The sequence below is a fragment of the Lithobates pipiens genome, unplaced genomic scaffold, assembly GCF_037356315.1.
Source record: "Lithobates pipiens isolate NorthernLeopardFrog02 unplaced genomic scaffold, aLitPip1_a1.2 Scaffold_28, whole genome shotgun sequence".
Taxonomy (NCBI): Eukaryota; Metazoa; Chordata; class Amphibia; order Anura; family Ranidae; genus Lithobates; species Lithobates pipiens.
Window position 1 is genome coordinate 177,711,734 of NW_027507789.1, and position 144,179 is coordinate 177,855,912.

At 45.4% G+C, this 144,179-nt stretch overlaps 2 protein-coding genes across 2 annotated transcripts; both read right to left on the reverse strand.

Moving 5' to 3' along the window:
* Window positions 1-6,677: 6,677 nt before the first annotated feature.
* Window positions 6,678-90,777, reverse strand: ZNF652 (zinc finger protein 652). The gene is made up of 6 exons (XM_077459985.1): window positions 90,576-90,777; window positions 63,362-64,432; window positions 27,070-27,217; window positions 22,707-22,822; window positions 21,273-21,417; window positions 6,678-13,624 (listed from the first exon to the last, which is right to left on the reverse strand). Exons 2-6 carry the CDS (start codon window positions 64,298-64,300, stop codon window positions 13,113-13,115), a joined length of 1,860 nt encoding a protein of 619 aa, XP_077316111.1. The 5' UTR covers window positions 64,301-64,432; window positions 90,576-90,777; the 3' UTR covers window positions 6,678-13,112.
* A 5,815-nt stretch (window positions 90,778-96,592) lies between these two features.
* PHB1 (prohibitin 1) lies at window positions 96,593-120,830 on the reverse strand. Its single transcript, XM_077459986.1, has 7 exons — window positions 120,687-120,830; window positions 116,753-116,855; window positions 110,477-110,638; window positions 110,244-110,386; window positions 108,966-109,082; window positions 106,709-106,804; window positions 96,593-97,699 (listed from the first exon to the last, which is right to left on the reverse strand). The coding sequence occupies exons 2-7, from the start codon at window positions 116,838-116,840 to the stop codon at window positions 97,487-97,489; spliced, it is 819 nt and encodes a 272-aa protein (XP_077316112.1). The 5' UTR covers window positions 116,841-116,855; window positions 120,687-120,830; the 3' UTR covers window positions 96,593-97,486.
* Between the last annotated feature and the right edge of the window lie 23,349 nt (window positions 120,831-144,179).

The window sequence follows — 144,179 nt, forward strand, 5'->3', positions numbered from 1 at the left end:
AGCTTACCTGTAAAAATCCTTTTCTTGGAGTACATCATGGGACACAGAGCCATAGTAGTAACTCTATGGGTTATATAGGCACCTCTAGGTGATGGACACTGGCACACCCTAGACAGGAAGTTTAGCTTTCTATATAACCCCTCCACTTACTGGGAGTACCTCAGTTTTGTAGCAAAGCAATATACGTGTATTAGAAGAGGGGATGGACCTCTGTGTCCCATGATGTACTCCAAGAAAAGCATTTCACAGGTAAGTGGTTATAAAAATTATATTTTCTTTATCGTACATCACGGGACATAGAGCCATAGTAGTAACTATATGGGATGTCCCAGAGCAATGCTACCTGAGGGGAGGGGGACACAAACAAATGTAGGGTGTCATCAGACCTATACTGCTGCCTGCAGCACACTGCGCCCAAAGGCGATATCCTCATGCCTTCTTACATCCACCTGATAGAATCTGGTGAATGTATGGACTGAAAACCAAGTTGGGGCCTTGCAGATTTGAGCCGTGGAGGCTTGGTGATGCACTGCCCATGAAGCACTAACAGCACTGGTGGAGTGTGCTTTGATTTGAAAAAGGTGGAACTTTCCTCTTCAAACCATAAGCTTGAATAATTACTTGCCAAATACACTTAGGACCATTTCACACTGGGGCGGGAGCGGAAAAACGGCGCGATTTTTAGCGCCGCTTTACTGTCGTTTTAGCGGCGGCATTCAACCACTAGCGGGGGTGATTTTACTCCCCTGCTAGCGGCCGAGAAAGGGTTAAAACCACCACAAAGTGCTGCTGCAGCAGCGCTTTGCTGGTGGTATAGCCACGCTGCCCCATTGATTTCAATGGGCAGGAGCAGTGTATACACCGCTCCAAAGATTCTGCTAGCAGGACTTTTTTTTACGGTCCTGCCAGCGCATACCAAGATCTTCTGGGCCACAAGGACTACTGACTTCTTTTTCTGCTTGATCCTGCAAAGAAGTCGTGGTAGCAGCAGAACAAGAGGGAATACATAAATCAGTGAGAACTGATCCCACGTGGTCACCAACGTATCTGTTCCGCATGCGAGGGAATCCCTTGGTCTTGACACAAAGTTGTCAACCTTGTTGAATCTGGACGCAAACAGATCTATGTCCAGGATCTCCCATCTTTGGCATATAGCCAGGATTGGGGTGAAGGGACCATTCCCCCGGGAACAACTGCTGGCGACAAGTAGTCCGCCTGCCAGTTCTCTACCCCTGGAATGAAGATTGCCGATATGCCCGGCCCATGCTTTTCTGTCCAGGTTAGGATCTGGATTACCTCTCCCTGGGACCATTTCCCTTGGACAGTTGTCTCTTCCAGGACTGCTCCCCAACCCGAAAGGCTGGCATCTGTTGTTACCACCTTCCAGGTAACTAGTAAGAAGGATTTCCCTTTCCGCCGATTCTCAGGTATCAACCACCAACTGAGGCTCTGATGCGCTATTGGTGACAAACGCATCGGAAAATCTAGCACCTATAATTTCTTGTTCCAGGCAGACAGGATACTGTTTTGCAGGAGTCTTGAATGAAACTGAGCATAGGGAACCGCTTCGAATTAAGCCACCATCTTTCCCAACAACCTCATGCAAAGGCGAATAGAAGGACCCTTCTTCGCCCTGACCACCTGAACCAACTCCTTTATGGCGCTGATCTTTGGCTGGGGTAAAAACACCCTCTTCTGGGTTGTATCTATAACCAGACCAAAGTACTCTAGTCTTCTTACTGGCTTTAAAGAAGACTTCTCTGGGTTGATGACCCAACCTAGGTATTTTAGGTAGTGGTGCCCCAGCTTTGGTCTAAGGGGGCTACCGACCGGTCTATCAAGAGCAGGTTGTCTAGGGAGGCTATAATCGTTATACTCCGGGCCCTTAATCTGGCCAGTGGAGGGGCCAGGAACTTTGTAAACACCCGAGGTGCAGTAGCTAGACTGAAAGGTAGAGCTAAAAAAACTGAAAATTAAGTTTTTCCACTTTGAAATGCAGAGATTTCTGATGGGCGGGGAAAATGGGTACGTACAGGTATGCATCCTTGATGTCAGTTCTCCTCCGTAGGATGGAGATTACCGATCGGATTGGTTCAACGCAAAAAGATTGAATTTTCAGGAACCAGTTTAGATCTTTGAGATCTAGAATGGGTCTGACATCTCTATTTGGTTTTGGCACCGTGAAAAGGTTTGAATAAAAACCCAAACCCCTGCTCTTCCATGGGAACCCCCATGATCACTTTTTGCGACAAGTTTCTAATGCTTAAAAGAGAGACTTCTTTTTCTCTGGAGCTTTGGGAACATTTTATCTGAGGAAACGAGGAGACGGGAATTCTCTGAAATCTAGTTTGTAAACTAGAGTTATTGTGGAGACCACCCATCTGTCCTGAAAATCCTCCTGCCACACCCTTCAGAACTCTAGCAGTCTTCCCCCCACTTGAACAAGCGGGGGCACCCCTTTATAAAGAGGCTTTAGCGTTCTCTCTTGTAGGTTTCCTCCCCCCAGGACTTCTTTTGTCCCTGGGGTTGACCCTGAGTTTTACCTCTTGAACCCAACGGTGGAGGCAGTTGCGACTGCCTGGAGGCTGATGCCCCTGGCACTGGAGAAAGCAGGTTTAAATAAGGGACATTTATTCCTTTTCTTAACTGGCAACAGGGTACTTTTCACACTTGATATCTTTTGGATATAATTGTCCAAATCATCCCCAAACAGCCGTTAATCACGGAAAGGAAAACTAGCCAGGAGCTTTTTGCATGGCGCTTTGGCTGACCAATTTTTCAACCATAAGATTCTATGCATATGTACCAACCCAAGCGTAAGGCGAGAGGCCTGAATGATAGAATGTGATTGCGTCAATTGCAAAACACAAAGCTGCTGGCAGCTCAGCTAAATCCTGGGCCTGCTGTTCAGGGAAAACCTTGAGCACCTGTTTCAAGTGGTCTCTCAATGACTGACACACTGCAATCGCCGCCACTGCAGGTTGAGCTACTGAACCTGCTAAAGAAAACAAACTTTTTAAGAGGAATTCCAACTTTTTATCGTTTGGATCCCTAACCATTTGAGCGTTGTCAACAGGACAAGTCAAACTTATTTACAGAGGATATAGCAGCGTCAATTGCTGGTATACCCCACATCTTTGTAAATGTTTCCTCAATAGGATAAAGTCGTTTTGGGAGGGAAAAAAATGCTTATCTGGGTGATCCCACTCAGAATATATAAGCTTTTCCAGCAATGAATGGACAGGAAAAGCGTGCACAGCTTGAGGAGGCTTCAGTGAACCCAAACAAGAAGTGGGCTTTTCAACTGACTCAGTTACAAGTAACTTAAATGTGGAGCGGACCATTTCAGTAAGAGAATGCACCAGCAATTTCTCAGCCTGTGAAGCTGAGGAGGGTCCTTCCCCACTTGATTCCTCAGAAGAGGAGTCATCAGTCTCTTCCTGATCGCCTAAGGGGGATTCATCATCTTTCTCCGAGTGTTCCTCTGTTTGAGGGTCCTGGGTGGTAGAAGTGGACCTGTGAAGATGCAATTAAGGCCATTAATCTTTCCCCCAATCCACTCATGGCTGAGGAAAAAACCTCCTGAGTAATATATATATATACAGGGGCTGAAATGCCAGAAGCGGTTGCAGCCCCTATCCCTGATGGCTCACTCGGACCAGCCTTCCTAGGTCTTTCAGGAGGGATGGCGTTTCAGAGGGAGGGTCCTCAGAGCCTGAGGAAGATCCCTTTGAGCCCCTTTTTTTCGGGGTATTTGTATCTCCCCTTCTGCCCATAGTGGCAAGCACAAATGCAGAGGTACTACCAGAAATGCACCCACTGCTGAGCAAAATAATCCAGCAACTGCCGCTGCTATCAAGGCTCAGTCTGATGGTAAGTAAACATGCCTGGGAATACCTGTGTCACCCACATGCCATCGATCTGCTCTGTGTCCCTTGTTAAGCTGTATGCACCTGCAAAAAGTGCACCCTAATAGCTTTGCATAGCCCACATTGTGGGCGTTGAACCACGCCGACGCAGTGCTGAGGCCCTGCCCCCTTCCTCCGACCAGGCCCTACGCTCCTCAGAGACCGCACGAGCAGGGGCTCCAATCCAACCCGATCACACGTGGAGGAGGGCTGGGGTGGAGGAGAGCTGGTGCACAGAGCACCACTGTAACGGCAGCGGTGCAGCAAACCGTCGACTGACCCATGCCCTCCTTGCCTGGAAAGAAGCTTGGGGGGGGGGGCATTCCGAAGAGAAAAACCCCCCTTCCCACATCCTACCTGGAGCTTGGGCTCTGAGGAAATGTGCAGCTTGTGACAGAGTGAGACTGACAAGCCTAGAATCAGATACATTCTCTTGACAGCCCCTGGTGGTGACTTTAGGTATGTCACATTTACTTAAAGGAGAAAAAGAATTAGAAAAATTCCTTAGGAATCTCCCTACCCTTATCGGGCTGCAGGGTTCTGTGCTAAACCAAACAGACCCAATCTTCACCACTCACAGTGGGCTTCGTTAAAAAAAACCTTCAGGAACCGGAGCCCCTTTTTATCAGGGGATCCACACTCCTGGGCCTGTAAAGCATCCCCCAGGAAATATGGCTGAAAATACCAAACACTGGCTCCCTGGGTCCAGCTCTCTAAAAAGAGAAGCGTTACAGGCAGAACCTTGTTTCTTTTGATATAAGACCCGGGTACCATTCAATTCGGCCTGGAAAATACACTTTGAATGGATCCGGTTGCATAGCTTGCCCCAGTAGATTCCCTCCAGCGGAGCTCAGAACATCTTTACTCATGACCAACACCTAAGACACTGGCAAAGAAAACTGAGGTACTCCCAGTAAGGGGAGGGGTTATATAGGGAGCTAAACTTCCTGTCTAGGGTGTGCCAGTATCCATCACCTAAAGGTGCCTAAATAACCCAAATAGTTGCTACTATGGCTCTGTGTCCTGTGATGTACAAGAAACTGGCACTGTTTAGAAAGTTTGGAGACCCCCTGGGTCTAGGGGATGAGGAATAAGGTGTAATACCTTATTCTTTACCAAGATGGCCACATCCATACTAAAGAAGGCCTTACACTGTTAGGCCCCTTTCACACGGAGGGATCAAGTCCACCTGACTTTTTCAGGCGGACCATGAAAATCTGTCCTCCTCCATCTAGGCAGATCAGAGGGCAGACTGGTGTAAACGAACAGCGGTGTGCACTTGCTCTCAACCACCAATAGAGCAGAGCAGGCTCTGTCAATGTTCACTCAGGTTTTGGCTCATCTGCCCACTCTGCTCCGATTAGCAGGTGATCAGCAAACGGATCCCCTGCTGAACGCAACAGGGTCCACTCCATAAAAAAAAAGGGGCCTAGACGGAGCAAATTTCTTTCCTGCAATCATGGGTGCACGCTCGATTCCCCCATCAACAGTGAGGCAGGGAACTCCTTCCGTTGGAGCCATTGAGTTCAGAAGAAAGTGTTTATTGCTAGCAGGTATAACAGCCGCTAGCAATAATTGCATGCAAGTCTGTCAGACTGGTTATATCCAGGTTGATTGATCCGCTTGGGTATATTCAGCCTGCTCATACAGCCTATACAGCCTGCAGAGATTTGAACAGTTTGTCTGGTTTCAGTAATTTTTTTTTCATTCAAGTGTGATGGAGGATCTTCCCCTCCCACAAGGTCATTGTATTCAGATAGCTGCAGCAGTAGCTGTCAGAATACACTGATCAGCGGCTGCAGCCACTGATTGAAAAAAAAAAAAAAAAAAAAAAATAAAAGTTTTCCAGCTTTACAAAGTCAAGCAAAACGATTGATTTCTTAAGTGGGATAGCCCACATACTGAATTCAACTGGTTCCTGTTGAACTGGCCAAATTTTGATCAGTGTATGGGCAGCTTAAAGGGTAAGTTCACCTTTACAGAAAAATCTGTAAGGTGAACTTACACAGGTGTCCCCCTCCTCACCCCCCCCCATTAACCTGGACCGCAGCAATCACATGGGCGGTGCCGACCAAATCAGCAGCTGCATAGCCCATTCTGCCAGCTATGCAGGAGACGTGTGGATGCAGAGGATTTCTAAGTCCTGCACTCCTGGGGCGGATATACTGGGGCTTAGACCCAGAGATTGCTGCGGTCCAGATCAGCAGGACCTGGGGGGGGGGGGGGGGGGGGAATTGGGACCTGTGTAAGTTCACCTTACAGATTTTCACGTGTGTGGAGCGGCTCACAGCAGGGGTCCAGCGCATCCCTGTTCTCCATTTCAGGGACGAATTAGGTCAGACTTTTTGCCTGACTTTGGACCTGAAACTGAGCCAAAGATGCACAGGACCCCCCCAGTGCAATATGCTCCTCGGCTGCCCCAGAGAGGTATGAACCGGCTCTATTGAGAGACGGTCACAGTCTCCTGTCAAGCATATTGGATGCGGGAAAACCCGCATCAGTGTGAACCTAGCCTCAGACATTACGTGCAACAAGACCTGGTAGATCAGTAATGGGGAAATCAGCTGCAGAGAGCCCAAAGGCATTACTGGTGACAAGATGACCCTCTGCTTACCTTTTTTTGGCACAACTTCCATATTACTGCATTTAAAAGCCAGCGGTTGTTATCACCAATACAGCCTTGTAAGATCAATGGGCTTGTCTATTTCAAACACAAAAAAAAAGTAAAACTTTTTTTTTTTTTTTAGAACAAAACGATTAAAACAAAGCTTAAGCTCCAGCTCTAGTAAGCCCTTTATTACCAATGTTGCAGGTTTGCGGGATAACCAATATATTATAATATAAATTCACATAGTCCAGTCTAAAACACCTCAATTACATCCAGGGTTCCCCATCCTGTGCCCTCTCTCTGCCCCAAAGTGATATTTCAGTTTTGGCAAGATGTTGATCGGAAATTCACCCACTGGGCTTCTTATAATGAAATTTCCCATCCAAAAGTCCCAAGCAAATGGAGAGTCTGTGCTCTTTGGACCACAGCAGTTGAGCGGAGCAGGAGCTCAGGTGCTGAGGTCCCTCAGAGTTCTTCTAGGAAATCAGAAGAGGGCGATTTGACCTTCTCATGTCTATCCAAAACTGAAATAGCAATTCTGGTTGAAGTGATCCTTTCATTGCTACAAATAACTTTAGTGTCCGATTGTGTGATTACATTTCTAAACTACACATCTGGTGGAAGAAAAAAAAAAAAAAAAGGCCAGTCCCTAAAATGTCAGTTTACTGCAAATACATGTAATCGGAGCACATCCTTGTATGTCACACCATGGGGACCAACTGGTATTCTTTAAAGTGCTTGGTACTTTAGAGTTTTATTTCATTTTTTTTTCCTGTTATTTAAAAAAGCGCAGTTTCAGTGGTCATTGAGACAGGTGGAAAGAAAGGATTTTTTTTTTTATTAGAAAACTGTTGATTTCAACATTGACTAAAAGGGAATAGACTTTAAAGGTGCAGTTTCAACTCTGCTAGCGTGGCAGCAATATTTCATCATATTTCATCATCGGAGGCTATATTGACAGAAATGCTACAATTAGAAAAAAAAGTTTTAGGCATAACCTATTTTCCACCTGCTCCCTAGTACGGAAAGGGATCCCAACTCGAGTATGTGAAAGGCAATAAAATAAGTGGTAACAGACACAACACTGGCTGGGTGCTCCTTGCAGAAAAAGCTATGGCGTGCCCCTCTTCACACTATACACCACCTCCTGGCAAAGCCCTGCTTTCAACTAAGTTTCATTCACAGTGAAATGTGGACTTGCAGATTTCATACAATTACATTGCTTTAAAGCAAACTCGCCCCTAGAGAAAAATGGGGTCTGACACTGCGGTCCTCTCTTTCTGAAAATTTTACTCACCTAGCTGTCATGTTGAACTGACTGCTTCAGCACTATCATTAACCTGGAGCAAGTAAGTAGATAAGGCACTCTAACAAATCTCCAACTGATGTGTATTCATACTCTGGATGAGTGTCTTCATGCACCAAAACCAATAAGCATAACAGCCAGGTAGCTAGTATTTTCAGAAAGAGGACACCAGGGGCAGCTCTAGAATATTTCCATTGACAAGTTTACTTTAAGACCGGGTTCACATGTGTGAATTGGATGCAGATTTCTCGGCATTCAATTCACATTACATTGCGCGTGTGACCGGCTCTCCATGGAGCCGGTTCACACAGGTCAACAGCGACCATGGTCCGCATTCCAAAAGGGTCCTTGCGTGTTTGGGTCCAGTTCACGTGCCAATTCAGGAAAAACTTTGGACCCGATTCACACCTGTACTAGTAAACAGGAACCCATGCTGGGAACCACGGTTCCACATATGGGAACCCGGCCTCAAAAGACCACTTCACTTTCCGTGAAATTGCCCTTTAAAGAATACCTAAACTCAAGGACAAAAATGTAATCTATTGCAACTGTCCTTAGACGTGGTAGATGCATTAGGCTACATTCACACTGGCGATAAAGGCTGGTGCCAACTGTAGGAGCTGTTCCTGCTCTCAGCGAGTAGGTGCGGCCGCCGGCCCCGTTCACTATGATAACAGGTCGCTCTGTTGCAGCTGTTCACCACTCTCTGCATAGCCAACAATTACCTGTGGTGAGTGCTTTTCTACTTTAAAGTTGAACTTCACTCTCCCAATCAACATTGATGTTTAATCCTCATGCTGCTAGCATTAGTAAATAGATAGGAAAGTATATCATATGTACTCGTTTTAAACTTTTTTATTTCTTCGGTTACTTCCGGTATTACATCTCCAGAGTCTTCAGGAGGGGAGAGAGGTGTGGGGGTTTTCTCAGCTAAATCACACCATCCTGCATACTTGAACCAAGGGTAGGTGGATTCCAGGAAGTAAATGCTATGTGAATCATTTCCCCTTACTCAAGGCAGCCAGAAATGCTACGGGGTTGTTTTTCAATGTGATTTCTCGGCAAAGTAAAGCATGGATACATGGGGGAAGTTTGCTTTGAATATTAAAAATAAATTTGTTTAGCTAGTTTTTGGTGCTCAGATGCTGTATAGATCCGCTTTAAATTATCTCTTCCATGTAATGGAAATCTAGAAAGGAAGACACGTTTGTAGTCCAAGACTAGGATAGCAGCCCACAGTGTGACAACTATGACTCCTCCATAGGTACAGTGAAGTGCGTGAGAGTGTGGTATTCTCCCTGCTAAAAATAAAGACAATAGGCCTGAAAAATTTAAAACTACCACATCAAGGCAATGATTTGCTGCAATATATGGCATTTGTTTTTGGGTTTAGGTATGCTTTAGACAGAGACTCCACCGGCAACCTTCGCTGTAGGGTCTGGCCCAGGGGCACTTTCCAGCTAAGAACTTTTTCCTAATTGTATACTGACTGCCACATAGACACAGGAGCTAACACCCTCATGGTCAACTAATGTCGATTGCTTCATATCCAGAAGGCGGCTGGAAGTTATCAGCAGCAAGGAGGGGAAATGCAGACGTTGCATTGCTGAAGAAGAGCACACTAATAGATAAGTGTACCATAATGGGCAAGTTTGCTTTGCTGTCATCTTCCTACCCTCCTTTCAAGTCAATGACCTGGAACAAGAATGCGCACATCAGCTGTCAAGACAATTCATAATGCAAATTCTTGTTATCCCTGGCTCACTAAGTACTTAAAGGATAAGAGTCCGTTATCAAAAGCTTGCTGTAAACATACATTTGAGATGCCTCTGAGATCATTTAAAACTCACTGACAGGTGACCTGTTTCCGACTTTTGTTTTCCCTGCTCCAAGCTGCCTTTTGCACACATAGCCTTATAGGGAGAGAGTGCCAGCCCTGACACTAACAAAAGCCCATTGAAACAGATCCTGACAAGCTGACAGTCTCAGGAAATGCACCTTCAAAAACAAGACAAATGGCAGCTCCCATGTCTAACCCAAAAAGCTAATTTAGGCCTGGATGTACTTTAGTTTTCTAAGCAATGAAAGGAAAAGGGTGCAAAGCCGATCATTGACATCTGCAGGATGCTGGGATCCCTTGTACCTGCTACACAGATGTAAATTGGTTATGCCAGGAAACCCCCACTTAGTAGGTTTTCAGGGGGGAAAAATAAAATAAAATAAATTCAGTGATTACAGCCCTTGCCTGATAAAACACCTGTACACCTAAATGTTAGGAGTCTTTGCGCACCAATTATTTATATCTGAATACCCTGAACTGAAAGAAAATTCTTAGGCATGGGGGGTCTATGTGAGGGAAGTGGTCAGGTGAGGAGAGGACTTGAGTTTTGATTAAATTTACTTTTTCTGCCATGAAAGTCAGGAAGGGATGTGTAGGCTATACCAACACTCCCTGGGTGCTTCATCTGGATGCCCACATGTGTGACTGAACTACTTTCTGAGAGCTGAACACGGTGTGCAGCCTGAGCCCTTACCAGAAAGTCAACTGTACTGAGCAGAACTGTAAATGACTGCGCCACAAACAGGAAAATAACGATAGAAGCACCTCCTATAAAAAAAAAAAAAGTCACACTTGGCCCTGCTGATTGCAAAGAAAAGATCAGGCTTCACACAGTTATCCTACATATAGGACACAAAGCTATCTTGGTCTGACTTCTGCTGTAGGCCACAGGAGTGTATTTCATTCTGCACTCCTGTGAGCCATATTCAGCTGACGGCTAGCTAAAGTCCACTGAAAGTCCCCTGATGTCCTTGAGCCGGTCAAGGCTCTCGAGAGATCGACTTTAATTGTGGGATTCACCCATATGCCTGGCCCGGCAGCTGGGTCAGTCTCTCAGTGTGTCGCTGGGAACCTGAGCCAGCCGCTCCCTAGTGAGCGATGGAGTGGCAGGGAAGTAACTGACAGTGACTGGCTCTCTGCTCACTGAAGACCAAGGACTGATCAATTAGTGGACTTTGACTGCTCAGTTCTCAATCTCAGAGGCTGATGCTGCATCAACCTAAGGGAGTATTAAAGCGGAGCTCCACCCTAAAGTGGAACTTTCGCTCTTCGGAACCCTCCCTCCCTCCGGTGTCACAACTGGCACCTTTCAGGGGGGAGGGGGGTGTAGATACCTGTATAATACAGATATTTGCACCCATTTCCGGGCATAGATAGCCGCAGAATCTGCAGGTATTTACACCACTTCCTGTCCCTTCTCCGCTGTCTGCTGGGAAACACACGGGTCCCAGAGACAGCAGGGACTGTACGTATTGTGCATCGTGACTTGCACATGCACAGTAGGGAACCAAGAAGTGAAGCTGCAAGGCTTAACTTCCAGATAACCATAGCGAAGATGGCGACGGCAGCACCCGAGAGCCGAGCGACAGATCGGCTTCGGGTGCTGAAATCGTGGGCACGCTGAACAGGCGAGCGTCCATATTTTAAAAGTCAGGAGCTGCAGTATTTGTAGCTGTTGATTTAAAAAATAAATAAATAAAAAAATGGCGGAACTTCGCTTTAATGTTTGTTTTATCCAATTCCTGAACTCCTTTGAAGCTGAACGCCACACAGAAAAATATACAAATGAATGCAGCTCTGTAATCAATACATTAACTGATTTTTTGTTTTGCACCCAGTGTAAGTACCTGAATTTGACTATTTCAATCCCCTTCACAACAGACTTCTTATTGGAAAAGGGAGGGGCAGGATGGGGAACCAATTAGGTGTAATGCATGCAAACAAACTGTGCCAATAGGAGGGGAGAGCAGATTGAGCTAAGAGAACCTAATCGGTCTTCTGCTGCTCTCTCACAGTCCCAAAGAAATGGCTAAAGTAGAGTAAGGACACCACAGTATTCCCTAAGGCCAGCCATAGACAGAATACATTTCTTTCCTGCAACCATGGGCTGATAGTGTTCATGGGAGAATCCTTTCCACCGAGCCATTGTGTTGTCCCAGCGGGAGTCCCTTCCAGGATAAAACAGCAATAATTTCTAGTGGCTATTCAGCCTTCCCATACGTGGTCCGAATCTCAGCCGGGTTCCTGCTGAACCGGCAGGGATTTGAACAGTCTATGGCCGTCTTATATGTTGTTAGCCAGCTGCATAAATCTCAGGACAGGATAAGCAGAAATACAAATCCTTTAGCAGGCAAAACAGCTTTCATATTTTTCATCTTTATATTTAGTTGTATGCCTGAAGTTAATTAATAAGGAACCAAGGGCTGTAAGTCACTGAACATTTCCATCTGTAGGCAGAAAGTTACATTTTTAAAAAGATAATTTGAGATTTTAATTCCTAAAGAACCTCTGAAATTCATAGCAGCTGTTAAGTGTGCTGCAGATGTGTGACCAGAACAAGAACCCTATAGAATCAGCAACAGAAACTGCACTTTTAAAGTTGAAAAAATAGTCCTAAATGCACACCACTTTTACAAATTGGGAGCAAAAAAGTATTACCAAAGGCCAAAAAAAAAAAAAAAGGAAGCTTGTGATTTAAGTTTTTTTTTCCAGATGGTTATAAAAAACAGGGAGGGACAGCTACACAAAATAAAATAAAAATTACACATCTTTGTTGAAATACATCAGACTAGATTCAGCCTATACAAAAAAATCCTCTAAAATAATTTTGGTAGTAAAATAATACATTATAGGGGTCCGCCCAATCGTTCTCAGATTTGACGGCACACCTTCTGGGGATGTAACATGAAGTGTGAAGGGGGAGGGAGGGGGGGGGGAATATTTAATGCTTTAAAGGAAATTGTCAGTCTCGGACATTAGTATACAGTAGGGAGAGAAAACGACCCTATTGGTTCCTTCTTTTGCCTTCCCAGCGTAGCTTGAAATTTGTCCATCTGGGGAGCTCACCGTTCTTGGCGTTACATTACTCGTTAACTCGTTTTAAGCCTGGGTAATCGCAGACAAAAGGGTTAGTGCCTGTATTTCCCCCTGCCACTCTGCGGTGCTACCTGTAGGGGGCAGACCGATAACACGGCCGTGATAATTTATAGGTTATAATAATGCATTGTGATCTTGAGTCAGCCAACCCCACTGGGGTGACGCGGCTCTACGCTACTGTCGCTTCCCGAAACATTGTCTGAATGCGCTCCATTTTCATGACCCCTTAATACACCCTGCACATAAAGGCATGTCACGTAGTTGTAGCCTGGCCAGTACGATATTCGCTCAGACCCGCGCTTGGGGCACCAATCCTATAAGGTTGGCACTGCTACTTGGAGCCTGCCACCAGCATTAATGGTGTTGTCCTGCGCTGGTCTTCTCTGCCAGGTGCCGTAGGAAACTGTCGTCGGGCTGTCCGCGATGGTTCAGTGCCTCGCTCTTGAACAGAGCTGGCGGTGGAGGCAGGTGTGGGACTGGCGGTACTGCCAGGTGGTGAGTATGGGAGTGCGGATGCAGATGCAAATGGGAAAACGGATGAGGGATTGGCCGTGGAGGCAAGGAACTCAGGGCGTTGAGGTTCAGAGGTGGCGTGGGACTGCTTGGCGGGAGGTGGGCTGTTTGGAGGTTGGTGATGCCTTGCGAAGGGTTAAGAGCAATCTGTAAGGCTGGTGGAACACCCACTGGACTGGTGACCCGGAAGCACTTCTCCTTGTGAGCCTTCAGCATATTGGAGAAGCGAAAGCGCATGCCGCACACGTCACATGGGTAAGGCTTTTCTCCTGTATGGGTCCTACGGTGACGTTTCATGTTTGGGCGGCTGGTGAAGCTCTTGCCACAGATTTCACAGATAAAAGGTTTCTCTCCTGCAAAAGAAAATATACACAAGTTAAACCCAAACCCTCCAGCTTGTTCAGGTGTATGCTACTTCAGACATTAACACGGTAGTGGTAAGCACTAACAGGGCTGTTCCAAAGACCAAATAGTTATGCACTGTTGTCTTGCATATCTCCACACAGCTGCCGCACCACCAACCTGCGGGTTTTTGGTGTACCTCTATGTAAAAATACGCTAAAAGGACAATGCAAAATTTATGTATCTTGGGCACTCTAGTGGATTCCCCATAAGCTTCAAATTCAGGCATGCTTTGACATTAGATTACCTCTTAAAATCATTTAAAGTTGTAAACCTCAGACATGAAATATGAACAAAGCATATCCCTCTATAGCAGTGATGGCAAACCTTGGCAGTTGGCACCCCAGATGTTTTGGAACTACATTTACCATGATGCTAATACACAATGCAGTGTAGTTGAGCATCGTGGGAAATGTAGTTCCAAAACATCTGGGGTGCCAAGGTTCGCCATCACTGCTCCATAGTGTGTACTTGTCTCAATCCAGATCACCAAGTGTCATTTCTAGCTGCTACCCTGTTTCTCTGCCATTAAAAATTGTCCTGCCTCTTTAGGGGGGTAGAGCTGACAGTCACCAGCTCTCTGCTTGCGGAGCTGAGAACCGATTTGTGGTGTTTGATCGCTGTCTAGTCTTTGAGTCGGTGGGGGGCAGGTGCAGCTCAGACCGATGTTGCATCATTCACCTATGCAAGTATGATTCTTCAAAAAATAAATAAATCCTCGACTTTTTTTTTTAAAGTCCGTTACACACAGGCAGTTTTTTCGTTCAACCCAGCAGGCTGACAGCTCAGGTCGGAGCCAATGTCCTAAAAATCCGATGTTAGTACAGCGATCTCTTCTGCTGTTCTATTGTGGTTTGATAGGCGGGCGCAAGGGGTTACCTTTTCAAGTTACTTTAAAGCGGGATTGCACTGTGGAAAAAAATATTAAAAGCCAGCAGCTACAAATACTGCAGCTGCTGACTTTTAATAAATGGACACTTACCTGTCCCGGGGTCCAGCGATGCTGATCGATCGCATGGCTCTTGGCTGCTGCCGCCACCATTCTAGGTGAGGGAATCAGGAAGTGAAGCGAAGCGGCCTCACTTCCCGGTTCCCTACTGCGCATGGGCGAGTCGCGCAGCGCAATAGGAATTGTCCGCGCTGTCTCTGGGACCCGTGTGTGTCCCAGCAGACAGCGCGGCAGGACAGGAAGAGGCATAGACTCCCATGGGAGTCTATGCCCGGAAGTGGGTGTAAATACCTGTCTTTGACAGGTATCTGCACCCCCCTCCCCCCTGAAAGGTGCCAATTGTGACACCGGAGGGGGGGAGGGTTTCGATCAGCGGAAGTTTCACTTTAGGATGGAACCCCGCTTTAAGCTTGCTGGTGATAAAAAAAAAAAAAGGTTCAGCTGAATATGTACTGTTGTCATTGCTAGGCACAGGCTTAAAGCGATACTAAAATGTTTGTTTTTTATTTGTTTAAAATAACATACATGTCATACCTCCACTGTGCAGCTCATTTTGCACAGAGTGGCCCCGAACATCCTTTTCTGGGGTCCCTCGGCGGCTCTCACGGCTCCTCCCCGCATCAGATAGCCCCAGCCCCCCCCCCCCCCCCCAGGAGAAGCACTCTCCCGAGGGGGTTACCTTGCGGGCACGCTCCCGAGTCCAGCATTTGCATCCATAGACACGAATGCCAGACTCTGCCCTGCCCCCTGCATCATTGGATTTGATTGACCACAGCGGGAGCCAATGGCTGCGCTGCCATCAATCTGTCCAATCAGGACCCAAGCCCCCGTTTTTTGCTGGTGTGCTTGTCCCCGGGACAAGATTGTGGGGGTACAGGTAAGTAAAACAGGGCTGCAGCATTACAGGTGATTTTTGTTCACCTCAATGCAAATGTTATTAGGTTTATTGCGGCTGAATAATGCAAAGTTAATTTTATGGGTTGAACTCCGCTTTAAGTGGTTAATGGGTATGGAGTCCCTTGGGACTTGACCTCACCTGACTGAGCTGAGGAAAGGGGAAAAGAGCAGAGCATGTGCCACTCCACCCAGCTAATCCTTTCAAACAAATGAAGTGCAAAAAACAACCTTTCATAACATGAGATGAATCATTCTCTGTAAGTATTAAACACTTGATTTATTCTTTTCCTTTCGAAGGAACCAAATCGGGGCCAAACAACAATCTGCACAAGGACAATTACTCGTGGAAAAGGGAAATGTTTGTTCTACTCTTATTGACTAAAGGCAAAGAATACCAAATGTGGATGTGTGAGTTAAGGTAAGCAAAATTATAAACATGACTAAAGCAAAATTTATCACCCAAACCCAATACATTTTGCCAATTCACACTAAAATAAGGCAACCCACATATTTATTTATTTTTTTCACTCGAATGAAAAAAATAAAATAAAAATAAAATACTCGATTCCCCCATCCACACATTAGATGTGGATGAGGGAATCCTCTCGTTGTGTCTTTATATTATGACAGCAGGGAGATTTCTCTGCTGTCAGACTACACTGATCCACGCTGTTGGCTTTAGCCAGCAGTGCTGATTGAGCAGAAATTTTCCAAAAGGGCAGTTGAACAGAACTTGACACAGAAGCCAGGGGGCGGGGCCGAGTCCTGCTGTCTGTGTCAATGGACACAGCAGCGGGACTCGTGAGCGAGCCTGCATGGGTGCCCCCCATGGAAAGCGGCTCTCCGCGGGGGAACCTGATGAAGAAGAGGAGTGGAGCCAGAGGTGACGCCGGGGCACCCCAGAAGAGGAGGATCGGGGCTGCTCTGTGCAAAACTCTTGCACAGAGCAGGTAAGTATAACTTTTTTTTTTTTTATTAATCTTTACAATCACTTTAAGCCCAAGGATATGCATAACATCTCCTGGGCTGCTATTTACAACTGCTAGTTTTATTGCACTCCTTGAAGACCATCACTGTATTTCTGGGAGCCCAACCATAATTCTTCAGGTGTAAAGTCTAGTATACACGGGCCAAATGTTACATAAAAAACAGCCGAAATTTGTCCCATGTGTACTGCAGCCGGAGAGCACTGACCGGAGTGTTCTGGTGGGGTGAGGGGCTGTCAGAACACAATAGCACAGCAGGGGAGGGAGATCGTTTTACTAACATGGCATAGATAGTACAGCTGCTCCTACTGAGCTGTCAGTTTTTTTTTTTCATTCAGCCCTGCAGTGTTACATAGTAAGGTTGAATAAAGACACCAGTCCATCCAGTTCAACCTGAGTGAGTGTCTACAATTGTCCCTATCCCTGTACATTGCACTCTCACATTGGTTCCTACCCTCAAGGAGCCCACAATCCAAGGTCTCCATTCATATACTAGGGCCAATTTTGGACCGAAGCCAATTAACCTACCAACATGTCTAAGGAGTGTGGGGAAAACCGGAGTACCCAGAGGAAACCCACGCAGGCACAGGGAGAACATGCAAACTCCAGGCAGGTAGTGTCATGGTTGGGATTTGAACCAGCAACCCTTCTTACTGCTAGGTGAGTGATAACCACTACACCACAGTGCCACCTAAAAAAGCTGAAAGAAAAAACAAAAACAAAAAAATAGTAGAGTGTACCAGGCTTAAGCACCTTCAACATTAGCACTGCTGCTGCTATGTCTTCCCCTCCCCTCCTCCTGTCTAGTCACAGAAGCCTTTGTATTATGTGACTGCACAAAATATAAAGGCCTTCAGAGGGGAGGGGTGGGCATAACTGCTCTGTGTACCTCTCTCACCACCCTAATTGTCAGTGTGTGCTCTGGCAGTCTCATAACCGTCAGACGCAAATAATAGAGATAAGTTCAGGAGATGCTATGCAACTCCTTGGACTTAAACCATAGCGTTTCCTGGAATTCAGCTTTAAAGTGGAACTTTATATGCATATTAGAAAGTTTTACAAATTAAAGCTCTTTGCAGCACATACTAATCGATGTTCTTCAGGCAACCCATTTCCCTAAATTGTTTGTATGGAAATTTCCATTGCACGTGTGAAGTCTGAGCAGCATTTTTGACATGTCAGAGAGGTATGGTGAAAATGCAGCTCCCTCAGCTGGAGAGACGTTGATCTCCCGGGAAGCTGTTATCGTGATAACAGAGTCTGTCCTGTCTAATGATCTTGTGTGATTGTGCCTGTCTAGTAACAGAGAAAACGGATCTGTGCTCAGATCCCAATAGCTTGTACATGTATTTAAACTATTAGGTGCTAAATTGGTGTGACCACATAGTAACACTACAAATTCTGGGTGGACCCTCTGTACACTGCTAGCATATCTTTTTTCTGTTGTAACGCAGGTCAGTGACCAGTAGTCCTCCCCATCTTGTGTCTTTATGCCCCATGTTGGCATGGTGTCCATTGTAGCATTTTCAGTGGCAAAGCAGTGTAGGACTGGCCATAAGAGGGATTACTTTGATGCAGTTGGCCAGCTTAAACATGTACCATATTTTTCTCTACAGAAGACGCCCCCCCCAAATAAAATGGGGGGAAAATGTCTCAGAGACTTCTGAAGCAAATACTGACCAGCCCCCCCATGCCACTGCCGACATGTTACAATACCGGGCCGTCTACCGTGAGCGCTGGACGATCTCCCGCTGAGCCTGTCACCCAGCCACAGACCGAAGATGGAGCAGCCGAAAGGAGTACGGCCGTGGCAGCCGCTCTGGCTGCTCTGTCTTCTGAGTGACAAGTGGAAGAATACAAGAATATCAGTCTGTGGGAGGTGGAGGTGGCACAGGTCTGGCTGCATTTCATGGGCACAGGTCAGGCTGCATTTCATGGGTACTGGTAAATATTTTAGTACACCATTTGGTTTAGAATATTTTTTTCTTGTTTTCCTCCTCTAAAACCTAGGTGTGTCTTATGGAGTGAAAAATACGGTATTGCAATATGTGTGAACTAAAAATCCCTGTTTTTTCATTGCATAGTTTGCTGGAAAGGGTGTATAGCAGCATGCAGAGGGTCCGTGCAGAATTTGTAATGTCTAGTTACTCAAGCCCTATCATCTTAGTCAGAAGTTGCCTCACTGAATAAAGTAAGCTTTCATTTCCCTCTGTGCAATTCTTTCTGCTGTGTCAATAAGTTGTCTCCATTGTGGAGAATGTAATGGATTTGCCAAATCCTGCCTTCTACAGCCCTCGTTTGAGTCTCTGTGTCAAAGGTCCCCTCCTTCATACGTTCCTCCCTAAGGAAGGATGAAAGGGGGGGGGGGGGGGGGGGAAAGAGAGAGAGAGAGAGAGAGAGAGAGAGAGAGAGAGAGAGAGAGAGAGAGAGAGAGAGAGAGAGAGAGAGAGAGAGAGAGAGAGAGAGAGAGAGAGAGAGAGAGATAACTCAGGCATGGAACTGACAAGGTTGTGATAGGTGATGTGTTGCGGTGGGTGAGCTTTGAGTACATTGCAGCAAGTTTGAGGGAGAGGGGAGGGCTTTACAACCCAGAATTTGTGCAAGACACCCTCAGCTCCCCACTGTATCACCATTGCGGACAGAGAAAGCCTAATACTAATCACTTTCTTTAAAGTGCCTTTATATGAGATCATGCCTGACGGATAGATCAGAGAACATGGCAGGTTGAAAGCAGATGGGAACCAATGAGTAGATCTCATAACTGAGGATGCTGCTCTGATAATCTACAAAGGGCTGCTCAGGCAATAAGCAGAGGCGTCAGCTTCCATCCGCTACTGGCAGTAGTAAGTCATTCTAATGAAGGAGAGCACAAAAACAGAAGGGGGAGTGATCTACTAGTACAGATCACATTTATAATCCTTTCTCTGCTTTATAGACAATGTTCAGTTAGTGTAAAGCAGAGCCAAACACAGAGCGTAACTACAGAAAGGGGGAAGGATTTCCTTATCTTAGCTGCCAACGCTGCAGCTGAATGTTACAGTGCGCATGTGCAGGATTGAGAGATGACCAACTGTGGGCAAATTAAGCTACCAGAAGGAGGAACAACGAATAGTAAAAATAGCAACACTATATCAAAAAGGGTAGCAAAAAGCATTGTTTTCATTTTGGACTAATATATATATATATACACACACACACTTATACCTTTTGCACATTATCCACTTGCCGACCACTCTACAGCAGATGTATTGCTACAGGGTGGCTGTTCTGTGCAGAATCATATATATATATATATATATATATATATATATATATATATATATATATATATATATATATATATATATATATATGACATTGCACTTCTGATTGGGGGCGTGTGCTGCTTCTGCAGCGATTAGTAAAGTTAGTTAGGCCAACAGACATCCACTGGGACTCGCTGATCGTCGAGGAGAGAGGCTGGATGGAGCTCTACATATGTAAGTAATGCAGAGCAAAATCACATTCCTTTGTGAAACTGCCACACTGTGTACATAAACACTGGTTAGGACAACATTTAACCCTTTGATCATCCTAGATTAACCCTTTCACGCCCAGTGTCATTAGCACAGTGACAGTGCAGATTTTTAGCACTGATCACTGTATTAGTGTTCCTGAAAAGTGTCAGTGTCCAACACTGGTGAATAAATACCACCAAAAGAAAGCTATATTTGTGTGAGCAAAATGATAAAAATTTCATTTGTTCAATTGGGTAGAGCATTGCATGACCGCACAATTATTATTGAAAGTGCGAGAGCGCTGAAAATTGGTCTGGGAAGGAAGGGGGCGAAAGTGCCCAGTATTGATATGGTTAATCACCACTGGGTTTTATATTTTTTTGCTAAACGAAAAAAGACCAAAAACGTTTTTCATAGTTTGTTAAATTTTACAAACAGGTATTTTTTCTCCATCACTGATGTGCGCTGCAATGATGGGCACTGTTGGGGCCGCAGTGATGAGGTGGCACTGATAGGCAACACCGATTGGCAGCACTGGTGGGCACTGTTGCCACTGCACTGATAATCAGTGCCCTGATTATAAGTGTAGATGTCTCTTTAACACATGGCCGGTTATCGTCTTACGCGGTCAGCGTGAGGAAAGGAACACTCAAAACCAGCTTGTGTTTACATCATGATCAGCTGTCATTGGACACAGCTGATCACATGGTAAAGGGCTGCTGTGATTGGTCCTTTCCCCGAACAATGATCAGCTGTGTCCTAGGGACACACCGAACAGAGCGCACTGCCCTTGAGCAATCTTGGGAGGACATCCATGGATGCCCTCTCGGCAATGCAAGTCCACGCTGTAGCCATCTTTTGGCTATGGTGTGGGTGGAAAGAGGGTAAAACATGCACATTTGCCATATTTTATCCTTGAAGACTCTCTACAAACAGAAAACTGATCTGCCAAAACCAAGTCCTGTTTTGGGTTGACGACAACACAGCAATTTTGTGGACTGAGTGGTGTCAACCCTGCCCAGCTGTCTTTGCCAAAATACTAAAAACCACCTCCCCACCCCCTTTTCCTATTCTTCAAAATAAATACAAATTGTTAAATAGTCCCAAAATAAGGACCAATTAGAGTCTGCGAAATACCAGAGGAAAGCTCTGCATTTCTGACAGGATCAATGGATTTTTTTTTTGCACGAATACAGATAACAAAAAGCTTTTAATGGTGTATATCTACATCTATCCATCGATCAAAGGCGGGGGGGAAAGAAAATCTCACCAGTGTGTGTTTTCATGTGTTCATCAAAGTACTGCTTCATGTTGAAGTCCTTTCCGCACCATTGACACATGAACTGCTTGTGACCGATATGGATGCTCATGTGTGAACGCAGCTGATACTTGTACTGGAAACGCTCATCACAGTTCTGGGGACAGAAATGTACAGAGAATATTAGGTCAGTCATCACATTTTGTTAAGATTTATTTTTTTCTGTAACATTGAGGAACAGCAGATTTTTTGAAAGGCATGTCAAACTGTATCACTTTCAGTCATAGGGGGCGCCTGGTGAGATGCCACCTGGTGGTATCCCATCCTGAGGATTTCAGCAATATGATCCCCGCTGCCTGCCACACCTCAAGTGTCCCCTTTGGAGACTTCTCTTTCCCTGGTACAAAATGGATGTTCCTGTTGCAGTCTCAATATAACATAAAAAATATCCAACCAGGAAAAATGAATGACATCATGATAGATACATTAGATATGCTGTGTCTGTGAACATGCTCTCCAAGGGGCTCTTGATGTTCATAACCACTGAATGTTCTGTTGGCAGAGCACAGCTACCATCTCCAACTTGTCTCTGAAAGTACAAGATCTAGGCCCATCATCCTTATTTCATTGAAAAGAACTGTTAACCTGGAAAAAATCAAGGTCTACTGACATACTTGCAAAATAACCTGACTTTGCAGGCTATACCTTACAGTGTACTGTGTAGATATAACTATCACAATATATCGGATAGTTATACCTGCGCAGTACACAGCAAGACAAAGGTTCACAGTAAAATTTTTGCTATGACATGCCTGAGACACGTCCAACAAATTATAATCCTTCCCGATATTGAATGTTGCTGTAAATTTGATATTGGATGAAGATTCCCCAAGTGAAATAAGTCACTCTCTCTCCCCGAGCTCACACAGGGCTATGGGTTCCCTATTACAGAGCTCATTGGCTCAATGCTGTCACCTGATCTGTGACTCCCAGAGGTGTGGTGCCGGGCACTACCCTAGGCTTCCAGGGCTCAACAGGGTAGCATGTGCACGATGCAGGGGATACTATACAAGGATCGTATGGTCTGACTAATGTGTACGGCAAGCTTACATATAATATACAGAGACAACACTGACATTACAGTTCAAGTACACCGATAACTGCCCTCTGGCTGCAGCTTTGTGTACATCTGTGATAAGTGAGCAACTCAGTGACCCTTCGCGTGCTTACGATTTTGAACAAAGGGTAGATTATGCCTTTTATTACACATACTGTATACCAGTCACCAGATAAGTGTGTGGTTTTTCCATCAATGGTCATCAATAATATATCAATGGTAAAAGAATCCTGTTCAGAGTTCATATTCAAGCAATGGTTGTGAATGACTCTGTCCCTTTAATGGTCACACATCCACTACTAACAGAAAGGTGTCAGCTGACAGCTCACCTCACATCTGAATGGCTTCTCCCCCGAGTGCTGCAGAGAGTGCACCTTCAGTGACATACTCCTCTTGAATGACTTCCCGCATGTCTCACAAGTAAAAGGCATGTCCTTCGTATGAGCTGTAGAAGCAATCACAGAAACAAAAAGTTACAAACCTGCTACATAAGCAATTCATTCAGGAAGACTTTACAAGTTATAAAACTAGTAACCAAGGCCAAATATATAACTAAAGCTGGCCATACATGGATATGGATTACATGGATGTGGAGAGTCCTCCCAACTGTGCCACTATATTCTGACAGCAAGGACTTCTCTGCTGTCATAATACACTGATCAGTGCAGTTCTAATAAGAAGCATTTGTATGAGAAGTCAACCAAAAGAACAGGAATGGCCACAGATGGATCAAAATTCATTCATGCTGAACCAGCCAAACTTCGATCCATCTATGGCCAGCTTAAAAGTACAGCTAAAGCTCGTTTGGCTGTACTTCTCCTGCGGGTCACAGGAGTGCACTTTGTTCTGTACTCCTGTGACCCATTTTCAGCAGACAGCAGACTAAAACCTGGTGTAGGCTGACGTCACAGAGCCAGTCCAGGCTTGGGAAAGATGGTAATCATATGGTAGGGATCCTCCCACATGTCTGGACCGGCACCCGGCTCAGCCACTCAGCGAAGTGCCGAGAGCCTGAGCCAGCCACTCCAGCCCCCTCCACAGCTCAGCTCTCCAGTGAGCATGCGAGGGGCGCAGAGCAGGGAGCCAGCGACTGACAGTCATCAGCTCTCTGCTGAAAGAGCTGTGAGAACTGAGCGGTCGGCAGCATTTGATCGCTCGGTTTGAAGTGTTAGATCCGGTGGGGGACCAATGCTGAATCCAGCTAGAGAAGTAGGATTCTAAAAAAAATAAAAAAATACCAATTTCAATATGCATTTAGGGAAAAGCCCAAAAAATTGTTTACCTTACTTCATGGAATAACAAATCACATATTTCATGCTGAGGTAAAACCATTTATGATTAATTAAAGCCGAGAGCTTAGACCTGTAGAATCAATTTACACTTTTCCAACAATCTGATCTTGTAAGGAATACGAAAGGGCCACACACACCACTTGATCCCTGAGGTGATGAATACTATTGCAGTTCACTGTAGTGGTCTGCCTGGTAACACCCTGTGATTGCCAAGAAGAGCTTAGAGGAATTTTAGGTATGGTATTTTATACATAGTGTGTACCAGTGTAGCTATGCATATACCATATCTGGCTAACGCTGAAGCTAAAACTCACTGAAGTAACGGTAAACACTGCTACTCCACAGGCTTCTGGGTACCATGCTGAGCAGCTGACCTACAACATTCTGAACACAGAAGGTTGGTCGCTCAGCACGGGTGCCATTCACAGACTGTTTTGAATTTCTTGAGTGAATGCAAAGGACTCTCTGATTTAATGAGGTGGAGAGGCAAGAAAGTGATGTCACTACTTCAAAGTAGTGCATGCATTAGTTTTACTGCACCGGATGGCACGCTACTGCAGTACTATGCCATCCGGTGCCGGCAAACATTGCGTTTGTGATCTGAGTTTTGGGGTGAATACAATGAAACCCACAGATCATTTTGAATGTTTCCCACACCGCATTCTGGTGTGACAGAGCCCTTAAATTTATATGTGGTCTGCTTAAAAGGGAAAACAGGCTCTGTGTAGAAGTACTAACCAATCAAAAGCAATAACAAGCAGGCATCTAGATCAGGGATATGCAATTAGCAGACCTCCAGCTGTTGCAAAACGCCCATCAAAGTCCCATCATGCCTCTGGGCGTCATGCTTGTGGCTGTCAAGAGTCTTGCTAGGCCTCATGGGACCTGCAGTTCTGCAACAGCTGGATGTACGCTAATTGCATATCCCTAATCTAGACGGTACATGCCTTTATTTCATAGACCCTGTGAATGTGCCCTGGGAGCCACCCATAGCAGACCTCTCCCTGATTTGATAAAGAGCCTCAAAACTCCACAGGAAGTGGAATGAGTCTTATGGAGCAGAAGACCATCACCAGAGGGACTGATGCGTTTATTTTATGGGTGATTGTACATCATTTTGACGTGTTAATCCTTTTCTAGATTTTCTGGGAAATACTACGTTGGCATTCTTTTAGAATACATAGAACTCTATGAATACTATCTGTGAAATATCACCATCTAGTGGCTGAAAAGAAAAATACAAGTACTGTATTTTTTCCTAAAGGGCATGTAAATCCCAAAAAATAACTTTGGTTCCTTTTGGTCTTTCAATATGCAATTGAAAGCTTTTTATTCTGTGTGAGAAGTTGAAAAACACACACATTGATATTGCTGGAAATCTTGTTGGCCAATAACCTCCTGGCTGTGCTCTGCTCTTTTATGTTATTACCAGAGAAATACTGAGGGCAGCACAGTGGTGTAGTGGGTAGCACTTTCACCTAGCAGCAAAAGGGTCGCTGATTTGAATCCCAACCACGATGCTACCTGCCTGGAGTTTGCAAGGTCTCCCTGTGCCTGCGTGGGTTTCCTCTGGGTACTCCGGTTTCCTCCCACATCCCAAAGACATGCTGGTAGGTTAATTGGCTCCTGTCTAAATTGGCCCTAGTATATTATGTATGAATGACTGTGAGTTAGGAACCTTAGATTGTAAGCTCGAGGGCAGGGACTGATGTGAATGTACAATGTATATGTATAGTGCTGCGTAAATTGACGGTGCTATACAAGTACCTGAAAAAAAAAATAAAGTTCCTGTGAGTAATGGACAACAGAAGGGCAGGGTTGTGTAGCCCTTCCTGGTTTCTGTTGTCCTAATACAGAAAGGCAAGCAAGTATAATAATCCAAGGATTTTGAAAGACCTTATATTGTCATCTAATGTCCCTAATCCAGCTGCCTGAAGGTAAAAATTACATGCATGGGATTGTATAACACCCCCCCCCCCCCCCCACTATGGCCAGGGTATAGCAGATTGAAGGCCTAAGGAGAGTCATATTTACAAAGCAGGTCTACAAACTATTATTTCATGTGTTACATGGACTCTGCTCAGCCCACACACTTGTGGTGGATGAACACGGGTCTAACATGGCCTGTAGGTCAATTTCCTTTTCATTAGATCAACGGCTTCACCAAAATGCTTGAATATGTGAAAGAGGTCTGCTGTTCCCATATTTAACTTTATAGTTGCACTGCAGCAAAAAAGCCGCCCATTTTACTGACCTGAACCCTCGAGAACTTGTCCTACTGTCTCCTGGAAAAACTATAGTAATGGTAACAAAAGGACAAAATTTCTATTCAAAGCGGAGGTTCACACAAAAATGGAACCTCTGCTTTTCGGAACCCCCCCTCCGGTGTCACATTTGGCACATTTCGGGGGGTGGGGGTGCAGATACCTGTATAATACTGGTATTTGCACCCACTTCCGGGCATAGACTCCAGCAGGAGGCTACGCGACTTGAGCAGTAGGGAACCGGGAAGCGAAGCCGCAGCAGTATTTGTAGCTGCTGACTTAAAAAATAAATGTCAGCAGACCTTCGCTTTAATCACCAAGTTTTTTTATTTACCATTTACTAAACAAATGAACAAACAATGCAAATTTTTAAAGGGAAAAAAAAAAGGTTTACTTTGTTTGTTACAAAATTTCGTAAATAAGTAATTTTTCTCCTTCATTGATGTGCACTAATATGCACTGCTGGGCACTGATAGATAGTACTGGGGGACACTGGCAGGCATCACTGATAATCAGTGCAGCATAAAAATACTAAACTGGATGAAAATATTAGACTGGAGATTAGCTTTAAAGGGTGGGGAGTGAATCAAATCATTGAATCATTTGAATAAGATCTTATTTAATAAATAATTCATACATTTTATATATTTTTAGATTTTAAATGTATATTTTTTTTATACATAAAGTTCTGATTGGCTCAAAATACTTTCCTAACCAATTTGACAGCTTCCAATGGGAATAGATTGTGACTTGTCATGCAAATCGCATGACACATTGCGCGCCAGCGTGACCAGGGGCTTATTGCTTTAATTATGAATACTAAACTGGATAAAATGTTTAAAAACATCAGACAGGAGATTAGCTTTAAAGGGTGGGGGGTGAATGAAATCCTATTTAAATAAGATATTTAATAATACTTTTTATATATGTATTTTAAATGTATATTTATATTAGATTTTTTTTTATATATTTTATACATAAATTTAAAAACTCTTGTTTTAAGAAGATAAGAATTGGAGATCTCCTGGCACCGCTGCCATCTGACAAGGTTTTACCCATTTCAATCGCTGTCTGGAGCTCAAAGTGAGCAGACAGCATCACTTGTCATACATGACAGGAAAGGCCAGACAACTTACCGACCAGATGTTTTCGGACATGGGCCATTGTGTAGAATTTCTTCTCACAGATCTCACAAGAAAACTTCTTTTCGGCATAGCCATGGACGATCTTTATATGCTCATGTAGGGACCAGAGCTTCTTAAAGGTCTTGTTGCATGTGATACACTGTAGATAAAAGCAGAAGAATCAGCCTTTCCATGTTCTAAGTCAGGAAACATGCAGAAAATACAACCACACAGCAATAAAAAACATTTAAAAACAAAAACAGCACTTTCTCGCAGTTGTGGTTGCAAACGTTAAGACCTTCATTAACACCTTATTAATCATTTCATAAAATAGAAGTTTTTTCACCAAACAAGTATAATCATTTGCATTCTCATGTGTTCATAATAATGCTACTTGATCTCATGTGGACAAGTCAACTGGAACATTAACCAAAGAATTTTTCTGACAAAACCCAAGAGTTTACATTTTAGTGTCGGTGTTCCCCTTGAGAAAAGTCTCCACTTATTTTCCAAGTGGTCACAGAAACAGGAAGTGACATTCTCACAAAAGGGTACACAGACAATAAAAGACTTTACAGACTTCACAGACTTCCAAGCCTTTCCTCTACCAGAAACAAAAGAAAATGTTTTTGATAAAAATTCACTTTCAATTAAAGTATAACTAAAGGCAAAATGTTTTCTTTAGTTTTGGATAGAGAGGGATTTGACCCTCTGTCAATTTTTATTGCTGTCTGTGGCCTGTTCGGGAGATTCACCCTATTTGTCCCGTTTACCATTATCATTAAAAGTGAAAGTAAAAGAAAATCCCAAATTGTGGGTTGTCCCCCTAGAAAAGTAATAGATGGGAAATCTTCCAATGGGGGCCTGGGGTTCCCCAAGGAATTCCCTTAATTTGCAGGGATTTCCTCCCACTTCCTGTTTGGCTATGGGACAGGATGTGAAGGGAAATCTTCAAAATGAGACACAGAAGGCAAAAAAATAAAAAAAAATCTGACAGGGGTTAAAACACTCCCTTGCTCTATCAGAGAGAAAAAAATGGCTATAGTTCTACTTTAATTCAAATTAAAGGATAATTGTTGGGGAATTTGGTAATATAAAATATTCTGTAAAAAGTTGAGGCAAAGCGTCATTAATCTGTACCGTACAGATTGCTGCTTCTTAGTCTGGATTGTTTTAGAAACAAAGCTGTGTAAAACACAAATTCTTTAGAACGTTTTCGATCAGCAACATTTACGTTCAGCCACGTGTCTTAGTTACTTTTCTTTCCATACTTCCTTTTCACCACAAGATGTCCTTAGTCTTCCAGGCTGAATAACGCCAACTGTCACTCAACCTGGACTACTGTGGTGGGGGGGGGGGGGATCCTGTAAGTTTGCCCCCGCTGATGGGGCATCACCATAGCGCCCTGCAATCACAGGATAAAAATATAGAGAATGGTGTCCATGCAATCACATCAGGCATACTTTCTAGATTACCCAAGACTATCAACTACCTTGTGTGTCACGTGATTGGCCTAAAGCCTTGCAATATATTGTTTTTAATCCATTTTTCCCCAATTGTGTGTATGTGGGGGTGGGGGGGATGTGGGAGGGGGGGGGGGGCACACTTCAGCCTGAATTCAGGTTTCCACCTTCTTTGTCAATTTTTCCCCCCAAGTAGTGAATTTTGGTGGTTAACTTGGCGCCATTAAAGTGTTGCTAAACACACAACAGTAAAAATCAGTCTGTATATGCAGTAAAGCATACAGGTTATACTCACTTTGGCACCTAAAGGGTTAATCCTCTGCATTGTGTGAAAAGGCTGTTTGATCCTGACTTCTCTGATCCTCCCCTTCCTCCACTGTCCACAATCCACATCCTGATACAGTGCTCAGAGCCTTGGAGGCTCTCTGCACATGCTCAGTTTGGGTGTCTATTGCTAGAGTTTATTTTTCTTGGGAGAGTGCATGTGATCAGCACAGGGCCAATCAGCACTGTCCAGACAGAGGGTCAGGGGTCCTGCAACCTCATGACAGAGGAGAATGAAAACTCCTCCTACAAGCTTTAACCAGACACTGATAGACGTCATAAGACTGCTATATACCAATGACGAGCAAAGGTATTTAGCAGTTTATATTTACTAAAGTTATTACATTTCCATGTGCTGTGTACTGTGGGAGACCAGATATAGTGAATGCAGGGTCCTGGGTTTAGTAACACTTTAAAGACTAGTCTTTAAAACTCTATAAACAGATTTTGTTAGATAAAAAACAAAATCTACCTATTGTCAGATAAAATTATCATTCCACATAAGTAACTGAACCAAATTACATTTAAAGTAATGTAGGTCTGTATGGACAGGCCATAAACCCGGAGTATTGGCTAAGCAACAAGTTTTGTTCTGTAAAGTAAACCAGGCGGGGACTACAAACTGTCCCGAATGAAGGAAACTTGCCACAACTGGCTCCATTTGGAAATGTTGGCCCACAGTTTTCTATACTTTTTTTATGAGGAGTTTTTATGTGTCACCTTTTCTTCTCTGGACTTTCATGGACAGGTGTACTTTAATAACATTGCTAACATACAGCACTTGGTAGTGCCTGCAAATACTTATCTTAAGCCTTTTAGAGACACTGGATCCTGAACCTCTAAGGGTTCACACAGGGTCTTGACTTGACTACACACGTTAGCACTAATAATCCCTGATGCTTAACAGTTCAATGCCAGATCCTAAATGACCCATAGAAGTCATGGCACTGGACTGATTAAACTCAAGTGGCTTGGCATAGTACCAGTAGAAGGTGCCTTTTCCTGGAAGTCAAGGCCCTGTGTACGCCTGGCCTTGCAATCCAGGGACTTTGCAAAGACAGATATTGATTTTAAGATTAAAGCAGCCACTGCCCTTCAGCAGTACTGGTAGAGAAGATATAGATATTGATCTGGAGACTTAAAAACAGGTTCATTTCAACCCCTAATGACCACGTGATAATATAACTATGCTGCCTTTTTTAACACTTTTAATTACACTTTTGCACGCATGAAGCAACACACAAATGTAATGGACACTTTCCGAGACAAGACTGTTACTCACAGCCACAGGAACAAGGTGCGGGAAGATGAATGTTTGTTCAAAGCTGGTGAATTTAGTGTACAGTGTGTGCATGTAGGGAGATCTCATTCTCTGCTGTCCTGGATACACAGCAAAGATGACATCCTCTTAAAGGGAGGGACAGCTTTTAGACGGCTGTCATCTGAACAGGTGGCATTTAGGTTCTTACACTGGACTGTTTAAAATGGATATTAAAGCTCAGTTTTTCTTTTAAAAAACAAAAACAAAACAAACATGTTATACCAAGAGCCGGTTCTCACTGGGATGACTTGTCAGGTGACTTAGCCGCCTGACAAGTCGCATCCCGCTCTGTACAATGGAACCGGTTCTAATAGGAGCGATTCAAGTCGCTCCGACTTAGAAAGAGGTTTCCGTACTACTTTGGGGGTGACCTGAGGCGACTTGCATTGACTTCTATATAGAAGTCATTTTACAAGTTGCTGCCGCTGGCGTGTGCACGTCGCCCAAGGCAGTCGCGCTGCAAGTCATGCTGCCTCAATGTGAACCGGCTCTTACTGCTCTGTGTAATGGTTTTGCAATCCTCTTCTGCTTGGGTTTTCTGCCAGCACTCCTGGCCCATTCCACTTGACCAGTGCCCCTCATAGCAAACAGTTTGCTATAAGGGCACTGGTGGGTGCTCGCTCCTGAGCGTTGTTCTATGCATCCATAAGACAGAGCTGCGGCTTAGCTCCTCCCCCACTTTCTCCTCACTGGCTGTGATTGACAGCAGGCTGCGCCTGTATCTCAGCCAATGAAGAAAGAGACCTGGAAAAGCTGAGGCTCCAGTGCACATTACTGGATCAAGATGGGGCTCAGGTGAGTATTGGGGGTTGCTGTGGAGGGAGCAGCAACAGTGAGAGCCAATGGGTCCTGCTCTTGTGTCTCAGCCAATAGAGAGAGACCCGGAACAGCTGAGGCTCCTGTGCACATCTATGGATCAAGATGGGGTTCAGGTGAGTATTGGGGGGGCTGTGGGAGGAGCAGCACACAGAAGCGGTTTATACCTTTATGCATAGATTTCATGGTTTAAAAAAAACCTTCAACCTTTACAACCACGTTGATGGCATTTGGTAAATTTGGTAATGGCATTTGGTAAATCCACCTTTACCTATTGAAAATTTTAGATTTCTCAACACTTTCTGCCCTGGTGACAATGGTGACCAGGTCAAATGAGTTGGAGAATTCCCTCAGTAGGGACCCAGTCTGACAGCCGTTCTAACCATGCCATACTGCACCCAAAACATAAAAAAGAAAAATCCGTATTTAGTGTAATGTCTATGCTTGTGACCATGGAACATTCAAATAGTTAAATTGGAGCTCCACCTGCCAAAAAAGAATAACAAAAAATAAATAAAAAGTCAGGAGCTACAAATACTGCAGCTGCTGAGTTTTAAAATAAGGACACTTACCTGTCCTGTGATGTCCTCTCCTGAAGCCGACCTGTCCCTCGGCTCTGGGTGGCCGGCATCTTAAGTAAGGGAATCAGGAAGTGAAGCTGCTTCAGAGAAGTTCCCTACTGGACATGTGCGAGTCTCGCTGCACATTCTGACTGGTCCCTGCTGTCTTTTGGGACCGGTGTGTCGCTGAGAAGACAGCAGAGTGGAGATGGAGGAGGGCCCGGACATGGTATAAATCGCCACAAATACTGCGGCGATCTTTCACTGGAAGTGGGTGCAAATAACTGTATTAGACAGGTATCTGCCCCCCCATCCCCCAAAGGTGCCAAATGTGACATGGGGGGATGGAGAGAGAGAATGGGACCAGATAAGCGGAAGTTCTGGGTCGAATTCCACCATAAAAGTCTGAAATTACTGAAAAACAAAGGAGATGTTCCCAACACCCGAATCCAAATAGATCTGCTAGTTGCCAAGGCACACAGCTCATGTACTCAGTTGCACTTTATCTGCTATAGACAGAATGACCTTGTGGATGACTCCAGCTGTCAGATAAAATCATTTCAGTTGACGTCTACTTTGCTACCAGCATATTACAATACGGTTTGCTGATAAGGCAAACAAGAAGAAGAGCTCTCAAACCCTTCTCCAATTTGATATTACCATAGATGTATGTTCTTTGCAAACCAATACAAATCTAATCAGCCTTCCTTATTAGTCCATCTGGAAAGCTGTTCAGCTGCTGAGTTTCATTTTCCACCAAAGGAAAACCTCTTCTAATCCCCACGTAAAATGTCAAATGGGCTGTAATTTGTGTGTCTGAACAATAAACACATTAATATCACAGCAAACACAGACCTTTGTGTGCATGGAAGGACAGATGCTTGTAGAACTAAGCGGTAGGTGGAACAAGAGACTAGGAATCGATCGTCGGGACGGACGATTATTGTGAGCAGATATCAGCATTTTTCAAAAAATCTGCAACTGTCACAAACTAGACCGATATTGGTCTCCGCGGGCCGCAGCCATCTTTTTTGGGCCCAGAAGCCTGCAGACCCAGTGCGCAGGGGCGCAAGGCACACAACGTCATTAAGCCTCCACGCACTGGGCCTAACATTCTGAATCTGACAGGCCTCCCTCGCCACTGACGGACATGCTAGCCAGCAGCCACCCACAGCAAGGTGCCAGGCCAGTCAGAAGCCAACCACCCACAGCAAAGGGCCAACCAGCAGTAGCCACCCACAAGGTGCCAGCCAGCCACCGCAAAGGGCCAACCAGCGGCCACCCACAGAAAAGTGCCAGCCAGTAGCCACACACTGAGCCAGCCACCGCAAAGTGAGTGCCAGCCAGCCAGCCACCGCAAAGTGAGTGCCAGCCACCGCAAAGTGAGTGCCAGCCACAGCAAAGTGAGTGCCAGCCACAGCAAAGTGAGTGCCAGCCACCCACCCACAGCAAAGTGAGTGCCAGCCACCCACCCACAGCAAAGTGAGTGCCAGCCACCCACCCACCGCAAAGTGAGTGCCAGCCACCCACCCACCGCAAAGTGAGTGCCAGCCACCCACCCACAGCAAAGTGAGTGCCAGCCACCCACCCACCGCAAAGTGAGTGCCAGCCACCCACCCACAGCAAAGTGAGTGCCAGCCACCCACCCACCGCAAAGTGAGTGCCAGCCACCCACAGCAAAGTGAGTGCCAGCCACCCACCCACAGCAAAGTGAGTGCCAGCCACCCACCCACAGCGAAGTGAGTGCCAGCCACCCACAGAAAAGTGCCAGCCAGCAGCCACACACCCATCCACCCACAGCAAGGTGCCAAGCCAGCCACCCACATAAAGGTGTCAGGTCAGCCAGCAGCCACCCACCCACAGCAAGGTGCCAGACCAGCCAGCCACCCACCCACAGCAAAGTGAGTGCCAGCCACCCACAGCAAAGTGCCAGCCAGCAGCCACACACCCATCCACCCACAGCAAGGTGCCAAGCCAGCCACCCACATAAAGGTGTCAGGTCAGCCAGCAGCCACCCACAGCAAGGTGCCAGACCAGCCAGCCACCCACAGCAGGGTGCCAGCACGTAAAGTGTGAAGAACGAGCCCTTAAAGTTTAATTTTTGATAAACATTAAAATGTTCAGTTTATACCAGATTTGTGCATAAAATTGTTATTTTTGAAAAGTTTAAATATATAAAATATCGGCTATCCGCAGGAGAGATGGCCGAAATATCGGTATTCTATCCGCCCCGAAAATAAACAATAGTGGTTAATCCCTACAAGAGACAGCTCATCTCCCCTCTCAGACACAATGAAGTAATAGGAGAGGATCTAAACTGGTGGCAACCCAGCCTGTGACCATCACAAGTATTCCTTATAGGAGATTGTCTCTCTACTGTAATTCCACCGACAGCTGTAAATAGGAGTTAAAGGTGGCTATGCAGAACCTGAGTTTTGTCCGATTACTGATGAATTAGCAAAAAAAAAAAAAACACAACACAAAACACGGAGCTGTGGGTGGCCATGGTCGGCACCACCCAGCTCAAAGTTTGACTAAAAAAAATCTCAGGAGCCGGGTAGAAAACTGTCAGCTGAACAGCACCTGCATCCAATCAGATGTAGTCTTTGTTCTGGTATTTAGCTGCAGGTGGCTAATGTGTATGGCTAGCTTTAGGCATCATTTACACTTGTGTGGTGTAAAGACATACGGATGGCCCCTTAAAGCAGAGCTCTCTGTATCAACATTTACTATTTTTAACACTCATGCTGCTAGGCATAGTAAATAGCCAGAAGTTATATTTCAATTTCATTTTCATGGAAACCCCCCTCCTTTTTTTTCCCCATGTTTCCACAATATCATACATCCCAAGAGTCTTCATAGGCATTTTTTTTCTTCCATTTGGAGAGGCTTTTTTTTAGCCGAGCACCCCCTCCTGCCTGCATGCCTTAGCTAAGGGCAGACAGATTCCAAAAAGCATAGGTTACATGAAGCATCTGCCCTTAAGCCCCATACACACGATCAGATTTTCTGCCGATTTTTGTCTTCAGATTGCATACAAATTGAAACTCTTAAGATTTGACCTCATATTATATGGTTCTGGTAAATCTGAAGGAAAAAAATCAGCAGAAAATCTGATAGTGTGTATGGGGCTTTATAGGTGGTTGAGAAATGAGATGTGTCATTTATGCTCCTAGAATGCCTGAAGGTACTACTTCAATGTTGGGCCTCTGTATGTGGCCAGGCTGTGTAAAAGTCTCACACATGTGGTATCTCCATACTCGGAAGAGTAGCAGAATGTTTTTTGGGGTGTTTTTGTTGCATGCATATGCTGCGTGTGAGAAATAACCCGATAATATGACAATTTTGTAAAAAAAATAATAAATAATATCAGCAGAAAATCTGATAGTGTGTACGGGGCTTTACTCAAGATAGCCGCAGCTAGAACCGCTGGTGATTTCACAACTAAATAAAGCATGGAGACATGCATGGATGGGTGAATGGGTTTTTAGTTTACGGTGCTCAGATACAGTTTAGTTGCACTTTAAGCTGCAAAGGCAAATTGGGGGGGTTTACACAGGCTGTGGGTGCAATGCCTGCATCTCTCCCCCCCCCCCCCCCCCCAAGTCACAACCTGTTCAACTGAATGGGGCCACCCGCAACTGTATTGGTTGGAGCTTTTAGGGGTTAAAACAGGAGGGGAGGAGAGCTAATGCCTCTTAACGCCTGTCAAACACCCTCTGAAAAGTGATTCACCACCAATTGCTCTTTACCAGGCAACATAGATGCGAGTCCTTACTGATTTTCTGCCCTGGTGACAATGGCCATCTAAACAGGGAGGAAAGTAAAATTGCCTGCAAGGGCAGTGAAGCAAAAAATCCTTTTCTTTGAAGTACATCCTGGGACACAGAACTATAGTAATTACTATGTGGGGGTTATAGGCCACCTTCAGGTGATTGATACTGGCACACCCTATACAGGAAGGGTGCAACACTACCTCATCCTTGTGAATAAGAATATGGCTCTTTACAAGAAAGAGCAGCCAACTCCGATACCCTTCCAGCAGAAGATATGTTTACCAGAAGAACTAGTTTCCTTGTCAAAAGGACCAAGAGAGAATATGTTTTATCGGCTCAAAAAGGCTGTTTTTGTAATGCCCACAGAACTGAATTAGAGTCCCAAGGGTTCAGGGGTGACCTAACCAGGGGATTAAGCCACGTTACCCCCTGAAAAAAAAAAAAATAAAAAAAAAAACTACGAACCAAAGAATGCGAAGCAAGTGGTTGTCGAAACAATATCGATATGGCCGAGACCTGATCTTAGAAAGTACTCAAGGCCAGCTTCATTTCTAACCCCATCTGCAGAAAGGTAGAATCCTTGATTGAACCTATGACATACTTCCTGGGGTGCCAATCCCTGGATTCCTCCCAGGAGATATATGCCTTCCAGACTCTAATATGTGATTCTGGAGGCTTCCTTGTATTTACCAAGGTAGATACCACTGAACTTGACAGCCCACGTTTCTTCAGAACGTGGGTCTCAATAGCCAACCCGTTAAATTTAGCGTTTGTAAGGTAGGATGGAATACCGGACCTTGCGAGAGAAGGTCTGGACGTGGTGGTAGGGTCCATGATCTCTACATACCAAGATCTCCTGGGCCACAAGAATCACTGATTTCCCTTCCTGCTTGATCCTGCGAAGAAGTCGTGAACGTAGGCAGAATAGGAGGGAATGCATAAATCAGTGAAAACTGATTCCATGGGAACACCAAGGCACCTGTTCCACATGCTAGTAGATCCTTTGTTCTTGACACAAAGTTGTAAATTTCTTTGTTGAACCTGGACGCAAACAGATCTACGTCTGGGATCCCCCATCTTTGACATATTGACTGGAAGATATTGGGGTGAAGGAATCATTTTCCCGGGAACAACTGCTGGCGACTCAAGTAGTTCACCTGCCAATTTTCTATTCCTAGAATGAAGATAGCCAACAGGTAAGTACACTGTTTTCTGCCCAAGATAGGATGTGATTAACCTCTCTCTCTGGGCCGCACAACTTCTTGTGCCCCCTTGATGCTTGATATAGGCCATTGCTGCTCGGATTGGATCCTGACAGGGCAATTCCTTAAACTGAACCTTGAGGCCCTCAGGGCCAAGTGCTCTGCCCGGACCTCTAGAATGTTAATGGGCAAGGTCATTTATGATCTGGACCACTTCTCTTGGACAGTTGCCTCTTCCAGGACTGCTCCCCAACCTAAAAAAGGTTGGCATATGTTACCACTTTCCAGGTAACCATAGGAAGGATTTTCTCCTTTGCAGATTTTTGGTTATTAACTATAAACTGAGGCTCCGGCGCACTTTTGGAGTCAGACACATTGGGAAAGCTAAAGCTTGGACCTTCTTGTTCCAAGCAGATAGGATACTGTTTTACAGCAGCCTCGAACGAAACTGAGCATAAGGAATGGCATCGAAGCCACTTTCTTTCCCAACAACCTCATGCAAAGTTGAATAGAGGGATTCTTCTTTGCTTCGACCACCTGAATCAGCTCCTTTATGTTGCTGAGCTTTGTCTGGCGCAAGAATATCCTTTCCTGGGTGTATCTATGATGAAACCCAAGTATTCTAGCCCCCTTCATGGTTTTAAGGAAGTTTTCTCTAGGTAAAGAATCCAATCTAGGTATTCCAGATAGTTGAATGTGTTGACCATACTTTGGTCTAAGCGGGCTACCGACTGGTCTATGAAGAGCAGATTGTCTAGGTAAACTATAATTGTTATACCTTGGGCTCTTAATATGGATAGAGGAGGGACCAGAAGCTTTGTAAACAGTCAAGGTGCAGTAGCTAGACTGAAAAGCAGAGCTACAAACTGAAAATCAAGATTTCCTATCTTGAAAAAGTAGATATTCAGGAACCGGTTAAGATCTTTGATATAGAATGGGTTTGACACCTTCATTCGGTTTTGGCACAGTGAAAAAAGATTTGAACAAAACTCAAACCCCTGCTCTTTCATTGGGACCACCATGGTCACTTTTTTGCCAAAAGATGGTCCAATGCTTGAAAGAATGGCTTATTTTTCTACGGATCCTTAGGATCTGAGAAAACGAGGAGACGGGAACTTTTGTAACTCCAGTTGTACCCTGAAGCTATTGAGGAAGCCCCCCATCTGTCTCTACACTCTTCCTGCCAGACCCTTGATAATTGCAGAAGTATTCCCCCTACTCGAGTAAGCGAGGGCGCCTCCTCAAAAAAAGAGGCTTTAGTATTTTGTAGGTTTCCTCCCCCAAGACTTCTGTCCCTGGGGTTGACCCTGAGGATTACCTCTTGAATTTGACAGTGGAAGCAGTCGTGACTGCCTGGAGGCTGATGCCCCTGGCACTAGAGAAGGAGCTTGTTAAAATTAAATACATTTACTTCTTTTCTTAAATGGCAAAGGGGTACTTTTTCCACTAGAAATTCTTTGGATGTATTACCCAAATCACCCCCAAACAGTCGCTTCACTGCAAAAAGGAAAACTGGCCAGGAGCTTCTTGCATGGCGCTTAGCGAAAGTGCGAGGCCTGAAGGATAGAATCTCTCATAGCGACTATTGTAACATAAAGCTGCTAGAAGCTTTCCAGATCCTGGGCCTGCTGAACAGGATAACCTTGAGCACTGGTTCAACTGGGCTCTCAAGGATTGACCAATTACTGTCAGCGCAGGCTGAAACCCTCAAACTGGCAGAGAAAAAAGTGTTTAATAGGAATTCCAACTTTTCATCCGTTGGATCCCCAAGCATTTGAGCATTGTCTGCTGAACAAGTCAAACTTTTATTCACAGAGGATACAGCAGTGTCAGTTGCTGGTATCCCCACCTTTAGAGAATTTTTTCCCCCATAGAATAAAGTGCTCAGCACAGCACATCTTTACTCGTGACCAACAGCTTAGACACTGGCGAAAAAACTGAGATACTCCCAGTAGGTTATATAGGGAGGAAACTTCCCGTTTAGGGTGTGCCAGTGTTTACCACCTGAAGGTGGCCTATAAGCCCACATAGTAATTACTATGGTTCTGTGATGTACAAGAAAACACACATTATCCAAAACTAGTATAAATGTATCTTTATTTTTAAAGTAATCTGTTTTTAGAAATGAAGGCCCCATTCACAAGCTCAAAGCTACAAAACACTGCACAAATAAAATTCCATGTATTTAAATGGTGGTCGGTCACATAACAGTGTAACTTGTACCTTGATGCTTCAACTGCTACACTGAGGTACAATTGGGCCTTTTCAATCCCAAAGACTTTAAAAAAGAAAGGTCTGTAAATGAGCAAATTGAGCATTTGTGTTTTTTTTTCTGGTATATTTCAGTCTTTTCTTTAAGCCTGTAGAAACTGGTCTTCCCAACCCCCCACCACTTGGAACAAAAATGCCTGAAGCTTAAATACACTTCACTCAGGTGTGAATCCAGCCATAAGACCCCTTCACACTATTGCCCAGCAGTAGCACATACAATATCAAGACACAAACACCATGTCTGTATTAGTGCATTACGGTGCTATTCAGTACACATTGCATCCCAACACACTAAAGCAAAAGACCTGTGTTGCAGTGCATTGTACCACAGGGTAATGCACTGCCAAAAAGGTTAGGTTTGGCTTTAAAGTGGTTGTAAACCCTTACAAACCACTTTGACCTACAGGTAAGCCTAGATTAAGGCTCATCTGTAGGTCCAAGAAATATCTCCTAAACCTATACGGTTTAGGAGATATTTACAAAGAGACAGCCACCGCTGTCTACGGCGAATCACAGTGCCGGAGCAGCGAGACCCGGAAGTCACTCCGGGATCCATGGCAGCGGCAGACATGAAGACGGAGGACCGCTTCGGGGGCTTCGTTCTCAGGTAAGTTATTCATAATGAGCTAGTATGCTATGCATACTAGCTCATTATGCCTTTGCCTTGCAGGTTGCTCCCGCCCCCCCCCCATGGGTTTAAAACCACTTGGCGCCCAAGGCACGTCATATTACGGCCTCGACTTTCTGGGGGTTATATCTGAATGATGCCTGAGGCTACAGACATCATTCAGATATTGCCATTTTCAGCCAGCGATTCCCTGCACCATGAGATCGATCATAGCAGCTGTTCCACCGCTTGATTGTTCTTAGGAGCGGCGGGAGGGGACGCCCCCCCCTCCCGCCACCCTCCAGAGCTTCTACCGACTCACCGCTTAAAATGGGTGATTCGGACACAGGATACGCTGCCCCCCGCATGGTGATCATAGAGATTTCCGGTGGACCAGATGGTCTCCGGAGTCTCTATGATCGTTCGGAGGCCGGGCGAGATGTTATGACGTCACGCCCGGCCTCTGCATTCAAATAACGGTGCCGCCTCGGCTGGGAAGCCGTGATCGTTTTTTTTTTTTTTTAGGCTTCCCAGCCTAGAGGTGAGATGTGGGGTCTTATTGACCCCATATCTCACGGTAAATAGGTCCGATCATGCCATATTCCTATTACAAGGAATGTTTACATTCCTTGTAATAGGAATAAAAGTAATCGATTATTTTTTTTTAAAGTGTCAAACTAAAAAAATAAAAGTAAAATTAACAAAAAAAAAAAAAAAAGCGCCCCTGTCCCCGTGAGCTCGTATGCAGAAGCGAACGCATACGTAAGTCCCGCCCACATATGAAAACGGTGTTCAAACCACACATGTGAGGTATCGCCACGAACGTTAGAGCGAGAACAATTCTAGCCCTAGACCTCCTCTATAACTCAAAACACGTAACCAGTAAAAAAAATTTAAAGCGTCGCCTAAGGGGATTTTTAAATACCAAAGTTTGGCGCCATTCCACAAGCGCGTGCAATTTTGAAGCGTGACATGTTGGGTATCTATTTACTCGGCGTACCTTCATTTTTCACATTATGCAAAAAAATAGGGTTAACTTTACTATTTTGTTTTTTTTAAAAGCATGAAACTTTTTTTTTTTTTTAAGAAAAAAAAAGTGTTCGAAAAATTGCTGCGCAAATACCGGGCGAGATAAAAAGTTGCAACGACCGCCATTGTATTCTGTAGGGTTTTTGCTAAAAAAAACAATGTTTGGGGGTTCTATGTAATCTAGCAAAAAAAATATGAATTTTACATGTAGGAGAGAAAGGAGGACCATTTAAAATAACGAGCTGTAAAACGCACGTAATGTGCATGCAGTAAAAGTGTTAAAGATCCCTTAGTGCCGGTTCACACAGGAGCGACTTGTCACGCTCCGTTCTGTACTATGGAACCGTTCTAATAGGAGCGACTCAAGTCGCTCCGACTTAGAAAAAGGTTCCTGTACTATTTTTGGAGTGATTTCAGGTGACTTGCATTGACTTCTATACAGAAGTAGTTTTGCAAGTCGCTGCTGAAGTCGTGTGCAGGTCGCGCCTGTAAGTCGCGCTGCAAGTCGTGTCACCCGTGTGAACCGGCAAAGCTTGAATCATAGTCCTCTTTGCCTCAATAAATCATCATACTGAGCCTTACTCACCTGAAATAAATGAAAAATGAAACGTGAAAGCCACCTGCTGGCTGGAAAGATGACTTCACCCCCAATTATAAATACTGTATTTTACATTTAACTGGGATTTTTTTGTCTTGTATATATATAAAATTATGCACAAAACTGCAAATTTCCTTTAAAAAAAAAACATTTACAGAACTCTTCCTATGGTCATGGCAAGTCTCCTGTCTACCTACAATAGAGGTTTCATTTTTAAACAGTACAGTAATCTTGCAAACAAGTGTCCAATTAGTAGGATCCCTCTGGAACAGGTTAACAGGCCAAGTCTGCCATGCAACTTTCTCAGGGATTATGAAGTTACATAAATATGTATCCTCCACAGATCTTAAAACAATGCTAGCACACCCCTAGCTAGCACTACTAGTTCAGGAAAACTGTTTTGTTGATTAGAAGTCCATATTATTCTTATACAGGATTTATATAGAACCAACAGTTTGGGCAATGCTTTACAACATGAGGGCAGATGGTACAGTTACAATACAATTCAATACAGGAGGAATCAGAGAGCTCTGCTCATTAGAGGGAGGGTCAAGTGATACACTATGTAATAACTATGTGGGGTGAACCGATGGAGAAAATGAAAATGCCATTGTTAGGTGTGGCTAGGAGAGGCTTCTCTGAAGTGGAGGGTTTTCAAGGATCGTCTAAGAGCTAATCGAGTAGGAGATAATTGGACACATTGAGGGAAGGAGTTCCAAAGGATGGGAGAGGCTCGGGAGAAGTTCCTGGAGGCGAATATGGAAGGAGGTGACGAGGGAACTAGAGAGGAGGAGCTCTTGAGAAGAATGAAGAGGACGAGTAGGTTGGTATTTTGAGACTAGGCCAGTGATGTAGCTGGGGGTTAAATTGTGGATGGCTATGTAAGTAGTCGTTAGTATTTTGAATTTAATTTGTTGGGTGAGCGGAAGCCAGTGGAGCGACAGAGAGAGGAGTAGCAGACACTGAGCGATTGGCAAGATGGAGGAGTCTGGCAGCAGCATTCATGATGGATTGAAGGGGAGATTAGCCTATGTAGAGTTGAAAATAATGTATTTAAAAAAAAAAAATGAAGTGTGGGTCAAACACTTAGAACTATGCGATCACCTCTACTCGGGTCCGCTGTGAGCACAGAGCAGTGACTGTCAGTCTCCGGCTCTGTGTTCTTCTCCAGCACTCACTGTGGATGGGGTGGGAGCAGGTGGCTCAGGCTCTAAGAGGCACAGCTGAGAGGCTGAGCCAGCTGCTGGTCAGGTATCTGGGGGGAATCACAACATTATTGTAGGGATCCCTGAAGAGCCTGTACTACCTCTGTCACGTCAGCCAACAGGGGGTTTTAGCTGACTGTTGGTAGAATCAGGATCCCTGCAGAGCCTGTAGTGGCTCTGTTATGTCAGCCAACAGGGGGTTTTAGCTGACTGTTGGATGAATCTGGGTCACAAGAGTGCAGTACCAAGTGCAGTCCAGTGACTCACAGGAGAAGTATGGCCAAATTGGGCAATTATTCTCCTTTAAAAGCAGGTTTAAGCTCCATAGCTGCTGTGACACTATGCCCCTGAATGCCCTTAAAGCCCAGTAAAAGGTACAACAAACGGCACCCCTGGCCCCCCCCCACCCTTTTTCCTTCCCTTATACACTGCTTCAGTGGTACTAGTTCCCTTTCTCCTGTGGGTGGAGCCCTCCACCATTTGTCTCTGAAGTATAATGGTACATATTACTCTGACGGCTGAGCAGAGGAGCAGTATTTTCAAACGTCGTATTTAACTGAAACATGGAATGTATTTATAACACTAGGGCTGCAACTAACGATTATTTTCATAATCGATTAATCGGCTGATTATTTTTTCGATTAATCGGATAAAAAAAAAACTGAAAAAAAGGGGAGAAATACACACACACACACACACACACGTGTCCCCCCCAGTATAGATGACACATTCCTCCCCTCTCACATGGTGTCACTGCCCCACCTCCTCTCAGTGCTCCCCTCCCTCCCTCCGGTGTCTCGGGTTTTCTCACTCCTTCATGGTGACAGCGGCTCCTCCTTGGTGTTCCGGGGTGGTGTGGGGCGGAGTCTCAGTCCGGACCCACCACACGTGACTCGGCCGACTCCTCCGAATGGAGCGAAGGGCACCCCGAAGCCGGGAGATGGATGCACGCATGTGCAGAGCACAACCTTCAATCACGGCAGCGCTGGAAAGCGGCCCGGCGAGGGCTTGCCGCGCCTGCGCTGGGTCTATCGGAAGGCTGCTGGGTAGAGGGGGGAGGAGCAGCCGAAAGCAGCGCAGGCGTGTTGCTGGCGGGACGTCAGCTGGGTGAAGAATGCAAGCAGGCGTAGCTGCGTGCTCATGGATGTGGTGCATGCGTAGGACACGGGAGAATACACAGGATTCTAAAGGACCGGCAGGGGGGGAAGGTGCGGGCTAGGGGTGCAACGGATCAAAAAACTCACGGATCGGATCGTTCCTTGGATCAGAGTCGTGGATCGGATCAATTTTCGGATCAGCAAAAAAAAATAACACTATCCCCGCCCCCTATAGCCACATTATTTAAATAAAAGGTATAACACTATCTCCCCCCCAATAAAATGCAGCTTATTACAAGCATAAAAACATAGTCAGCATATCACTGATGATTTGCGCCAAGCTCACCACCGACCAAAGTTCCTCCAAACAGACCGCCGTGATGAGTCCCGGGATGCCTATTGGCGCAAATCGTCAGTGATAGGCTATGTTTTTATGCTTGTAATAAGCTGCATTTTATTGGGGGGGGGGGAGATAGTGTTGTACCTTTTATTTAAATCAACAAAGTGGCTGTGCCGAGCAAGTGGAAAGGCTTAGATAGGATTAGATAATAACTGCTATCTAATATAGATAGTAGTTAGTTATTAGGTTAGATTAGGTAATAAATGTAGTGGTACCTGCATAAAAGAAGTTTTGAATGAGGGCAGGCAAGGCATCCAGCGTGACTCCTCCAGAATTCCTTCACTTGGGCTGACACAGTCTGAACAACGCGTGCTGGGGGTGACGTCAGCGCGCAGCTCGCCGCCGCCGGGTGTACCAAGATGGCCGCCAGCTCCGGAGCTAGGCCGAAGCCGGGCCTTTCCTAAGGCCACGGCCCGCTCCGCGGATCGCATGGTGCGGACCAACTAATCGATAATGAAAATCGTTGACAACGATTTTCATTATCGATTATATCGATTAATCGTTTCAGCCCTATATAACACCATCTGATTGACCAAGCCTTAGACATAATAGAAAAATTGGCTGAACATACACCAATTCAGCTTTCACACCATGTCGCTAGCAGCCGAAAAGAGGTTAAATCCACCCGCAAAACTGCGCCGGAGTGGCGTTATCGCAGTGCTGCCCCATTGATTTCAACGAGGAGCAGAGGTGAGTTCACTGTTCCAAAGAAGCTGCTGGCAAGACTTTTTGTGACGCCCAGACAGCGCACCGCTCCGGTTTGAAAGGAGCTGCTTTTTTTAGCGCTGTAGCGCCTGAAAACCGCTGGCAGTGTGAAAGGGGTCTTATGATAAATACATGTTTTTGATCTATGTATTTGTATTCTAGACAAAGGATTTTCCTCATACCACTGATGTAGATGTATTGTATACTCACTGAAACGCGTCAACTGGAGGAAGCGATCTTGTATCATCATAGCTCTCCCAGTTGGTGTATTAATAGCTGTTCATACCATGTACACTCTGTGCTCGTGTTTCTTGTATATAGTGATGTTAACAAAATCTGTTTTTATTAACTTTATTCTCTACGTTATTGAAGTGGCAGAAAAGTCCCATTATTAGGGGAATTTTAGCTTCTTCTAATAGACTGCCAATGGCTATATTACAGGCTCAGTGCCAATATACTGCAGTATATAAAAAATGAGCACTGCCTGACCCCTAAAGGTTTACAACCATTAGCACATTGTACCCAAAGAAGGAACCTCTGGCATCTTAGAGGGCACTTCTGCTTCTTAAAGTAAATTCCTCATAAATGTGCCATTTCACTGAAAGACACAGCATGTCTTTAACCTCTGGTTTATACTGCTGCCTATAAAAAGATTGGACACTGGCAATAATAAAAAAAAAAAAAAAAAAAAAAAAGAAGGGAGCTGTAAGTCACCCAAGTATAATCCCTATGGAAACGTATGGAACTGCCTCAAAGGAATGGTTTTACCATCAGGTCAAAGCGGTGCATTGGACGGTCTCAAGAACTGGCTTGGGCCCCACAGAGCAATGCAGCAATCACTAATCAGCTGATAAAATGGGAACATAAAAGCAACAAACCCCAATTTCCACAGAAGCCAGAAAGGGTCCCTGGTGAAGGGGGGCAATGACAAAAAAGATAAAAGCTGGTATCCATTGTGAGGAAGCTCCATCTGTATCTTTGGATACATAATACAGAGGTGCAAATATTTTGTCACTGGAAATAGTTTTTTGTTGGGTTTGGTTTTTAGATACTTTCCAAGTCAGGTCACCCAATGAGAATATGTCAATTTTGGTAAATTCTGGAAAGCAAAGGTTAAACAAAACAAACATGTCATACTTGCCCCCTCTGTGCAGAGCGGCCCCGATCCTCCTCTTCTGTGGTCCCCCAGCGGTGCTCCTGACCCCTCCTCTTATCGAGTGCCCCCACGGAGAGCTGCATTTCATGGGTGGAGGCGTGCTCCTGAGTCCTGCTGTTGTGTCCACTGACACAGACAGCAGGACTCGGCTCTGCCCCCAGCTCCCATATCACTGGATTTGCTTGTCAGCGGCGGGGGCTAATGGCTCCTGCTGCTATCAATCTATCCGATAAGGACCCAAGATAGCGGCTGGAGCTGCTGTGCTTGTCCCTAATGGAACAATCAGGTTTGGGCAAGTAAAAGAGGGGGTTTGGGGTCTGGGGAGCTGAACAACAGAAGGTTTTTCACCCTAATACATTGAAGACGGGTTTACAACCCCTTTAAGCCAGCTGACAGTTTCCTGTGAAGGTTGGTGGCGAGATATCTGTGCTTCAGATCCCAGGTCTGTTCAACACTTGCACTGGATTTTTACCTGCTGCTATCAGAGTTGGAACACCCAAAGACAGACGGGAAGAGAGCCAAGAAGTTCGATGCGTTGACATTCATTCATTCTAAGTGGCAGCCAAATGCAACATGTTGCAGCGCATCACACCGCATGGTAACACTGCAGTGAACCAAGTTACAGAAAACAGTACATGGTGCATTTCTGGTGTATTAGGCAGCTTATTTAAATAAATGGCTGCCTAAACACAATATAAAATAATGTGCGGCATAACGAGTATGCACAAAACCTGCACAATGGTGTAAATAGCACTTTTAACATAAAGCAACCAAAGACTACCTACCAAGTGTGGCCATTTATTGGGTGGTAAATAAGAAGCAAATGCAAAAAAAATAAAAAAATAAAAATAAAAAAAAGTTATATGAAGCTATAAAATCATACAAAAATTGTATAAATCTAAATTTCTTAAACTGTACAGTTAAAGGGGTAGCCATAACTATTTGTTTTCTCAGTTGGAAAAAATGTCAGGCAAACAGGCGGTCTCATCTCCTGCCTCAGTTCAAGGCTTAATAGATATTACTATAATCTACTAGAATGACAAATCTGTTGTCGGAATAACAAAGAATGCTGAAGGATGTTATTTGACATTTAACTCTCCTTCCACAAAACAGTCTGCCTTCAGCACAGGGTTCAGACTGGAGAGAAAAACTCCAAGGAAGCCGTCAACCCACCACGGTGTACAATGTTTTAAAGTCATTTTTTGAAGTAAATTATGAAACTTAAAGCGCTTGCTACAATAAGCAAAACAAAATAAATAAAAAAAAGATCCGGTCTCTTTAAAGTATGAACAGCACAGTACTTGTGCTGTGTCATTTGGCCCCCTGTATCACCTGAAATACCTGGCTGATCCTGCCCTCCCCACTATAAATTGACCACGGTTTATTTTGGCTGCAGAGCCCTGACACTGATCAGTTTATGAGCCTCCTTCATGTGGTCTCTTCTCTGTCCGCTCCCCCCTCCCTGCCAGCTTGTGATATTGCCCGCCCTTCCCCTCGCCATCATAACTTTATCCTTTTCTGGCAATCCCCTGTGTTAGATAATGCAATGTCTCCAGCGTTTGTGCTTTAAAATATATATATATATAAATGGTCGGTGTATACCCAATTTCTAAGCGCCATTCTGCACTCACGTGACTGGCTACCTCTCTCCTCCTCCGCCCGACCGGCGATAGCACGGGTTCTCATGCTGAAGCTGTCAAATCGGAAGGGGAAACAGCAGACACTTAAGTGAACGCCACTGTGAAATAAGGTACATTTTTTTAATAAAGCACATCCCGTGGAGATATAGCATTATCTAACAGGGGATTGCAGGAAAATGATAAAGTGGGTTTACACCCACTTTAACTACGTGCCGACTGTGAAGTCCTGGGCTTTCAGTGGTGATATCTGAACGATGCCTGCAGCTACAGGCATCATTCAGACATCAATCTTTTCCACCGGCAATCCCCTTCACTGTAATAACAATCATAACTGCTGTTCAGCTGATTGATCGTACTTACAGGCACCGGGAGGGGATGCCCCCCCATGCTTCTCCCGGGGCGCCTGAACAATGGGCAAACTGGAGAATGAATCCACTGCCGGTGGAAGTTAGCCATAGAGGATTTCCAAGGGACAAATGGTCCCCGGCAATCTCTGACTCTCGGAGGCCTGGGCTCAATGTTCTGACGTCGCGTCTGGGCCGGTGGAAGTAAAAGCTGGGATTGTGAATTTTTTTTTTGTAATCTCAGGACTGAATGGGCAGATATCCAAATCTATTGGCAGGTAAATCAGCTCCCATGTATTTCATATGAGTGTTTAGCTGTCAACTTTTACAGGACACAGGAGTGGCTTTGACAGGAATCCGCATACAGGGATCGAAAATGATTACTTGAAAACCATCAAATAAAGTCTGATGGGTTACTATACAATATACATCTACAAAGTTAATAGAAAGAGCCGGCAACACCAAAATTCTTTAGAAGAATTTACTCATGGCATAGTAGCGATATCAAAGCAAGCTGGCACTATTAAAGCTGGCCATACATTGAACAATTTTCTCTACAATTTTTCTTTAGATTAACCAAAACCATATAAAATATGAGATCAAACCTAAATACTTTCAATTTGTATGCAATCAGGAGTACTACATAAATAAAAGGTAAATCTAAAGGAAATTGAACAAGAAAATTGTATAATGTATGGCCAGCTTGACTGTGTTTCATATTCAGTGGACAGAAGACACTTTGGAGCCAGAGCGCCCAGGTATGGATTCTGCTACTTAATCCAGGGTGTGCTCCTTTGTGAGGGCGCTGCAACTTGTCTTTTCTGACCATATACATCTATCTTCTAACTAGTCATCCCAGCTGTTGCAGCCAAGTACAAGACAGCAAGGAGGTGCTGTCGTTAAAGGGGTTGTAAACCCTCCTATATACCCAGTGAGGTGCCTGGCCTCAGGTAATACACGGAGATTAAACAAATCCTCCTACATAAGTTGTACCCGTTTATCTGCCTGTCTACTCTTCTGCCATTGAAAGTCCAGAAATTATACAGCTTGCATTACCTTTAAGAAAGCTGAGGGTAAAGAGTTGAGGTCACACTCGGCAGAGCTCAGTGAGAGCTGATTGGGAAGGGACACACCCCTCTTCACACAGCAGACAGGAAGAGAGCTGAGGCCTTCAATTTGCTGGAGGCCCCTCCCGTCACCTTTTTTCTCTTGATGTCAGAAAAACTCATCAGAAGTGACTAATGCTGACAGAGGAACAACGCATCAGACAGAAATGACACTAGATGCTCTGGACTGACACAAGTACACACTATAGAGTGTCTGCGGTTTACAACCACTATAACCTCTTAATGCCCGCGCTATAGCAGAAGGACGGCTACAGCGCAGGCCTAAATTGCCAGGACCCGAGCACGAGCTGCCTGCATGCCCCATGCAGGGTGAGCATGGTTCGATTTGTGGTCAATGAGACTCGGCTGATCACAGATCAGAGTAAGGGCCTTATCCTGACCCCTTACCACGTGATCAGCTATCAGCCAATGACAGCCGATCAAGTGATGTAAACAGAGCCAGTAATTGTTTTTTTCCTCATGCTGACAGCAGATTACCGTCTGGAGTGAACGGGACATCAATACCAACCCACTGCTGCCAAGCAGTGCCCACCAGTGCATATCAGCACTGCTAAGCAGTGCCTGTCAGTGCAGCCCTCAGTGCACATCAATGGAGGAGAAAAATTACCTATAAAAAAAGAAATAATAATAATAAAAAAAAAAAGTTTCAAAATGTTCAGTCTTTGTTTAGCAAAAAATAAAAAAACTCCAATAGTGATAAAATACCACTAAAAGAAAGCTATTTGTGTGAAAAAAAAATGCTAAAAATGTCATATGGGTACAGTATTGTCTGACCACGCAATTGTCATTCAAAGATTGACAGCGCTGAAAGCTGAAAATTGGCCTGGGCAGGAAGGGGGTTAAGTGGTCAGTGGGCAAGTGGTTAAAGCGGTTCTTCACCCTAAAGGGGAAGTTCCGCCAATCTGATCCCTCCCCCCCTACGGTGCCATAATCCAGGTATCTGCACCCACTCCCGGGCAGACCGCCGCAGACGCCCCACCCCCCGTTGTGTTCTGGGAAACACACAGTTCCCAGGACACAGCGGGGGACCAGAAGAGACGCGCATGCGCAGTAGGGAACCGGGCAATGAAGCCGCAATGCTTCACTTCCCGATTCCTTGACAGAGGATGGCGGCGGGGGCAGCAGCGAGACAAGCGATCGCTCGTCATCAGCCGCCGACATCGCTGGACCCTGGGACAGGTAAGTGTGATTTTATTAAAAGTCAGCAGCTGCAATATTAGTAGCTGCTGGCTTTTAATATTTTTTTTTAGGCTCAGAACCGCTTTAAGGTAAAAACGTAAATGTACTTTTATTCATTTTACTATACAAGCTTGTTGCGCTGATAGTTATTCTGCTGAGGTGCTGAAAGCTACTTTTTATGTAGGCTTAGATTTATTAATTTCATGCATCTAAAGTAAACACTGAGGTTAGCTGCAGTATTTTAACTTCCCAGCCTTCTGGGCTGAAAAAACAAGGAAGATATAAAATGCATGTCAGACAAATTAAACTGGTTTGGTCAACAGAAGCACAACAACAATAGAGTCATCAGGCCACTTCCACACTCTGGGTTCAGACTACAAGAACCCTGCTTAGAGGAAGGACATTTTATACAGGCTTTCTTCATAATGACCAGAATAAAATATATCCAAAAGGGGGAGAGGCAGCTTTATTTTTTGAACTTCAAACAAAAACACGACAGCAAAGAGGGAAGAAATCGAGGTTTGCCGTTTCCTTGAACAAAGCAGCGGCTCTCGGCATTCATGCAGAACAGTGCGCTTCCCCATGTTATTTACTTATCCCCGTGGATTGAAGGTTTTTGTAGAAACCGCAGCAAACAACTAAGCAAGTACAATTGTTTAAGCACTACAGTAAAATGCAGATATGGAAACACAGGCTCACAAAGCTTTGTGACGGATATATATGCTATAAAACGTTTTCGGTTGCCCATGGCAAGCAATCAGCTTACATCTGTCGTTTCTGCAGTCCAGATTTAAAAAATAAAAATAGCATTTTTGTACTTGCCATAAAATCCTTTTCTTGGAGTCCATTAAGGGACACAAGAATTCATATATACGGATATGTAGAGGTTTGAAAATGGCAAACAAGAAAATGTAACCAGCCCCCCCAATATAAATCATCCTTTACCCAGTGTGCCCCGGTTTTGTGGAAAAGCAGTACCAAGGGCGAGAACACCTGGGAAGGACCGGTGTCCCGTCACACATTCCAGGAAAAGGATTTTCTCTCTCATTGAGGGACTCGGACATTCAGATACGACTGGAACGTCCAAAAGCAGTAAAAACTGAGGGGTTGGCAACAGGCTCACAAGAAGTGACCGGGGACTGTCTGCAACTAAGAACCACCTGAAGAACCAAGTGCAAAACTGAACCAGATGAGGTGAAGTTCCCTGAAAGACAAGGGATGCTTCCTAAGGGGAGGCCACAAAGGATCAACCTGATGCACAAAGTTAGAATAGAGATCAGGGCCATAGAGCTCAAACCGAAGACTGAGCCTAAACCAGAATGAGGCCGTGAAACTAAAAACCCACCAAAACTGGTGAAACCTTTCCCGATAAGGAAGAACAGACCCAATACAGATGTGGTCAACAGGTCACCTGAAGGAGCATCGGGCAAAACCAGGTCCACAAGGAAAGACCAAACTGTGCATTACTAAACTTCAGGAAAGAAAAACACCATAAGACCGTTACTGCCCAGCCAGACAACCAATCTGGTTAGATACGATATCCAGGGATTATAGATTCAAACACAGTGCAATAGCTCATAAGGGTTGTGAAGTGACCCATGAAATCAGTTGAGACCTCAGGGTGCCTTTCCATGACATAAGCTGGAGGTAGGGTGCTTGAAAGGCATTCCTACAAGGGTAGGCAGGAATTAAAGTTATAACTTAATCCTGGACTTGTGAAAAAGGGGCCACCAGAAGTAAATGAAGATGTACAAAAAAATGCACTCTAGAACCCAGAGGTCTCTCTGGGGTCTGACAAAGGAACTCCACAGGACATGCCTAACCGTAACCACAAAACACGGTTATAGGACCCTATTGACCCACCCCGGGCCAGAGAAAAGTCCATGGCCATGTAGCGAGGAATATGAAATGTAGAAGGAGCAACATCCTGATGAAGAGGGAAACATCTGTTGTGGGGGACTGAGGCTGAAACCCCCTGCTAGAGAAAACCCCCAGGCATTATGGGTAGTAGGTGGTGTTATACAGGGCTGGCATACAAATTCTAATGTTTGTCCAAACCTCCTGTAAGCAGCAGTATAACCCACTTGTATCTGAATTCCTGCATGCCTCAGTGGATGAGAAAGAGGAAAGTATTCCCACTGGTTGCCATGTATATCAGAAAAGAAGTACCTGTTAGCAAAATTTTCCTATAATACCATTTAGGACTAGTATTGTTAGGAGGAATGTGTAACTTTCCACATGTATAGTATGTTCTGGACTAAGCAATATATTACATTTTTTTAGTTCAGTAAATATGAAAACAAACAGAGTGCAGGAGTTGGTGAAGTGGAGAAGCAACACTTCATTAAATAAACACTTACAATTGAGAAGCTAAGGTCACACTTGGGTCACAGCGAGTGATGGAAGGCACTGTGGAGGCAGCGATAATGTATGCCCGATTGGGCAGCTGCTGTGCGTAAAACCTCAGACCTGCCAAACGGATGGATGCCCGGTGGGGTCTAAAACTGTATACCGTGCAACTACAATCAAAAAGGCAGACTGCAACAAGTTTCAAGGGCTTGACAAAGGGTGCAGAGCCCCTGAAACACACGTAGTCCCCCCATCCGAGTGATGTTCTTTGGTCCCTTTGTGTTGCAGGGGAAACTGCCGTAGACACCGCTGGCCATTCAGGCATTTAAAGTGTTAATAAACATCCATTATGTTAAAAGTATTACGCTATGCAGATCTTTTTTTTCTCCCTCCTAAAAATGGTTCCATCCATTCGGGAGAGAAACTGACAAGAGGACACGTAAAAGTTTTCAGCCCCTCCCCCTCTTGGCTTTTTACCTATTTTGTTACATTATACATTTAGTTAATTTTTTTTTGGTTTGCACAAAAGCATATATCACATAATATTGTGCTGACACGTCACTTGTTAATACAGAGGATATACACATTGTTACATGTGGGGATAGTAGCAATAGCATAATATTCACAGGGATCGTCGATTTGTTTCACGTGTTGTTAAAGCGGAGGTCCACCCTAAAGTGGACCTTCCGCTCATCGGAACCCTCCGCCCCTCCGCTGCCACAATCGGCACCTTTCAGGGGGGAGGGGGGTGCAGTTACCTGGATAATCCAGGTAACTGCACCCACTTCCGGGATAGCTCTCTGCGGAAAGGGGCGTAACATACGCCCCTTTCCGCAAGTGCCCGTCCCTTCCCGCAAGTGCCCCGCTGCCTGCTGGGAAACACACAGATCCCAGAGGCAGCGGGGAGCGTCCTTATTGCGCAGCGCGATTCGCGCATGCGCAGTAGGGAACCGGGAAATGAAGCCGAAAGGCTCCATTTCCTGATTCCCATACCCAAGATGGCGGCGGCAGGACCCGACAGGCGACCTAGAGATCGGCTTCGGGTGCAGACATCGCGGGCGCGCTGGACAGGTAAGTGTCACTATTTTAAAAGTCAGCAGCTGCAGTATTTGTAGCTGCTGGCTTTTAAAAAAAAAAATAACGCGGAGTCCCGGCGGACTCCCGCTTTAATTGCAAGCCATTATTACTTGGTTGCAGGATTTTTAGATTTGCGCTGATCACTGCCTTTCATCACTCGCTGTAATCAAGTTGGACTGTAGCTCCTCACATTTCATATGACTCTGAACATCCGTCCTAAACACTTTTTTGCTTTGCAAAAAATGTTTCTAAACTCAACTGCCTAGAAAAGACTATAAAAGCAACCATGTGCACATGTTCTGAAAGATAGAGGAGAGTTCAGGGCAGCGCCGCTATTTTTAATTTCAATGGGCAGGAGCGGTATACACACTGATTCTTCACTGCTCCAAATATGCTGCTAGCGCAATTTTTTTGAGTGTCCTGCCAGCGCACCGCTCCAGTGTGACAGCCCGAGGGCTTTCACATTGGAGAGACAGGAGGAGCTCTTTCAGGGCGCTTTGCAGGCGCTATTTTTAGTTCTGTAGCGCCTGCAAAGCACCCCAGGGTGAAAGGGGTCTAAATAAAGTGTTGGTTATTCACTTTGCTAGCTCCTGCACCCTGTTTTGGAGCACCGAGTGTGACATGTACTATCACTGTGCATTACATTTTGGTCATCGCTGTTTAATATAAAAAATTTACACTATTCACTTGAGTCCCAGGGGCTGTTTTAGAGGCCATTTGCCCCAGTACTGTTTAAAATGTTTCCTATACAAGACCTCCGATGCAGAGTTTTGGTTAAGCAGGTATACTCTGTGGAACAAAATGAACCAGTGTGCGTAGGTTCACAGGATAAATAGTGCCGTTTTCAGATCTGTAACCTCTACTTAGGGACACCCAAGTGTAAAAAACCTGACAAGTGATCTGTTGCTGCAGAGTTACATAGGGGATCTGGATCTAGTCAGCAAAGACCACAAAACAAAGGGCCTATGAAGAAAAAGTGGTGTAAAAAAATAAAAAAAGCGACTGCAAAGCTGGGATAAAGTGCTAATTAGTGCCCTCTTCAACTCAATGTAATCTTATTTCATTGTCACGCTAACAATTTACACAAACCTTTTTCCCCCGGCGTGCCAAGCAATACAGCATGGAATAAAGCTTTACTAAAGTAAAAATACACAGGTTTAACAAAAGTAGCACTAATGCAATGTTGCAATTAGCAGACTTTGTTGATTATACTTTAAAGCAAATTACATAAACATTGCCTTAGCAAAAATTACAGGAACTTGTTTTTAATTTTTTATTGTTTATTGCCAAAAGCAACCTAGGAAAATACTACAATATATGTATCAGAATCTGCTACCAAATGAAAGCCCATCCTTCCTCAAAACAATGTGTAATTTCGCTGGGAGCAGACTACAAGTGGCAAAAGGTTTCAGTGCAAAAAAAAAAAAGAAAAAAGAAAGAAAAAAGAAAGAAAAAGAAAGAAAAAAGAAAGAAAAAGAAAGAAAAAGAAAGAAAAAAGAAAGAAAAAAGAAAGAAAAAGAAAGAAAAAGAAAGAAAAAGAAAGAAAAAGAAAAAAAGGTGCTCTGGGGAGTGGGGGCCACAGAACACAAATGGCTAATATAAAGTGGATGTAAACACTCCATATACACAGTGATGTGAACAGCCTCAGATGATACAAAATCGTCCTACACAAGTATTACATGTATATCTGCTGTCTTCATCTTTAGGCTCCATGCACACTGGAGCTCATAAACTGCAGTTTATTGGAGTGTGGGCATTTTTTTTTTTTAACCACTTGCAGACCAGACCACTTTTTGCGATTCGGCACTGCGTTGCTTTAACTGACAATTGCGCGGCCGTGCGACGTGGCTCCCAAACAAAATTGACGTTCTTTTTTTCCCCACAAATAGAGCTTTCTTTTGGTGGTATTTGATCACCCCTACGGTTTTTATTTTTATAAACAAAAATAGAGCGACAATTTTGAAAAAAAACGCATTATTTTTTACTTTTTGTTATAATAAATATCCCCCAAAAATATTTTAAAAAAAAACATTTTTTCCCGCAGTTTAGGCCGATACGTATTCTTCTACATATTTTTGGTAAAAAAAAAAAAAAAAAAAAAAAATCGCAATAAGCCATTGATTGGTTTGCGCAAAAGTTATAGCGTTTACAAAATAGGGATAGTTTTATAGCATTTTTATTAATAATTTTTTCTTATTTTTTTTTTTACTAGTAATGGCGGCGATCAGTGATTTTTATTGTGACTGCAACATTGTGAGGGACCCATCGGACATTTTTGACACATTTTTGGGACCATTGTCATTTATACAGTAATCAGTGCTATATAAATGCAGTAAATTCCTGTGTAAATGACACTGGCAGTGAAAGGGTTAACCAGTGGGTGGCAGTGTAGGGGTTAAGTGTTCCTAGGGGTGTGTTACTAACTGTGGGGGGGTTGGGCTTTCATTTAGTGAACACTGATCTCTGCTCCAATCACATGGAGCAGAGATCAGCGTCACTAGTTGCTAGGCAGAATGGAAAAATGCTGTTTACACGGCATTTCCTCCATTCGGCCGCTCCGTGAGATGATCGCGGGGATGCCAGCGGCGATCAAGTCCGTGGGTCCCGCGACTGGACTCACGGGGTACCGACCAGCGCGGGAGCACGCCGCCGGTGGCGCGCTCCCGATGGCAGGGCGGCATTGAATATTGGACGTACCTGTACGCCAATATGCCTGCCCGTGCCATTCTGTCGACGTACATCGTCGTGCGCTGGTCGGGAAGTGGTTAAAGCCCATAAACTCCATGCACACATGGACATTTTTAGCTTTAATGAGCAGTGGAGTTTATGGGCTTCTTTCTGAACGCCAGAAATTCGCATTCAAAGTGCCGTTTTTCACCGGCAAAAAAAAACGACAAACAATTATAAACGCTCATAAACACGCGTTAGTGCTTGGCATTCTATTTTTTTTCAATGCATTGTGGGAGTTTGGAATGCAATCTGGGATTTTTGGAGTGTCCTCTGTGTAGTTTTATTGAAAAAAGCTCATAAACGCTAGTACAAAATGCTGTTAAAAGCACGTTTTACAATCAGCATTTTCTGCCAGCAATCTGGCGTCCAGAAAAAGTTTTTCTGAGCTTCAGTGTGCATGAAGCCTTATATATCCTTTAGAAAGTGGAGATCATGTTACATTTTTCTCTTCCTGTTACCTCTGGGAGTGGATCATTGGCATACAGAGAACACAGCTGGAGGAAAGGCACACACCCGACACCGACACACATCTATCTCCAGTCTTGGAGAAAGTGTGAGAACTTATCAGGCTGATAACAGAGCTACAAAGCAAGAGACCGCTACCAGACTAAGTGCTTTGAAGAGAGATAAGAAAACACTGCAGATCTATGTAACCAGCTAACATTTCATGAATCAGGTTTACATCCACTTTAAATCTTCAACGCTTGCTGACTGTTTCTTGGAGTACAGCGGCAGAGCAGCTCTCCTGAGCTGGATCACGTCTAGTATGTGATCCAGGACTTCTGGGTTTGTGGGCGCGCAATTGGCTGCTGTTCTTTGATTAGTCACAGCACGAGCCAATCAGCAGATGCCGGCCAATGATTGCCCGCCAATCGACAAAGAGAATGACAGGACAGAGCTCTGTGATTGTAAACAATACATCACATTTACCATACTATCACAGTCCGGCTAGAAGTCGCAACACTTCCTTAACCCTCTTGGGCATGGAGTTCACCAGAGCTTCACAGGTTTCCACTGGAGTCCTCTTCCACATCTCCAGGATGACATCATAGAGCTGGTAAATGTTGGAGACCTTTTGCTCCTCCACCTTCTGTTTGAGGATGCCCCATAGATGCTCAATAGGGTTTAGGTCTGGAGACATGCTTGGCCAGTCCATCACCTTTACCATCAGCTTCTTTAGCAAGGCAGTATTCATCTTGGAGGTGTGTTTGGGATCGTTATGTTGGAATACGGCTCAGTGGCCCAGTCTGCAAAGGGAGAGGATCATGCTCTGCTTCAGTATGTCACAGTACATGTTGGCATCCATGGTTCCTTCAATCAACTGTAGCTCCCCAGTGCCGGCAGCACTCATGCAGCCCCAGACCATGACACACTTGTCTTTGTACTCCTCACCTGGTTGACGCCATACATGCTTGACACCATCTGAACCAAATAAGTTTATCTTGGTCTCATCAGACCACATAACATGGTTCCAGTAACCCATGTCCGTAGTCTTCTTGTCTTCAGCAAACTGTTTGCAGGCTTTCTTCTTTAGAAGAGGCTTCCTTCTGGGATGACAGACATGCAGACCGATTTGATGCAGTGCGCAGCGTATGGTCTGAGCACTGACAGGCTGGCTAACCCCCCCCCCCCCCCACCATTGCAGCAATCATACGTCTATTTTCCAAAGACAACCTCTGGATATGACACTGAGCACAACTTCTTTAGTCAACCATGGTGAGGCCTGTTCTGAGTAGAACCTGTCCTGTTAAGCTGCTGTATGGTCTTGGCCACTGTGCTGCAGCTCAGTTTCAGGGTCTTGGCAATCTTCTTATAGCCTAGGCCATCTTTATGTTGAACAACAATTCTTTTTTTTTCCCAGATACTTAGAGTTCTTTGCAGTGAGGTGCCATGTTGAACTGCCAGTGACCAGTATAAGAGTGTGAACACCAAATTTAACACACCTGCTCCCCATTCACACCTGAGACCTTGTAACGAGTCACATGACACCGGGGAGGGAAAATGGCTAATTGGACCAAATTTGGACATTTTCATTCAGGGGTGTACTCATTTTTGTTGCCAGCGGTTTAGACATTAATGGCTGTGTGTTGAGTTAGTTTGAGGGGACAGCAAATTTACACTGTTATACAAGCTGTACACTCATTACTTTACATTGTAGCAAAGTGTCATTTCTTCAGTGTTGTCACATGAAAAGATATAATAAAATATTTGCGAAAATGTGAGGGGTGTATTCACTTGTGAGATACTGTATATTTTTCAAAATATCAGGGTTTTTTCCCCCTTCATAGTACAAAAAAAAAAAAAACCCCAGTGGTGATGAAACACCACCAAAAAAACAAAACAAAAACAATTTGTGTGAAAAAAAAATTGATAAGTGTAATTTGGGTACAGCTTTGCAGCATTGTCAGTTAAAGTAACAAAGTGCCAAAAAACTAAAATGGCCTTGTCATGACAGGGGGTAAATCTTCTGAATGACAAGTGATGAATTCAAAGCACGTTTTTCGTTTTGGACAGAAGTAGGCAAGGTTAAAACCTATGCCATTTTTTGTGTGTCCCACTGCAGAGGGCTCTATGAAGAATAAGTGCTTGCCTTTAAATAAAGTTATATGGTTCTTCATTTATATGAAAGAAAAGGAGGAGAGCGTTTGTATTATTTTCTGGCATTTACATGAAAGGTGACATTTTCCCAGAGTTTCTTGCTAATCCTCGCTAGAAAATCAGGAACTATGTATTACATAGATCTAGAAAATATGCTGGGGCTGCTTTTATTCAGTGTAATGTGATATACAGGAGATCTGTATAAAGGACTCGGATAATATAATCTGGCAGGGCCAGTGTTGATCTCAGTGCAGCTCTCCAAAGACAGCAGAAAGGAAAAAAGATTAGCTCACAAATGTGATTCATTTGCTTTATCATATTAAAGGATTCACAATGTTCCCAAAGTGTGCTCATCACTTCATTTTATAAAGAATATTTGTTTACTGTAGTCTGTAATAATCATCCGATTTGACTGACTAGGGTGGGCTTGTGCGCATTGTTCTGTGGAGCAAAGGGCTAAGAATGGAACAACCTTGTCTCAGGCTCCGTTAATACTAGACTTAAACAAGCATTAAAAAGCAGTAGTAAAACTGCAATAAGAAAAAAAAAAAAAAGTCAGGCCTGGGCAGTTTAATGCAGAATGTGCTAGTATGCACAGCATACTAGCACTTTATGACAGGCTTGCCTGAAAACAAAGCCCTCCAGCGGCGTGCTGTCACCACTAAAGGTGGTCACCCGGTCTTCTTTGCTGGGCTTGGACTGATTGGCCAAGCCGGCGCTGACGTCACTCCCATGCATGAACGTGGGAGTCACTGTTTACACCACGGAGCACACGTGCCGGTGATGGAACCAGCTGCATCTAATGTAAATGTCTCCTAAACAGCGCACGTTTAGAAAATATTTACAGTACCTATAGGTAAAAATCTTACATGGGAGTTTCCTCCAACTTTAGTCTTTCAATTTATCGTTCATTTGGAAAAAGCTTTCCAAATTTTTCCTTCGATTTCTTTGGCTCAAAAACATCTCAACCGATTCGACTGGATGAATGAACTGTCCAAATGACAGATTATTTTTCTTTAGTGTATGAGCACCATAAGTCAGGCGTTCTTAAAGCGGAGGTCCACCCTAAAGTGGACCTTCCGCTCATTGGATTCCTCCCCCTCTCCGGCGCCACAATTGGCGCCTTTCAGGGGGGAGGGGGGTGCAGGTACCTGTACAGTACAGGTATCTGCACCCACTTCCGGGATAGCTCTCTGCGGAAAGGGGCGTAGATTACGCCCCTTTCCGAAAGTCCCCCGCTGCCTGCTGGGAAACACACAGATCCCAGAGGCAGCGGGTCCATCCTTATTGCGCAGCGCAACTCGTGCATGCGCAGTAGGGAACCGGGAAATTAAGCCGAAAGGCTCCACTTCCTGATTCCCATACCCAAGATGGCGGCGGCAGCACCCGAGAGACGATTGAGAGATCGGCTCCGGGTGCCGACATCGCGGGCGCGCTGGGCGGGTAAGTGTCACTATTTTAAAAGTCAGCAGCTGCAGTATTTGTAGCTGCTGGCTTTAAAAAAAAAAAAAAAAAAAAAAACGCGGACTCCCGCTTTAACTTGGGGTCTATGGACCCCTAAATGGTCCTTCGATGGGTTTCAGGTGGTCCATGAGGGTCCTATAAAAAAATAACCTTTACATTGACTATACAGGCCCACCCCCCTTGTCCCAATCAATGGTTTCCCATTGGAGGAAATTAGAAAAAACACATTCCCACCGCTTACAGTGCCACCCACTGAGCGTCATTTGATTCGTCTGTCGCCTATGTTTATCATTTAAATTTGTATCATTGTTCTCTGCACAACTGCTATTTAGTGCCACTCCAACAATAGCAAGTGCCATTTCTTAGTAGTAGATTTGAGCAAAATTATAATTGTGTTTAATTTGAACAAGATGATTATATTCCTTTTTTGTAATAAGCGGCCATTACTTTTTTGCATGAAAAGGAGTAGGTTTTTTGTTAGGCTTGTTTACTTTATTCAAGCTTTGCGTATATCATTTAAGTATGAGGCAATCACATTCCCATAAAATAAAGTTCAAATATTCACTGCATTTAAAGATTGGTTTATGTGAATATTTCTGGGGAGGTGGTGTATAGCTTTCATCGAATTCTTAAAGAGGTTTGGAACTCAAAAAATGATGTCTAAGCGCACAGATGAATGTGTCCACTGTCCTCAGCTCAATTTAGATGTCGCAATCAAGCACTGAAATGTCAAGATTTTCCAGACTGTTCATATTACCCAAGTGAAGGTGGTCTGAAAATTGCTTTAGATAACTGTTATATTACAAAAAAAAAAAAAAAAAAAAAAAAAGTAGGGCTGTGGAAATTAAAGATCAATTCCTCTCCCCGGCGTCCGGATCTTCAGGGAGTTCCGGAGATCCAGTGGCATCCCAGACATCAACTGGACTCCTTCCCCTTCCCCAAGTGCCTCCGTCTGCTAACGATGGGAAGGGGGGAGGAGTCCGGTGACGTTGAAGTTCTGTTTGAATGCGTACGGGGGAGGAGCTACGCATGACATCACCCGCTGCTGCCCTACGGAACTAACACGATTGTCGGCTTTACATGCTGTGTTTTTATCATCTTTATGTGAGTAGTTTGTGTTTGAACACAAAAATGAAATCTTATACTTAAGCGGTGAGCACTTCGATCTTTTCTTTCTACCCATGACCTGGCTTCCTTGCTGAGATCTAAGGAGACGTGAGAGAAGTTTATGGTCTGCGTTAACCCTTTTGATACCCGCTTGCTTGTCCACCTGTTTGCACAGGGGTCCATGCCATAAAGTGAGAGTGATTAGTTAGACCGGAGGTGGAGGGATTGTTACGCTACTGTGGAAAAAAATATTACTTAAGTCACTGCTACAGTTTGAATTTAAAACATATTTGTGTGAACTGTGAAGTTAAGTCATGGATTGTGGAAACAAACTAGTATCAGGTGATTGTATGTAGTGTATACCACATTTACCACTGACTAATGCAGAGTTGCAATGCAAGGAGATCAGCTAAAAGTAGTTGGATCTGAATGTGCGTTATAATTAAGCAAAATTAATCGATGAAAAAAAAAAAGATTAATCGAACATGAAAATTTTAATCAGTAACAGCCCTAAAAACAAAGTAATAAAGAAGGGAAGTCCTGCTGCCGTTCTTCACTTAGCTATGGTGGTTAAAAATCCTGCATCTGGCTCTTCCTGGTGTGTCAGATGAATGATCCCCAGCTGCTTGCTGTGATAACATCTGCTGACCACTGTTCTTTGTGTCTGGTAATGAAGAATGGGCCAGTGGATGGTTCCATAGCATGCAGAGTAGTACCAGGCATATCACATGTCTGGAAGAGTCAGATGCTGAAAATTCCTCAGCAAGCTTAGCTCTGTGACAAAGCAATGATCAGCAATAGGGATGGCAGAAAGAAAAAACCTTTAACCCTTTTCTTCACATGCTGGGCGTTTGTAAACATTTTCTCTATGGAGAGACTGGCCGCCCTAAACCCAGAATGGATCAGATGGTCCAATTGTTGAGTGTATGGGTTATCTTAAAGCAGGGGTGATCAATCTTTTGAAAAGAGTGAGCCACTTTGTGATTTGTTAACCGGTCGTGGGCCACAATAAAATGAGATGATTCAGAATTTCAAATACTTTTTTTTTTTTTGAAAATCATAACGAAAATTTTCCTTCTGCAGCCACTGAATGCGGGCGGGAATGAGAGGAGAAGCTGGTTTTCAGCGGTTGCAGGAGGAAAATGAAGGTGATTAGGTCCTGTATATGCCACCCCCTCCTGTCTCAGTGTAAAACAGAATGTGACAGGGAGGTCGCATTGGGCCCCTTGGAGCATGGAACAGGGTCACCACTGCGACCCCGGACACTACACAAGTGGTTGTGGGTGGTGTGGTAAAAACAAATCTCAACTATGGAGTTTTACTGCCCCCAAACCACTAATGTAAATAAGCCCTTACTGCTTTCATACTAATGTACTGTGATTTACCTGCACCGTAAGTGCAGCACAGTGCATCTGCAGATTTCCTGTAGGTTAGCTGCACTTTGACAAAGGCTTCTATTACATCTTGTAGTTGTGGTGCGCTTTTCTGAAAGAGCATCAAACCCAAAAGGATATAATAGACGTCTATAGCTCAGTGCAGCTAATATGCAGGAAAGCCGCAGGTGCACTGAGCTCCACCTACGGATCAGTATAAAAGCAGCCTAATAACCCTTTTTATAAGTGCTAACACGTTTAATAAACTGACCTATTTGTCTTTTGGCATCTGCTGCCATTGCTAGGCTATTAGAAAGCTTTCTGTCCCAGCATGATACCGAATGCATTTTGTCTGGGACAGGAGCCAACGCTATAGAGGAAGCGACTCCTGCTCCCTCCACTCTGATGCTCTAGGATGGTGGGCCAGCAAGCTGCGATCTGGGCTTGCTGACTGGCAATGCCAAAGCAGAAGGGCACAGGCCACATTAGAGGGCTCTGCGGGCCACCGGTTGAGCACCCTTGTCTTAAAGCATACTGGGGGGGGGGGGGGGGGGGGGTGCAGGCCGAAATCTGATTGGCTAAAATAAGCAAACAGTTACACTTCTACCACGGCTAGTTTTGATAACCCCGACTATGGAGCTTCGGTGTGTATACTGAACATTTCAGGTGTACCTCCTTACAGGATAGAAAACACAAATCTAATAAAGTGTGAAGGAAACCGTAAAATGTAGGAAAGGCGGGTTCACATTCTTAAGAACAATAAAACTATAAGAAAGTTGTACACACCTGAATGTTTTTCTCACAATCTGTCTGAAGATGGAGGGACAACTCGCTCTCCAGGACAAACTTCTTGCCGCATTTGTCACAAATTTGCATTCTTCTATGTGTAACGTTCATGTGCTTTTCCAGATACCACCGCGTGTTGAAAACCCGTGGACATTTGTCACATGAAAGGGTCTCCTTCTCCTCAACTTTACCCTTGTCAGGGGATTTAGGTTCTTTGGGAGTTTTCTTCTTACGCTTAGGTGCATCTCCACTTTTCACTTGTTCATTCTGAGGGTTAGCAAGTGAAGAGCCATCACTAACCATCATCTCAGTGTTCTCAGTTTTTTGGTCCTGGTTCACATGCTCCATACCGCACTGGTTATCTGCTGTATGAGAGTCGTTTTCTTCATCCTCCTGGCTGTCCTGGTCATCATCCCCAGAGTCACCCTCCTCATCGCTGCTGGTCTTCATGTGAGAAGGATCCTTGCCCACCCCTGTGTCTCCTTTGGAAACATTTAAGGTTTGGTTGTTAAGGTTCACCTCCACAATAATCTGTTCTCTCTTGTAATTCACATCATCCTCATCTTCTTCATCATCATCATCATCGTCGTCATCCTCCGATTCCCCAGAATTCTGCCGCTCACCCTTAACCGGCAGCACCTCGCTGGGTGGCTTACTGTCCCTAAAAAACGTCTGATGTTCTGGTTCCAGAAGATGAGGTTTGACTACTTTAGTGTCCATCATAACTGAAAAAGGTCCACCTGACTCTCTTTTAAACTGCTTATTTGACAGATCAAGTTCTTGATTTGTACTATGGTAAAACGGAGGTGGGACAGCAACTCGCAAGGGGTCATCAAGGCCCATACCGGAAACATCTTGAGGGTGAATATCTAGCATTTTTTGGCAGGAGTTGGCTGCCTGAGCCATTGGGTCAGGCTGAAGATTTGAGGGACGCAACATTATTGAATGTTCACAAAATGAATGGAACGCTTATGGAAAGGCGTTGATAAGACACTTTTCCTAGAGTGCTTTCATTGAGGGCTTCCAGGGACCAAGACCAATCTATACCTTGTAGTCAAAGGAGATCCTTGCCTAGAAAAAAATAAATAAAAATAAATTACATGACAAAGTGGTAATATCTAGATTTTAAATAAAGCATGCACACCCTGGCTGGTTAGGGACAATCACATTGTGTATCAACTGAACAATTATTCTACAACAGTGAATACACAACATACATAAACATATACATATCTTCAGCCTTCAATAAGGAAAGGAGCAATACTTAAACCACAAGAACCCACCATAACTAATTTTTACACATTTGTTTCTGATCTGCCTTTAAATTGAAAATGATTGATTATTCCTGCTGCATTTTGCTTTACTAAACGTTTAATTCACAGCTGCCTGATGGACTAACCCGTACACATGCTCAGAATATCGGACGGAGAATACCGCCTTTGAATTGATCGTGTGATAATCAGATCAATAGTACAGAGCTTTCAAGAGCCGATCAAGACGTTTCTTCTGATATTATCCAAATCGGAAAAGCACAAGAATTTTTCTCGTTTAATCAGTACAGTTGTCGTCCGAATATACAATACAAATTCAACCCAACACATTACATCACTTCCAAATTTTTATTCTGTTGTGCGAGAATTTTCGTAACTTTAGTAACCTCCCCATTTTCGTTATGTGACTAGCATGGAGGAAAAAAAAAAAAGAGCTATCGTCCGATTTTCGGATGGTGTGTACTTGCCATAAGGCAACTGTGACTTAACCAATTCAATACCAGGCACTACTACCCTTCCACTTCCTGCATAGGCCAATATTCAAATTTCAGCACTCTCACATTTTGATGACAATTACTCAGTCATGCAACACTAACCAAATAAAATTGTTATTTTTATAAGATCGGTAGAGGTTTCTTTTCTTTTGATGGCATTTATTTACCACTGGGTTTTTTTTAATTTCTGTGCAATAAAAAAAGGGGGGGATGTTTTCTTAGTTTCGGTTATAACATTTTGCAAATAAGCAATTCCTCTTCCTCGCTGATGTTCCCCGATGATCAGCGCTGCCTCATCAGTGCCCCCCCGATGATCAGCGCTGCCTCATCAGTGCCCCCCCCCCGATGATCAGCGCCGCCTCATCAGTGCCCTCCCCCCCCGATGATCAGCGCCGCCTCATCAGTGCCCTCCCCCCCCCGATGATCAGCGCTGCCTCATCAGTGCCCCCCCCCCGATGATCAGCGCTGCCTCATCAGTGCCCCCCCCCGATGATCAGCGCTGCCTCATCAGTGCCCCCCCCCGATGATCAGCGCTGCCTCATCAGTGCCCCCCCCCCGATGATCAGCGCTGCCTCATCAGTGCCCCCCCCCGATGATCAGCGCTGCCTCATCAGTGCCCCCCCCCGATGATCAGCGCTGCCTCATCAGTGCCCCCCCCCCCCCCGATGATCAGCGCTGCCTCATCAGTGCCCCCCCCGATGATCAACGCTGCCTCATCAGTGCACCCCCCGATGATCAGCGCTGCCTCATCAGTGCACCCCCCGATGATCAGCGCTGCCTCATCAGTGCCCCCCCCCGATCAGCGCTGCCTCATCAGTGCCCCCCCCGATCAGCGCTGCCTCATCAGTGCCCCCCCCCGATCAGCGCTGCCTCATCAGTGCCCCCCCCGATCAGCGCTGCCTCATCAGTGCTCCCCCCGATCAGCGCTGCCTCATCAGTGCCCCCCCCCGATCAGCGCTGCCTCATCAGTGCTCCCCCCGATCAGCGCTGCCTCATCAGTGCCCCCCCGATCAGCGCTGCCTCATCAGTGCCCCCCCCCCGATCAGCGCTGCCTCATCAGTGCCCCCCCCCCGATCAGCGCTGCCTCATCAGTGCCCCCCCGATCAGCGCTGCCTCATCAGTGCCCCCCCGATCAGCGCTGCCTCATCAGTGCCCCCCCCCCGATCAGCGCTGCCTCATCAGTGCCCCCCCCCGATCAGCGCTGCCTCATCAGTGCCCCCCCCCCGATCAGCGCTGCCTCATCAGTGCCCCCCCGATCAGCGCTGCCTCATCAGTGCCCCCCCGATCAGCGCTGCCTCATCAGTGCCCCCCCGATCAGCGCTGCCTCATCAGTGCCCCCCCGATCAGTGCTACCTCATCAGTGCCCCCCCCCGATCAGTGCTGCCTCATCAGTGCCCCCCGATCAGTGCTGCCTCATCAGTGCCCCCCCCGATCAGTGCTGCCTCATTAGTGCCCCCCCGATCAGTGCTGCCTCATTAGTGCCCCCCCCATCAGTGCTGCCTCATTAGTGCCCCCCCGATCAGTGCTGCCTCATTAGTGCCCCCCCCCACGATCAGTGCTGCCTCATCAGTGCCCCCCCCACGATCAGTGCTGCCTCATCAGTGCCCCCCCACGATCAGTGCTGCCTCATCAGTGCCCCCCCCACGATCAGTGCTGCCTCAGTGCCCCCCCACGATCAGTGCTACCTCATCAGTGCCCCCCCCCCCACCGATCAGTGCTGCCTCATCAGTGCACATCAGTGAGGAAGAAAAATTGCATATCGCATCCCGGTCAACACAGAGGGAGCGGATCTTTTCCCCTCGGTGCTTCTTTCAGGTTCGCGGCTCCGTGAGTGGCTGGAGCCGTGATTACGTCACTGCCGCGCTTGTGCATGGGAGTCCTCCGTTCCACCACGATACACAGGACCTTCACTGTGAATGCGCCGCTGACGTCAGCAGTGAATATCTCCTAATCCGTATAGATTTAGGACATATTCATTTTACCTACAGGTAAGCCTTATAGGCTTACCTGTTGGTAAAAATGTAAAAAATAGGGTATACAACCACTTTAAAATGGACTGTAGCAAGTTTCAGCAAAAATCACAAAAAAACGCATAGGTGTGAACCAGGCCTTACCCTGATCTGTGATGCACTTTGTCCAAGGCACACAGCAGCTACAGAGAGTTCTCAATGTGTGCCCCAAAGGGCACCGGGGGGGAGAGGGGGGGGGGTGACACCCTCCCAGAAGCAGAGAGCAGCTCTCAGATCGTATAATCACAATATGCCAGGCAGCAAGTGATTTGAAGTCCGGTGGCTGCACTCACACAGCTATGTGAATGTAGCCTAACAAACGTGTTATTCAGTTCCCCAGCACACATATTCATGTTACATGTGTTTATTGTTGGTTTTGTATAGGCTGGAATTTTTCTACAGGCCATAACACCACAGCATAAAGATCTGCAGCCTAATTACAAGAAAAAATGTCAACCTGCATTTTGACAGACAAAGAGACAATACATACAATAGTCTTGTTTACAAATGAAATGTAACTAGGGTAACTTTGCTGCCCATGAATAAAGCCTCCAAGTATATCAGCTGTATGTATTTCCAACGCCTATCACCAATGGAGCGAGACAACATGGGTTTAACAGGATGATGACAAAACAGACAATGTTCTTCTCAGAAATTCAATATCAGCCTTCATGAACACGACACAGGAGACCAACGGGCCAATCAAAGCAAGGCCAAGCGTCTCGAGATGCAGATTCTAAAGGCAGCTCTATGGACACCACAAGCTCACGTTGTATACGCAGCCCCACCTGCACAGCCAACAACAGCGACGTCTTCCTCAGCATAAAGGAACACTGTCAGCTAAGCACAAAGGAATAGATTGACAGCGCTACGGCAAACAGAACAAACAATGAAGGACACTTCATATAAAAGAAGGCAGAATTTACATTCAATTAAAAAGTACATAGACATCAGCCTTTTCCAATGAAGCCCTGCAACAATCACAACACTCTTTATTGTCTGTATTCCCAAAGTGTGGGATGAGCACCGCTGCCGATGCTCAATGAGACTCCGATTTTATGTACAGAAAAACAACCCTCTTGTGTCCCCCCCCCCAGTCTGTTTTCATGGACTTCAAATAACATTTTTGAAAGCCAACTTCCTTTTTTTGAGGCTTGCCTCCAAAGGACACCAAATACTACGCAATGCTCACATCAAAAACTACTCTCTTGCTCACAAGAGGCCAGCCATTCTCCCCATCGGCTCCACGCCCGGGTTTTCTCAGGACAAAGAACAATAATGATATAAGATATCATGCAGCACCACCAGCTGGTGAAATCTGGTCTTGGCCTGTGACCCGATAAGTTTAGTCTTCCCTTTGAGAACTGTACTTTTGTGGTCAAGGACATCACAGCAGCAGGATGGAGGCCCTATTGTTTCAGAAGATGTGCATCTCTACATTACTACACTGAATACCCGCCCCCCCCCCCCCCCCCCCAACAAAAAAAGTGCTTCCATTTTTTTTTTTTTTATATTAGGAATCGCTCGTTAAAACACTTGACCTCCGGAAGATTTACCCCCTTCATGACCAGGCTATTTCCTACGATACGGCACTGCGTTACTTTAATGAATGATGTACCCAAATAAAATGTGTGTCCTTTTATCCCCACAAATAGAGCTTTTTTGGTGGCATTTGATCACCTCTGCGTTTTTATTTTTTGTGCTATAAACAAAAACGACCGACAATTTTTAAAAAATAAAATGAAAAAAACATTTTTTTTTTACTTTCTGCTCTAAAACAAATCCAACAAAAAAATCCCATTAAGCGTATATTGATTGGTATGCTCAACAGATATAGCGTCTAAAACTATGGGATATATTTATGGAATTTGCATTTATTTATTTTTACTAGTAATGGCAGCAATCAGCAACTTATAGCGGGACTGATATTGTGGTGTACAAACTGGACACTTGACACTTTTTTGGGGACCAGTGACGATATTACCATGATCAGTGCAAAAAATATGCACCGTCACTGTACTAATGACACTGGCTGGAAAGGGGTTAACATCAGGGGCGAACAAATGGTTAAATGTGTGCCTAGCTGGTGATTCAGTGTAGTGAGGGAGGTGCCTTTACTAGTGAAAGGCCTGGATTGGCGTTTCTGCTTTACAGGAACACAGGATCTATGCCTTCTGTGCTTACAGAAAGGCAATCTGCCTTGCTTACATAGGTTAGAGTCTCGTTCTGCCTGTGTACCGAACAAACAGCGTGTGCCGACGGATATCAGGTCTGCAGGACCTGCTGAATAAATTCACGCCGGATACCCGAAAGTGCAGGATCATGTGTGTGAGAGCTATAGTACACACACACACACACACACTATCTTGCGTAGTTGCCCTGCGGCAGTAAGCCTAGGTTCACAGTGAGCTGCGGGAATGAAGCTGTGTGAGTTCAGCTGAGCTCGCGCGGCTTCACTTCCGCATGTCTGTCCCGATTTCAGCTGTGATTTCACAGACATCTGTGCGTGTTTTTGCACAGATGTCAATGGAAATCGCACCCCGAAATCTAAAAAAAGTAGTATAGAAACTACTTTTTGAAATCGGTGTGGCGTCGCATCGATTAGGATGCTGTCATTGCCAGCAATTTCAGGTTTAAAGTGCCCACGCTGTGCGCAAATTCTAGTGCAGCCTACTGGGGGATGTGATGCAAGGCAAACTATAGATGATCTGGTTATCTTTCCTGCAGCCATGGGTTGGGGTGCCTTCCCAGACAGCAGAATACAAAGACTAGCGCTGCACTTCTTATTTATATATTGTTTGTGCCTGTATCTAGGTTATAGTGCACAGCTGCTGTTTTGTTTTAGTTTCTAAACACAGATACAATTTTTACACTAGAATACAAAAATTACTGCTAGCAACTATAGCCGGAGTAATCGCATGCCAAAAATCAGACAGGCTGGTTGTACTGAATTCAATTGCAGGATCAACAACTTCGGTACAACCAGCCTGTCCATACAACGACAAAGCCAGTCTCAGCTGAACCAGCTGAGATTTCAGAAATGCATGGCTGGCTTAAAGTGAAGCTCACCCAAAAGGGGGCGCCATGCTGGTCTGTACCCTCCACTCCCACATTTGGAATTTTTTGGGAAGGAGGGAGGAGCGAGTACCTGGTTTTGATAGGTACCCGCTCCCACTTCCGGCTCAGATTGCAGTGGCAAGTTCAGCCCCCTCCTCCTCTCAGTCTCCTGGGACACATCACAGGACTGTTTACAAGGCTTCACTTCCCGTTTACCTTAGCAGGGATGCTGAGGTCTGTGCCTGGAGACAATTGAAGAATTGGCTCGGGCATTGCTGGATCCATGGACAGGTAAGTGTCCTTATAAAAAGTCAGCAGCTACAGTATTTGTAAAATTTTTGAGGGGAGAGTCTGGAGCTCCTCTAAGTATACCAGAAGGCTGCAGGAGCAGGTACACTTCTTTCTGCTAAAGATCAGAATGGTGGTGGGGGGCATGGGGGTGGAGCTAAAAACGTAGGAAAATATATTAAAGAAAAACAGGAAATAATTTAAAAAAAAAATGTATATATCTAGAAATTCTGCCTACAGAGGGGGAAGTGTTTAACGGGAACCAATTTCCCTTTGTGAGTTTAGTTCCACTTTAACGTCAAATCACATCAGCCATCTCTGGCGCTCATAACCCTCACCCGCCTATGGCTCAGACTTTTAATTCTGCCTTTCTTCACACCCCCAAAAGCAGCATATCCCCAAAGCCACCATTCAAACAGAGTGATTATAGCAGCGATAGAGAAAAGTAGTGCATGTCCTACATTGTGAACCCAGGAGGATACAGAGACTCTTTTTTTTTAAAACATAGCAAAAATGCCATTTGTTGTTTTCTATTACTGCTAGATGTTAGCCAAGAACATGGAACAAGATGATAGCCGGTTTTGCAGAAATACCTATTACAAGGACAAAAAAAAAATTCTAATAGCATTCGGTCATTGTTGAGTTTACACAGATTGTTTGCAAAGCTGCTTTCTCCACTCCTAGCAGAACAAAAGAGAGCATATGTACTCGCCCCTAGACAGGATACAGGTCAAATGAATGCTTAGCATTTCACATAGTGTATGCAGATCAGGTAAATTACACATCAACATCCCTCCAGGTGCTGCACTGCCAATGTCAGCCACATTACTGATATACAATTATGGAAAAATGTATTATATATATATATATATATATATATATATATATATACATACACACACACACACACACACACATTGAATGGGCTACCTTAACGTGGTTGTAAAAGCATAAAGTTTTTACCGTAATACACACTCTGCGTTAAGGTTTAAACCTTCCACGATCATCCCCCCAAACACACAAATACTTCATCTATCTCCTCTTGATTCAGCACTGCACCCGAGCGCAGAATGGTTTCTCTTCTCGCAGGACACAGAGGTAGCAGTGGGAGCCATTGGCTTCTGCTGCTGGCAATTAAATTCTGGGAGGTGGGGCAATGCCAAGCAGCACGTGTCTATGGACTCACACAGCCTGGCCGAGGAGCGAGCCCACACATACGCCCCCATAGCAAGTGGCTTGCTAGGATGGTGCACACAGAGAAGGAGCCCCTGAGTGCTAGCAGTGGACCCCAGAAGAGGTGGTTCAGGGGCCACAGAACAGGCAAGTATAACATGTTTATTACATTAATGAAAAAAACAAAAAAAACAAGTGGCACTTTAAAGGATCACTAAAGGCATTTTTTTTTTTTTAAACAAACATGTTATACTTACCTCCACTGTGCAGCTCGTTTTACACAGAGTGGCCCTGAACCTGCTCTTCTGGGGTCCCTCGGCAGCTGTCTCGGCTCCTCTTCGCAAGGACTCCACAACTAAATGCGAGCTCCCTCGCATGGTGTGGAGTGCTTGCGGGCACGCTCCCGTGATACAGCAGGTGGACGTAGCAGCTCACTGTATCACGTGCTGCGTCATTGGATGTGATTGACAGCAGCACGAGCCAATGGCTGTGCTGCTTTTAATCCATCCACTCTAGTCAATCAATGGCCAGGGTGAGCGGGGAAGAGGATGTCGGGGGCAAGCTCGGGACTTTTGAGGGGTCAGGTAAGTAAAACGGGGGATGGGGGCGGCATTGTCGGATGGTTTTTCACCTTAATGCATAGAATGTAAACCTGTACAACCCCTTTAATGTACCGCACCGCTATGGACTGAAAGGGGCCAGAGAGCTTTCCACACACATTACAACATGAGTACAACTTTAGATCTAGACTGAAATGAGATTGCAAAATCAGATTGTAACATGTCAGTCAGCTATGTAACAGAGGACATTTTTTTTTCTTTCTTTTTTTAAAGTAAGATCTGCACTACAAAGCTGTAGGTAACGCCAAAGAGACTTAGACTAATGTGTAGGATTTTAAGTTGGCCTTATTCAGATCAAAGTTCAGCAGGAATCGCCCAAGTTTAGATCCATCTATGGCCAGCCTGGTTGTACCAAATATGACCCATCAATCGACTTCAGTACAACCAGGCTGTTTTTGGCCCCATCACTGCCAGTAGCGATCATTGTATTCTGCCGGTATTGCATCAGCATAGGTGCTCCTGTACTTGTCTGGAGGGATGCGCGTTGGTGCGGCTTGGTGGGCCATGCTCATACAATTTGAGGTATTGTCATTTTCTAGACCCCCCTTCCTTATAGGCCAGCAGAACACCATACCGCTGAAGGAGGGATTGTCCCAACAACACTGACTCTTTTTGATAGGGGAATCCAGCCATTTATATACCTCCAACCTGCGGTTGAAAAAATAAATGAATAAATAAATCGTATGATCTATAGCCAGCCTTACTTGCTAACGAATCCAAGGATAATAAATACAGCAGTTATAAAGAGCTGTCTAAACCTGATCATATCCCCGTGACGATTGTCCAGCTGGGACGTTCTCGCTCCTATATCACAGCTGATAATGTAATGCTGCTACTATGTGAAGAGCATGCAGAAATAGACAGCAATAGCAGTACATTATTAGCACACTATTAGGCAATAGTGCAGAATTTCAGGCGAGACACTGAGGCTGGTTTACTTGATGGTGAGAATGTTTATTTGATAAACTGTGTGCATAACCACTTCAATTATCTAATCATTTGAAAAGCAAATTCCTGTTTACCGAATTCATCTGCAAATGATTGGATAATTTAAATGAATATTTACACAATTTATGTGAAGATTTGGTGCTCCTTCAGTAAATCAGCCCAATTACCTGTTTCATGAAGACGGGGCTAGGATGACTTGGTGTTCCTTCAGCTGCCATTACCCGTATTCCAGTCCATTTTCAGACCTGCCAATTCTTCCAACTTCAGAGGGTTGCAAAGACAAATCCAGACAGTTTTATTTTCTTTGTCTTAAACAAACCTCTATAATTAGGCCCAGAAGACATAGTGCAAGTACTTGTGACAAAGGACTGGGAGGTGGGCATGCATCTCCTGGGTATGGACGAAATACACCCTTACTACACATGATGAGAACTGCTTTTAGAACTCTAAATTACAGTAATCATTAGAGCAGCAAATACGATGAGGGACCATTCACACTTAGCTAACGCATGTTGTGTCGCATCTTAGTTTGCACTGGGTTAGGGGAGCCCATTCACTTTGAATAGGCTGGCAATGCAAAACAGACATGCAGCGTTTTATTCCAACACACATTTGTGCATTGTGGTGTACTGCAGTGCATGATCCTCTAAGCTGTGCTGCCTTAGTGCACTGGAGCGGCACTGCAACATGCCAACCCAAGCAATTACAGGCAATGCATTGGTGCTCCGGTACTTGTCTAGAGGGATGCCCATCAGTGCTGGTTGGTGGGCCATGCTCATACAATTTGAGGTGTTGTCGATTTGTGGACCCACCTTCCTTATAAAGAATGTGTGAAATTGGTTGGGACATAACAGAGAAGGGTATCATCCTAAGCAGAAAGATGTTACTGCTTTTCCCCTCCTTAACCAGTAGAGACCCGCGCTATAGCCAAATGACGGCTACAGCGCGGACCTCCTTTGCCGGGACTACGTCTATTGACGTCGTCCCGTGCACGAGGGGCCTGCGCGCCCCCTGAGGGTGGGGGCCATCTTAGCCTCACTCGTCTCCATACCCAGGGACCGAGAGGACCCGATCGCCTCCGCCACTGCAGATGGCTCCGGTAAGCGGTGGAAGGCGCGGGTGGCACTTCTCCCGCTGCAGATAACAGTGATCTTGCGGCAAATCCGCCGCAGAGATCCCCATTATCGTAAACACGACCGGCTCCTGAAAAGATGGATATGTCGGTTGTGGCAATAGCTGCTGTCATTATCGACCTATCCCTCTTCAAAGTGCCGACGTATATGTACAGGAGCCGGTCAGCAAGTGGTTAAGGGAGTGCCACTAAGGTCCTCTGTAGGCTTTCTGCTGCCCTTCATTTTTATAAATGGGATAAATTGATGGGATTTTAGGCGTAGTGTACATGTAGTACATCACCTGGGCACCTATAAAGTCCCAGGTTTTGGAAAGTTTTTTGGAATCTGGAGTCCTGGCAACTTGTCTCTATCCCATCCTGTCTACTGCACATTCCTATTGGCCAGTGAAGCTTGCTCATCATAGGAATGGGGGGGGGGGGGGGGGGGTGTGCATAGCTACAAGCTTTGACACATCCGCTTTAAGAAACTGGAGCTCTGCTTTAAGTAAGCTCAGGTGGATAAGAATGAAAGTAAAAAAAGGCCTAAAAGCAGAACTTACAAACAGATTTTAGGCTACTTCCTTCAAGTTCAAGTGTAAAATACCTCTGTGCCCTGGCACTGAGCCGCAGCTCAACTGATCAGGTGCCTTTTTTTAAGTGACAGCGTCACTCAATGTGCTCAGGAAAACCATTCATGTGTGAATTAAGTCTCACATACAATAGAATTCTTCAAATGTGCACATATACTTACCTGTAATGCGATATAAACCATGTGAAGACTCATGTCCCTCTGTGTTGTAGGCAACAAGGCAAACAATGTAAATGCACTCTTGCCATTAATATTAGACTGTAAGCTCTTCTGAGCAGGGCTCTTTTGTATTTTATTGTATCATAATGCCCTGTACACACGATCGGACATGCCGACAACAAAATCATGTTTTTTTTTCCCCGGCGGGTGTTGGCTCAAACTTGTCTTGCATACACACGGGCACACAAAGTTGGTCGGAAATTGAGAATGTCAAGAACGCAGGGACGTACAACACTTAAGACGAGCCGACAAAAATGAAGTTCAATAGCCAGTGCGGCTCTTCTGCTTGATTCCGAGCATGTGCAGAACTTTGTGCGTCGGAATTATGTACACACCAGATCGGAATTTCCGACAATGGATTTTGTTGGTAAATTTGAGATCCAGATCTCAAATTTTGTGTGACGGAAATGTCGATGGAAAATGTCCGATGGAGCCTACATACGGTCGGAATTTCCAACAAAAATCTCCCATCGAACATTTTGCGTCCGAAAATCCGACCATGTGTAACAGGGCATAACTGTATTGTCTCCCTTTTATATTGTACAGTGCTGCGTAAACTGTTGGCACTATATAAATCCTGTATAACAATAATAATGGCAGTTGGAAAAGAAAACTTCTACAGATATCTGCTTGTCCTTGTATGACTGGAATGAGGCCCGATCCTTACCCAAAGACAAGGCCAGGGCATGCCCACAACTTCTGCTCCTTTGCTCCACAGAGTAGTGAAGGAGAGGTAGTACTGCATGTGACCCTGGGAGATTTTCCAGCAAGTTGGGATAGAAGTCTATGAAATAATGAATGCCTTTGATTGCCTGAGGAGCTCATTATTGCCTCTATTCAGTATAGATATTCCACCTTACTCAAACAAGGCTTAAAATTAAGAACATTACTTGCTGTTGTGCAGTCTTTGCTCAACGTAACAACTGCATTACTGATTAAACACGTCAACAAGAAAAGATATAATCGCTGCTATTTAGCAGAAAAAGAGCTAAATTTAAAGGGGCATATTTAAAGGCGTTGTAAACCCTTGTGATTTTTCATCTTAATACATCCTATGCATTAAGGTGAAAAAACTTTTGGCAGGGACTGGCCCCCCCAGCCCCCCGTTTTACTTACCTGAGCCCCTTCATACCCTCGGCGGAGGCGCGCTGTCCCATCTCTTGATTGGGTAGATTGATAGCAGCGCAGCCATTGGCTCCCGCTGTTGTCAATCAAATCCAATGACGCAGGTGCCAGGGCCGAGTGTGGCATTCATGTCTATGGATGCAAATGCTGGACTCAGGCGTGCACCCACAAGGTCGAATGACGGTTTGCGAGGGGTCGCCAAATCCTGGACTGTTCCTGAAGCCCGCCCTGTTCTCCCTGCCTTTTCGTGGCTGCCCAGCAGGGCTGTCCCTGGAGCCTGTTGTCACCAAGCTGGGCCGTTCCTGGAGAGCGCGGCTGCCCACTCAGACTCTTCGTGGCCTCCCATTCAGTTCACGCCATGGCTGGGGGGCAGAGACTAGAGGTCAGCTGACTGGTGAGGAAAGTGACATGGGAGGGGCTGGAGGAGACCCTATCTCCTGATTTTGGCATAGTGACACAGTGAGTAACAAACACTGCCTGTGATTAGAGTTGCCCTTAAAAGTCCCCACTACAGTTCTCAGATCAGCAGGTGACCTTGATCAAGAGAACCTAAGTTGGCTTATCAGAACTCCCCGCCAGCACTGCCACTCATCCCAACTCCCCGCCAGCACTGCCACTCATCCCAACTCCCCGCCAGCACTGCCACTCATCCCAACTCCCCGCCAGCACTGCCACTCACCAAGGAGTAAGAGAAGGAATAAAAATAAAGAATACATGGAAGGGAGAGGAAAAGAGGGGAGGAGAAAAGAAAGAACAAGAAAAAGAACAAGAAAAAGAACAAGAAAAAGAACAAGAAAAAGAACAAGAAAAAGAACAAGAAAAAGAACAAGAAAAAGAACAAGAAAAAGAACAAGAAAAAGAACAAGAAAAAGAACAAGAAAAAGAACAAGAAAAAGAACAAGAAAAAAAACAAGAAAAAAAACAAGAAAAAAAACAAGAAAAAAAACAAGAAAAAAAACAAGAAAAAAAACAAGAAAAAAACCAAGAAAAAAAACAAGAAAAAGAACAAGAAAAAGAACAAGAAAAAGAACAAGAAAAATGGCTACAGAGAGGGATGAGGGAAAAAACAAGAAATTAGGATCAAGAGATAAAAGGGAAAGAAAGGAGAACAAAGAGAAAGAGTGGTACATCCTAAAATGTACCATAAGGGGTTTTAATACTGTACAAGTGGAAGGGACTCAGGGAACGCTAAATGTCTGTGGGTTAGGGGCACAAATTACTTGTCTTGCCTTGAGTGCTGACAACACACGCTAAGAAAGCCGGGCCGGAGACAGACAGAGAGGGCGCTGACAGGGAGGAAGGAGGGGGTGAGAAGAAAGAAGAGAGCAGGCATCCCATCATAGAGGAAGGCACTTTGACCACGGTTATCAGAGTGGAGCTGCCCTGGTTATCGTGGTCTGTTTAGAGAGGGCATACAGGGAAGTGGTAGGTTTAGGGGTTTTTTTTTTTTTTTTTTAGTTTAGAGGGGGACAGATTACATAGCACAAGCACTGTGCGATCCGCTTTAAGGGACCAGGATCTATAATAAATTTATATATATATATATATATATAAAATAGTTTTTTTATTGGGGGGGGGGGGGGGGTGTACGTGCAAAGTTCGCTTTAGACTACACATCCAAAGATTAATTGCACATCTGTACACGTCTTGTTTGGCTTATTAGTTGGAGGAGACCCTAGATCAGTCATGGTAAACCTTGGCACCCCAGATGTTCTGGAACTACATTTCCCATAATGCTCATGCACTCTGCAGTGTAGTTGAGCATCATGGGAAATGTAGTTCCAAAACATCTGGGGTGCCAAGGTTCGCCATCACTGTCCTAGATTGTAAACTCTACAAGCAGGGCCCTCATATTCCTCCAGTATTGAATTGTATTGTAACTGTACTGTCTGCCCTTATGTTTTACAGCACTGCGCAAACTGTTGGCACTTAAGGCTCCATGCACACTGGAGCTAATAAACTGCAGTTTGGGCGTTTTTTTTTTATGTGTCCATGCACACATGAACGTTTTTTAGCTTTAATGAGCAGTGGAGTTTATGGGCTTTTTTTCTGAACGCCAGAATAAACGCTCATAAACACGCGTTAGTGTTCGGCATTCTATTTTTTTTTCAATGCATTGTGGGAGTTTGGAATGCACGGTGGGGTTTTTGGAGTGTTCTCTGTGTATTTTTATTGAAAACGCTAGTACAAAACGCTATTAAAAGCACATTTTTCAACCAGCATTTTCTGCCAGCAATCTGGCGTCCAGAAAAAGCTTTTTTGAGCTTCAGTGTGCATGGAGCCTTAGGATGAACTCAGGCGTGTTCCCAAGTCCCCGCTCCCGCCAGGAAGCAGACACTCCGCATCGCTAATTACAGATAGTAAGACATTTCCCGATCTGTGCAGCCGTGGATCGGGAAATAGATCGCTGCTTGTGTTTTGCCCTGCCGAGTGTCAGCTTTCTGGCGGACGCAGGCAGCTGGACTTGCGAACATGCCCGAGTTCATCCTTATTGGTTCTATATAAATCCTGTATAATAATTGTATGTGCTGGCACTGGCTGCACTGGTGTGTATTATAATAGCCAACAAGAAAGGTGGCTTGACCTACAGTAAAACCATATAGGGTGGGTGCAGCCATACACACACAAAGGAAGTGGTCTGTTTTTGTTTTACACACAGAAGCAACCATGGATAATCAGACAGGTTTATATGTGCGCAAAAGAAGGTGAGGAAAATCACTTAACATAGGACCTCAAACATTATCTTCTGGGGGTAAAAGGGCTTCTGTTATGTTAAACATTAACGACTGATGGCAAAACTTCCTTTCCTGGATCTAGGCCTCATTCTGACAGGCGCTGACAACCATACTGCATGCATGAGGCCTCTGCATCCTCCTCAAGCCAACAGGCGTGCTGGTGAACATCCCTGAACAGACATTTCCTGTCAAATCTTAACATACAGCTGTATCTATGTAACCGCTGCATCTGCATCCACTTCCATAGGCCATCTGGGCAAAGTTAATGCATGTACTTTGGACCAGCTCAAACCGATGCTGCATACAGTAAGCAGCGTTTTCTTTTGGCGACTTACCCTCTGTGCACTAAAAAGAGTGTCGCTCGCTTCCACCACTCAGAAAAAGACTGACATTCATTTTTTTCATTGAATACAAAGCATTCTCCGATTATCTTAAAAGGGGATTGTGGTGTGATCTGGCTTCCTCACCACCTCTGCCAATCATAAAATGCCTTGTATTTACTGGAAAAAAAAAATAAGGCGTTACCTGGGTGTCAGAAGTGCGAGACCGAGCAACGCGCTATGTTTAGCGCACAGAGAAGAAGTCGCTCAGGCATCTTCCCAAACAAGATGCCACTTCCTTGATGTGGCGCGCAGGCTACAACACAGAATTACAGCTTCGCTATCGGGCCACATGAAGGTGGCATCTGGATAATCTGTTTGAGTCAAGCTGACCCAAAGTAAGTTTTTATACTAATCTCATTCTTGGAGTTCTTATTTAAAAATAAAAGGTGTACTTTTATAGCACAACTCCTGTATAGCTTCCCCTCACCCTCTTAGAATAGCTCAGAAGCAGCATGGTGCCACTGCTCAATCTGCCCCCTGGCATCCATTCACTGGATCCTGCAGTCACATCAGAAGAGTGAAGGGTCACTATCTGCTAGGCACCGCCGGCTTCTGATACAGGATGGTGGTGCCCAGCAGCTATCTGAAAGCTTTTACTGCTCTTAATGGATTTCTTTGGGAGGAGGGGCTATATTGCTACAAAGATCCCACAGTCATCTTTGTAATTAAAATGAACTATGACGCATTAGACAAAAACAAACACTTGGAGACAAACTAAGCTTACGTCAAATGATAATCCTGTAGGCCAAATGTAGCTTCCTGGAAGCCTGGCCAGAAAACTTTTGCCATCTGCTGAACCTGGCACAGGATCTAGGATGTGAGGTCTGTTAGGCTGGCCATACATTATACAATTTTCTGGTTTAGACTCAAAACCATATGGAGGTCAAACCTAAACACTTTCAATTTGTATGCAATCAGGCAGGCCCTTGCACTACATAGTTCAAGGTAAATCTAAAGGTAATTAAAGAAAACTGTATAATGTATGTGCAGCTTTAGGCACACCCCAAACATCTAAGGAAAGAGCACTCTCCCTCAACTGTGCATGCGCAGTGTGCTCTCCCCATTGCAACAGCAGCTGGGCTGTAATGACAGAGCGAGAGCGGGCACTGTGCAGGCAAGGGTGTGAGACACAGGGAGAACGATCATCCTTTAGATTCTTGGGTTGCAACTATCCTTTAAGGCAGTGGTTGTCAACTCCTGTCCACAGGCCAGGTTTGCAAGATAACAAATACATCACAGGTGAGATGATTTGCTGGAAATACTTCAAATCTGGCCTGTTAGTGGGTCCTGAGGACAGGAGTTGAGAACCACTGCTTTAAGGCGAGCCGAGTCACTAACTTGGAACAAGCACACACCTTAAAAAGTCAGAATATTGTCTCAGGTCAGTGCCACAAAGTACAAAAGCAATTCGATCCGTATGACAGCCACAAAGCCAGCTTTTAAAGGAGAAAAGATCCAAAAAGAAGGACCAACAAATCCCCCTTTTGTTCTGTGTAAAGCTGGCCGTCTCATATACAATCTCAGCATACAATTTGGAAAGCGCGGGTTGAACTGTACAGAATCTATGATTTTCTCAGGGTTACATAAAACACAATTCTGTCATAAATCACATTTTAGTATTCAGGTTGGTGTCCATTTTGCTGGGTGATGTGATGTGCCGTTTCAGCACATTGCATGTTTACATTTTCTTTCTGTAACTTTATTGAGAGTGAACACAGTAAAGCTGATCACTGCATTCTGATCAGTATGTGGCCATCCCTGTTCAGAAGTTGATTGTTACATTGGGAGGGAAGGAAATCTCCTACATCCAACTCTTATTTGGATAGAGGAATCTGTTTTATTAAATAGGTTGTAAAGGCAAAAGGAAAAGGCATTCTATGCACAAAGGCAAAACACCTTCTCTGTGCAGCAGCACCTAATACTTACCTGAAGCCCGTCTCGATCTAGCAAAATGCACGAGTACCTCGGCTCTCTGGAGACTGCCTCCTCATTGGCTAAAGCAGCCATTGGCTTCCTCTGCTGTCAAACACAGCCACTGAGCCAATCAGGAGAGCGAGAGAGCAGGGACAAGCAGAGCCGCAGCCAGGAAGCGAGCTTGTTCGGATACCCCAATTGCAAGCTGCTTGCTCTGGGGGCAGGAGGGAGGGGTCAGGAGCGCTGATGAGGGACCTGAGGAGAGGTGGATCGGGGCTGCTCTGTGCAAAACTATTACACAGAGCAGGCAAGAATAAAAGGTTTGCTACTAAAAGAAAAAAGGAAGATACATTAAAGCGGGCCTTTACCCTCCCGAGGACAATCCCGCCTCTCCACCCCTTCACCTTTCCTCTGCTGGAATAGGGCATTTTTTTTTTATGCCAAGTCCACCCTGCTTCCCCTTGCACGTCACTCACCTTAGGCAAATGACACGCACGCTGCCCGCGGTGCCTCCTGGGATATGTATGGCACATATCCAAGGGGCAAAGGCTTTCACTGACCAACAGGGGGAAGGCCTATCGGTGCATCATTGAGAGGCTTGCCGAACCAAGAAGAGCCGACGAGCCTCTCAATGATATTCAGAAAAAACATGGCTGCGAGGGACAGAGCTGTGGCCAGGCATGAGATGATCTCAGCGGGTTAATGCTGGATTAACTAGATGGGCGAGTATCTGGAATATCCAGATACCACCGTCAGGTAAGCAGGGCAAAAAAAGAAAATGGGGAAGTCGGCCGCAGTTCAGCCCAAACCGTCTATGGCCAACTTAACACTCCATTTAAGCCTCTGTAGTACACTGTGCTGCGCTGACCTGCAGTGCAGCAGAAAAATGCAGAGTGTCTGCATTTTTCCGCTGCACACATCACACCAAAGTTGTGAGAACAATGTTACAGAAAAAATTAATTGTTTTATATACCCCTGCAAAACTGGCATTGATCAGTTGCAGAAAATCATCAGTGACTGCGCAGTGTGACCAGGTCTTTAAAGCGGAGTTCTACTTGTTTTTACAAAAAGTGTAGCTGCTGACTTAACACTCACCTGTCCCACGGTCCAGCGATGTGGCCGCCTGAAACCTCGCTCCTCTACTCTCTGCGGCATGGCAAGAAGTTTGCAGGGGAGGGAGGGGGAGAGGAGTCGCTGCCTAGGTGGTGAGAGCGGAAGTGGGAGGCTGGGTACCTGTCAAAACTAGGTACCCCCCCCCAAAAATGACATACCAAATGTGGCATGTAAGGGGGAGAGGAGTGCTTAAAGCGCAAATTCCACTTTTGGGAGGAACTCCGCTTTACTGTACTATAAACCTTGAGTCGGGAAACACTCCATAAACCCACAAACCAGGTTTCTATGAACTGCTTTTTCCCCCTCTTACTTAGAACCCTAGTTTAGGAAAGCCCCATGCCCATGAGTCTCTGTGAGAATGTGTGCCCGTGCACAACAATAGCTACGAGACACAACCTCCATCCAGGACTACAGACAGTCACAAGATGCAATGCCTTACTCAGCATAGCACAGGCAAGCCTTCATTTCTATTTCTGCTGTTCACTCCCTAGCAGCAACAGGGTGCATCTTCAGGTGACAGTACTTGGTAAGTATGCATTTGCAGAGGGGGAGCGTGGGATTATTATTATTTTTTTTCAACGGAAGGGAAAGAAAAGAAAATTGAAATGCCCTTCTATCAAATTTTTACTGGTGTGTGTTCCCCCTGGGGAAATTTACCCCTCTATTTGTACTGGTGACCACTGCTAGGCCTCATTCACATTGGGACAGGGTAACAAAAGTGCGCATGTACCCGCACCCACGCGGATGTCAGATTGAAAGCAGTGGCAGTGTTCAAGGAGCTGTTGCATCCCAATTGGCAACACAGGACTGCCTGCACAGGGATACATGGAACACCTGTGCCTCCCCATGCAGGTAAACACGCCCTACGAGTGTGTACGCTATAGTACGCCCTGTGTGAATGAGGCCTTAGCAGGAAATAAAGGTGTTCCCAAACAAGAGGTAAGTGAACCTTTCAGCAGGGACACCTGTTCTTGGTACAACTATCTAAGAGCCTCTTTACACTGTAAGCTGTGACCTGTATTGTTCTGCACAAGAACACCACAGATTACTGCTAGGAAAATGGTTTTCTTTGTGCTCCATTCAAAGCTCAATGTGCAGGTGTTCCGTCAGATATGGTGACCCATCAGAATTGGTAACGGAAGCGACATTCTGTCGCCGCCATCTTGCTACACCCAGTACTCCTCCACAGTAAGGATACACCGAGAAGGGGGCAAGCGGACATCTTGTTACAACCACCGGAGATTTACATTTTACACTTATATTTAATAGTAAACAGAGCACATAAGGTGAAAAAGTATTTGGAAATCCATAGGACTGTTTACATGTTGAATTATAAAAACAGATGTGTTCTGTCAGATGACCAAAACTGAGATCAGCAGGTTTGCCGCTGCTTTTAAAATTCAACATCTAAACAGTCCGTCAGATTTCTAAATACTGTATTTGACCTTATAAGCTGCTTTTTCTGTTAAAAACTGTGAAATGCAAATCTCCGGTGGGTGTAACAAGATGTCCACTTGCCCCTTGTCACTATATCCATACTGTGGACAAGTGTGGGGTGTAGCAATATGGCGGCCTCGTTTCCAATTCTGATGGGTCGCCTAATCTGACAGAACACAGGCATTCTACTATTCTGGAGTTTGTCAATGCAGCACAGCTCAGCTTTGGTACATAAACTGTAATTAAGTGCAATTTTGTGGTGGAAAAAAAAAAAAAATTATATATATATATATATATATATATATATATATATATATATATATATATATATATATATATATATAAACGGGGTGACAGTGAAATGGTGCATAACACTACACCCTCATCACTGGTACACAATAGACAGCAAATCGTTATTCACCTTCAGCATAGCCATTTCAGGCGCTTTCTAGGGGGTTTTTGTGTGATGTTTGGCGAGTTATAGTCACTGACTTACAATGGACTAAATACTCAGATCCAAACCTGGTTTTTACAGGTACCCGCTCCTACTACCAGTCAGAAGCCAAATCCGCCTTAACCTTCTGAAACACATTCCAGGTCCCACAAAGCTGTGGGACCATTCACAAAGCACAGCTCGGCTTGTGCATGCGCAGTGGGCAGTCAGCTGTGAGATCACGAGGAATCACAACTGGCTGCCCACAGATAATATGCCGGCACCGGGACCCAAAGACCAGAGAAGAAACGGTTCAGATGAGCTGTATTTGTAGCTGCTAACTTTTTTTTTTTTTTAAGGCAGACCCACAGCTTGGAGGACCTCTAGGAAAAATAAGCATTTAAAATCTGCTGGCAAATAGGGAGTTAAGTGCAAGGTGGTGTATTCCACCTCCCCAATCCCCTCTATTTTGCTCACTGAGGGCTGACAGATCAGCTTCCACTATACTCCAGGGGCTCCAAGAGAAGGGATACGGATCTCCTACACACAGCAGTCACTCTACCTGTCCCCTCCTCTCCCCCGACCATTCACAGAAAGATTTGGATTTTATGAATGAGTTGATAGAAATTAAAAGGGTTCTGTGAATGGACAAGCGAAGAGAGGGGGGGTGGGGGGCTGAGAGAGTGGCTGCAGAAGACCCCCTATTAGATTGAGGAATTGGGGGTGTGCATATGGGTGTAACATGTTCCAAACTGTCAACTTATCCTTTAAGAATCAATGACACCCCGACACGCCTGCTGAAGTGCAGTCTCTCTGCGGGTCAGTAATGAGTCTGATTTTGCATGCATTCCTCACCCACAGGTATAAAATATATTCAAATCCAAAAGGAAAAACGTAATATACGGCAGCTTACCAGCCCTTAGATGTAGTGTCTGCATTAGCTTGTTCCCCTGGTGATCCCGCCAGTAACACACTTCCTGTCTTAGGGGGGCTCCTTTATCCACCTTTAGTGTCATCAGGACACGTTGGTTTTTATAAAGCCTTAAAGTTGTAAAGTCAGAAGTTTCTTTTTTTTTTTTTTTTTTTTTTTTTTTTTAGCTTAATGCATTGTATGATAAAAAGCCTTCTGTGTGTCCAGTGATGTCCAAGATTGTCTCAGCCGACCAAGATTCTCCTTGCTGATTGGCTGAGACACAGCAGCGGCGCCATTGGCACCCGCTGCTGCCAATGTCAGCTAGCCAGTCAAGGGAGAGAAGAGCGGGGCCGGGGCTTCTTTCCGAATGGACACAGGGAGCTGTGACTCCGCTCGGGTGCCCCCATAGCAAGCTGCTTGCTGTGGGGGCACTGAAGAGGGGGGAGGGGCCAGGAGCTCCAAAGAGGGACCCAAGAAGAGGGAGATCTGGGCTGTTCTCTACAAATCCACTGCAAGAGAGCAGGTAAGTACAACATATTTGTTATTTTTATAGGGGGAGGGGGAACAAGACCTTACAATCACTATAACACCACTCCCTTAGTGCACTCTCTATCATGATTTTATTAACAGACTGTTCAAACACCAAACAGCGGGGGAGACTTTTCCCCCAAAAAACATGTGGGAAGAATTTCATGCTCTGAACCCTTAAATGTTCCAAAAAGGCCTTCAAGTGAGACACTTTTGTAGCAGGCGCTCCTCAGGACACATCCAATAATTTACTGTCTGGAGGCAGCGCTGTCTGCTCTGAAAGCAATATTAAACTCAAAAACACAAATATAATACATTGCAGATTACCAATCAGTAGATGTGTAGGCTGCATTAGTTATTTTTTTTATTTTTTCTCTGTTGATCCAGCCAGTAACACACTATGGAGTCACCCTTACATGAAGGTACTAGAATTGTGTCTCCTATATAGTGTGCATCATTAGAAACATCAGCCCCAAGCCCAAGGTGACAAAGCACTCCTCTTCTCCAAACCGCACTGTCCACTGCTAACTTTTTCCTGTGAAGACCAGACATTCAGGGAAGCAGCACTAAGAGAGCAGAAGCCACCAGCATGGAAAACGTGTAAAAGTGCAAACGCTAAGGTAAAAATTGTACCAAATAGTTAAAGCAATAATAAACCGAAAACCAAAAATGTAATATATTGCAGCTTACCAATACTGAGACATGGTGACTGCACTTGTTTTCTTTTTTTTAGGCTTTTTTTCCTTCTGTTTTCACCTTGTGACCTGCTGCCTGCCGATCGCTACATGTTGGGTGAACTGTACAAAGCGAAGCATGGAGGCTGCGGCATTTAAACATCCCTATCTGTTGGCTATTGCAGCTCAAGTAGGGGGGAGCGTGGTTGGCGGGTAGCAAAAGTGTGGCTCAACGGTACATTTTTGCCACCCCCTAACCGCAAATGTAAATGAAGCCTTTCCAATTGAAACCAAACTCCCCCTCACACTGCAATTACAGCAACAGTTTTTTCCCTATTGGAATGAAGGTTTTACATAAATGAAAACTGACCCTTGTAAAAGCTCAGCTTATCCGTGTGTGCTGGAATAGCAGCCTCTTGTGCATGCGCAGGAGTGACGTCAATCCAAGCCAGCCATTGAAGGCGGCTAAAAACGGGCACTCACAAGATGCCATGCTGGCAAGGGACAGGCATCATTAGAGCAAAGGTGAGTATTTGCTGCCTTCAGTTCCACTTTAAGTGCTGCACCTAACTGCATGCTGCTTGCTGTGGCACTATACAGTTTGGCATGTGTGAAAATGCAATGTAGCGATGCATGGGGCTGTCACTAAGAATACCATTAAGAATTCCTCACTGGGGAAGGCACTCAGATGTCTGTGTGGAGAGTTGCAAGAACTTTAAAGCGGAGCTCCACATTTGGCACCTTTCAAGGGGGAGTGGGTACCTGATTTTGACAGGTACATGCTCCCACTTCCAGATGATTTTGCCACGGTGAAGTCAAGCGGAAGTTCGCCCCTCTCCTTTCCCTGCTGCCGGGCCATTCACAAAGCGCAGTAGGGCTTCACTACCAGTTTCCCTTACCCATAATGGTGGCGGCGGCACCAGAGAGCTGATTGAAAAAAAATTGGCTGGGGTGAAGACACCACTGGATTCGTGGACTGGTAAGTGACCTAATCTTAAAAGTCAGCAGTTACTGTATTTGTAGCTGCTGACTTATTTTTTTTCTGACAAAGCCTGGAGCTCCTCTTTAAGGAGAGAGCCTGAGAAGCTGACCATTACAGAGGGGAGGCGTCATTCTGGTGGGACAGCATTGCCTACAAGTCCTGACACTCGGATACCTGGCCAAGTTCTTCCTATATCCGCGCCTGCACGCTGCTAACCCCGGGAGCCCGACATCTGTTCTTCACTCCAGGTCAGGATCTGCAGAAATTCCCGCTGTACTGATCTCAAGATCTCTCCTTCCAGTCACAGTGCTTTTCAGAGGGCATTTAACAGGCAGCAAGGAGTTGTAATATCACCTCCTCACTGTCTGATTTAAAGGATCAGTTCACCTTTAGGGAAAAAAAAAAATCGAATTTGCATTATTTTTTTCCTAAAGGAGCCTGTAAAGCATTGCAAACGCGATAAGCAGGTGACAGGTGCAATGTCTGGCTCCTGCAGACTACCAGTATAGCTGTCTGCCTGTACCTCCTATACTAGGAGTCTGCTCACCAGAGCCCTAGCAGTTCATTAAGAACTACAAGCCATCCCCTACAATGGCTGACAGTAGTTGTAGTTCATTCAAAGAACTCTGAATAAATGATGTGGGAGTCCCGCATGGCCTGCGCTGTTTTCAAATAGTTGGGATGAGCTCCAGCGTGTTCGCGCACTCCACATGCAGAGCCCGCCAGGAAGTCAGCGCAGCGCTAATCACAGGCAGTGAGACATTGTCCCGATCTCTGCAGCCGCACATCAGGAAATGTCACTGCCTGTGATTAGCGCTGCGCCGACCTCCTGGAGGGCTCTGCACGGGGTGTGCACCAACACACTGGGGCTCATCCTTATTAAATTGGGACAATGGAGGTGGAGAAAAGATCCCCAGCCTGCTGGGGGGGGGGGGGGGGGGGGGGGCGGAATCCTGGAGTGAGGTGGCGGATGCTGACCATGTTGCACTCTAAATATGGGTGTAACAGGCAACATGTTCAGAAAGGTGAACTTATCCTTTAAAGTGGTTCTAGAGGCTCAAGGTTATTTATTCTTTCATGCATTCTAAACATGAAGCTAAAAAAACCTTGTCTTTTCTGCATCCCCCCCCCCCCCCCCCCCCATTACTTAGCTGACCCACATCACGATCCAGTGGTGTGTACGACAGCCATAGCACTCCAAGGACTCTCCCTCCACATTGGCTGAGAAAGCAGAAGGAGGAGCCATTGCCTCCCAATGCTGTCAATCACAACCAGCGAGCCAATAAGAAGAGAGAAGGGCTGTGAATGGACACGCAGAGCAGCGGATCAGGAGCACGCCTGTTTGGGTGCCCCCACTGAAAGTTGCTGGCTCTGGGGGCACTTGGCAGAAGGGAAGGGGCAGGAGAGCCAGCGGGGGGCCTGAGAAAAAGGGGTTTGTGCTGCTCTGTGCAAAACCACTGCACAGAGCAGGTAAGTGTTTGTTATATAAAAAAAAAAAAAAAAAAAAATTGCCTTTAAAATGTTACTAAACCCAGGACCCTGCATTCACTATATCCGGTCTCCCTCAGTACACAGAACATGGAAATGTAATTATTTTAGTAAATATGAACTGCTAAATATTTTTTCTCATAAGCAGTATATAGCAGTCTTGTGACTTCTATTAGTGTTTGGTTAACGCTTGCAGAAGGAGTTGTCACTCTCCTCCGACTGTCCTATGAGGCTGCAGCACCCCTGACCCTCTGTCTGGACAGTGCTGATTTGCCCTTGCTGATCACATGTACCCACCCAAGAAAAAAAGAGAAAAAAACTAGCCATAAACACCAAACTGAGCATGTGCAGAATGCACCCAAGGCTCTGTTCCATCAGGAGGAGGATTGGGGACAGCAGAAGGGGAGGATCAGAGGAGACAGGATCAAACAGCCTTTCTACACAATGCGGAGGATATACTCCCTGTGGAACCTAAGGGATTCAACAAGCGTTACTGCATATACAGACTGATTTTTACTGTTGTGGGTTTAGTAACACTTTAATGGCGCGCTACAATTGTGTGTATTGCACTCAGTGGCAGCCCGGCCCCATTGAACTCAATGGGCAAATCTGACAAACAGAGCCTGGCACAAATCTGCACCCCGAGTCAAAAATACTGTGACCACCAAGCATCGCAGCCTTGGCATGCGTACAGCCCCATCTGGCTGTTATTTTACAACTTATTTGGGCAGCTGGGGAAAAAAAAAAACGTTGCCCTTTTTTACCACCCATATGAGACCGACCTATTTCATACCTAGATATAATGCGTGTCATGACAGGACACTGAAAAAAAAAAAGGGGGATACCAAATAAATGATTGAATGAAACCCTATGGGTGTGTGGGTTGGCGTACCCCAAGTAGGCACCAAAGACCCCAAAAGAGAAAGTGATGTGAATGTATGACGTATATGGAAAGCACTGCGTACACTGATGGCACTATACAAGTACCTGGAATAAAAGAAGAGAAAGCGGGTACTGCATGCGATCACAAGACTATACTAAATAAAGTATTTATTCTTTCATATGATATAATCTTGGGGTCGCATTTAGCACCCACTTTCTCTTTTGAGGTCCTTCCCCCTAGTCCTTTATTTTGTTTTTGCACTTTTTATTCCCAGCGCCCGTTTTCTGTAAATTTTCACCCGCCAACATATAATAGTGATCAGAAATACGTTCATCCCTTCACATCAGTCCCGGCATCTCATGTGTCCCCAGCCCCTGCTCCGACAGGCATTCCCCTGACTTTGGGGGCTTTCCTCCAACTTCCTGTTGTGTCTCCAGGACAGGAAGTGAAGGGAAATGTCCTCCAGGAAGTTCCAATCACCTGGCCGGGGGTGTAACCCTTCCCTGCTCCATGCACAGCTGAATAAAGTTGTGTTTGTGGGTGCAGTTGAATGCATTCCAATGGGTGGGTGAGGAGACAATCAGATTTGGAGGACACCCCCAGCCGATAGAATGTATTGCCCCTCCCTAGGCCCCCAATGAGGAGCCTACCCCGGTCAGGGCCCGGCCGGCCTCCTGTGGATGGGAGTCCATGTATCAGTCAGTATGGATCTCCTCAGTGCGGCCTAGTCAGCCCCAGAGGCCTGGCTCCCAGTGCAGGCTCCCCCTCCCTGCACAGGCCTCAGCCTGCTCCCTCCACACACCAGGCCCGCGCTTCCCTTCTCTTACCCTCCCTCCCGGGGTGTCTCGGTCCATGGCTCCCGGTAAGCTTCCTTCCTGTCCTCGGCCTCCTCCTCCTCCGCCGCTCACGTCACTAGACCGAGCGCCCCCCTCCGTGCGCGCTCCCGGCGCCGCGCAGCTACGTGGCCGCTGCCCGCTCCGTGGTAAGGGGGGCGCGCGCCTGCCTTGGCTCGGCACTCGACGAGCGTTTGCACGCATGCGCGTTTCGGCGAACAGGGAGAAAGCGAGCTAAGGACTGACAGAGCGCATGCGTGCGGGGAGATGGCGCGTGGCCGCGTTTGACTTGGCACACGCGCAGTGGGCATTCGAGCTCTTCTCCATACCACGCGTGCGCGAACCGCTACAACCTAGCGTGTCATAGCCGCCAAGGCTGCCCTGCGAAAATGTGTTTTGAAAAAATAGTAATTAGTTGTCGGTATTCTATCTTTTATTCTTCCATTATCTTACGTGTTTTGTTACTGTATATCTTTTATTATTTTGTGGCCCGCGTTATTTTTTAGGGCTTCAACAAAATGGCGGCCTGATCGCTAAAAGGCAGAAGGGTTGACATTTGTAGGCGGGGCTTCGGCGGTGACACAGCAGTACCCTTGTAACCTTTATTGTGCAGACCTCTGATTTAAAGGGGCGATGTCTGATTGGCTGGGGATCTGGCCAGGGATGGCTATTTCATTTTCTCTATACTCCAGGCAAATGTGGATAAACAAAAATAACATTTATTCCATATATGTATTCAACGTACTTCAATAAACGATCAATTGCTTTTACCAATCGATCTACTCCAATAGGAACAATTGATCTTTAGTCGACAACCCATTAAATTGATACGACACACACCGGGAAGAGGATAGATTGTTAAGACATGATCGTAATTTGTCGTACATTATGGATCGCATCTATGTTACCTCATGCAATCTCACAATCTGATCGATTGAAAACCCTTTTCATGAACAAACTATCTTGGTGCTGCTGATTGATGCAAAATGATTAATAATATTCCATCCTGGCCGATCGACTCAAATCTGATCTAAATCAAGTCTAATGGTGGCCATACACACTTTGATAAATGATTGATCTCTTTTCCATTTGATCTTCACCAATAACCGATCGATGATTGACTCAAGGAAGCAGATTCTCAATTGTTAGTCGATATGATTGTATGGTCAAACTGCAAAACAATCAAATAGGCAAAGCTTCCCTTCGCTTTGCACTTGGTTTGGATCAGATTCGATCAAACTGAGTTGATTGTCGAAATGATTTATATTCATATTTGGATCATCTTTGATCGACTGGATTATGAGGTTGCCTGGTGGGAAGAGAGAAGCGATCAATCACATACGATCATATCTTACAACTATTGATCAACTATACTTCCTTTTGTGGCATATTGATCAATTGATTGAATAACTGACTACTGATCGATTATTCTTATTGGAGAAGATCCATTGGAAAATATATCGGCAATACCCTGATAGAAAATAGAACTCATTACTGTGCTGATTCTCCTTCTACTGTCCAATCACAGTCTGTGCTCAGAGGAAGTAGGATGAATGGCGCTGTCCATCAGACCGAGCGCTTCTTGTTGTGAAAAAAAGAGCACTGCAGGGGGAGAGCAATAAAAGCTGCTTTTTGATTTGATCTTTTATTGGGCTATTATTATTATTTTTTCTACTTTAAGAGATAATCCCTGGAATTCATTAGAAATGTGTCTCCAGTCCATGCAACAACGGGCACAGCCTGCAGCAGATTCATATAGCTGTCAGGAAGGTATATCAGGCATCACTAAATGGCGGACCATGGTCCGCATCCAGACCAAGTCACTGTCCCCTCCGGACACCCATGGTTGCACCATTTAGTAGCTGTCGGTTATTCCCCTCCGCTATCGGGAGACAACACAGTGCTGGATGGAGGGTGGGAGCTGCTCCAGTTAACTGATTGGTTGCTAGAATTCTGGAGCGGTTCTAGCAACCAATCACAAGCTAGTTAACAGGAAAAGCTGTCCAACTCCACCCCTCCATACAGAACTGTTGGGCCTCATGACGTCAGTTCTAGACCCGCTGTACCTCCCACCCGGGGCCTCGATCCTCCGCATCGCTGGACCCTGGGACAGGTAAATGTCCGATTATTAAAAGTCAACAGCTGCAGAAGTTGTAGCTGCTGACTTTTAATAATTTTTTTTTTTTGTTAAGCATTACACCGCTTTAATGGTATTTTGCCCCATCCATTTTTCCTTCTATCCTGACAAGTGCTCCAGTCCCTGCTGCAGAGAAACTCCCCCATAACAGGATATTACCCCCTCCATGCTTTACTGTAGGAATGGTGTTATTTGGATGGTGGTCCGTATTAGATTTCCACCAGACATATCATTTGGTGTTGAGGCCAAATAACTAAATTTTAGTCTCATCTAACCATAACACCTTTTTCCATGTGGCCTCAGAATCTTCAATGTCTGTTTACAGTGGTCAGGTGAGACTAATGAGTTAACAGACATTGAAGATTCTGAGGCCACATGGAAAAAGGTGTTATGGTTAGATGAGACTAAAATTTAGTTATTTGGCCTCAACACCAAATGATATGTCTGGTGGAAATCTAATACGGACCACCAACCAAATGACACCATTCCTACAGTAAAGCATGGAGGGGGTAATATCCTGTTATGGGGGGGGGGTTTCTCTGCAGCGAGGACTGGAGCACTTGTCAGGATAGAAGGAAACTGGTTGGGGCAAAATCCCTTCAAATTCTTGAGGAAAATCTGCTGCTATCTGCCAGAAAGTGGTCAATGGAAAGGAGGTTTACCTTCCAAGGTGAAAACGACCCAAAGCACACAGCAAAAATGATCACAGAGTGGTGGTAGGAGAAAAAGGTGAATGTCCTTGCATGGCCTAGTCGGAGCCCAGACTTAAACCCCATTTAAATTCTGTGGATTGACTTGAAGACTGAAGTCCACAAATGGTCACTATCAAATTTAACTGAACTTAAGCAGTTCTGCAAAGAAGAGTGGGCAAATATTGCAAAGTCTAGACGTGCGTAAATACAGCTGGATAACACAAAAACTGTCCGTCTTCATTTCAGGCTGCAAAGCAACAAAATGGGATTATTTTTAAAAAGGGGGTCATTCTTTTTTACACCCACTGTATATATTGTACATCAGGGATTTGCAATTTGTGGACCTCCAGCTGTTCCAAAACTACAAGTCCCATCATGCCTCTGGATGTCATGCTTGTGGCTGTCAGAGTCTCGCTATTCCTCATGGGACTTGTAGTTCTGCAACAGCTGGAGGTCCGCTAATTGCATATCCCTGTTGTACATTCACAGCAGTCCCTATCCTCAAGGAGCTTACAATCTAAGGTCCCTAACTCACATTCATGCTTACACATACTACAGCCAATTTAGACCAGAGCTAATTAACCTACCTGCATGTCTTTAAAATGTGGGAGGAAACCTACGCAGACACAGAGAACATACAAAGTCCAGTCAGGTAATACAAGTTGGGATTCTAACTACCATACCGATTTGTAAAGAAAACTTTAACTATGTTGACTTTCATTTATGCACATTTCTTGCAAAAAAATAAGTTTTTTTTTTTTTTTTCCAGTACAGGGCAGCACATATCAGTATAGCACACTGGTGTGAACTGGCCCTAATGAAATACATGGCTTTTACAACATATATGCACTGCCATGCTTTGATCAATGCATACCAATATATCTAGTGCAGGGGTCTCAAACTGGCGGCCCTCTGGTTTTTCCAAAACTACAAGTCCCATGAGGCATTGCAAGGCTGACAGTTACAAGCATGACTCCCGCAGGCAGAGTAGGTCTGCAACAACTGGAGGGCCGCCAGTTTTAGCCCCCTGATCTAGCGTGAACAACCCTTTGCAAGCAAAACTTGTTGGAGGTGGGGACCCAGGTGGATGGAGAAGACCACATGAGCCGTGGGGAGAATCAGCTGGAAGATTTTCCTGTACTAAGCACCGTCTACTGCAGTTGCTACATCAAGCTGATGACAGGTTAATTTTAAAGGAAACCTGTGCTGAAGACTGCTGACATCACATATACGGGAAATTAGGAAATTTACAGGCGCTAGACCATCAGGTCAGCATTTTCTGAATGTAAAGCTTAAAATAGGAACATAGTGCAAGAGGACGGATCACCTTCTTCACAAAATGTGGTAGATTACTTCACTCATTGTGTCTGAATATTCCATTATCACACAAGTCCTGCTTTTACCATGTATTCAGAGAAAGGTATATGTCCTGCTTTACATGAAAATGTTCCAAATAAATATAACCAAAGTCCTACTGACAATGTATTAATTACCTGTTACCTTTTCACATATTCCCTTTTGCCTCTCTTGTTCATGTGCAGGAATAGCTGTGAAGTGTTTTTTTTTTAAAATAAAATTCTTGCCATTCGCACCTCTGCCAATATGGCAACACCACTGCCTGTGCATACGCTGTATGGAGCATTAGCATTGTGACCCTTCTGTGTGCGCTCTATCACATGACAGCACGCTGCAATACCCACTAAAACAGGAAGTCTGGGCTCATGATGGGACATTAGTCCTCCTACAGATTCCAGTGTTGAGGCACCATTCCTCTTACCCACACCAACGGTGGGGCACCATTCCTCTTACCCACACCAACGGTGGGACACTAGGCCACCTACCGATTCCAACGGTGGGACACTAGGCCACCTACCGATTCCAACGGTGGGACACTAGGCCACCTACCGATTCCAACGGTGGGACACTAGGCCACCTACCGATTCCAACGGTGGGACACTAGGCCACCTACCGATTCCAACGGTGGGACACTAGGCCACCTACCGATTCCAACGGTGGGACACTAGGCCACCTACCGATTCCAACGGTGGGACACTAGGCCACCTACCGATTCCAACGGTGGGACACTAGGCCACCTACCGATTCCAACGGTGGGACACTAGGCCACCTACCAATTCCAACGGTGGGACACTAGGCCACCTACCAATTCCAACGGTGGGACACTAGGCCTCCTACCGATTCCAACGGTGGGACACTAGGCCTCCTACCGATTCCAACGGTGGGACACTAGGCCTCCTACCGATTCCAACGGTGGGACACTAGGCCACCTACCGATTCCAATGATGGGGCACTATTCCTCCTCCCGATTCCAGTGTTGGGGCACCATTCCTCTTATCCACACCAACGGTGGGGAGCTAGTCCTCCTACCAACACCAATGGTGGGACACTAGGCCTCCTATCGAGTCCAATTGTGGGACACTAGGCCTCCTCCTGATTCCAGTGTTGAGGCACCATTCCTCTTACCCACACCAATGGTGGGGACACTAGTCCTCTTACAGACACCAATGGTGGGGACACTAGTCCTCTTACCGACACCAATGGTGGGGACACTAGTCCTCCTATTGATGCCAGTGAAGGCAAGGCTAAAAAGTTGTTCGATCTGCTGGCTACAAAATGTTTTTTTTTTTTCAGCCTTATATTCTTTACTTTTATCTGCTGAAAGTAGCATTTTCTGTGGACTGTATCCATAGAAGAGCGGTGTTGTCACCCAAAAACAGGAATTTAGAACACCCCCGTCTCTCCAGCTCTCTGAGGACAGCAGCCATCTTTCTGATAACATTTTAACCGTTGGGCTGCCAGTTTGAGTACCATGGACTTAATACTCAGTCAGCTATAATTGTCCAATTATTGTATGCATCTTTTGTATTGCGCGTACAGTTACTAACACATTTATTTGTTTATTCCACAGAGAGCTGGAAGGAATGTAACTGATGAGTCAGCACAGGCATGAGCACACGTGAGCTGATAACTTCCTAAGATTTCTGGCAGGATCAAGTACTATTTTGCATTAAATCAAATAGATTGAAAATGTTTCCATGGTATATGTAATTGACAAAAAGCGAACAAATGAGAGGTTTATCACACACATACGTGTTCATCTTATGCGCAAAATAGTAAACATTCTTGTCTCATGAGCAAAAAAATACAAGCTAGGACACCAATCATACAGATATATTTTTTTAATGAAAAGACTGAATGCAAATCAAAAGTGTGAACACAGGCCCCCTCCACATTACCCCAATTAACAGGAATGACATGGACTTGGTATGCAGTTAAGAATCTTGTATGCAGAGGCACAAATTGGCTATCCTTATGGAAGTGTTAAATATATGTGAAAAAGGAACTACTGCAGTCAGAGAAACATGGACACTGTTCTTGCTGAGCTCACTTTATGGAAACGGTGTCTGTTTCTGAGTACATACCTGAGTAAATAACCTGGAACAAGCAACCAGAGTGAAGACAGAACTCATGATCTGTATACTTGTTCCAGATCAGGGACTCCGAAGGGACTGATGCCACTGGATCAGCATTACTAGCATTTTCACAAGGGGACCAGTAATGGAAGCTTCCTTCCTTCTTTTCATGAGAAATTAGCTTTCGGTTGTAACCAATATAAGTCCATAAGGCTCGAGATAGTGCTTGCAGGCACCATTTTACAGTGCTGTTAAAAACTGAGAATGTAGACAATGCAATGGATTGCACAATACATTCCACCATTTGGGATTGTCTGTTGATCTACGGAATTTGTAACAAGCCATAACTAGGTGACTTTACTTTTATGAAGGGCTCAACTCATTACCATGGATGTGCACAGGTATGCAGTAACCAATTCATTTTATCCTTTCCATCACCTGTCCACAAATCTATTGAATACTAGTTTCTGTTTAAGACAGGTCACTACAGACTGCTGCACCTTATTCTGAGGGATTAATCAAGAAGCAAAAATTTTCATTGCTTCCTGTTCTGGTAAAAATGGGACCTAGGAATATTTCATTGTCAAAGCCCTTTTGAGGGCACAGCGACAAACATTGGGGGAGGGGGGGTTATGCCCTGTACGGTTACTGTGGCAGCTGCAGCAGTGTGGACTGTCCTGGGGGCAGGTACGTGATGTTACGGGAGCGGGACATTTGGTATGCGATATCTTCGGCAGCTTCCAGTTTGCGCAGTTCGATTAGACCGTCGCCGGCATCAGTCAGAGCTGCTGCCATGAGTGCTGCAGCCTTAGAATCTCCTTCTGCAGATATGATGGCTGCCTTTTTCTGTTGCTCAGCCTAAAAGAGGGAAAAAAAAAAAAAAAACGACAATAGAATTTAGAAGGAGCAAGACTTTGGAAAATAAAGATCACAGTAGAGTCTTAGAATATTTCTAAGTCAACCGACCAAATGCAGTCAAATACAGTTTCACTGGAATAATAAAAGGCCACTGTACTTACCAAAAAATAATATGAATGTAAAAGATTTTGAAGATGATCAGAAGTTATGTAAAAGGTGATGTAACCACTTGCCACCAATCGACGTACAGGTACATCACTTGACTTCAACTGGTTGTACCGGGATGATGCCTGCAGCTGCAGGAACCACTTTGGTACCCTTTTCTTTTTAGGGCCGGTGGCCAGCTCATTGTAAGAGCAATCAGTTCGACTAAATGAACTGGCATCACTTCTGGTTGACCCGGATGTCATCAGTGCCATTTGACCAAAAAAATAAAATAAAAAGCCCATTCAAAAAAGGCAGATCTTGGCGTTTTGAATGCTTTTAGGTGCAGATGATGCATTTGGGATCTTTTTGACTACAGATCTCTCCATAAAGAGTACCTTTCACAAGGAATGTTTAAATTCCTTGTGACAGCAATAAAAAAATAAAAATAAAATGAATAAAATCATCCCAGGTATCATAGGCAGTAATTCTAGCACCAGATCTCCTCTGTAAATCTAAAGTGGCAACCTGTAAAGGCTAAAGAGTCGCCTATGGATAGTTAAATGTCAGTTTGTGCACAATTTTAGAGCATGACATGTTTGCCATCTATTTACTTGGCGTAACATGTTATATTTAAAAAAAAAAAAAAATAATAATTAGGTTACGCATTCAGCTTTTTTGCATTAAAAGAAAAAAAAATAAAAAAAAAAATAAAAAAAAATACATTTCAAAACCCACCAATTTATTCTCTAGGGCCTTGGCTTTGAAAAAAAATAAAAAAAATTATATAAAATGTTCAGGAGATTAGACATTTTCTAGCAAAAAATAATGTTTGTTATATGCTGAAGTGGGTAATGTGTAGCAACAGGTTTGCATTAAGTGGTTCTATAAAGACTAAACTTTTTTTTAACCTTAAAGTGAAAGTCCATTCTAAAATTAAAATCCCTGCATGTATAGACACCCGCAATCCCTGTAAAGAAAAAACTATGAATATGAACTTACCTTTTCTAAAGCCGATTCGACCCGATCTCCAGCAGCAAAAGCTCTGCAGAGGACACAGCCGACGACGGCTGTGAAATTAATGAGAAGGGACATCCACCATAGACTTAATATGGGGCTTCCGTTATCAGACATGTCCTCTGCACACGCCTCCACAGCAAAGCAACGGCTTACAGCTCAGCGTAGGATCTGGTCAGATCAGCTTCAGAAAAGGTATGTATATTAATTTTTTTCTTTACGTGGCTAGATGGGTTAGTGTTAGATCACAGGTGTCTATAAATGCAGGGATTTTAGTTTTAGCATGGACTTCCACTTTAATGCAGTGACTGTATTGAGGTGAAAATAAATAAAATGGCCTACTAACTGAACCCCCCCCAAAAAACACCTGACTGATGCCTCTCACCTATCCAGTGCAGTTCCCAGCTGCTTCTCCACTGTCTGAACTCACAGCTGTCAGCCAATCTCCTGTGAGGAGGGAGCAGTGGGTGTGGCTTATAGACACTGTGGACGCACACAACCCCACAGCTTGCTAACGGGTCACTCAGAAGGGGCAGAGAGCACTGGCAGAGGACCACCAAAAAAGGAACCCCCCATTTTACCCCAGTGCTTACTGCCCTATTAGGGTTGCTAGAGGGTATCACCACCTCTCCTCTCCCTACACACAACACATACACAGTGCTTCTACCCATTCACATTATATTATATATACACACCAGGGCTCGACAAACCCCAGGCGCCAGGTCGCCAATGCGACCAGAAATCGCGACCTGGCACCTAAGCTGCCACCAGCCCACTCACTATCGATGCCCCAGACATGCAGCAGCATTAACACTGACTGCCGTCCTCCTCCCTCCTTCACACTCTGCAGCACCGCGCTGTGTGTGAAACTGACACGCAATGGAGAGAGGAGGATCTGTCAGCCTGATGTCGGGGTGGGGGCGGGACCCAGCAAGCTTTCAAACACCAGCCAATGGGATCTGGGCGGGCCGCTACGCGTATGTGGCCCGCCCCTTTTCTTAAGCAGCCCAATCGTTGGCTGGTGTTTGATAGCTGCTGAGTCCCGCCCACCCCGGCCGGGTCCCGCCCACCCCGACATCAGGCTGAAATCTGACATATCCACCTCTCTGTTACTTGTCAGTTTCACACCCAGGCAGGGTCCCACCAGCTCCTCTGTTACATTTCAGTAACAGAGTGCTCCGTGTGAAACCTGCCAGTGCCAATCAGTGCCACCTGCCACCAATCAGTGCCAAGCAGTGCCACCTCCAATCAATACCTGCAACCAACCAGTGCCACCTGCCAGCGCCAACCAGTGCCAGCGCCAACCAGTGCCACCTGCCAGCGCCAGTGCCACCGCCAATCAATACCACCTGCCACCACCAACCAGTGCCACCTGCCACCAACCAGTGCCACCACCAATCAGTGCCACCGGCAACCAGTGCCATCTGCCACCGCCAATCAGTGCCACCTGCCACCACAAATCAGTGCCACCTGCTAGTGCCAACCAGTGCCACCGCCAATCAATACCACCTGCAACCACCACCCAGTGCCACCTGCCACCACCCAGTGCCAATCAGTGCCACCTGTCAGTGCCACCTGCCAGTGCCGAGTGCCACCGCCAGTCAGTGCCACCGCCAATCAGTGCCCCCTACCAGTGCCACCTGCCACCACCTACCAATGCCACCGCCAATCAGTGCCACCGCCAATCAGTGCCATCTGCCACCGCCAACAAGTGCCATCTGCCACCGCCAACAAGTGCCATCTGCCAGTGACAACAAGTGCCATCGCCAACCAGGGCCACCTGCCATCGCCAACCAGGGCCACCTGCCAGTTTCAAACCAGGGCCACCTGCCAGTTTCAAACCAGGGCCACCTGCCAGTTTCAAACCAGGGCCACCTGCCAGTTTCAAACCAGGGCCACCTGCCAGTTTCAAACCAGGGCCACCTGCCAGTTTCAAACCAGGGCCACCTGCCAATTCCAAACCAGTGTCACCTGCCAATTCCAAACCAGTGTCACCTGCCAATTCCAAACCAGTGTCACCTGTCGGTGCCATCTGGCAGTTCCACGTGCCTTCCAGTGGCAACCAGTGCCACCTGCCAGTGCCAGCCAGTTCCATCTGTTGCCAGCCTTACTCTTTCTGGTCAGCCCATACCCCTGATGTAACAGCATTTCAATGGAGTTATTGACTGGGTGCTCCATTGTGAGTTAGGGATAGGGGGTGAAAATGAGTGGCCTTACCCCGGGAGCTGAAAAAAAAACTGGCTCCTAACTTCAAAGCAAATTTGTCAACCCCTGATATACACACACCCTATCCATCAAAATGTGTATATAGTGGCTTGAAAAAGTATTCATACCCCTTGAAATTTTCCACATTTTGTCATGATACAACCTAAAGCGTAAATGTATCTTATTGGGATTTTAAGTGATAGACCAACACAGAGTTGCACATAATTGTGAAGTAGAAGGAAAATGCTAAATGGTTTTCCAAATTAAAAAAAAAAAAAAAAAAAATATTATATATATATATATATATATATATATATATATATATATATATATATATATATATATATATATATATATATATATATCTGAAAAGTGTGGCGTGCATTTGTATTGAGTCCCCCCCTTTACTCTGATATCCCCAACTAAAATCTATTGGAACCAACTGTCTTCAGAAGTCACTTAAAGTGTAAGTAAACCCTCCTATTGTTTTTAGCCAAGGAAGCTGCCATCTTTGCCTCTGTTTAATCTACAACTGCCATGATGCTGCACATGTGATCAATTATGACACCAGCCATTGGATGGTTTGACAGTTTGGTTGAGAGCACAACCAATGGGAGTGTTACATTTCCGGCATGTGCCGGAAATGAGACTGTTTTATGGATGGGTTTACTTACGCTTTAATTAGTGAAGAGTCCACCCGTGCGTAATTAAATTTAATCTCATTTAATAACAGCTGTTTTGTGAAGCCCTCAGAGGTTTCACAATAGAGAACATTTGTGAACAAACAGCATCGTGAAGGCCAAGGAACACACCAGACAGGTCAGGGATAAAGTTTAGTGAAGATTATAGCAGGATTAGGTTATAAAAAAAAAACAAAAAAAAAAAAAAACATACCAAGCTTTGAACATCTCTAGAAACACTGTTCAATCAATCGTACGAAAATGGACAACTGCAAACCTAGAGGCCCATGGTAACTCTGGAGGAGCTGCAGAGATCCACAGCTCAGGTGGGAGAATCTGTCCACAGGACAACTATTAGTGGTGCTCTCCACAAATCTGACCTTTATGGAAGAGTGGCAAGAAGAAAGACATTGTTGAAAGAAAGCCATGATAATTCTGTTTGCAGTTTGGGAGAAAAATATGGGCGATACAGCAAACATGTGGAAGAAGGTCCTCTGGTCAGATGAGACCAAAATTTTACTTTTTGGCCTAAAAGCAAAATGCTATGTGTGGGGGAAAACGAACACTGCACATCACCCTGAACACACCATCCCCACAGTGAAACATGGTGGTGGCAGCATCATGTTGTAGGGAAGCTTTTCTTCAGCAGGGGCAGTGAAGCTGGTCAGATTTGATAGGAAGATGGATGGAGCCAAATACAGGACAATCTTAGAAGAAAACATCTTAGAGTCTGCAAACGGACGTGAGACTGGGGCAGAGGTTCACCTTTCAGCAGGACAACAACCCTAAACATACAGCCTGAGTGTTAGCATGGCCCAGTCAAAGTCCAGACCAAAATCCAATTGAGAATCTATGTCAAGACTTGAAAATTGCTGTTCACAGACACTTTCCATCCAATCTGACAGAGATTGAGCTATTTTGCAAAGAAGAATGGGCAAAAATGTCACTCTATAGATGTGCGAAGCTGGTAGAGACACCCCCAAAAAGACTTGCAGCTGTAATTGCAGTGAAAGGGGGTTCTACAAAAGTATTGACTCAGGGGGGCTGAATACAAAAGCACACCACACTTTTCAGAGATTTGTAAATAACTTTTGAAAACCATTTCTCATTTTCCTTTCACTTCACAATTATGCGCCACTTTGTGTTGGTCCATCACATAAAATACATTTACATTTTTGGTTGTAACATGACAAAATGTGCAAAATTTTAAGAGATGAATATTTTTTTCAAGGCACTGTACCTACATCTATCTATACATACACACACACACACACACACACACACAGATCTCTTAATTCCATATGATACAAACTACCCCTTACTAAATTACCACCTACTACCTTAAGGTCTTATCCACATCCCCAGCCAAACATCCATCTCTGCAAGTACTTCCATCATTATATTCAGTATTTTTATTGTGCTCCTTTCTACCCTCATCAGTAGTATATAGTCCAGCTCGGGCACAGAACACAAAACACACACACCCACCACCAGGGATGCTGCAACACCGACCCGATTTCTCCGCCCACCGAGGACTCCCAGGCTGTCATCTTGGATGCGCTGAAGCTCCGCAGCACTGCCCAGGATCCATCCAGCGGGACTGTTTACCAATCTGCCAGCCACAGCGGGGACTATCTACTTGATGAGCGCAATCTTAATACCTGCATGTGAGCTGTTATAACGTCTGTACATTAAAGTACCAATCTGCTACTCTTAGATGGCGCCGTTTTCCCCTCTTCCAAAAAGGAAGTAAGGGATTGCTCTAAATTATATATATACATACATACACAGTGCCTTGCGAAAGTATTTGGCCCCCTTGAACTTTTCAACCTTTTGCCACATTTCAGGCTTCAAACATAAAGATATAACATTTTTATTTTTTGTGAAGAATCACCAACAAGTGGGACACAATTGTGAAGTGGAACGAAATCTATTGGATAATTTAAACTTTTTTAGCAAATAAAAAACTGAAAAGTGGTGCGTGCAAAATTACTCGGCCCCTTTACTTTCAGTGCAGCAAACTCACTCCAGAAGTTCAGCGAGGATCTCTGAATGATCCAATGTTGTCCTAAATGACTTATGGTGATAAATAGAATCCACCTGTGTGTAATCAAGTCTCTGTATAAATGCACCTGCTCTGTGATAGTCTCGGGGTTCTGTTGAAAGCGCAGAGAGCATCATAAAGACCAAGGAACACACCAGGCAGGTCCGTAATACTGTTGTGGAGAAGTTTAACCCTTTCATGACTAAGCCTATTTTTGGAATTTGGTGTTTACAAGTTAAAATCCATATTTTTTGCTAGAAAATTACTTGAAACCCCCAAACATTATATATATTTTTTTAGCAGAGGCTCTAGAGAATAAAACGGCGATTGTTGCAATATTTTATGTCACACGGTATTTGCGCAGTGGTGTTTTAAACGCAACTTTTTGGGAAAAGGGACACTTTCATGAATAAAAAAAAAAACAAAACAGTAAAATTAGCCCAATTTTTTTGCGTAATGTGAAAGATAATGTTACGCCGAGTAAATAGATACCAAACATGTCACACTTTATAATTGCGCACACTTGTAGATTGACGACAAAGTACGGTACCTAAAAATCTCAATAGGCGACGCTTTAAAAAATTTTTTACGGTTACCAGGTTAGCGTTACAGAGGAGGTCTACTGCTAGAATTATTGCTCTCGCTCTGACGATCGCGGCGATACCTCACATGTGTGATTTGAACACCGTTTACATACGCGGGCGCGACTTCCGTATGCGTTTTCTTTGCTTCGCGAGCTCGCGGGGACGGCGGGCGCTTTGAAATTTTTTTTTTTATTTTTTTATTTATTTTAAAACGACTAAATTGTTTAAAAAAAAAAAAAAAAAAAAAAAAAAAATGTGATCACTTTTATTGCTGTCACAAGGAATGTAAACATCCCTTGTGACAGTAATAGGTGGTGACAGGTCCTCTTTATGGAGGGATCGGGGGTCTAAAAGACCCCCCACCCCTCCTTTACACTTCAATGTATTCAGATCGCCGAAAACGGCGATTCTGAATACCGGATATTTTTTTAAAACCGGCGCCATTGGCAGCCGAGTAAACGGGAAGTGACGTCATGACGTCGCTTCCGTGTTTACGATGAGGAGACTGGAACGAAGCCGATTACGGCTTCGTTCCAGTTCCTCCGCAGCAGCCGGAGGCGTCGGACCACTGATCGGTGCTCCCGATCGAGCGGGAGCACCGGTAACAGCGGCGAGAGGCGGCGGGAGGGGGGGACGTCCCCTCCCGCTCCTCCGGCATAACAGCCGAGCGGCTTTTAGCCGCATCGGTTGTTATGGCTGAAAAGCCAATCGCCCGCTGTAAAAAACGGTACCGGGATGATGCCTGCAGGTGCGGGCATCATCCCGGTATACCCCCCGGAAGCCGAGTACGCAGATCTGCGTACGCTCGGCGGGAAGGGGTTAAAGCCAGATTTGGATACAAAAAGATTTCCCAAGCTTTAAATATCCCAAGGAGCACTGTGCAAGCGATCATTTTGAAATGGAAGGAGTATCAGACCACTGCAAATCTACCAAGACCTGGCCGTCCCTCTAAAATTTCAGCTCAGACAAGGAGAAGACTGATCAGAGATGCAGCCAAGAGGCCCATGATCACTCTGGATGAACTGCAGAGAACTACAGCTGAGGTGGGAGAGTCTGTCCATAGGACAACAATCAGTCGTACACTGCACAAATCTGGCCTTTATGGAAGAGTGGCAAGAAGAAAGCCATTTCTCAAAGATATCCATAAAAAGTCTCGTCTAAAGTTTGCCACAAGCCACCTGGGAGACACACCAAACATGTGGAAGAAGGTGCTCTGGTCAGATGAAACCAAAATCCAACTTTTTGCCCACAATGCAAAATGATAGGTTTGGCGTAAAAGCAACACAGCTCATCACCCTCAACACACCATCCCCACTGTCAAACATGGTGGTGGCAGCATCATGGTTTGGGCCTGTTTTTCTTCAGCAGGGACAGGGAAGATGGTTAAAATTGAGGGGAAGATGGATGCAGCCAAATACAGGACCATTCTGGATGAAAACCTGTTGGAGTCTGCAAAAGACCTGAAACTGGGACGGAGATTTATCTTCCAACAAGACAATGATTCCAAACATACAGCAAAATCTACAAAGGAATGGTTCACAAATAAACGTATCCAGGTGTTAGAATGGCCAAGTCAAAGTCCAGACCTGAATCCAATCGAGAATCTGTGGAAAGAGCTGAAAACTGCTGTTCACAAACGCTCTCCATCCAACCTCACTGAGCTTGAGCTGTTTTGCAAGGAAGAATGGGCAAGAATTTCAGTCTCTCGATGTGCAAAACTGATAGAGACATACCCCAAGCGACTTGCAGCTGTAATCACAGCAAAAGGTGGCTCTACAAAGTATTAACGCAATGGGGCCGAATACTTTTGCACGCCCCACTTTTCATTTTTTTATTAGTTAAAAAAGTTTCAAAAATCCAATAGTTTTCGTTCCACTTCACAATTGTGTCCCACTTGTTGGTGATTCTTCACAAAAAATTACAATTTTATATCTTTATGTTTGAAGCTTGAAATGTGGCAAAAGGTTGAAAAGTTCAAGGGGGCCGAATACTTTTGCATACATACACACACACATACATACATTTTACAGCCCCAGCGGCAAATATTCAGCTATGCTTTACTCTCCTTTTCAATTATGGAGGCATGCAACATTCACCCATGTGGCAGCACTGGGCCAATCATCAAGGGAGGGGGGTTCATATCCCTCTGTAAGCTATGACTCAGTTTACACAGGACCATGCCTTCACTCCTGCCAGCTAAACAGAATGGGATGGGAGTGAAATAAAAGTACGTGTGTCCGTGGAAGTCTGCAAGGGCCAAGCACAAATTCACCAGACCCTCTACGGTTCCACCTAAATCTAGGCACTGAGCCCCTTATGGATGTGTCTATTTTACCTTCTCCACAATAAACCTGGCTCTTTCTGCTTCCTGCTGCGCTACTTGTTTGGCTTCAACAGCTGCCGTGAACTCCTTCCCGAACGTCAAGTGTGTCTATAGGAAAAAGCAAAAAGTTACTAAGCAGCAAATAAAAATTACAAACTGAGAAAACCTTCATCCTGCTAAAAGATGTACATGGTAAAGAAGCATCATTATGTATACATAAAGGTATAGACCAAGGTACGTTTTTTTCTCTTCTATGCAAAGTGTAATAACCAGGGATTTTCCCCCCAGAATAGGTGCTGGAACTCCCCCCTTCTGAGTCACTTCTTTTTTCTACCCCCTACCAACCTCCGAGCACCATCCCTTGGATCCACCTCCCTCAACAGGAGATATCCTCGAGCAACAATTTACCCCAAGCAACATAAGCTCTCCCACCAGCAACAATAGGCATCCCCATCAACAATAGGCCAACACACAAAAATAGATCCCCTCCAGCATCAAAAGACCCTCCAGCACACCCTAGAACCCCTTGCCATTACATTCATACATTACATTCAGTGCTGGAGATGGTGGAACTGCTTTCCCCTCTGAAAAAAAGCTCTGGTAATGACCATTCAAAAGGCACACTACATACGCAAGTCTAAAAGTTATGTAAACCCCAACAATGAAACATCTCTTATTTGGTTCTTTTTGGTCTGTTAAATATGCTTTTTTAATTTTACACAGCAAGGGGATCAAACAAATAGAAATTTCCAGTTTTTAAGCAAGTCTGTACAAGAGAAAATCATTTGGGTTATAAAAATTCTGCACCCAGTGCCAAGCATGATATCGTAAAGCCCAGCTTCATGTCCCCGGGACAGGCAGCATGAGGTTGACTCCCTGTAGCTGGCCATACTTATTTCTTAGATGTTACAGCTCTCCAATCAGATAAAGTGGGTAACGAAGTTACTGACACAGAACAACCAGTTCAAAACACTGCACACTTCTTCCAGGTCAGCTGCTTACTAAGGAACAAAGCCAGGATGACAGTTACCTAATCGCACCTATCCCTCTCCCAGTCCAGGGGGTTGCAAGCAGATGATATTAAATGTAGGTGCTTACGCAAGTTACATTAAAGAAAGAATTAAAGCTGCGCTCCACCCAAAAGGGGAAATTCCACTTTAAGGCCTCCTCCCCAACTCTTGTTTGTGAAATGGAGCTTTTGTGGAGGAGGGGGGAGAGGGTACTCAATTTTGACAGGTACCCACTTCTGCTCCGACCACCTAGGCGATGAGAAGTTCTCCCCCAAGGCCCCCTCCCCCCCCCCCCCACGCAGTCTTCTGGGGCACCTGACCATGAAGCTGCCACAGTCGAGTGCCCATTGTAAAGATGCCGGGGAGAGATGACACAAAATGAAAAGAGCTGGGCCCAGCACAGTGCCTGTGTAGTTTCTTCAGAGCAGTGTGCTGTGACTGGCGGCTCCCATGCGCAGGAGTGACATCATCACGGTTGCAGCCAGTCAAAGAGCCAGAGCCGCAAATCAGGAATGAAAACCGGGTATAGATGGAGGTCGTCTCCAGCGATGACATTGCATCGCTGGAAGGCTTCATTTTCAGGCAAGTTTCATATAATGTGCTATTCTGGAGGCCCAAGACATTGGGGGGGGGGGGCGGCTGTGGCTTCAACCTCCCTGGCTGATCAGCCTTGGCTCCCAGTGATGTCACCCCACTGGAGGAAATACCAAAACTGAGGGTCCAGTGGGGCAGGAGGGAGGAGCCGAGGTCTCTCAAAAGGTGGCTGTCCTAAAATAAGATTAGGGAAAAATAATAACCAAAAATGAGTAATCACTCCCCTTTCTCCATATAAAAAGGAGGGTCAACCCTTCTACTGCATCTCCACATAGATTTAAAGATGTTGAGTTTTCCCTCACCTACTGGTGTTAATTGGTACTTTAACAGAACACGAAAATAGGATTCCCTGTGGAATTAAAATTTGTGTGGTCACAACAATAATCTGCCATGTGTATCAAACAGCATGTTGTAATTTCCAAGGAAGTGCTGTTGGATCTCCTTCAAGTTGGGTAAAAAAATAAATAATAATAATTGTGATGGATAGTAATGTACAGAGTCAATGCTGAACGCTGTCACTTTGCTGATTCAAAGCAAAGTAGCAGCAGCCTGGGAAATTCTCGGTTTGCTACAACTTCTTCAAATCCTGACTTCTGTTCAGTACATATCTAGCTGTTAGATTGCTTTCCTCCACAATTCAGCGCCAGTTCAAAAAATAAACTTACCAGAGACACATCATCCAGGATAATTCCAAAGGTAGCCGCTCGCTCTGTGAGATCCTCACTGACCTGCCGGGAAACCAGCTCTCTCTGTGTGATCAACTCTCCAGCATCAAACCTGGCCTGTCAAAGGATTCAGAAGATCAATACAAACATATTAGGAACAGGGAAAAAAGAACAAAAAAAAATAAAAAAGGGAGTGGAGAAAGACTGTAGACAAAATTTAACTGGCTACAAATATAAAACACCGAACAAATGAATAAAAGTGATTGAATAACTATGACTCAAATACCCAGCTGCTATTCTAATTGTGCCCCCCCATCCTATAATAATGATGCTATATAAACTATCTTGGGCTTGCTCAGTCCAGGTTTGTCCCAACTATACTTAAATCTGCTCACATCCCTTCAAATTCCTATTCTAACCACCCTGTGAAAGGAAGATGTGTATACTTACCTATTCTAAGGGCGCTCTGATCCAGTAATGTGATTGGCTCCCAGCGCCAGGTTTAGAGAAGAGGAGGGACAACTGATGCCCCATAGCAAACCAATACTGCGCTTTGACCTGGTCACGTGATCTCCCCAGTGGCTGGCTTTGGGGGGAGAAGAGAGATCACCAACAGCTAAATTGCCTGAGCAGTAACATCAACAATAGGTTTACTGTGGGGCATCGGTTGTCAGCGGTCCCTCCTCTCCCCTGAAGCCGCCGCTGGGAGCCGATCACGTGACCAGATGGCAGCGCCCTCAGAACAGGCAAATATGCACATCTTCCTTTCAAAGAGTAGTTAGAATAGGAGTTAAAATGGTGGTAGGTGCAGTTTTCAAGTGGTTCTAAAGCCCTAAGTTTTTTCACCTTAAAAAGATAAGTTCACATTTTGACAAGAAATATTTTTGCAGTATATTTTGCACGTTAAAAAACATGCATTATTTTTTTGTTTCTGGAGCCTATAAAGCATTGCACCAGCAATCAGCAGATCACTGATGCCATGCATGTCCCCTACAGATTTGTCACTGTATCGGCTTGCTCAGCTAGCTGTCACAGTGGGTAGCGGGAGGTGCAGGCTTGGTGCATTCATAACATGTTACATCCAGAATATGGGTGCAACATGTACTGAACGGTGAACTTATCCTTTAATGCATTCTATACATTAAAGGTGAAAAGCCTTGTGCGCTGAAATGCACGGCACCGACGATTGGAATATTGAAACTATCAGATCAGTCAGACAAAGTGAAACTGACTTCTCGGTGGATCTAGTTGTAGGATCTGCATGCCATCCAAACTCACCACCACCGATTTAAGAATCTCAGTAGTAATGGAAGGTAAAACTCTTTCATCGTAGTCCTCGCCAATGCTTGTGTAGATTCTTGGCAACTGATTGGCAAACGGCCGGTAGAGAATACGCAGAGTGATGTTAACATTCTGCAGATCTGGGGAGAAATGGCAACAGTGGTGTGTAACTGGTAAAGCATCAGACTTATTCTTCAATCATTATTACTTCTTTTACGATCAATACCTACCTTTGCTCCCTGTAATCACAGGGACGTTGCGGGGGCGGGACCGACAATCAAAGTAGATTGGTTTCTGCACCCAGGGGATGAGGAAATGTGTTCCTTCATCTACTACAGCTTCTTGAACCCCTCGGAATCGGTCAAATATGACAGCGCGGTGGCCAGCTTCCACTAGTGAGTAGAAAAGACAAAATAATACACACCATGAAAACCAAACATGTGAAGCTGGACGAGAGCCAGAGAGTGGAATCACAGAATAGACTGGTGGCAACAAATATTGAAAGGAAAATTCAACTCGATTAGCTGAAGGATTAACTGTACAAATATAAGCTTAAAGGAAACAAAACAGAAAAGGAGGTCGCCCCGACCTAGTGCATTACCACTGTTAGAGCTTTATTAAAATTGAACACATAGCAAAATGAATACTCACAAACAAGTATTGAGAAAAGGCATAATCAATACAGCAGGGTCCACTTCTCCAATCATCAACAAGCCCGGACCTGATGTCAAGTAGATCGAACGATACCCCAACACAATTCCTGATGCGTTTCGGGGGGAGCGGCCTCCTTCAGGCCACGCCTCCGAAACATGTCGTCCTAGTAATGGTTATCAACGTACCTGAGCAGTTAGCATGATCACAGAGTACTCCCTCCCCTGGCCGCGGGTGACGTCATGCATAGCCAGCTGGTCCGTGTTATCCTGTGAGCGGTGTGTGGTAGTGGATAGCAGTCAATTCATGCCTGTAGTTCCTTCTGTGCCTCGCTGCAAGTCCCTGTAGACCAGGGGTGCCCAACCAGTGGCCCGTGGAGCCCACTGATGTGGCCCGCGACCTCCTGCTCTGGGATGGCGGGTTGGCAAGCCCAGATTGCAGGTTGCCTACCCGCCATGCCAGAGCATTAGTGTTGTGAATTAAGCCAGCAGAAAAGGAAGCAAGCAGTTGCGGAGCAGAGCCGCATAAGCCAATGCTTACTGTATAGCACCAGCTCCTGTCATAGGTGGAGTGAGACCAAATGCACTCTGCCTGGGACAGCAAGTTTATTACTAAAATCACAGTATATATATGGACATATCTGTTCTGCAATGGTTACTGGGCTGCTTTTAAAATGATCCACAGGTGTAGCACAGTGTACCTGCAGCTTACCTGCACTGAGCCATAGACGTTTGGTTTTACCTGTGGGTTTGGTGCACTTTCAGAAAGTGCACCAAGCTTGCAGGATATCATAGAATTCTATGGCAAAGTATAGCTAACATGGAAAGCCACAGGTACAGGTAGGCCGCAGACCATCAGTGTAAAAGTAGCCTTAGGCCCCTTTAACATGATCTGTCTGACCCAATCGGACCCTCCATTCAGCTCTATGGAGCGGCAGATGTAAACAGACTTGTGTCCATTTACACCTGCCTCCTTCCAATCCGATCTGCTAAAAAAAAATGAAAAGTGGATCCGTCCCCTTCCATCTGATCAGATCAGAGGGCCCATAGAGTAGAGTGGGCTGTGTCTGCTTTGCATACGCAGAGTGGATGCAGAACTGTCATCTGCTCATTGTGGCCCCGCGACTGGTTACTAAGTCGCTTAAGTGGCCCTCGCTCTTCAAAAAGGTTGGGCACCCCTGCTGTAGACCATACAGACCAGGACAGGAGGCTATCGTGGAATGATTTATGCTGTTTAAACATCAGTAATCTGAGTGAAACCCTCGCTTTTTATCAATTGAATTTTTTAAATGAACATTAATACACTGGGGCTGGCGTGCGCTTGCTCTCGTTTTATACCTTTTCAGATACACGTCTGCCACCCAGTGGACTTGCAGGGGAGCTGCAACACCCAGAGCGGAGTGACTATACAAATATTCAGACTGTTTTGTGTTGAAATGGATAGGTGGGGACAGCGCTAATCTTGATTCATTCTGTATATTCAGTTTACTATCCTTCAGACTTTCAGAGGGGCTGTAGTCAGTGAGAGTAGAAAATGTCCTGGCGTCGGTACCAATGCCCCGTCATTGGTGTCAGTGAGAGGAAGTGTAGTGCCACTACAATGGTGTCAGTGGGAGGAACAGTGTTCCATCATTGGTGACAGTGGCAGAAATGATGCCCCACTGTTGTGGTGTCAGTGCCAGGAATAGTGCCTCAAGGGCCGGATAAAGGCAAGCAAAGCGCTGCAGTTTGGAGGCCACTGCCCTACTCCATTCACCAAAATATGTGCAAGATTCACTTTGAAAATTAAAATGAGTATCCTCTACTCTAGTAAAACTCCTAAAAAAAATAAAAAATAAAAAAATAAAAAATAAAAGGAGGAACCGTTTGACTTTTGTTTGCACATTGCATAATCCAAATGCCAAGGTTACAAGGCATGAGATAATGTGTTTCGGGATGTTTAGACCTAATATCTTGCTACAACAGCTTGACTCAACCCAAGGTCTGAAGAGGAGACCGCGGCCAAAACTATTCTATTGCTGTGTCTACACTGGGGAGACCTCCTCCCCCTTCCTGACTCGGCTCCCCTATTCATGGAGTGTATATAGGTGTCTGGGCAGTGCAGCACAAGAGCCAAACCTAGCCAAGCCGAGAACCGAAAGCAAACACCGCCTGGCACACCTGAGATCCATCATGGATCTGAGGGATATTTTTTTTGCCTACTACAAAGCGGATGGGGAAGAGAGGACAAAGGTAGTTTTTAGCTTTAAAGTGTAGCGTCAATTGCATAATCTCCAGGTTTTATTTAACTCCATGCCCAAGAGGGTTAAGGCAGTGCTGGGAAATAATGGTAGCCACACAAAATATTGACACTTTGGGCCCAATTTGGACATTTTCACTTAGGGGTGTACTCACTTTTGTTGCCAGCGGTTTAGACATTAATGGCTGTGTGTTGAGTTATTTTGAGGGGATAACAAATGTACACTGTTATACAAGCTGTACACTCACTACTTTACATTGAAGCAAAGTGTAATTTCTTCAGTGTTGTCACATGAAAATATTTACAAAAATGTGAGGGGTGTACTAACTTCTGTGAGATGTACTGTATACTGGATTGTTTATTAATTTTTTTACTAGTAATGGCAGCGATCAGCAACTTATAGCGGGAATGCGATATTGCTACAGACAAAACGGACACTGACACTTTGTAGGAACCAATGACACTAATACAGTGATCTGTGCTAAAAATATGCACTGTCACTGTACTAATGACACTGGCTGGGAAGAGGTTAAACATCGAGGATGTGATTAAAGTGTTAACCGAGTTGTAAAGGCAGAAAGTTTTTTCAATCTTAATGCATTCTATGCATCTCAGAGACCATAGAGAATAAAATGGCGGTCGTTGCAATAGTTTGTCGCGCTATATTTGCGCAGCAGTATTTCAAAAGCAATTTTGGGAAAAAAACACACTTCAATTAATTAAAACACACTAAAGTTATCTAAATTTTTTTGTAAAATGTGAAATATGATGTTATGAGTAAATAATAGATGATATCCAACATGTCACGCTTTAAAATTGAGAACACTCGTGGAATCGGGACAAACTACGGTTCTTAAAAATCTCTATAGGCGATGCATTAAAAAAATTGTAACGGTAACCTTTTTAGAGTTACAGAGCAGGTCTTATGCTAGAATTATTGTTCTCACTCTAATGATCGCAGCAATAACTCACATGCATGATTTGAATGCGGTTTACATTTGCAGGAGCGACTTGCATGTGCATTTTATTTGGCGCATGAGCACAGAGGGATGGGCGCTATAAACTTTTTATTTTTTTTTATTTTACACGGTGTCTTAAAAAAAAAAAATATATATAAATATATATATAATAATTCTGTTTACTTTTATTGCTGTCACAGGGAATGTAAACATCCCTTGTGACAGTAATAAGCAGTGACCGCTACTCTCTATGGAGGGATCGGTGGGCTTCTCTGCACTTGAAAAGTATTCAAAAATGCCAAGATCGTTTTTTTTTTAAACTGGAACCGTTGGCTGCCGAGTAAATCAGAAGAGACGTTGTGATGTCGCTTCTGGGTTTCCACATCGGAAACCCAATCAAGGCCAAATCCGTCCCCTACCGCTCCTTGTAGCGACAGCCAAGCGTCTGTTTAGCCGCATCGGTTGTTATTACAAGAAAGCTGACCTTCGGCTCTAAAAATACTGTAACGGGGGAGATGCTGAAATCACTTTAGCAAATTAATGTACAGGTATGTGATTTTGCAGGAAGTGGTTAACCACTTCAGCCACAGGAGGATTCACCCCCTTCCTGACCAGGCCCTTTTTTGCAATACAGCACTGTGTCGCTTTAACTGACAATTGCGCAGTTGTGCGATGTTGTACCCATACAAAATTGACATCCTCCCCCCCCCCCCCCCCCCCCCCACACAAATAGAGGTTTCTTTTGGTGGTATTTAATCACCTCTGCTGTTTTTATTATTTGAGCTATAATAAAAAAAAAAAAAAAAAAAAAAAAAAGGTTGCGACAATTAGAAAAATAAACAATATTTTTTACTTTTTGCTCTAATAAATATCCCCCGAAAATATAATTTTTTTTCTATTAGTAATGGTGGCGATCTGCAATTTTTATCTTGACTGCGACATTGCGGCAGACATATCGGACACCTTTGACACTATTTTGGGACCATTGGCATTTATACAGCGATCAGTGCTATAAAAATGCACTGATTAATGTGTAAATGTCACTGGCAAGGAAGGGGTTAAACACTAGAGGGCAATCAAGGGGTTAACTGTGTTCCCTTAGCCTGTTCTAACTGTAGGGGGGGAGGGGGGGCGGGCTCACTAGAACATGACAGAGATCACTGCTCCGGATCCCTGGAAGCAGTAGAAGCCTGTCATGTTGCTAGGCAGAACAGGGAAATGCCTTGCTTACATAGTATCTCCCCGTTCTGCCTCTCCATGCCATGTCCGTGGGACACCGGCTGACATTGAGTCCGTGGGACCTGTGGGCACACTCCGGCTGCATGCATGTGCGTGCCCGCTAGCCGCGCATGACATAGCACCATAGGTACATCGTTTTGCACATCCGTGCCACTTTGCCAAAGTATATCGGCGTGAGCCAGTCTGCAAGTTTTTAACTGCTTCCTGACCGCCTCGCGCAGTTATACTGCGGCAGAAGGGCACGTACAGGCAGAATACCGTACCTGTACGTTAAACTTTGTGCGTGCACCCGCCGGGAGCTTCGCGAGTGTGATCGCGGGTCCCACGGACTCTATGTCCGTGTGGATACCCGCAATCGGCTCACGTAGAGAAAGAACAGGGAGATGCGAATGTAAACAAGCATCTCCCTGTTCTGCCTGCTGACACTGTCACTGATCTAATCGGGAGCGGTGATCAGTGTTTTGTCACATATAGCCCCCACGTGCACAGTTATAATCACTCCCTAGGAGGCGATTCAGTTTGCATTGTGCGCTATACAAGTATTTCATAGGACACACTTAACCCCTACAGCGCCACCTAGTGGTTGACACATTCACTGCCAGTCACAGTTACACAATACTCAATGCATTTTTAATTGCACCGATCGCTGTATACATGTGAATGGTCCCAAAATCACGCCAAAAGTGTCCGATCTGTCCAAAATAATGTCGCAGTCACAAAAAAAAAAGTCATACAACTATCCTCTATTTTGTAAACCAATCAATAAATGCTTATTGCGATTTTTTTTTTCTTACCAAAAATATCTAGAACAACACATATCGGCCTAACCGAGGGAAAAAAAAATGTTTTTTTCTCAAAATTGTTGCTTTGGTTTATAGCGCAAAAAAAAAAAATTAAAAAAAAAAAAAAAACGCAGGTGATAAAATATCACCAAAAGAAAGCTCTATTTGTGGGGAAAAAAGGGAGTCAATTTTGTTTGGGAGCCACGTCGCACGACCGCGCAATTGTCAGTTAAAGCGACGCATTGCCGAATCGAAAAAAGTGGTCTGGGGCTTAAGTGGTTAAAGTGAAAGCAGTAGGAGCCACTGGCTCATGCTGATGTCACTCATCCAATGACAAGGGAACAGAGCCGGGGCCAAGCCACACTTGCGTCAACAGAAAAAAGAAAAAGAAAATAAAAGACAAAAAAAAAAGACTTATATTTTAGGCCCCTTTCATACTTGGAACTGCAAAGTCACATGACAAGTTGTACCCCATGATTTCCAATGAGTACCGTTCATATGTGTGACTTCAATTCGTTTCTGCACTAATCCTCCAGATTACACAGGCATTGCTCGTGCGACTTTCAGATGGCCCAAGTGTGAAAGGGGTCTTCATAAGATAAAGAAGCTGTTTATATGTGATATGCGTTTCACTCACCATTAAATAGGGCTGAATTTGCAACACCTCCAGCCACTAATAGCCCCAGTCCAAGCTTTCCAAGCGACTCAAATATTTTTCCTGCCATTGTTTACCACGGGTCCTGTATTAAAAGAACAAAAACGATTATTAATCCTAGATAGGGCTTCTAGTGATCTGTATTACTGGCCACAATGTGAATAGTTTATGCACATTTTATACCTACAAGAGAAAACACTAAAAGTTAAAGCGGAGCTCCACCCAAAAAGGGAAGCTCCACTTGTCTGCCTCCTCCCCCACTCCGGCGTCATATTTGGAGGGGGGGGGGTACCTGATTTTGACAGGTACTCGCTCCCACTTTGTGCCACAGCAAACACAGACAGAAGTTCGGCCCTCGCCGCAGCCGGCCCACTGAGAAAGTGCAGCGCGATTCACGCATGCGCAGTAGGAAACCTTGGGGCTTTACAGCCGGTTTCCCTCACCCAAGATGGTGGCACCAGCACTCGAAAGCAGATTCAAGAATCAGCTTGGGTGAGGACATCGCGGGACCCCTGGGCAGAATAGTAAAAGTCAGCTGCTACCAGTATTTGTAGCGGCTGAATCATTTTCCTGCTGGAGCTCCGCTTTAAAGGGAAATTCCCCTTTCATAGGAAGAAAATAATAGTAAAAGGTCTAAAACATACACACTATATTACCAAAAGTATTGGGACACCTGCCTTTACATGAACTTTAATGGCATCCCAGTCTAATGCCCCAGACATGCAGTTGGATTTCCGACGGAAAATGTGCGATCGGATCATGTTGTCCATCTGACTTTTTCTGTCGGATTTTCCGACGCAAAGTTTAAGAGCAGCATTTTCCGACGACAAAATCTGATCGCATCAATTTCCGATTGTGTGTAGACAATTCCGGATGGACAAAGTGCCACGCATGCTCAGAATAAACTAGGAGATGAAAGCTATTGGCTACTGGCCCGTTTATAGTCCCAATGTACGTGTTTGACGTCACCGCGTTCAGAATGATCAGAAATTCCGACAACTTTGTGCGACCGTGTGTATGCAAGACAAGTTTGGGCCAAAATCCGTTGGAAAAAAATCAGGACGGATTTCATGGTCGGAATGTCCGAACGCGTGTATGGGGCATTAGTCCGTAGGGTTCAATATTGAGGTGGCTTCTTCTGGGAAGGCCGTCCACAAGGTTTAGGAGTCTCTATGGGAATGTTTGATCATTCTTCCAGAAGAGCATCTGAGGTGAGATTATGGTGTGGGGCTGTTTTTCAGGGGTTGGGCTTGGCCTCTTATTTCCAGTGAAGGGAACTCTTAAGGTTCACCATACCAAGACATATTGGACAATTTCATGCTCCCAACTTTGTGGGAACAGTTTGGGAATGGTCATAGCACAAAGCAAGGTCCATGCAAGGCAGTGCAGGGGACACAGCGGTGGCTGACATCAGCTCTCTCTCGGACCTCAGAGAACTGAGCAATCAGCGGTGTTTGGCCAATGAAGGCGAGTAGGGGTCAGTACCCCCCCCTCTGATGATGGTGGGTAGGGGGGTCGGTACCCCCCCCTCTGATGATGGTGGGTAGGGGGGTCGGTACCCCCCCCCTCTGATGATGGTGGGTAGGGGGGGGTCGGTACCCCCCCCTGGTGATGGTGGGTAGGGGGGTCATTACCCCCCCCCCCCTGATGATGGTGGGTAGGGGGGTCCTTACCCCCCCCCTCTGATGATGGTGGGTAGGGGGGTCGTTACCCCCCCCCCCCCTCTGATGATGGTGGGTAGGGGGGTCGGTACCCCCCCCCTCTGATGATGGTGGGTAGGGGGGTCGGTACCCCCCCCCCCTCTGATGATGGTGGGTAGGGGGGGTCGGTACCCCCCCCCTCTGATGATGGTGGGTAGGGGGGTCGGTACCCCCTCCCTCTGATGATGGTGGGTAGGGGGGTCGGTACCCCCCCTCCTCTGATGATGGTGGGTAGGGGGGTCGGTACCCCCCCTCCTCTGATGATGGTGGGTAGGGGGGTCGGTACCCCCCCCTCCTCTGATGATGGTGGGTAGGGGGGTCGGTACCCCCCCCCTCCTCTGATGATGGTGGGTAGGGGGGTCGGTACCCCCCCCTCCTCTGATGATGGTGGGTAGGGGGGTCGGTACCCCCCCCCCCCTCTGATGATGGCGGGTAGGGGGGTCGGTACCCCCCCCCCCTCTGATAATGGCGGGTAGGGGGTCGGTACCCCCCTCTGATAATGGCGGGTAGGGGGTCGGTACCCCCCTCTGATAATGGCGGGTAGGGGGTCGGTACCCCCCTCTGATAATGGCGGGTAGGGGGTCGGTACCCCCCTCTGATAATGGCTTGGTAGGGGGTCGGTACCCCCCTCTGATAATGGCTTGGTAGGGGTCGGTACCCCCCTCTGATAATGGCTTGGTAGGGGTCGGTACCCCCCTCTGATAATGGCTTGGTAGGGGTCGGTACCCCCCTCTGATAATGGCTTGGTAGGGGTCGGTACCCCCCTCTGATAATGGCTTGGTAGGGGTCGGTACCCCCCTCTGATAATGGCTTGGTAGGGGTCGGTACCCCCCTCTGATAATGGCTTGGTAGGGGTCGGTACCCCCCTCTGATAATGGCTTGGTAGGGGTCGGTACCCCCCTCTGATAATGGCTTGGTAGGGGTCGGTACCCCCCTCTGATAATGGCTTGGTAGGGGTCGGTACCCCCCTCTGATAATGGCTTGGTAGGGGTCGGTACCCCCCTCTGATAATGGCTTGGTAGGGGTCGGTACCCCCCTCTGATAATGGCTTGGTAGGGGTCGGTACCCCCCTCTGATAATGGCTTGGTAGGGGTCGGTACCCCCCTCTGATAATGGCTTGGTAGGGGTCGGTACCCCCCTCTGATAATGGCTTGGTAGGGGTCGGTACCCCCCTCTGATGATGGTGGGTAGGGATCGGTACCCCCCTCTGATGATGGTGGGTAGGGGTCGGTACCCCACTCTGATGATGGTGGGTAGGGATCGGTACCCCCCTCTGATGATGGTGGGTAGGGGTCGGTACCCCACTCTGATGATGGTGGGTAGGGGTCGGTACCCCACTCTGATGATGGTGGGTAGGGGTCGGTACCCCACTCTGATGATGGTGGGTAGGGGTCGGTACCCCACTCTGATGATGGTGGGTAGGGGTCGGTACCCCACTCTGATGATGGTGGGTAGGGGTCGGTACCCCACTCTGATGATGGTGGGTAGGGGTCGGTACCCCACTCTGATGATGGTGGGTAGGGGTCGGTACCCCACTCTGATGATGGTGGGTAGGGGTCGGTACCCCACTCTGATGATGGTGGGTAGGGGTCGGTACCCCACTCTGATGATGGTGGGTAGGGGTCGGTACCCCACTCTGATGATGGTGGGTAGGGGTCGGTACCCCACTCTGATGATGGTGGGTAGGGGTCGGTACCCCACTCTGATGATGGTGGGTAGGGGTCGGTACCCCACTCTGATGATGGTGGGTAGGGGTCGGTACCCCACTCTGATGATGGTGGGTAGGGGTCGGTACCCCACTCTGATGATGGTGGGTAGGGGTCGGTACCCTCCTCTGATGATGGTTGGTAGGGGTCGGTACCCCTCTCTGATGATGGTGGGTAGGGGTCGGTACCCCCCTCTGATGATGGTGGGTGGGGGGGTCAGTACCCCCTCTGATGATGGTGGGTGGGGGGTCAGTACCCCCCCTCTGATGATAGTGGGTAGGGGTCGGTACCCCCCTCTGATGATAGTGGGTAGGGTAGAGGTCAATAACCCCCTGTAAGCTCCCACACAGAGATGACATTAGAGAATGTCGTGCTGGGGATATGAAGAGGACCTGTCACACTGCCCTAGCTGGGAGAACAGACAGGTTCCCTTTAATACCTCTCCATCCAATGTATAAATGTATATGTACCGCTCTCCAGTGTCCCTGGCCTCCCAAGACGTGCACTCACCTCCTTACTGCTCTGACCTCCACATGAGTCGAAAACCCGCACTGCGCATGCGTGACCTGCGTCCTTCATCAAGCGACCTGCATTCCGTCCGCACGCCGCCCCACAGCATTCTGGGAGGTGTAGTTCTCCACTCCCTTCCTACGCCTCAGCTCATGCAAGCAAAGACTACATTTCCCATACACCAGCAGGGCGAGTGGCGTGCGCTGATTGGCGGAAGGGCACGTGGTGACAGGAGGTGGGAGTGGGACGTGCAATGTTCTGTAACTCGTTCCTGGAGAGGAGGAGCCGGGAGAATGTCACGTGGTAGTAATAAACGTCTTGCTAAATAGTCCGCGTTGGACTGCTTCTCAAAATGGCACTTAACAAATAGAGCTAAAGCCCAGCCTGTGTTTAGGGTTGGGAATACAACATATTACAACGTTTCCCAAAAGTTTTGTTTGCGGTTTGGGGCTATTTCCCTTCACTTCCTGCTCTGGGGGCACAACAGGAAGTGAGAGGATATCTCAAAGTGAAGGAAATCCAAGCATAGATTCGTCCTATGTTTGATTGGTGATCATATGGTCAGTTTGTAGTGTGTAACCACATTTAGTTAATAAGATCTCCCCCGGGGAATAAGATTTCCCCTCATTTCCTGTTCCTGTGACAAGTGAACAGTTTGGATTTTCGTTCAGTCCCGGTGCAATGGGGTCACCAGGACTAATAGAGAGAACGATTGTCCTTATCGGGGACACCGGCAGCTAGAAATGTCATAGAGGAGTGCTGGGTGTGTTTTGGAGTCTGAGGTCTGGTGTGAGCCTAACGTCACACTACTAAACCATGTCCCTATTCTACACTATCATCCATACACTTCCACTGATTACTGGCCTGGGGTCTATGAAATCCTTTCTTATCCTACGTTCACACCTGTGCGTTTTTTGGTGCGTTTTCCGTTTTGCAGGAACACAGTACAGTCCATTTACCATGGTTTCCTATGCTACACATTCACATCTATGCGTTTTTCAGACAGCGCATTTTCAGAAAGGGTCAGGGACTTTTTTTTTTACCTGCAACAGATTGCGTTTTGCGTGTAATTGACTTCAATGAACCCGCACCAAAACCGCAAGTGTTGCATTTTTATGGGTTTTGCTTTTTTTTTTTTTTTTGATTTCCCCTTTAAAAACACCACTGCTAAGGAGAGGGCATAGGATTCAATGAGGTGAAAAAACATGAGAGTTTACAACCCCTTTAACAAGCAATAAGTCATTCTCCACTGAAAAAAAATGTAAAAAAAGAAATTGCTGGCTAAAAAATTCAAGAAAAAAAACAACATGAAGTCTCCCCCCCAATGCATACCAGATCCTTCAGGTCTGGTATAGATTTCCAGGGGACCCCGACACCAAAATAAAATAAAAATGTCATGGGGTCCCTCCAAATCCATACCAGACCCTTATCCGAGCATGCAGCCTGGCAGGTAAGGAAAGAGAAGGGAAGCGGAGAAAGAAGACATCATGATTGACGTTGGAGCTATGACGGGGGACATTCTTCATTTTTAATAAGGACTTGTCGAAAATCGTTCTTTGTAACACAATACTGCTTCTCCACTTCCTCTTCCGATGTCTTCATTCTCCGCTTCCTCTTCCGATGTCTTCGTTCTCCACTTCCTCTTCCGATGTCTTCGTTCTCCGCTTCCTCTACCAATGTTTTACTTCTCCGTTTCCTCCGCCAATGTCTTCCTTCTCCGCTTCCTCCACCGATGTCTTCAGTCTCTGCTTCCTCCGCCAATGTCTTTCTTCTCTGCCGTTCTCTACTTCCTCCGCCGATGTCTTCATTCTCCGCTTCCTCATGCCAATGTCTTCACTCTCCGCTTCCTCTGCCGATGTCTTCCTTCTCCGCTGTTCTCTACTTCCTCCGTCAATGCCTTCCTTCTCCGCTTCCTCTGCCGATGTCTTCATTCTCCGCTTCCTCTGCCGATGTCTTCGTTCTCTGCCGATGTCTTCGTTCTCCGCTTCCTCTGCCAATGTCTTCGCTCTTCACTTCCTCCACTGATGTCTTCCTTCTCCACTGTTCTCTACTTCCTCCGCCAATGTTTTCGTTCTCCGCTTCCTCTGCCGGTGTCTTCATTCTCCACTTCCTCCGCTGATGTCTTTGTTTTCCGCCGATATCTTCGTTCTCCGCTTCCTCCGCCAATGTCTTTGTTCTCCGCTTCCTTCGCCGATGTCTTTGTTCTCCGCCGATGTCTCCTTTCTCTGCTGATGTCTTCATTCTCCGCTTCCTCCACTGATGTCTTCGTTCTCCACTCACTGCCTCCGTCAATGCCTTCCTTCTCGCTTCTTCAGCCAATGTCTTCCTTCTATGCTTCCTTTGACGATGTCTTCGTTCTCCGCCAATGTCTTTCTTCTCCGCTTCCTTCGCTGATGTCTTCCATCTCCGCTTCCTCCGCCAATGTCTTCATTCTTCGCTTCCTCTGCCGATGTCTTCATTCTCCGCTTCCTCATGCCAATATCTTCACTCTCCGCTTCCTCTGCCGATGTCTTCCTTCTCCGCTGTTCTCTACTTCCTCCGCCAATGTTTTCGTTCTCCGCTTCCTCTGCCGATGTCTTCATTCTCCACTTCCTCCGCCGATGTCTTTGTTTTCCGCCGATGTCTTAGTTCTCCTCTTCGTCCGCCGATGTCTTCTTTCTCCACTTCCTCCGCCGATGTCTTCGTTCTCCGCCGATGTCTCTGTTCTCTGCTGATGTCTTCATTCTCCGCTTCCTCCACCGATGTCTTCATTCTCCACTGCCTCCGTCATTGCCTTCCTTCTCCGCTTCCTCTGCCGATGTCTTCCTTCTCTGCTTCCTCCGCCAATGTCTTCCTTCTCCGCTTCCTCCACCGATGTCTTCGGTCTCTGTTTCCTCCATCGATGTTTTCGTTCTCTGCTTCCTCCTCCGATGTCTTCCTTCTCCGTCGTTCTGTACTTCCTCCGCCAATGTTTTTGTTCTCCGCTTCCTCTGCCGATGTCTTCGTTCTCTGCCGATGTCTTAGTTCTCGGCTTCCTCTGCCAATGTCTTCGCTCTTCACTTCCTCCACTGATGTCTTCCTTCTCCGCTGTTCTCTACTTCCTCCGCCAATGTTTTCATTCTGCGCTTCCTCTGCCGGTGTCTTCATTCTCCACTTCCTCCGCTGATGTCTTTGTTTTCCGCCGATATCTTCGTTCTCCGCTTCCTCCGCCGATGTCTTTGCTCTCCGCTTCCTTCGCCGATGTCTTCATTCTCCGCCGATGTCTCCTTTCTCTGCTGATGTCTTCATTCTCCGCTTCCTCCACTGATGTCTTCTTTCTCCACTCACTGCCTCCGTCAATGCCTTCCTTCTCGCTTCCTCAGCCAATGTCTTCCTTCTACGCTTCCTTTGACGATGTCTTCGTTCTCCGCCAATGTCTTTCTTCTCCGCTTCCTCCGCTGATGTCTTCCATCTCCGCTTCCTCCGCCAATGTCTTCCTTCTCTGCTTCCTCCGCCGATGTCTTCATTCTTCGCTTCCTCCGCCGATGTCTTCATTCTTCGCTTCCTCTGCCGATGGCTTCATTCTCCGCTTCCTCATGCCAATATCTTCACTCTCCGCTTCCTCTACTGATGTCTTCCTTCTCCGCTGTTCTCTACTTCCTCCGCCAATGTTTTCGTTCTCCGCTTCCTCTGCCGATGTCTTCATTCTCCACTTCCTCCGCCGATGTCTTAGTTCTCCTCTTCCTCCACCGATGTCTTCTTTCTCCACTTCCTCAGCCAATGTCTTCCTTTTACACTTCCTTTGACGATGTCTTCGTTCTCCGCCAATGTCTTTCTTCTCCGCTTCCTCTGCTGATGTCTTCCATCTCCGCTTCCTCCGCCAATGTCTTCCTTCTCCGCTTCCTCTGCCGATGTCTTCCTTCTCCGCCGATGTCTTTGTTCCCTGCTTCCTCCGCTGATGTCTTCCATCTCCGCTTCCTCCGCCAATGTCTTCCTTCTCCGCTTCCTCTGCCGATGTCTTCCTTCTCCGCCGATGTCTTCGTTGCCTGCTTCCTCTGCTGATGTCTTCGTTCTCCGCCAGTGTTTTTATTTTCCGCTTCCTCAGCCGAAATCCTCTGGAAATAGTCTCTGCTAAGCGCCTGAAAACCGCCTCCCATTCATTCATGTGTGACTTTTCACACTGGGACGGTGCGCTTGCGGGACATTCCGAAATGTCCTGCAAGCATCATCTTTGGGGCAGGTTGGGAGCGCTGTATTTTGCTCTACCAAAACGCCCTGACTAATGGAATGAATGGGCGGCACTTCCGAAGTGCCTGAAAAGCAATTCAGAAGCGCCACAACAAGGGAGTTTTTAACCCCTTCTTTGAGGTTAAAAGCATCCCGCTAGTGGCCAAAAAGCGCTGCTTAAACAGCAGTAAAGCTTCGCTAAAACGAGCAGCGCTTTACCACGAAACAAGTGTGAAAGGGATCTTACTATTGTGGGTTTAGTAACCCTTTAAAGCAAAGTTCCACCCAAAAGTGGAACTTCCACTTGTTCGTCTCCCCCCCTCCAATGCCACATTTGGCACCTTTCGGGGGGAAGGGGGACCTGTTTTTGACAGGTACCTTTCCCCACTTCCAGGAGACCAGGCCGCCATACCTCCCACCATTCTAAGACGAGACTGGGGGACACCTATTATCAAAAGTATGTAGGCATAGGACACACACCCTACCACGGCCCCCTGAAAGGAGAATTGTCCCAAAAAAAAAGATTAGTTAAACCCACAAGTGCTTTTTTACCACTACTATTCCTTTATATTGGCTATTGGAGTTTACAAATGCAGCAATTTAGAAATTGGATGAAAGGTTTAGTGCTGGAAAACAGTTTTTAAAAGAAAAAATTAGCATTTTATATACAACTATATAGATCAGACCAAAATGAGGAGGAAAGAGGGACTTTGTTCTGAATCAGGGACAGTTGGGAACTATGAGAGAGAGAACATTTGGCATGATACAACACCTCCTCACTTCCTGTCAAATGCTCTGTGAAGAGCGATTCAAATGCAGATTACTCTTCAGAGACCAAAGCAGGTGAGAAGGAGCCATATTAAACCTTGCCTTTCCTCTAGCTTTATCAGCTCCCCTGCATGCCTGCCCTGCAATATGGTTTCAGGGTGGCTCCCTTGTCATGTAGGGTCCTATGCAGCCACCTAATCATGTACACTTCTGTAAACTGGACTAGGTGATGATGCTGCCTGCACTGACATGCTCCTCCCTCCAGGGAAGAGATTGAACATGACTCCCGAGGCTGCGCTGACACTTGAACAACAAGTATTACATAGAATTAATAATATACTGTAAAAATTAAAATGCAAATATAGAATAATAAAAAAAAAATAATAACTAAAAATTATTTATGTTGTGTTTCAGTGCACAGGCAGCCTCCTTACATCAGCTACATTTCATCAATGAAGGGGCATGCTGCGGCAATGAATGATAGGATGTGTAATCCAGAGCTATATGCCTTGTAATTACATTTAGAGAACACGTTTTTTTTTATTAGGCTATTTCTAGTGCAGGTCGAATGTTTCTCATTGATTTAAAATGGGAAATACCAAATTTGATCACTAAATGGCACTAAGTATCATTAAAAAACTCCTATAATACTCAACTCCATCTAGTGGTCAGAAGTGATGATGCTTAGTATCAGAAGAAAGCCCTATTATATTCAGCGCCATCTAGTGGCCAAATGAGATGGTGCAAAGTATTATATGAAATTCATATGCCAGTGCCACCTAGTGGCCAAATGAGATGGTCCAAAGTATTATATGAAATTCGTATGACAGTGTCATCTAGTGGCCAAATGTGTAGCATGCAATAAGCGCAGTCATATATATATATATATTTTTTTGCGCCATACACGCAGAATGAATGCACATCCACGTTGATTGGGGAAAATTGCTTTGAAAATGGCAATGCTGGTTAAATGTTTCTCATTGATTTAAGATGAAAAAATACCACATTTAACCACTAGATGGCACTAAGTCTCATAAAAGATTACTATGATACTTAGCGTCATCTGATTGCCAGATGTGATGGCGCTAAGTATCATAAGATATCCCTATTATCCTCAACACCATCCAGTGTCCAAATGCACATTCATTGGGTAAATAGCTTTGCAAATTCCAGGGCTGGTCAAATCTTTCTCATTGATTTGAAATTTAAAAATACTAAATTTAATGGCACTAAGTATCCTAAAAAATTCCTATGATAGTCAACACCATGTAGTGACCAAATGAGGGGGTGCTAAGTATAATATGAAATTCCTGATACTTAGCGCCACCTAGTGGCCAGATGTAATGGCGCTAAGTATCATTAAAAAAATCTCTATTATAATCAGCGCCATCTAGTGGCCAAATGAGATTGTGCTAAGTATTATATAAAATTCACAGGACACTTAGTGCCATCTAGTGGCCTCATGCAATATTTTCCATTTTAACCACTTCAGCCCAGAAAGGATTTGCCCCCTTCCTGTGAACAGGTCATTTTTTGCGAAACTGCACTGCGTCGTTTTAACTGACAATTGCGCGTTTGTGCGAAAACAACATTTTTGTCCTTTTTTTCCCTCCAAATAGAGCTTTCTTTTGGTGGTATTTGATCACCTTTGCATTTATTTATTTTTTGCGCTTAAAGAAAAGGGGGACAGTTTTGAAAAAAAAAACACAATATTTTGCACTTTTTGCTATAATAAATATCCCAAAAAATAAATAAAAAAACAAATTTTTTCATCAGTTTATGTATTCTTCCAGATATTTTTGGTAAAAAAATCACAATAAGCGTATATTGATTGGTTTGCGCAAAAGTTATAGTGTCTACAATATAGGGGATAGATTTATGGCATTTTTATTATTATTATTTTTTTTTTTTACTAGTAATGGCGGTGAACTGCGATTTTTATCGGGACTGCGACATTGTGATGGACACATCGGACACTTTTGACACTTTTTTGGGACCATTGACAATTATACAACAATCAGAGCTAAAAATAGCCACTGATTACTGTATAAATGTCATTGGTAGGAAAGGGGTTAACACTAGGGGGCGATCAAGGGGTTAACTGTGTTCCCTATGTGTGTTTCTAACTGTGGGGGGACTGTGGCTGACTAGAGGAGGAGACAGATCGTTTACACACACAGATCCAAGTTCTCGCTCTGTCACTAGCAATCGTGGGTTCCTGGCGGTCATCGTGCCTACCAGGCACGCGCATTGGCTCCGGGGACATGCTGCGGGCGCCTGATACAGCGTCTTAAAGAGCTGACATACAGCTAAGACGGCTTGCGCAGCTGTGCCAACCTGCCGCAGTATAACTGCGGCGGCTGGTCGGAAAGGGGTTAAATGAATGAATAGCATGCAACCAACACAGGAAGTATTCAAATATTTTTTTCCCTATTTATACAGAATGAGTGCACATCCACGGTCATTGGGTAAATTGCTTTGCAAATTCCAGGGCTGGTCGATTGTTTCTCATTGATTTAACATGAAAAATACCACATTTGACCATTAGATAGCACTAAGTATCATAATAAATTCCTTTGATACTGAACATTATCTAGTGGCCAAATGAGAGTGTGCTAAGGATAATATAAAATCCCTATTATACTCAGCGCCATCTAGTGGCCAAATTAGATTGTGTTAAGTAACATATGAAATTCAATAACACTCAGCGCCGTCTAGTAGCCAAATGTAGTATTTTCTTTTTTAAATTATTAAAGAGGAGGGCCGGTTTAAAAAAAAAAAAATGTAAAAGTCAGCAGCTGCAAACACTGTAGCTGCTGACTTTTAATAAGCACACTTACCTGTCCAGGGCGGCGCTGTGAAATAAGGTAGAAATGGGCATATTTTTTACAAAGCACAGACACTGGGGTATAGGATGCTTTCTAACAGAGGGGATTGCGTGTAATTTATTAAGTGGCTTAACAACCACTTTAAGATAAAAAGCCTTCTGTGTGCAGCAGCCCCCCCAATACGTACCAGAGCCCCATCTCTATCCAGCGATGTTGTAGGATTGTCTCAGCTGCCCGAGACTCCCCTCATTGGCTAAGAACAGTAGCACAGTGCTATTGGCTCCCTCTGCTGTTGAATCAAAGTCAGTCAGCCAATAAAGAGAGAATGGGGCGGGACCAGGCCACAGCTCCGTGTCTGAATGGATACACAGAGCTGCAGCTCCGCTTGGGTGCCCCCATAGCAAGCTGCTTGCTGTGGGGGCACTTGTCAGAAGGGAGGGGCCAGGAGCACCGAAGAGGGATCTGAGAAGAGGAGGCTGTTCTGTGCAAAACCACTGAACATAAAAGGTAAATATAACATGTTTATTATTTATAACAAAAAAAAAAAAAAAAAAGACTTTACAATCACTTGGATGAATAGCATGCAACCAGCACAAGAAGTATCCCAGTCATTTTTGTTTAGTTTTTTTCCCCCTATTCACACAGAATGAATGTACATCCACTTTCATTGGGTGAATTGCTTTGCATATGTATTTTTATAAATATACCCTTTATGCCGTGTACACACGACTGGACTTTGTTGACAGCAAAGGTCTGACGGAACGAATCCATCGGACAATTCGATCGTGTGTGGGCTCCATCGGACCTTTGATGTCCAAAAATCTGACGAACTTTAGAAATAGAACATGTTTCATTTTTTTCCGCCAGACCCAGTTCCCATAGAGAAATCCGCTCGTCTGTATGCTAGTCCAACAGACGAAAACCGACGCTAGGGCAGCTATTGGCTACTGGCTATGAACTTCCTTATTCTAGTCCAGTCATACGTCATCATGTTCAAATCCATCGGACTTTGGTGTGATTGTGTGTGGCCAAGTCCATTCATTCGGAAAGTCCATCGTAACTCAGCCGAAAGTCCGTGGGACCTAGTCTGCCGGAAAGTCCAGTCGTGTGTAAGGGGCATTAGAGTTAGATCTTGCTTTCTTGCTCCATGACTCAAAGACTAACTTGCAAAATTATCTTTCTTATTGTACATCACAGGACACAGAGCCATAGTAGTTACTATGTGGGTTATAGTCCATCGTCAGGTGATGGACACTGACACGCCCTAAGACAGTGTTGGCGAACCTTGGCACCCCAGATGTTTTGGAACTACATTTCCCACGATGCTCAACGACACTGCAGAGTGGATGAGCATCATGGGAAATGTGCACTCCCTATATAACCCTTCCCACTACTTGGAGTATCTCAGTTTTTTCACCAGTGTCTAAGGTGTTGGTCACGACTGAAGATGTGGTGTGCTGAGCTCCACTGGAGCAATCTTTGCTGGGTCTATACCAAAGAAGGGAGGGACCTCTGTGTCCCATTATGTACTTCAAAGAAAAGGATTTTACAGGTAAGCTGTTTTAAAAATCCTATTTTCTTATCGTACATCACAGGACACAGAGCCATAGTAGTTACTATGTGGGATGTCCCATAGCAATGCCTACTGAAGGGAGGGAGACACAACAAAAGAAGGGCAATAAGAGACTAGAGGACTAATACTGCAGCCTGCAGTACCCTGCACCCAAAGGCAATATCCTCATGATCTTTTACATCTAATTGGTAGAATCTGGTAAATGTATAGACTGAAGACCAAGTTGCGGCCTTGCAGATTTGAGCCACGGAGGCTTGGTGATGCACAGCTCAGTAAGCCCTAACAGCCCTAGAGGAGTGAGTTTTGATTTGAGAGGGTGGAATCCACCTCTTTAAACCATGAGCTTGAACTTGCTTGTCGAATCTATTTAGAATAGTAGATTTCGATGATGCCTGTCCTCTTTTAGGACCTTCAGGCAACACGAACAAAAATATCCCTTTTCCAAATCTGAGCAATCGCCTTTAAGTAGACACTGACTGCTCTCACCACATAAAAATATATATATTTAATCAGGAATTGACCATTGGGAACCTAACAACTACTCTTAATCTCTCTCACTCTACCCTTTCCTTTCCTTTTCTCTCTTCTTTCTAACTCTTTGGTAGGCTCGCCTACCATTCCCCCAGGGATATTGGTCGACCTTTTCATTATTCTCGCATGTCTGACCTTGCTCGAAAAGGGGGGGTAGCTGGGAAGGCCCCTTTTTATGCCAGAGTGATCCTCCCCCTGTGCAGCGTGCTCCCGTGAGGGGCACAGGGCTGGGGGTTCCTCGTGGAAACGGCTTGGGCTAAGCCCAACAGGAGAACCTTGGTTCCTCAGCTGTCACGATTAGTTTATATGTCCTGAACCAAGCGGACCCTCCTGGTCTCTCCCCCCCCCCCTATTGCAGAGGAGATCCAGGCCTGATACTTTTGGAACGATATTTGTGTTTTCGTGCTTGATTGGCTATGACTCCCTTTCTTTATGCGATTGTTCAGAAGGTTGATCTGTTGCTTACACGACTGCTACCATATGTTGGTATTTAGTTAATTATTGCTTGTCGTTCTGGTCGATTCAATGTCTCTGTATCTTGTTATTGAAAATACAATAAAATACTTTGAAAGAAAAATATATATATTTATTTTTCTTCCAAAGAACAGGGTTCTGGAAAAAAGACGATAGAAAAATATCCTGGATAAAAAACCTGATACTACCTTTGGTAAAAAGTTAGGATGAGGACGCAATACCACCTTATCCTTGTAAACAATAAAAATATGTCTCTTTACAGGAAAGAGCAGTGAATACTGATACCCTTCTCTTAGCAGATATGGTTAGCAGAAAAAATAGTTTCCTTGTCAAAAATGGACCAAGGGAATATCGTATCGGCCCAAAAAGGGCTGTTTTGTAATGCCGACAAAACTAAATTCAAGTCCCAAGGGTTCAGGGGTTACTTAACCGGAGATTAAGCCGTGTTACCCCTAAATAAATTTATGGCCCAAGAATGCGAAGCAAGTGGTCGTTGAAATAATACCAATAAGGCCGAGACCTGTCCTAGAAAGCACTCAAGGCCAGCTTCATTTCTCACCCCATCTGCAGAAAAAATCAAGGAATCTACCTAGACATATTTCCTGGGGTGCAGCTCCTGGTTTCACACCAGGAGACATATGTTTCCCAGACTCCATAATATGTAACCATGGAGGCTGGCTCTGCATTAACCAAGGTAGAAAACAGGGGAGGGCTGGGCTGGGGGGAAGAGTGGCAATTGCCCCCCAGGCCGCCCTAACTTACGTTGAAAATGGCCGGCGCATGCTGTCCGCTATTTTTACGGCTGTGGCGGTCGGCTACTGTTGCATTCCGGGAGTTGCAGTCCACACTCAAGCTCCCAAGCAGCCTAGAGGAAACTACAACCCCCAAAGACCAGAGTCTTGTAGGCAGGGTGCCCGTGACTGGCTCAGACTGTGGGGCTGGGCGCTGGCTTGCGCTGGCGGTGGCGTGCAAGCTGAGCTGCCAGGTAAGAGACCCTGACACCCCCAGCTGACCCCCGCATCCCATCCCCCCATACACCCCATTTACCCTGCCCCAGTAATCAGGCTGCATTGGATGGGCACTGGTGAGACTGCATTTATGGACACTGGTGAGGCTGCATTGATGGGTACTGATGAGGCGGCATTGATGGGCACTGATCAGGCTGCATTGGGGGGCACTGGTGAGGCTACATTGAAAAACCAACTGGGCATGGATGGTGAGCTGATTCAGTGGTTCAATGGGCCACTTGATTGGACTCCCCCCCCCCCCCCCCAGGCCTAAGGTCCTGGTAGAAAACTACCGAACCTGACAGCCCATGCTTCTTCAGAGTGTGGGCCTCAATAGCCAAACTGTTAAATTCAGCGTTTGTAAAGTAGGATGGAACTCCGGAGCTTGCGAGAGAAGGTCTGGCCATCTCTAGGATCTCTGCATACCAAGATTTCCTGGACCCTGCTGGGGGATCACAAGAATCAACAACTTCCTTTCCTGCTTGACTCTGTGAAGAAGTTTTGGATGCAGGCAGAATAGGAGGGAATGCACAAATCAGTGAGAACCGATTCCATGGGAATAGCAAGGCATCCGTTCCGCAGGATCCTTTGTTCTTGACACAAAGTTGTCTATCTTTTTTGTTGATCCTGGACGCAAACAGATCTATGTCTGGAATCCCCAATCCTTGACATATTGACAGGAAGATATCGGTGTCCATCACCTGAAGGTGGCCTATAACCCACATAGTAACTACTATGGCTCTGTGTCCCATGATGTACTTCAAAGAAAAGGATTTTACAGGTAAGCTGTTTTAAAAATCCAATTTTTTCAAAGAGAAAGACACATATTCAACCATTTCCTTTTATGATAAAATATCTGCCCCCCCCCCAAAAAAAAAAACTAGGGAAGAAGTTTAATTATCCTTACTGAAGCTTTTCTAAGCTTCACCTTTGCAATGGCCATCTTGGACACTTCACCAGTGATGTCTTCAAGCACTTCATTGTTCCCTTGATTGTTCTTTGGTTCCTAGATGTGATTGTCTCCTAAAAGGCTGTCTTCTATGTCCTCTGCACTCCCGAATTAGTCTGCCTATCATAGGCGACCTATTGTTGCTTCTAATTTATTTTCCTTAATTGGCCCAGGCATCCTTCACATGCTTAATGAATCATTCTTCACTGTTACATTGTCTGGGATTGATTTTTCATTGGTTCCAATCTTCTATAACGATGGATGTCTCTCTGAATAAACAATTATGTACCCCCTTTAATTGTGTCATTGTAAGCACTTTCGATTTTGGTCTCCTAGTATCACGCAATCCTCTTCCACATCATCTTCTGCTTTGGATGTAATGGCTGTCCATAAGATTTGTTTTTCTTTCTTCAAAAGCTTATTTGCCATTGTTTCCATTTCTACTTCATTCTTGAATGATATTTCTGGTGAATGAAAATGTTGACTCCCCTTCTGGCACTTTGCTTCTTGGGAGCATCTGACCAAATGTTTGACCTTTCCTTTTGGTTTGTGTTATATCAAGGACCTTCCCTTTGTTTCTTTCAGACAGCTCTAGCATTTTTTGGTGTCATGGTGGTTATGCACCCCATCCTGTTGTGAGGTTGTGGATCCCAGGTTGCAGCCCAGGTTGACCACTCCTGAGGTCTCCTGGCTGTATTTTATGCTTTTTATTTTAAAACGTACCTTTCCCAGATGGCTTCAGGGTGGTCATATGGTCCACAGGGTCCTTCTCTTGTTTGCCTTTTGGGAACATCTGAATTTAGGACATTGGCCAAATGTTTGACCTTTCCTTTTAGTTTGTGTTACTTCATGGACCTTCACTTTGCTTCTTTCAGGTCTTTAACCAACTATAGTTTTTTTTTGTGTCATAGTGGTTGTGGAAACCACCTCATCACCCCTAAAGGGTGCACAGGCAGAGAATTTAAAGAGCTGCCCAGAATTTGCCAGCAGGTAATAGACCTTACTGTGCAAAGGATCCCAGGTTTCAGCCCTGGTTGACCATACCTCCTGTGGTCTCCTGGTTGTAGTTTATGCTTTTTTTTAAAGACTTATGTAGCGGTACCCCAGTAGGGGCTGCTACGTGTACCTGTCACCCTGCCCAATCCGGCATTCACCTCTCAGACACTCCAGGACAAAAAACAGTCCATGCGCTTTGTTTTTATGTTTTATTGAGGGGATTGAACTTGGATGGGGTAAAGAAAAGTATGGGATGCCCAATGGAATTGGTAGCATTTGATTGAAACAACACAGTTCAGTATATACACTCCATTTCTCCTCCTGCACATTGCTTCCTCTTTAATCTTCACTCCTTTCTCCTCCTGCATATTGTTTCTTCTCTAATCTCGAGGCACAGCTAGCATAAAGTGGTTAGGCCTGACACTGGCTCAGCAAGGCCTTAGCAATTGCCTTTTGCAGGCAGGGACCATGGGCCCCTATAGTGTAGCAAGGAAATAGAAAGTCTCTGGTGATAGCTGTCCTACATGCGGCTACTGAGCCCAATAACCCATCTTCAGACCCAGCCAGCCCTCCTGGCTGCAGCTGCCCATCTCCACAGCCCATGACAATGCAGTCTACACCACTGGTTCTGCACCCATCCCAGACTGCATCCTCCCAGCCCTCTCAGGAGTGCCTCTCCAGTCCCCTCAGGCCTATGCTTGCCACTCACCAGCCCTCCTTGCTGCGACCAGTTGTTCCTTTACCTTGAGACTTGCCTGGCAGTGCTCTCTCCTGCTGTCCTCTCTTGCTCCTCCTGTGCCTCCTGTCCAGGACACCCCTGTGGTTTGTACGAGGGTCCCATCCACACCTGAGCTCCAAGTTCACCTCCCCTCCAGACTGGGGAGCTCCCTCAAAGGCCCCGACAGCTAACACTCCATCTCCAGCTCTTCCACTCGAATAACTCCTCCCCACCTGGGCTGATCTTGGGTATTTAGGGAGGCCTGGCCCTTGCCAATCCAGGTTGGGGATTGGTCAGGACTCTCTAAAACACCCCAGGCAGCTCCACTTCTTCACTCCTCCTCTTTCCAGATCTTTCTAGAAAGAAGAGGGAGGTCTTGGTGATGCTGCCTGTGAGTCATTAGCTGCTACCCTTAGCCACTCCCAGCCCAGATCAGATCAAAACAAAGACCCTTCCTTTTGATTTATGTTCCGTATCAAGGGCCTTCGCATTGCTTCTTTAAAGTCTTTAACCAGCTCTAGCTTTTTTTTGTGATGGTGGTTGTGGACCCTCCTCATCAGTCCTAAAGAGGGCCCAGGCAGAGAATTTAAAGAGCTGCCCACAATTTACCAGCAGGTGATGGACTTTACTGCAAAATGGCTCCCAGGTTGCAGTCTAGGCTGACCACACCTCCCAATGCTTTTTTTTTTTTTAAAGACTTACCTTTCCCAGATGTATTAAGGCTGGCCATATGACCCACATGGACAGGGACAGCTTCACCTGTTTTACTGCTACCCTTGTGAAAGAGGCCTTAAAGTGAATTTCTAGCTTATACAGTGACCCAGCAGGAACACCTTTGCCAGGAAATCTTTACTGAGAAAACATTGCTGGCTTTATTCTGAAAATGCTGTTTGCCTGACTGTCTGAGGCTTCATCACATTGCTGTCCTGAAATAAGCATGTAGCCAGTGAAGTCAGAATTGTTGATACCCATATGTTTAATGGGTCAGTGATTACTAATGGACCAGCATGGCAGCCAGCAAACCAGAATTTTTAGGAGAAGTCAGCCATGGCAGTTTCCATTCTTATTCAGTACAAGTTTCCTCGGTGGGTGGCGTCTCTGCAGCTATACCTGGATGATAAACAGAAGCTTTGGGTAGCATATCCCCTTTATATATATATATCCCCTCTTTTATTTTTTATTTTTTGTTAAAATGTAGAGAGCAGAGAAGATAAATGATTCTCCCTCGCTGCCAAATGTTTTGTGTAGACGCATGATTACATGCATGCTAATCTCATCCATCTCAGTACTGTACAATCCAGATGTGTATTGAGCGCTGTGACCACAAGGGGTCTCTCTCGTGTAGCTCTCTACCATCCTGGCTCATTCATATCTGGGCACTGTGAGTTACAGATTTACAGCAATTACCACAGACCCAAGTTAGAGTTGGCAGCAGAATATTCCGAACGTTGCACTTTTGCCAGTTTTGTTTATTTATGGAGCTGTGATTGCATAAAATTTCAGGATGTTTTGGGAAACACAAATCACGGGCGGCACATATCACTGCTGTGATATACAGGATTGCTGCTTACTGTTGGCAAAGCTGATTGTAAAGCCAATCCTGAGTTCTTTGGGTCCAGTCTTAATGTCAGTAGCAGGTTACATCATTACCCCATCAAGTATGTTCTGTCCCATTTATAGGGCCTCATGCACACTGGCTGTTTTTGACGTTTTTTTTCCTGCCTCTAAACTCCCCTGCGTGTTATCCTGTGTGTTCATGCTCACATAGGTTTCGGGTCATTCAGGTCTGGTATGGATTTTAATGGGAACCCCATGCCAAGAAACAAAACAAAAAAACGGTGTGGGGTCCTCCCCTAAATCCATACCAGACCCTTAAGTCTGGTATGTATTTTGATGGGAGCCCCACCACAAAATAAAAAAAAAATGGCATGGGGGTCTCCTCCAAACCCATCCAGACCCACATCCGCACATGCAACCTGGTAGGGCAAAAAATAGGTAATAGCGAACTTCCACCGAACCATACTAGACCATATGCCCTCAACATGGGGGTCTCCTAATAACCCATACCAGACCCACATCCGCACATGCAACCTGGTAGGCCAACAAATAGGGAATAGCGAGCTTCCACCGAACCATACTAGACCATATGCCCTCAACATGGGGGGGGTGCTTTGGGAGAGGGGGCTCCTCCCCCAAGCACCTTGTCCCTATATTGATGAGGATAAGGGCCTCTTCAACCACTGGGCCACAGTTGTGGGGGTGCGGGGGTGACTTATCAGAATCTAGAAGCACTTTTTAACAAGGGGGCCCCCGGATCCCAGCTCCCCTCCATCTGAGTACCCTTACTCATTCACCCAAAAAGTGAGTAAAAACACAATAGTTTTTGACAAGTCCTTTATTAAAAAAAAATTGTTTCCCAGTGTAGATCCAAATCACGATGAATGCCGACCCAAACAATAAAAAGAAATCTGCATCCGATGAAGGCTCCAGCCGAAGGACAACTCCCCTGCCTCTGGCCGCTATATAAACAAAAAAAAGTGGAGCAGCTACCCAATGATGCCACCAGTGACTCGGCTCCCTTGTGACATCAGCAACCCAGCATACATCAGTCGATGATGTCGCAAGGGGGCAGGGTCACCAATTCCAATAAGCCACCCCCGACATCCACTGAGCCAGAGTTGTGGGGAAGAGGTCCTTGTCCGAATCAGCATGGGGACAAGGTTCTTTGAGAGGGGAGCCCCCCTACCCCAAAGCATCCCCCCCATGTTGAGGGCATGTAACCTGGTAAGGGTCTTGTCGCCCCCCCCCCCTTTCCTGGACTGCCAGGCTGCAAACTCGGATAAGGGTCTGGTATGGATTTTGGTGGGAACCCCACGCCATTTAAAAAATTTGGCCTGGGGTTCCCCTTAAAATTTATGCCAGACCCGAAGGGCCTGGTATGGATTGGGGGGGATCTCCACGCAGTTTTTTTTCTCAGTTTTTTAAAATTCTTTCGTTTACATTAAAGGGGTTGTAAAGGTAAATGTTTTTTCACCTTAATGCATTCTATGCATTAAGGTGAAAAAACATCTCACACTGCTGGCGCCCCCAGTCCCCCCGTTTTACTTACCTGACCCCTCGAAAATCCCGCGCTCGCCCCCGCCGTCCTCTTCGCCGCTCAGCCTGGCCGCTGATTGGCTGGAGTGGATGGATTGAAAGCAGCGCAGCCATTGGCTCGCGCTGCTGTCAATCACATCCAATGACGCAGCGCGCCGGGGGGCGGGGCCTTGTGATACAGCAAGCGGCTATAGCCGCCGGCTGTATCACGGGAGCGCGCCCGCAGTGCTTCTCACCAATGCGAGGGAGCTCGCATTAACGTGAGAAGCACCTGCAGGAGGAAGCAGAGACAGCCACCGAGGGACCCCAGAAGAGCAGGTTCGGGGCCACTCTGTGCAAAACGAGCTGCACAGTGGAGGTAAGTATGACATGTTTGTTATTTTAAAAAAATTTAATTTTTTACTTTACAACCCCTTTAAGCTGTCAGCGGGTAATCCCTCTGACAGCTGATGAGTCATCCATTGTTATCGCTCCTAAAAAATGCTGCTTGCACACTGTTAAACACCGGCAAAAACACAAAATATTAGTGTTTTTTTTTTTATCCAGCATTTTTTTTGCAGTTTTTAGCTTCTAGTGTGAATGGAGACTAAACCCTCGTACACATCGGATTTTCCACAGACAAATGTTGGATGGCATTTTTTAAAATTATCTGCGTGCAAATATCTGTTGTCGGATTTTCTGAGCGTCTGTACACAAGTCCGTCGGACAAAAGTCCAAAGTACAAACATGCATGCTCGGAAGCAAGGACGAGCCAGAAGCGGTCGGTCTTGTAAACTAGCGTTCATAATGGAGAATTAATATTCGTGACGTGGCAAATTATGAAATCTCGAAATGCTCTCTTCTTTAATCTTTTTTAGGGTAGGTCTTTTTGAAACTGTTTTTTTTTACTTGTTCACCCAAACCAAGTAGATTTCAAATTTCCTGAAGCAGATACCAGCTTTGCTGAATTATCGATTATACAAATGTACTGATATTTGCTTATCACTGCTAAAGACTGGGCCCCCGTGCTTATACAGGTTTGATGCATGCAAAAAAACAAAAAACAAAACAAAAAAAAACATAATGCCATCCGCACCTCTATGGGCTTTCTTAAAATAGTTTGCCCGTGTCATCGGCTCTTTCCCACTTTCCCTCATTCCCTCATCCCCTGCCTCTCTCCCCTCTCTCTCCTTCCATAAGTCTTTCTACCCACTCACTCTGACCCCCTCAACCCCTCTCGTTCAGCTCAAATGGAAAAATTACCTTAGAGGTCCAGCAGTGCCCACAATTGACAATTTGTCAATCATCAGGTTATTTTCTCTACCGAAAAACAAAATTATTTTAACCACATTTACTTCTACGCTGAAAGAGAAAATTGAATCCGACTTCCATTTTCCTCGCACCAGCGCTAATGTGAAAAATTGTATAATAGTTTTCTTAATGAATTGTAAACTCCCGTTTGTGCCACCAGGGGGAGACATACGCCAGGTCCAGGCTTGCTTTGCTGCACGGTCCATAGGCCATACATGGAGTGGCACAGAGGACAGGGCAGTTGGGTGATGAATTTTCATACATACCGAATATTGATAAGGTTCTGATTGCAGCTGTTAGTTATGCAAATGTGTTCACATTTCTAGCAGAATTATCTTTGCAAATATGTTCTCTGCATCTCAATTTGCATAACATACGACATCCGACATAAGTATTATTACTGAACATTGGCAGGAAGGTGGGCCTGATAAGTTTATGAACTTCCCTTGGAAAGTGGAAGGAAACTTACTGTATTTATTGTTTAAAGCAGAACCCCCAGCCCTACCTTTAGTATTGCAAACAGTTGGCTCCTCTCCTATTCCGAAATCATTTATTCTGATTTCACTGCACACTGTGAGCTTCCCACAGCATGCATTAGAAGCTGCAGAGAGTCAGAGAGAGCCTGCCTGCAAATATCAAATGCCTTAATGGGTAGATGTCAGTTTGGAGGAGTGGGCTTTCCTAAGCAGACTGCTGTTGCCTGCAGAGCACCCTAGGTACTTCCCACATGTAATGCTGAGCCTCTATGATTGAAAGAACTGAAATACAATGAATGAAGGGGGTATGCCAGAGACAATATGGCTGTGGAGGAAAGTGCTAGATGAAGTTGGATTTCCTCCAGTTAGAAAACGAGGCAGGTTTAACCTGACTCATTGCAATTTCTAATGAACACTCTGAGAAACTTGCATTGTGCAGTGAAATTAGAGTAAGCTATTTCAGTGCAGGAAAGGAGAGTGTACAACTGTGCAAGACTGAAATGGCCACCTTTGGAGGCATTTGTCAATGATGGGGCACTATTCCTTACACTGACAACAACACAGGGGCACTATTCCTCCTGCTGACACCAATGTTGGGGGACTATTTCTCCCAATGACACCAATAATGGGGCACTATTCCTCCCACTGACACCAATGACAGGGCACTATTCCTCCCACTGACACCAATGACAGGGCACTATTCCTCCCACTGACACCAATGACAGGGCACTATTCCTCCCACTGACACCAATAATGGGGCACTATTCTTCCCACTGACATCAGTGATGGGGCACTATTCTTCCCACTGACACCAATGATGGGGCACTATTCTTCCCACTGACACTAATGATGTGGCACTATTCCTCCCACTTTCACCAATGATAGGGCACTATTTCTCCCACTGACACCATCTATGGAGCACTGTTCCTTAAAATGACACCAATGTTAAGACACTATTCCTCCCACTGTCAACAATGATAGGGCGCTATTCCTCTCAGTAAAAGAGCTTGTATAACTGTGCAAGTCTGAAATGGCCACCTTTGGAGACATTTGCCATTGATGGAGCACTATTCTTCCCACTGTCACCAAATGATGGGGCACTATTCCTCCCACTGTCACCAATGATATTGCACTATACCTCCCACTGACACCAATGACCAGGCACTATTCCTCCTACTAACACCAATGATGGGGGCACTATTCCTCCCACTGACACCAATGACAGGGCACTATTCCTCCCACTGACACCAATGACAGGGCACTATTCCTCCCACTGACACCAATGACAGGGCACTATTCCTTCCACTGACACCAATAATGGGGCACTATTCCTCCCACTGACACCAATGATGGGGCACTATTCCTCCCACTGACACCAATGATGAGGCACTATTCCTTCCACTGACAACAATGATGGGGCACTATTCCTCCCACTGACACCAATGATGGGTCCCTATTCCTCCCACTGACATCAATGATGGGGAAATATTCTTCCCACTGACACCAATGATGGGGCACTATTCCTCCCACTGACACCAATGATGAGGCACTATTCCTTCCACTGACAACAATGATGGGGCACTATTCCTCCCACTGACACCAATGATGGGGCACTATTCCTTCCACTGACACCAATGATGGGGAAATATTCTTCCCACTGACACCAATGATGGGGCACTATTCCTTACAATGACACCAACGTTGGGTCACTTTTCCTCTCACTGACACCAGCAATGTATTAGAGTAACTAATTTCAGTGCAGGAAAAGAGCCTGTACAACAGTGCAGGACTGAGATGGCCACCTTTGGAGGAATTTTCCAATAGCCCCTATACCTAAAAGTCAGCGTTTCCAATAAACATTGACTTTAATGCTATCAGTAATCAGTCAGCTATTCACAGAGAAAGGGTTCCTTCTTCACATTCTCATGTCTCTTGCAGTATTCAGAATAGTTGGTCAAAAAACCTGCTGAACGTGAATCACAACAGAGCAGTCAGGAAACAGGTGGAAGCCCGCTGGCCCCGGGCCCAGGGCAGAGACTCTGGTCTTTGCAGCCATTGAAGATGTAATAGTAAAGTAGTGATCCAGTCACTATAATCTACTGATAAATATGGACATATTTTATTATATAATACTGACTGTGCGCTCCTGTGGATGACAGAAATAAGCATCATGGATGTTTGATTGGATTTTTCACCAGGACTTATGCCGCGTACACACGATCGAATTGTCCGGCAGACTTAGTCCACCGGACCAAAGTACACCGGACAATGCGATCGTGTGTGGGCCCCAGCGGACTTTTTCATCGTAAAAGTCCGGCGGACTTAGAAAGTAGTTTTGACTCAAAACTTGTCTGCCGGACTTGGCTTTCAGCGGACAATCCGTTCGTCAGTGTACTAGTCCAGCGGACAAAGAATGCTCAGAAAGTACGAGACGGAGGCTGTTGGCTACTGGCTATTGAACTTCCTTTTTCTAGTTCCGTTGTACATGCTGTACGTCATCACGTTAGAAATCGCCGGACTTTCGGAGTGTCCGTCTGTGGCCAAGTCCATTCGTTATAAAGTCTGGCGGATTGTTTGCCGGATTGTTTGCAGGACCAAGTTCGCCGGACAAATCGATTGTGTGTACACGGCATTAGTGTTCATCCACACCATCATGTCTGTGGTAACACACGTTATATACATTGGTGCAATGCCATGCCATGCCATCCCAATGCGGCTCCCCACTGGACATGCACTGCGCTGCCAAAAATTCTACCGCACAATTTTTGGTTTGGGAGATGCATTGGGCACCCCATTAATGTGAATGGGCTGCCCTAAAGCAACGCATGTGGACAAAACAGGATGCGCATTCACACACATGCGTTTAACGCACAACAGTGGACTATGCTGATGTAACACCAATGATGGGACACTATTCTTCCCACTAATACCATTGATGGGACACTATTCTTCCCACTAATACCATTGATGGGACACTATTCTTCCCACTAACACCATTGACGGGACACTATTCTTCCCACTAACACCATTGATGGGACACTATTCTTCCCACTGACACCAACGATGGGACACTATTCTTCCCACTAACACCATTGATGGGACACTATTCTTCCCACTAACACCATTGATGGGACACTATTCTTCCCACTAACACCATTGATGGGACACTATTCTTCCCACTGACACCAACGATGGGACACTATTCCTCCCAATAACTCCAACGATGGGGCCTTGTTCCTCTCACTGACAGTTACATTGGGGCCCTGTTCCTCTCAATGACACCCACAATGGGGCACTATTCCTCCCACTGACACCAACAATAGGGCACTATTCCTCCCACTGACACCAACAATGGAGGCACTATTCTTCCTACTGATGCCAACAATGGGGCATTACTCTCTCACTGACACCAACCATGGAACACTATTCCTTTCACTCATACCAATGATGGGAAACGATTCAACTAACACCAACTATGCTGCACTATTCCTCCCACTGACATCAACATGGGGTACTATTCTTCCCACTGACACCCACAATAGGGCATTATTCTTCCCACTGACTCCCAAAAATGGGGTACTATTCCTCCCATTGACACCAACAATGGGGCACTATTCCTCCTGCTGACATAGACAATGGAACATTTCTCTTCCACTGACACCAACAATGGAGCACTATATTCTTTTCACTCACACCAATGATGAGGCACTATTCCTTCAACTGACACCAAGAATGGGACATTATTCCTCCTACTAATACCAATGATCGGGCCCTATTCCTTCTACTAATACCAACAATGGGGCACTATTCCTCCTCCTACTGACCATATAATTTTGTAACGTAATTTATTTTTACTAACACTGACCACCAAGCCTGAGACATTGTTTACTCCAAATGATGCTGGGGTATTTTCTACTCACAATAGCCACGGTCTGGCTCCCATGAAGTCACACTAAAGTGGCCCTTTGTTTAAAATATTTGGAGGTCACTAGTTTATGCGATCTTCATATTGTACTGATCTGTTTTACCATCTACAGGCGGGATGTAGGAGCCATGCTTGTTGCATCAAAACTGTATATTCTACATCTAACAGAACCAAGGTGACACCTATCCCACTCAAAAAAAAACACTGAACAGAACTTGTAATTGTGTGGACTGACCTTTCTATGTTGGTTTTAAAGAGACACTATCACTATGCCTAATCTCAGGCATATATTTACTGACCCACGTTCCATAGCTGCCTCCTGTATGCCGCATCTCATATTGTCCAAGCCTCGGTGTTAGCTGGTGTCAGAGCTTACACAGGGGGGTGGTGTCACAGACCCCTCCATGTGTAGGACAACTGTTTAAGAGGGCTTTTCTCCTAACATTGGGAGATTTCCTCTAACATTCTAATGCCGCGTACACACGATCGGAATTCTCGTCTGAAAAAGCTCTGATGGTTTTCACGACGGAATTCCCGACGGAATTTGGCTCAAACTGTCTTGCCTACACACGGTCACATCAAATTCCGATCGTTTATAACGCGGTGACGTACAACATGTACGACGGGACTAGAAAAAGGAAGTTCAATAGCCAGTAGCCAATAGCTTCTGTCTCGTA

Bases quoted from the DNA above. Each gene is read 5' to 3' on its own strand.
- ZNF652 (XM_077459985.1), bottom strand. From the start codon at position 64,300: ATGTTGCGTCCCTCAAATCTTCAGCCTGACCCAATGGCTCAGGCAGCC. The intron at 27,218-63,361 runs GTGTGTACAACT...TTTTATCTACAG, and splicing joins ATTGTGAGAAAAACATTCAG to TGTATCACATGCAACAAGAC. The intron at 13,625-21,272 runs GTGAGATTTTCT...TTTCTTTTGCAG, and splicing joins ACACATGAAAACACACACTG to GAGAGAAACCTTTTATCTGT.
- PHB1 (XM_077459986.1), bottom strand. From the start codon at position 116,840: ATGGCAGGAAAAATATTTGAGTCGCTTGGAAAGCTTGGACTGGGGCTA. The intron at 110,639-116,752 runs GTGAGTGAAACG...TCTACTCACTAG, and splicing joins AAATTCAGCCCTATTTAATG to TGGAAGCTGGCCACCGCGCT. The intron at 97,700-106,708 runs GTAAAATAGACA...TCCCTCTTTTAG, and splicing joins CCAGGTTTATTGTGGAGAAG to GCTGAGCAACAGAAAAAGGC.